Raw genomic sequence first — 144,179 nt, forward strand, 5'->3', positions numbered from 1 at the left:
AGCTAATTGAAAGCCACACGTTTATCAGCCCATATTGCCTTTAGACAATTCTTGTTTATGAGCTCTTCATAGAAAATTTGGGACTCTAAAGGTATATCAAATATTCAGAAAAATTCAAAAAAATAATCTTGTGTTTTTCCCTTAAAAACAGAAAACTGAATGTCTGTATAATATGCAGATCAGGGATGACAAGCTTCTGTGGAACAAATAGGTAAGGACCAAGTCCCACAGCAAGGATAATATTTTCTGTTTTATTTTTACAAAGTCTATATGCTAACAGTATATCGGTTATACCAACTCTCCCCTATAATCTCATAGTAAAGTGAAGTTTTTACTACAGCTCTTTTTCTAGACTATTTGCTATAGTCTAGAATTCTATAATTCTTCCTATAATTGCACCAATCAGGTGCTCAAGAAACAACAATGAATAGTTAAGGGTTGAAAATGTTATATAAAAACTTGAAATTTCTATGGCAGTGGGGAAATATATTTGATCACCATTTTAGACAGGATGTCTGTTGTCATACATTGGTAGCTGAAAGCTGGAATTTCTGATTTCAGTTTCTGCTCCTACTGAAGATGCTCTAAAGACCTATAGCCTTAACAAAAGGGTGAGGAGTAACGACTAGGAAGATTATACCTGCAATGTCATCTCCATTGGTTAATCCTGAGTCTATAGGTAATTTTCTCCAACTTTCAGTGCTCTGACATTTGAAACAGTCTCATCCAGCAGCTAAAGCAGTGAAACTGAATATTAATAGAAAACAAATAAAACACAAATGAAAACGAAGATAACGTGTTATTTTACAAAATCATGAGTTCACTTGCCACAGAAGAGACCCGTTGAACTATTCAAGGCTGTGTCAAATAATTATTCTCTCTGCAGACTAAAGCAAACTCATTATATATTTCCCTTTCAAAGCATAGCTTGCCCGTGTGTGTCCCTAAGTGCCACTTTTAGCATTAAATGAAAAGTTGAAATTTAGTTAACCAAACTAAACAATTTTATTAACAAAACCAAAGCAATTTTTGGCTTATTATATTGGCTAGACATATACTATTTCATTAGAAGTACTAGGAAGTGTTCCACAGCACTGGAATTCAATTATCTCTCCTTTTAATTGTTACAACAGCCTTATCTGGCATGGTTCTTGGCCTGGACTAAACAGTGCTCTCCAAACTATTTCTGGTCATGATTCAGGAACTGACAATATTCAGAAACTACTCTCAAAAGCCAATATAGAAACAGCAATTATAATTTTAAAGACTAAGAGTTTAATGTTCTGGCATTAAGGCTAGCTGACACAGTACAGCTGTATTCATGATGTACCCTTAGACTTATTTAATTTACCAATATAGGTATAAGCACAACATCCCAAGGCACAACCAAAACAATACCTCTCAAAGCACAAATACTACAAAACTCAGATGCCAGCAACAGTTTGGCATCACCCAGATGACTAAAAGAAATCCTTTATATAATCTAGAATATATATAATTTATATGATGCTGGAAATGCAAACCTGTTCTACTGTGTGAAGAGAATCTCAATTTTAGATTTCTCATTTTTCACCTGCAGCACAGGAAAAAAAAAAAGAAAAGCTCTAAGTGCTTGGAAAAGTCTTATTTCATTCCAGTGAAATTTCACCTAGCAAAAAGGTGGCCCTTTACAACTGTATAAGATACATATTGATTATTCTTAAAGAATGACAGCACAGTCATTTTAAGATAGATGATAGAAATAGACTGAATAAGAGAAACCCATTTTACTGAAGAATAAATTTTAAAGGGCACTAACTGCTTAAGGATACCCTTGGACAAAGACTTTTTTAAAGAAGTTGAGAAATCTACCTAAACATAGACCTTAAAGCATAATGCTGAGAATTCCAGAAGAACAGAATGTTTAAGTGACATATGCTAACCAACCTATATATTAATGTCTTCCCTTTTTAGAGTAATTTGGAGCTGTATTACTCCCCTTATGGGAGCCTCCTGAAAGTGGAAATAAGAAACAGCTCCTTTTTGGTTTCAGTGATTTATCAATGCTCCATTTTAAAAATAATTATGCCTTTATCTAACATCTGCCAATTGAAGCAGTGCAGTGTATTAACTGAGGTGTTAAAAACAGTCTTTTAAATTAGCATGCTTCTCTCCCACTGACTAAGAGGTTGTTGTAGTTTGACTCCCCAAAAATCCAATTTCCAAACTCCCCACAATTTGCCTTAGCATGAGAGAAGTTTTCAGGCATACACAACTACCAATAGGGGGAAATTATATCAAAATTTATTACGAACACAATAAATACCATAATACATATATATACAACAATCTTAACTGTCTCTGCTATGGTAAAGCAATATATTTACATAGACCAAATCCCTCCTTTCCCCCATAAATGTCCAGAAGGAAAGAAGAAGAAGTCTTTTCTGCTTTTAGGGCAGCACAATCTCTCCTTTATCTTCAAGGCAGCAGTTTCAATTTGTTGTAGCTGGAAGATCTCTTTCTCTTCATTAGAATGCAGGGGTTTCTATTTCACCTCTTCTTGGCCCCTTGGCTCCAACTGAAGGTCTCTCTCCTGTGGACTGCAAAAGCAGGGACAAAGCTCACTTCACAGTCCCTTCCTTTGGGGGTCAAGTTCCCCCGAGTCAGAACACTTTAGGGACTCTCAGTTCAGTTCTTGCCCCAAGCGTTCTAACAGAGCTCCTTTGCTCCATCTCAGCTGCAAACGTGGTAGGGGGAGTCCACTTCCCCTGCATTCCTTGGTCTGACTGTCCTGGTCCAGCTCACGGGACGTCTCCGAGCCCTCAGCTCCTCTTTCTCTCTCTAGCTGCTGCTGCATTTCGGAACTCCCTTCAAATGGAAGCCCACCCCTCCCTTCCAAGGAGGTCCAAGGTTCTGGGGATATAATTCAGTCTTTCCCCAAAACAGTCTCTGCTGAGCTTTCTCTGCTCTGTTGCCGGCTCTCCTTTTCTACAGGACATCTCTGCATCTCTCAGCCTGGCTCTATGCCATCTTGCTGTTTACCAGCTATCTTCTTGGCTCTCAGCCACAGCTCTCTATTCAGTGCTGCCTATGCTGCCGTTTCAGCGTATTCTGCTGCCCACTCACAGTAGAGAAACTTTACCCATCCTTTGGCCACAGCACCCGGTCCAGTTTTAATATTACACTAGATCTCCCGTGGTCCCGACCAGGGAGCTGGGGGCCTTGGCCCCCAGTGGGGCTCACTGGCCCCTCAACTGTAACACGTGGTGCCTCAAGCCATGGCTGCCTCTCCTTCCAGCTACGTATCAGTCTCCTTTTCCAGTCTGTGTAATACGTTATTTTCACAGGGGCAGCCTGATTGGCTCAACACCAAGAACACTACCTCTGGGGTTAACCACCTTCCAACTCCAGGGGGAAAACCTTTTTCAAACTACCACAGAGGTAAAACCAATAAAAATTTCTTGATTTCAAAACAGTCATAAGAATTAATGTTATGTTATGCCTTTCTTCGGCCTCTAACTCTGACTAACAATGATAGCTTAATGTGTGATGTCTCCCTTCAGCAATCATGTTTTGCTCCACAGTTTCAGGTGAATATTTAGCAAGAAGTGTTTTGAGTAAAAAGCACTGTAAGAGGAGGGAAACTATCTAGTAGAATGAGATGTATAGGAAAACATTGTACATTTAATGTATTTCAATAGCATCCAGTTACAGGCATATGTTTTATTATTTGCATGTGAATTGTGAAAAGAAAAAAAATAATTCTTAGTCTCTTTATATGAAAATAAGTGCTAATGAAGATATCAATAGTCTATCAATCAAATGAGACTATTGACCAATACCGTCAGGTTGTTTCCAGAGGTTTATTGCAAGATGCCTCATATAAGCTTCTACATATCGGCCATACTTTCAAGTAATTCTAAAAGGTTAATGAAGAGATTTTTTTCTGGAAAGGCTTTGTATTTTAGAAAACAATCTCCTATGCTTTACGTACTAAGTGTTTAGACATGCAACATATTACAGACCATGGAGGCTGTCTTTCTGATATCCCTTCTAAACTTCCCATATTTCTTCTAAAGCTTATCCTTGAAGTCACAATTCTATCTAATTAATAGATCTACCAGCTGTTGTTTCAGTTGAAGATCATAACCTATAGTTCAATTTTCTGTGCTTCATTTTCCTGTTAATATTTTCTTCTGATACTCTCACAACAAACCATTATTTCCCTGAAGACACACATGGCAATAAACTTGGGTAACCCCTAAATACTTTTAATGGCTTTGTTTTTGTTTGCCAAACTAATTAGCATTTTTGATCATTAAGGTTCTTTTTTCATATTGTAATAACTATTATAACTATCTTTTTGCCTTACAAAGTGTTATAAACTAGCAAAAATAAGAATTGTTAAAGGAACAGCCATTCAACTAAAAGAAAACTACACATTTAAAACAAATCTGAAAAAAGTTGCATAAATGCAAGGTTAAAAAGCCCACAAAACAAATTCAGTGTGTTTTACAGAAAACACCTTCAAAGAAAGTCAAGAGCAGCTGTGCACTTGGTAAAGATTTGACTACTCTTCCTAGTCATTACTTTCTTTGAGGTTCCATTACTATTGTGTTACTACCTCCTCTTTGCTTCTAGAAGACTACATACTGCACTAAGGAATCAATTTAGAGAAAGATTCTGTTGTCTAAAGCAGATAAAAGTCGATGCATTCTGCAAGTGTTACCAGATTACATAGTTGCCAAAAAGAGTGCCAAAATTTGAAAATAACAAAAGTTTGCCAAAAAAAACCCCAAACAAACAAAAATCAAACACCTAACTTCACACCAACTCTACAACTGCAGAACTTCAAAAGAATATTTTGAACCAAGTTCCAGGTTTTAGCCTTTCAGAATTCACATTTTTAAGCTTCCTTCCAGGCAGAGATACAATTTCTCCTGTTCCCCTATATCACTTACAGGGCAAGGAACATGTATACAATAACCATTCAGATGCTGATGTTAGGGGTGGCCAAATCTGCCAGTGCAATAGAAACAAGGCTGCTGCAGCAGCTCCCCGAGCCCAACCCAACCCATTGCAAGGGCACACGTGCTCAAATATGTGTACACAATACATACACGTGGCTGGCCACTCAGGTAAACACTCAACTCTCATGCAACAGTGATTTCATCTGTTCCCTTCCCTGATTAGGAATAAAAGTCCATTAGTGGATACATACACACACACACACACACACACACAGTGTGCATCCCTCCAGAGCTGGGCTTAGACAACAAGTCTATCCAATAGCTGCCCTGTCTGCTGGCACCTGGACGTGTGAGCCCGAGGCCTCCAGCTGCTGATACAGAGCCTACCCCTTACACACACACCCCTCCACAGTGGATCCCTCTGATAACTAACTGACCTTGGTCCCTGCATACCCAGTAGCCAGATTGTGGAGCCTCTTGTCTCTGAATGTCTGATGCAGAGACATTCATGCACAGCAGTGTCAATCCCCAGGCCTTATGATCACTCCAGAAGCTGGCCTGGAACTGCTGGTCCCTCTGGTAGACAATTCCTACAGTTGTAGCACAGACACATGTGCAGTCGAGACTTGCAAATGCTTTGACACACAGCTCCCAAGACAACCAACCTACTCACTAGGAAGCAGTAAGATAAAAAGTAATGGGCAGAAACTGATGCACAGGAAGTTCACCTGAACATGAGGAGGAACTTTACTGTGTGGTTCACTGAGCAGTGGAACAGATTGCCCAGAGATGTGTGGGTTCTCCTGCACTGGAGATGAAATTCAAGAATCACACAGATGGAATTCTGAGCAATGTGCTCCAGGATGACCCTGCTCGAGCAGGGAGGTTGTACCAGATGACCCACTGTGGTCCCTTCCAGTCTTACATACCCTGTGATTCAGTGATCAAACCCTGACATGCACATCCTCACTCTAATTGCTGACACCTCAGGCACATGAGCCCCTATGACCCGTGGCCCAACTCCAGCTCCTGGCACTCAGATTACAGACACAAACATACAGAGTGACAGCCTCAAGGAAATAACTGAAATTTAAAAATACAGGACACATTGTGCTAATCTGGTGTGTTGCATGGCCAGGAAAGCATAGTTTACAACTATACAATCAGTAGGCCTCTCTCTCCTTTATCCCTCTTCCCATACTTGCATCTCTCAAAGCAACCTTAAGCTCTCTCTTTCCCCCACCTTTTATCCTTCCCCTAAATATTTCATAGTAAGCCCTGTGCAATCCCAAAACACTGTATCCTGTCATGAGTCCCCTCTGCAGAGGAAGCCCTCAGCCTGAAAGCGAGAACCATTCCATTGACTCATCTTTATGTGTTTCACCCCACAGACCACATAGCCCTTCAGAGACAGTCCTTGGAGGAGCCAAGCACAGGCTCCTTTTCTGTGCTCCTTGGGCTGTGCTCTTCTGTCTGTAGAGACAAGCTTTTCACCCAATAACTTAATTTTTGTTAAGTCTACAAATATTTTCAAATCTAATTCAGTAATCACTGATTTTGACCAGCAGCCTGGCTTTAAAAAGTACTGAAACTCTACCAAAGAAAGATTACCTGGGTCATATAAGTAATCAGTCATTTGGCTATACATCTCATTATAGACTTCAGTGAGAAAAGCCTTTTTCTAAATAGGGACCTCTTCCTTTAATTTGTAACTTACTGTTAGAAGAACAGTGAAGCAAAAATATTTTGAAAGTCTCAATATTTATACTTTTTAAAGGAAGCGTAACAACATTTATAAACATTTCTTTGTTGTGAAGGATTCCAAGCTAAAAAAAAAAAAAAGAAAAGCTACATTTACATTGCACTCCAGCTATAGGTATGATTAGACTACAATGTATGCTTCATCCAATCAGCTGAAGAATGACTGTTCTATCCTTTGAGGTTGCTGAACTCCACAGACAGCTTGTAGGACGTTTATGAGAGATCCACAACCTGACCCTGATGCATCTGCTATGCAGGGGGAAACCATAACCAAGACAGCATTTCTTCCATGTTTGTGCAATAGCAAACTCCGCAGTCAGTGGAAACATAGTTTGTGGAATCTCATTGCAGTACATGGTAGCATAGCGATGCCAATTCAATGTAAGGTCACTTGAGAACTCAAAAGAATTCTAACCTAAAGACAGAATAGCCACGTAAGGTTTTCCTTCCTGAACCCTCCTCTCCTTTTAACCACCTCATCCCCATTCAAGCTGGGGGGGGGCAGTGGTGGACAGCAGCTTAGTGCTTGCCTGGCTTACTGAACCAGTAAAGAATCTAATTTGTGATTTCCTTCCAGTCTTTCCTGGAACAGAGCATTCTTATTGTCCATTATATATTTAGAACATTAAATACTTCTATGCAGAGACAGAAAAGGACGTTACATGTTGAAGCTCTGCATGTACTTTGACAGGATGCATTAAGCCTAGCACACTGAAATTCTCACTTTTTACATCAAATAAGAACGTGAAGTAGATTCTGTGACAAAGTCAGGAATCTCTGACTTAGACGTGTGTGGAAAATTGCAAGTTCAGCCAAATGTAGGTCTTCTCTCTCCCTCCTCTATCCCCTCCAAAGAATTATCTTTCCCTTATAAAGGGTCACTGCAGAGAATGCTTATAAATTTCACCATGCAGGTGTGATGAATGGAGGTTTATTTTACTAAGAATATAACTAATGAACAAAAATTTTAGGATTTCAGATCATTTGAAACTCTCCAGATACTGACAGCAAGTAGTGACTTTTTCTTTCAAATGTTCGTATAACTACTCAAGAAAGAATTTCAGTAGAGAAAACAAGGAAATTTAATACTTAGCTTATTCTGAGTGTACCTGCATTTGCATCCACTGCTTCAAATGAGAGTTAACTAAGCACTAGATTGTAATAATGAAAAAGGACTACTTTTCCCCATGCTCTTCCCCTGCGTTATTATATATTTTTCTTGCAAAACTCCCCACTGACTGCCTCTGACTAACGTTGCTATTAGGTTTGATCGGAGTATGGTCCCCAGGTACAAATGTTGTACATTCACCTATGCATACAGGGACTTAATATTACACAATTATAGGTTATTTAAAGGATTATCTAACTTTACTGTACACTAAATAGTACAAACTCAATGCTATGAAACAAGAACAAAAAACTAGAAAGGAGAAAGATGAATTTCATATCAGTAGCAGTCACTTGTCTTACGAACCTGCCACAACAATACTATCAGGGTTTGCAGGCGCAGAGCATAAGACCAACAGTCTGGCAATAACAACATGAGAGAAATGAATGGCAGATTCCGTAGAGGCCCTGGAAAACACTACCTCAAGAGCTTCAGTTCTGCCTTAGTAAAGACCCTCACCTAAGTGATAAACAGTGTGTTATCATAGTTAGCATTGTGTAAAAGTAGTCAGGCTTTTGCATTAAACGTAGCTGGAAAGCTTTGTCAGTATCGAGAAAGTTTGTGTTTCCACAGAATAGCACATATACTGCAAATGCTTCTTGATAGCATATGGGTTATATAGAGGAAAAATATCAGAGTGCTTCCCTTTGCTGCTGCTTTTATGTGTTGATATTATTGCCTTGAAAGTGATGCACTTCCCACACACACACACACACACACTTCAAAAACCACTTTAAACAAATAAAAAGAACTCTCAAGCAAAACCCTAATGCAATGCTTTTAAAGGAAGAAAAAATTAACCCAAAACAAATTAAACCAAATGAAGGTAGCCCAAGCTACAGATGAAATTGCTAAACCCACATTTTCTGAGAAGTTCAGTATTACTATCAGGGCATGTTCTCAGAGGGTTCAACACTAAGAAAAAAAATCTACAATCTGCAGTTTGTTAATTAGACTGCGAAGTAGCATAGCCTGTAGTATCACATGACTTTTCACAAATCAGTATTTACAGAAATAAGCAAATAGGAACTGAAGTCTTGAAGGAGCAACTCCATATGAAACTGACTTTTTTTTTTTAAAGGTGGATCAAATTTCTTTTGAAAAAAATACACCTTCTTTGCATTTCTAGCAGTTATACCAAAAAATAAAATGTTTCTTGGAGCTTTTGCAACACTTCCAGAGGGTATCCACAATACTGTATATAAATTTAAGTATTGAAGACTGCTCCAGAAACTCACATATTAAGACCCTTCAATTCCACCTTCATTGTATTATTTAGGCCCAAATCTAGAGTATCTCCAATTATCTTCAATAAGCAGTTATGACTAAAGTAAGAATTCAAGTTTAGTTATAGGATGCTAAGTCCTAATACTTTTGTCCAAATTTCAGTTGCTGAAAAGTGTCAAACTAACAAAAACATTTCAAGCCTTCCCTTTAGTTTTTAGGTCTCTACTGCATAAGCTAGAGTTGCTTGTACTCTGTATAGGTCTACCAGACTGGGGAAAAACCAAAACACAATAAAAGAACATAAAACCCACACTACCAAAAAATACATTATGTAGTCACAATAACACTTTTAGAAAAATATCCCATGTATTTACCTAGCAAGAGAGAATGGAATCCAGATAGTTCAGACTGTGTTCCAGATCGAACAGTAAAAATTTTGGGATTGCTAAAAATACCATAAAAGCTGTATTCCAAAAAATTCTCTTCTGAAAGCTGTTCAGTCTAGCTATGTTTAGGATGGAATATTCATGTTTGCTTTCAGCTGAATTTTCAGTCAAATATTTGTAAGTGTCTGGTTTCCATGCTTATTGTTTTTTCTATATATAAAGCAACAACATTGCTATTTAAACCAGCAAAATCCTCTCAGCTGAAGATATCATGAAGTATCTTCAATATTTCACAATAGTCAAGAGACATCATGACATTAAAGTGACTAATTGACTACCCCAGAAAAAAAGAGGCAACACAAGAATAGACTTGTTAAGCTCCTGTAAGTACTAAATAAATATGTAAAAACTGATTAATAACCACAAAAAAATTTTAGACATCTTATTCTAACAAGCACACCAAGCGGTTTGTTTAAAGAGCACACAAAACACTACATACAAAATGTTTTCCCTTATGACCCTGTAAAACAGTAAACCTTTTTTATTACTGGTTGTGTTTAAGACACAGACTGTGTTAGATAATAACTGTGTCCTGTCATTATATAGCAAAGTTTCTAGGTGAGGTTCTCTAGCAAAGGAGCACTCCTCCTTATGAAAGATCAGATAAGTGTAACAGTGCAAGAATTCTTCCTGCCTCAGCAGTTCTCTTATTTCCCACCTTACCCTCTAGACAAATACATGTTCATGCCTTCTCTGCTTCAAAGGAAAAAAATGCAAAGCATAAATATCTTGAGTGTAAGAAGAAAGCAAACAATACTATTTTTTTAATGTAATGGAAAATAACTACTATTACAGACAACACAAATCAAAGGTAGAAATAAGATATTTCAAAAAGGATATTTGAAGTGCATAGAAACTAAGTGTACAGTTTTCATTTATGCAGTGAGGAAACATGCACTCAAGGTACAGATATTACATACTTTAGGCACTAGCAGATTTCAGTTTTCATGTGTATGCACAGGGCAGATATGATTATACTAGTGTCAGACAGAATTTAGGTTTTCCACTATGATACCTGGGTATAATGGGGTTTCCAGGCAACAGCTGTATTATATTTAGGCTAGGCAGTACTCCACAGTTAAAGGGGTCCACACCAACACGGGAAGAGAACACATCTCATACATCTGCAGAAAAAGATTGAGGAAAAAAACCAAAGAGATACAGCTCTCATGTTACATTATGGAACTGAAACATAACTTCAAACACATTTACTAAAGAAAATGGCTGCAGCAATATATAAGCAATCTTCCAAGCTGTTTAGATCCCTACTTTGTCTTCTTTTACCAAAGAGGTTAATCTCCTCAGCACATAGAGAGGACTAAAACCAGATTTTGCTAGTTATGCATACAAGCAAGGCATAGGGAAATACTGAAAAGCATCTAAAAGCTTAACTCCATATAGATATCCAGATATATTTGAAAAAACAAACAAACAAAACAAAAAGCCTTAGATTTTAGATATCTAAATACTCTAACAAAAATGTCTGTAAATCAGTCAGTATGATCCACATATTGTAAACCTATCAACCTTTCCCTTCGAAACCCTAGCACATCTTTTGCAGAATTTAATGCAGAGAGTATCAGCTAACTAAAAACACTGCACAGAGAAGTAGTGAAACAAAATGTGTCTGGAAATTTTTCCTATCTGCCTTTGCTCTTTTTTTAAGTTTTCAGGAATCTGGTTGTATAGGTCAGAATTTTGTTGCACATTTAGTACTTCAGTCTCATTATCTGTAGTAATACAGTGTAGTGTTAGAAACAACATCAAACAAGTTTTCATAACTGTAACACAGATAACTTTCAGTCTAAAGGGCTACAACTCTTCAACGTGACAAGTGAACATATTAGAAAGGACCTTCTATTTTATACAACCATTTCTGGCAAAATTAGGTTTTGCAGCAAGTTGGTAGTTCTTAAAAGGAAATTCAGACATCCATTGTCTTGTCCTATGTCAGGTGCATCCAATATAGGATGCAAGCTGAACCTTGTGCAAAAGCCTAGTTTCATCCTCTACTTCTCTAGATTTTATAATTAAGATCTTTGATACTTTTGGTTATAAAATAACATTATTTTCTAGCAAAAACCTTATTTTACACAGCTCCCTAAAGCAAGTAATTTTCTTCTTACCAAGAATTAACCTTTTTCACCAGGAGAACTATTTGGGCCACATAACTGCACTCAGTTAATAACTTAGCAGACTACAAAAAGGTTTTAAGACCTTTATAGACAAATAATATTATAAGCTTACTGTACTGAACAATGAAAAACTACCAAACAACAAAACAAACAATCCAAACCAAACCACCACAAATATGCATTGTCCTTCATTCCTTTCTGCAATGGAACCAAATTTTAAACTGAAAACAGAAATACAGGTTGCCTTATTGAGACAATAAATATCATCAGACCAAAAACCCTCGAAATCAATACCACCAAGCAAACACTAAAAAAGAAAAAAAAAGTTAGCAGCTTACTAGAGGAAGAAGTCCACTCCACAAAATCCAATATTTTACTCTCCTATGCCTTCCCTGAGAGAACATTTTATGGAGTTGACTGATTTCCCTAAGCATGTCTGATGGGGCACAGCTGTGTGTCAGTACCTTGCCCTGTACAGCTGCATGAAATCTGAGACAGTAATTGGTGTCCTAACTGCTGATATTTGTCGATCTCTCCGTGCTGTTAACAGAAATGAGATTTCGGGGTGAGAGGAATAGTTTCATAACGAAATGCAGTTAATAGTCTGATGTTTAAAGTCTTACATTATTCTGGAAATAGCGACAGGCTATCTAATAAATGCAACAGAATGGAGTTGGCTTAGCTGTTTCTCTGCTATATATCTCTGGACTAGCTGAAAATCCTTGTTTGGCCTATTCTTTACCAAGTTTCCATCTCACTGCAAAGTTGAATGTATGTGATTTGCTGTGTTTTACAGAGGATGAAGCATCTGAAGCCTCAGTCTCTAACATAACTTTTATTTCCATTAAAATAAAATACGTACACCACTACAGCCAAAGCCATAGCACAAACTCCCACAGCCATCTAATGAGAAAGCACATCACTCTCTTCTCTGTGCATGTGTTGAAGGTTATCTTCAGTTGATTCACATCCAGCAGGGTATTTAATTATTAGACTGGAGTACCTAAGGCCAGTGGATATAAATCTGAGTATTCTATTTCCCACTTGTACTCACTACAAAACCAGGTGTTCCTTAAAAACTGTAGGCAATGAAAATCTAGACTTGGATATATCTGCAGCCTCAGTTTCTCACATTTGCAAACATTGATTCACTCCATAATCAAGATTTAGACTAAAAAGAAGTTAAGCTAATAGAAGATCAAAGTAATGCAGATGAAAAAGGTAGAGACAAATGGTAATGTATGAGAAACTCACAGAATGATATAGAGCAAAACACTTATTAGGCACTTACGAAGAAAAGACAGAAAAAAAAAGACAGAAAGCATTTAAACAACTAATACAGACACTGACTGGGAAAGAATGAGACTAGAGTTCCAGATTCAAACAAAAAATATAAAGAAAAAATGGGCATAAGCATTTTAATAATGCTTTGATGTTTTAATAATGGATACATGGTGAAAGTCAGGATTAATATTTTATTTTAAAAGCTAATGTTACAGCTCAGTCCTTTACAAAAATTTAGTCATGACGTCCATTAGTTTGTTATTTATTCGAGTGAACGTTAGTATTGCAAAAATTATTCAGGATAATTATAATAAGATTCATGACTATGCTGGGATCATTGCTTGCATCTTTGGAGACTATTGCTAACACTTTTATTAGGTCTCTAAGCATGTTCCACTTTTTCAGAGGCCATGGCATGTTTTCACCTATCCGTCTGTTCTTTTTTAATGATAATTTGTATATGTATTATTACTTTCATTTTGTGTTTCTTTGGCTCAGATCTTCTATTTTATAATCATAGTGAGTTTTAAGGAAGCTCATAGTTCTTTAAGCAGGAGTCCTCACTCAAATATTAGATGACTACATTTTATTTTCTTGAAATGAAAAAAAAAGCTGCATTTCACTCAAAATTAGCAAAACTTACTGGTTTCAGATTCATCCAGCTTCCAATATATGTCAGGCACATGGCTGTCTTTTGTCTCAAATGCTTTTCTTTGTAATTCACAAAAATCTTGTTTAACAATATCTTGTGTATGTGCTTTCCCTTTCTAAATACATCTCTGTTTCTTCTGGGAGGAGAGACTTAGTTTTTCCTTCCTTCTAATTCCAGCAGTCTTATCCTGACTTTAGGAAGAACAAGAGTGATGAAACTTTGGGTGACTAGAATGTTTGGGGTGTGGGTGCAGCAGAAAAAAAAAAGATGGATGCCTCCACAACATAGAGTGGCTGTGATATGCTATGATCTACCTTTCATTGATGCCAGCATTAGATGCTTTCTGGGATTTTGGGATCATTCAAGTCACAGACACCTGGACAAATATAATGTTATGTGTTTTTCTATTACCTTCTACCATTCCAATTTAGGATACACAGACCATTGCTTTGATGGTATACAGGTGGTTGTATGTTTAATATCAAGGTGACTAAATGGAATACCTTGATGACAGCTTTGATTTTCTTAATTGCTTCTCACAGCATCAGCCACCATTCATAATTATTTCAGCTTTTACTATTTCATACTCTGCTACAGTTGGCTAATGTCTTGGTTCATGTCTTGTATATCCAACAGCTTTCCCTGCATGATAAGTCCAATACCACCTCTTCCTTTCACTCCAGACTTAGCAGGAGGACACAAGGTTACATAAGCATTAGAGTCTTCCATGATGCTGAAGCTTGAGATGTGTAACAGAGGAGCCGTGCAGACACCTAATGCCTGAGGCTGTGTTGCACTTTTCTCTCAGCTTGAGTGGGTAGGCAGGTGAGTGTGAGATGACACAACATGAGCAAGTCAAGAAGAGTTCTTATTGAATCAGCACTCCTAAGTTTCCAACATCTGTCAGAACAACACAGGAATCCCATTTACCATATTAGAAATAGAATTTGTTCTCCAAAGAATATAATGATTTTCATGCTATATAGTTTTAAACAGTGTAACATTCATGGTAGTTTTCTTGGGTTTACTATTTGTATTCTGAAACTCTAATTGAGTAAAATTGAGTCAAAGGAGCCACAGCTCCTTTGACAAGATCCACATTTCCTACATGACATTTCAGTATTTTTCCTGAAACCAACATAACTATTTTTAGGTACGTTCTTTTTATTACTCATTACTGCCTGAGTGCCACAATAACTTGAAAAGTCACTAGCTTTTCTTGCTATATTGAAGTGTTACAGCTAGCTTTGACTCACTCATGTGAGTAAATTCAAAGTATGTGCAGTTTAACTAATACACAAATCTTCTCCTGAATGAAGTTAAATCACTGGTCAGACATAGGTTTCACTTTCAGGTAGGACAAGCTATGATCTACTTTGATACTAAATTTTATATAAATGAATTTATCCAAGTAATATCCAGTAAACTTATACAGAAACATGAATGATGCCTTCGACAGTGACAAACAGCCTTTCATCACATACTTAATTTTCAACTTCTGTCATAGAAACCACTGACAGTGTACTTATGCTTGTGCATTTCGTCTACCAGAGTAGAGATTTTTAGGCTATATTCTGTTAAATTTACTTTCATTACACTTACAGATTTGTGTAAGAGCTCCAGAATCAAACAGACACTCTTAACACAGCATCTCAGGAGAAGGCCCTTCAGATTTCAGGCAATTTCTTAAGATAAGACAGTAGACCACAAAATTATTCTTTGCCATTCCCTATTCATATAAAAACTGAGAAATTAATAAAAAATGTGTATTTAAAAAAAAAATAATTTCACGCAAAGTTATGAAGCTATACTTATCAACAATAAAAGAATAAATGATGATTAATAATGCATTAGCAATGTTAATTGTTACACTTTCTGTTCTTATTCTCCATTGTATCAAACATATTCTGTTACTTATCAGTAGGATACATTTTTTTTAGACATTAATATTTATGGATTTTTGTCATGTAGAAACACACAGAAACTAACAGCATAACTATCTCTGTTTCAACACGCTATTTATTTTTTTTCAAATACAATATTACAAAATACATTTTTTCAGTTAGAGCACTGTTTCCACAGCTTAAAATGTGTTTTAATGCCTAAGCATTTATCCTATATTTATATATTCATTGAGCATTTTTAAAACATCTCATTTATACATATAGTAAAACTGTTGCTCTTCTGCGTATGCATTTCTTCTCTTGGATTTTTCACATCCACAGATCATCTCATGTGGTTGTAGGCACCGAGCCTGTATGGATTGTCTGATATAAATTTCATGTCACTTGAGGAGAGAAGACAACAAGGTAAAAAGTTTGACCATGGTTAGAGCAGAGTTTTCAGTGACTGCTGTAGACAATATTTATGATAATGAATAATGATTTTTTATGTCCTGACACAGAATAAGATCACTGCTGTATCCAGAGAATTGCTCCTTATGGCATAGATTTTCTTCCACTTTTTGCTTGGCACAATGGTGTCTTGATTGCTGATTGATTATTTAAGTATTATGGTGATACAAAGGACAAGATGGTTTGGGAGACGGTGTCTTTCAGATAGACACACTGGTTTAGTTAGAGAAAAAAAAAAGCACAAAATTTCAAGCACAAAAGCCTTTCTACAGTTGTTGTTTATCTTCAGATAAACAACAAATAAGTAACGGTTAGAGTCTGGGGGTAGTAGAATTTTAGAGAACTTCATCCACCAAAGAAATTAACTGCACAGACACATTTCATTGCCTGTTATCACCCAACCTTTCATTCAGACTGGACAGCCTTAAATCTGTGTCATTTATTCTTTTAAAAGGATTGCAATTCCACACCATATTGCCACAAATCAAATGCATGTTGTTTTTTTATCATAAGCTCCCTCATCTTCAGATGACAGTTTGATGTAGCTTACGAGCTCACACACATCTATTTTGTATTTTTCCTGACATACAGTTGATTTTTGATGTTGTATATAGATTCAGCACTTGTCAGTTTAGAAGCCTAGCCTTATAAGGACCCTCAAGGGAAGCAAGATTTATGGGTGCAAATTGTATCAGAAATATTCCTTTATTGTTTAAAGAACTCCTTACACGTTATAACCTTTTTGCTGCTGACAAGATTTGGAAGAAGATAGTTTAGAGTAATGCTAAGGCACAGACTTTTTGCAGAATTGCTGGCTATACATCCTTAACTTGTGCTTAAAAGAAAGCACAGTTCTCTTTGAAGTTACTGGCTCACAAAGTTGTATCCCTGTTGGCATTCTTGTCAGTGGTCTCAGCAGACAGAAGCACCTTGTCTCTTGAATAGCTTTTGGTTAAAGCCCAACCGATAAATACAACTGCTCCCAGAGTTGAACTAATTCAGTGGACAGATAAAGGGATTTAATTCTCTAGCTTTCCCAAAGCTGCTCCTTTTGAAACAGTAAATTCAATGAACAGAAAACAAAACATTTAAGCCTTCCTAAGAAAACCCAGGCAATCACCAAATTAAATCTAAGTATTATGTAAATGCATTCTTGGTATTTGACTTGATGTATTTCACGATATTGCCCATAAGCTTTCTAGTTCTCTACATATTAGAGTCTTTTTCTCTCCAGTACAAAATACTTCAAATCTGTACTTTCTCCTGCATCTGCAAAGCTCGGGGAATCTGACTAGGTTAGGTAGGATAGGTTTTTAGCCCCAAATGTTTTTTGGCTGAAGGTTAATTACTGGGTTAATGCAGAGGACTGAAATTTGCTTACTTTGGCTAGCAGCCTTTACTGCAGTTTGTATATTCTTATGGGATTATGATAAACATATAACAAAGCACTCACATGGGGAGCTGTCTCTACTGAACTAAGCAGTGCCCCAGCTGGTGTTCAGCATTCCTGTGGTAGTAGATGGGCTCGTGGGATCAACTAACATTGAGTCCAGTTTGTGCTAACTATTCAGGACAAGGGAGTATGCCTACAACACTCTGTGAATGTGACAGTTTGGGGGGATTTGGGTATTAAAGTGTGTTTACAATTCTGTAGGTCATTTTCAAATACCTCATATCTACTGTGGAGGTCTATCTGTTGTATTGCTGACACTGGTCCTGAAGGTGTAGTTCTCTCATTATTGATTAATTGTTGCTCATAAATGCTTCAATCCTGATTTAACTCAAATCAAGTGAACAGAGAAGTTTTTTTCCTGTGAGAGTTATAATAGAATTTTATGCCATACATCATTCAACTCCTTGGAGATCAACAGAGGTCCTGTATCACCTTTATTTCTGGGGAGTGAAAAATACTCAGGACACCTTTGTAAGTAACTGCTGGAATAATTAAGCCAATTAGAATGGCAGGATACAGAGGAGTGACATGTAGGACACCTGGTAGTGCTGAAAAAAGAGCAAAGGACAGAAAACTCCCTAGAACACAGCAATAAATCTGGACCTCAGGGAAATGCTTATATCACTTGTCAATAGAGGAAGAGGCAAGGATAAACTTTGACCAGGAATGCAATCACCAAACTCTGTTTTACTGTGAGCAGTGCACAGAGGAATAATAAAACCCACAGACAAGAAAGCCATTATCATTCTGACAATGAGATCTCTCTTAAAAGTCCTAATTTTTTTCTCAATTTCGGATTATGAAAACAGACTCTAAGGAAGCTACAAAACACAGACATCGTGTTTTCTGAATAAAGTCTGAAACAATCTCCTTTGTGTTAGGTTAACCCTAATTTTTACAGGTGATATGTAATAAGAATAATAAAGTATAACTGTGCTTTTTTGCCAAATGAAATGGCATAGATGCATGATATGCTGATGCACACTGGTATTTTTAAGGTTTTCCTCCTCCTGCCAGAGAAGGATAAATGCATTTAGGTCAATCTGAGGAACTGATTTATATTGTCATAGGAACAATGTGTTTTACAGTGTTGTCTGACTTTGCCTATCTATTTATAATTCCTGGTCCAGCTCACTTCTAGACATGCACCCTGTCGTGTCTTTTCTCCTCTTAATGTGCTCAAAGTGATGACTTTGAGCTGTCCTTCCTCTTCCTTTCACTTCTGCCTGAGAGATTAGAATTACACTACTTTGTAAGTAAATATATATGAGTATTGAAAAACTAAGTCCCGTTCAAATTAATTTGCTTCACAGTTTGATCAGTGCCCTAGACGTAGGTTTCATAGCACTTTATGAGGTACATTTCATAGCATTGTATCATCACTGTATGTGGTATATTCCACACCTTTTTATCATGGTTTTTCTAAGATACACTTGATAGCATTTTATGTAGCCACTTTACCAGATAGCATGAAAAGCATCTTAGCAGTAAACTTTTAGGGCACTTTTCATGGCATACAGTTGCCTGCAAATATAAAAGCACAGAAACAGAGATAGATGTGAGGAACAATGTTAACTCCTATTATTCTGAAGAAAGTAATTGCAAAACTCAACTTACTGTACAGTATATCTTTTTGTACAAGGAAATGTGATATGGGATTTCATGCACATTTCTGTTTGGTTCATATGTGAGAGACCTGCCCTCTCACAGGTGTATTACCAGTCCAGTAGTACTTATAATATCTCTGTATATCCTTCTAATGTATTCTACCTCTTTTCCTGATATATTTTTTTCTGCTTCCTCTTCTCACAAGTCAGTTCCAAGTCTTCTTACATAAGACACTCCTGCAGAAGTGCAGTCCCTATCCTTATTCATCCAAGCTCCTTGCACATTCAGAGATGCTCTGCAGACAAGCTCTCCAGGCAAAGTCCTCAGAATTAACTCAGGCATTAGACAAACAGGCAGGGTACCAAAATGCAGAAGCAAAAGGAGTAACGTGCATTCAGATTTCCTAGTAGTGGAAGAAAGTCAGAAGGAAGTAAACCCAAAATTGATCATTTATTTTTTTTAATTGTTGTCATGGAAAATAAACAAAAACTGCCAATAACTTCAGGGTTTTTTTCCATACTTCTTACAGGCCCAGCATATTTGCCAGCATGACCGTGAAGAACAGAATCATTAGCAGTCTTTCAACATCTGCCAAATATGAAAAAGTAATAGGAAAGAAAAAGAGGTTATGTTTGAAGAATTTAAAGTGAGGCTAGGAAGGGTTGGAAGGGGTTTCTTTGGTCTGAAAAGGAGAAGAGCAGAGAAATTACATGATCTGAAGCTTATAACTGAACAAAATCTTGATATGACTTGGTAGGAAAAATTACTCAAAACCTCAACTCAGCCAAGCTTTTACAGCACACAAAAAAATATCCATTAAAAACAACTTGTGTAAATTACCATTGGATAAAGAACCATATTGAAAGTGGCATAACATGATAGTGCTAAATGAAAAATTTTATTATTCCCCATCCAATACAGTGACCTGTAAGAGTAAGTACTTCTAAAGTCCATCATGAAGCTCCCAGAACCTTTCTAAACTAGCATATTAATCTACTCATTAAAAGAGTAAACATGCAGAAAGCCACACATACATTTTTACATAATGAATCAATCTAAAAAAATAAATTAGAGGCAAGACAGAATTCAAAAATTGTTTAGTTTAGGTTTTAAACTTTTTTCAACAAGTTCTTTTTAAAAAATTCAATATTTTAAATCATTCACATCTTATTGTAAGATACACTTAATTTTTTTTTATTGAATTCATTAAAATTTAAAGGAACTGTGAAAAGTTTCTTAAAGTTGTACAAAGTCAAACCTCCTGCAGGCAAAATACCATACCTTGCAAGTTCATTAAGACATAAAATAAAAATATCAACAATACAGCCTGTCTTGAAGGGAGGATTACAAGCACCTGAGGAAGGTATCTTGAGATACCATCCAGCTGCCTATCCTGAAGTTCTACACAGAGAACTTCAGAGAGATTTCAGATTTCTCATGAAGTCTTTCATCTGGATGGTAGTGAGGAAAACCAATATTTAACAATAATTCAGGGTGCAGACTGCACAGAAAATTCTGGCTTGGTACATGATTTCTTCCAAAGATGTACATTCAACTTTTTCCAACCAATTAAATAATTGTTTGCAGCAATGCTTAATGCTCAAGGAAAGATTTCTTGAACCAAAGCTGCAGATCATCAATATCATTAATACTTACAGGACTAAACAAAGAATCAAATAAATGTAAAGATGTGAGTTCCACAATGTATCCATAATCAGAGAAAACACTGTTTATAAACAAGGCCAAAGCAAAGGGTGAAAAACAGGAAGCAGTTTCTCTCCTTTCTGTACAGCTGGGAAGCCTAAATGAGCAAAGTTTACAATTTGAGCATGGCAAACTGTGTAATCAGTCCCATAGCATTTTTAAAAAAGTAATGATTCTCTCATCATTTCAGGGCCATTAATCTGTATAGTAAAGTCAAATGATTTTTCTGCCTGCTAGTAAACGGGGAAATAGAAATTTTAGTAGTGGTTTGCTGTTAATGCATCTAAGTTCTCTGTCTGTCATCCTGACACTCCACAGCAATTACTGGATAACCAAATTCTGCAGCAGAATCTTCTCACATCAGTAACATTGAATCTAAAGAAATTTGACTCATGAAGAGCATATCCTTCACATCCTGTTACTAGTGATACCAGCAGGTCTGTTAATAGAACATCTACTGAAGTTGCTGTAAAAACTATTTAGTAGTACAATGATAATTTGCAATGTGAAGGCAACTGAAGATCTCATAATTAATATGTTTTCATGAACTGCTTCATTTTGTGACCATTACTTTTTCTTTAGGTTGGATAGTTAGAATTTGCAAGCAGCACCTTCTACCTGCTGAGGTGTTGATGAACTATGTGACTGAAAAGTCACATAACTGTCTGGCTCCCATTTTACTTCCCACAGTGCACCACAAGAAAGAAAATGACAAAATCTTAAATTTTGTCAGACTCCCAAAGTATCTCACATAATTCTGAAATTAAATCAGCTATGATGCTCCAGTATCTGTTGAAGGGAAAACACAGCAGGACACAAGTCATACATGAGATTCATGCATGCATGAATGGCGATATTCTGACATAAATGATTGAGAAGTTGATAAGCAAAGATGCTCTGCTGGACCTGGTACTTACAAACAAGAATGAACTGGCTGGGGACATGAAGGTCAGGTACAGTCTTGACAGCAGTGAGATGGAGGAGTTTGAAATCCCAAGAGAAAAGAAAATGACAAAAAACAGGATCGTGATCCTAGATTTCATGGGAGCAGACTTCGGCCTTTTCAGGGACCTACTTGGAGGAATTTCATGGCATATGGTTATGAGAGAGAAGAGGGGTCCAAGAGAGCTGACTGACTTTCAATTTAACATAAAAGCACATGTGAAAGTCCCATCGAGGGAGAAAATATTTTCATGTTCAATGGCTTTTCACTGATTTACTTGGGAGGACACATATTATTTTTAATTTAGTTTTCAATCCTATTCCAAAGAAAACTTTAAAATCATCAACTTTGTCAGTTGCCAAAAGGTTAATGTGTTCTCCTTCTCTCCCAAATTTCTCATTTAAAAATATCATATTTCAATGAAGGAAAAAGAGAAGGAACTTTCTATGAAACAGATGACAAATAACATGTACCATAAAAAATGGTAATCATAAAATATTTTTCTGGCACCGGAATTGAACTTTAATAATAAGTAAAGTAGTAAGAGCTGATTACATTCTCATCCATTTCTTATGACTATATGTTTAAATATTACATCATATTCTACTAGCGCCTTTTTTTTCCAAAAAAGCATCTTTTCTTTCTTTTTTATTCATGAACAGAAGAAAACATTAAATTCTACACTGAAGTAACATCTGGCTTTTTTTTATTATTTCCCTTTCTTTGTCTTGTAAAGTTGCTCACTTTAACTGAATTATCAACAAATACAGAGAACAAAGCAATTAAAACTCAGTGTGTGAGTCCATGTACACAGACAGAAGGCCTGATTCTGCAATTTCCCACTTACAAAACTAACATTTATCGTGTAGGAAAGGATCTATGGGCTCAGGGCTAAGAGAAGAAGGAAGAAAACAACATTGTAAAGTGTCTAAAGGAAAGATAAAAGCTCTAATTTTAGTTCTGTAGGGGGTCACTGAAAGGGTTACTATAGTGGTGTCTGTTTGCATGGAATCTTAGCTGAAATGACAAACCAACTACAGAAACGCAGTAAGACTCATATTTTAAAAGTTTCAAGATGAGGAAATAATGAGCAAGTAAATGAAAGTTGCTCAAACATGGGGGCAGAAAGACAGACACTTTCAGCCATGCTGGTTATAAGTTTTCTGTCATGACTTAAACATTTCAACAAATATATGGATAAAACAAAATTCTGGATGATGGACGCCTAAAAAATTCCTTGCTTGATATGGATAGCAGCAAACAGAAACAGAAGAATGACAACACTCTAAGACCTCCAGAAAGGTCAGACCTTGGAGGCTGTTATAACTCAAGAGCATGAGAAGAATAAATTGTGCAGCTTTCTGGTTTTACACTTTTTACACTTATATGTTACAGAAGATAGACTGTAGCATTGAAAACTTGTTTTAGCATGTAAGTATTTTCTTGATCTAGCCTAGAAGAGAAAAGAATAAGTTGACCAATGCTCCACGTTGTATATTTTTAATAGTGAAAGTTATTAACTACAAAGAACATCAAAACAAGCTGCTGATGAGCAGGCAGCATTTCACCGGAAGCAAAGGATAAAAATAAACTCTCTTTCTCATAGCAGTAGTGCGTGCACCCCAGCTGATATTTGGTCTTGCATAGAACAGTATTAATTAAAAACAGTTAAAGGGAATTAACAAAAATAATCTGTATTATGTATTTCTCTCAAGCCCAGAAGACATTAGAATAATTTAATATATAAACAACATATTGAGCTAGTAAGACACTCTGGAGGCAATGAAAGGTATGTACTAATTTTAATGCCAGTAAAAACATCAGCTTATATTTTGAACAGATACTGCCAAAGTCACGTTAACTGAACAAAATCTGAGCTAGAATAACATTCTCTTTGTTTCTGTGGTAGACTATCAGTGAACACACTTGTCAGGTTAGAATTCTTGGGGCCTAATAAACATAACTGAAGCCTAATAACTGTAATTGTATATGTTTAGACACAGGCCAGGAGGATACGCTTCTTGCTGTAGGACCCAAACTAGCCAGAAGTTTGAGTGCCTCCATCCAGACTTCTTAAAGAAGATCAAAAGGATTTCTAAATGCAAAAAGCTTGTTTTATTAAAATATAAACTCAAAATGATTAAAAATCACCAGGTAAGGCAGAATAGCCAAATACAGAGAATGAAAATGGAAAAAATAGACCTTACGAAAAAGTTTTGCTACCTTATATTTTTGCTTCCAGTGTTGGTTTATTCAAGATAATGGACTTCTGGTTTGTGATAAATCCTTCAGTTCTCATTGGGCCACAGTAACTTTCTCTTTCCATCACTATGAAGTTCTAAAAATGTGTCGGCTCGCTGCTACTCTCTGTAATTTCTTGATTTTCTGTTATTCTGAATGCTCTTTCCTTCTTTCGCAGAAAATTAACAACCTGACAGTTTTTTTTTTCTGAGCATGCTCAAATATATACAAAAAAAGATACAATCTCTCCTCTGTTTGTGGCATGGTCAGTTAGGGTTTCTCTAAAAACATATAACAAGTAAAATGAGACCAATCACAAAGCACATAACATCTACCACACCTCTCAAGCCAATTACATCTCTCCATTAGCAGCCCAGTGGTAAGCATCTCCAGCTTCTATAGAACTCCTAACTCCTTTTTTACTTTTGTCTTCACAGGTCATCATCAAGTGATATTACAGCTCCTCTTAGGCATTTCTTAATTTAAGTGGACAAATGATAGACCAGACATGAGGCTAAATCCATCCCTACTCACCATTTTTCTGCTTAGCTTCCATGAGGATGTTCAAAGTACACTTTGCTCTTAGCCTTTCAAGCAATAGAGTTACAAAAAAAGTCTTTATCTGATCCAGATTTCTGGGCGTAAAATCTAAGAATAGGTTAAGAACCTATTTTTGATATCATCTCTAGTATCTTATGAATTTCACTTAGGACCCAACTGTTGTATACAATTTCACTAGTATTTATAGTTGTGGCAACTATAAATGGACGCGCAGAATTTAAGTTGTGAATGAATCATGAACACGACAAACAAATTTGTTCTATGGTCTTAAGATGCATAGCAGGGTACCAGGGCTGTGTTACTGCATATGCCCAATGGCATTAAGTCGTTAAATTCCTGGGTCATGCTGCTAACATTCAGCGTAGAGGAAACAATGGAGTTCTTTGCAACAATGAAACGGACCTGAAAGTGGGTGATCAACTGAATTTCAAGCCAACTTCACAAAGCAGAAGTATTTGACTGACAGTTACAAAAGCACTTCATGACCGAATTTGGATAGTTCTGGAGATTTCTTCAGGAAACTCCTGCTGTGCCTAGTCCAACTTATGTACTTCAGTGTTAATTAACATCCTGTGCAGTGTGACCCAGAGATTCCCAGGTAGTTCCCGCTGGTGAAGTGATCAAATTTTACACAAATAAGACACTTGTAAGTAGTTTATGATAAATTCTGTATGTAGTTAAGATAATAAATAGCAATGGATTACGCATGTGCTAGAGCGTTCACATAGGACTGTGGATTAAAAGAACTAAGCAAAAGAGCAGTTTGGGGAAACTGTTGTGAATATTCTCAAGTAACTGAAGTAAATAGGTATTTCTATACAACGGTAATGAGGCTAATCTACATGCAAGTAGACTACCCTTGGGTACAGCTATAGTGTTTAAATGCTTCCAAAGCATCCTTTTTCTGTAGAGGAATGATAAGAAGAGGTTAAGTGACATACTGAAGTAGATACAGCTCTTCACCTTTGAAGGAATTAGGACTCTTAATTTTAGGTGCATTTTTGCCACAATTCCATCCTAAGCCAAATTTTGTCAGAGCATGTCTCTGAAAATGCTTGTAGGTTTTACAGATACAGAAGCAGCCCAACCTAACAGCTAATATCCTCTGAGAATGAAAGGATGAGTTCTAAAATAGCAACAGTAGTTCTAAAACTGAGTTTATTTTGCCACACAGAAGATATGCTGCAAAAGCTTTTTGGCTTTATAAGTGATTAGGCCATTTACGGCTACTAAAATGTCATGCTAACTTCAGAAAAAAGTATTACATGATCAGGAAAACATTCAATCAAGACAGTCCCCTGAAATAATAAACAAGGAAGAAACTGTCAGACTCATTAGAGAGACGGAGAAAAATTTGGTCAGTCCTTAATTCAGTCATAAAGTATTATGAAGCAAGGACACTGTCTGAATGAAATTTAGTATGGTGATACTACCAGTATTCTCTGTGCACTTCATGTTAGTATGAACCTCAGAATGTTTCCTGTTTTTATAGTACTCAAAATCATAATTCTTCTTGTCTAGTTTGGAGGAAAGAAGGTTGAGGGGCAGCCTCATTGCTCTCTCCAGCTTCCTGAAGAGGGGGAGAGGGAGATGCTGATCTCTTCTTCCTGGTATCCGGTGACAGGGTAAGTGGGAATGTTTCAAAGCTATGCCAGGAGAAGTTTAGACTGGACATTAGGAAGCATTTCTTTATTGAGAGAGTGGCCAAACACTGGAACAGGCTTCCTAAAGAGGTGGCCAATGTCCTAAGCCTGCTAGTGTTGAAGAGGCATTTGGACACTGCCCTTATAATATACTTTAAATTTTTGGTCAGCCCTGACATGGTCAGGCAGTTGGACTTGATGCCCTAAGGTCATCTGGGTTTTTTTTTGTTTTTTTCTAATTTTTATAGGCTTTATAAGTAGTTAAGTAGTAAAATTAGATTTTAGAAGCAGCAACCTTTATTCATCAGTAGTTTACACATTCCTCAACCCCTATTATCCCAATCCATGCTCCCCGTATCAATATCCCCTGAATTCCAGTAGAAAATGTTTAGTCTCTCTTTAAGAGTAGGCCCTTTTGTTTAGAGAACACTTGCATCTTGGCCTAAATTGTAAGAGTACAGTCAAGTACTGGGTGAACGTGTGCCCCCTGTATCCCGAAGAAGATGAAGATGATGAAGAAGGGGTCTCAAAAAGCCCCTAGCCCCAAATCCCGAGGGGCGTGATTGAGGGTGGTCCAGGGCAAAAGCCAGTGGGTGGACGAAACCTGGGATTGGGCAAGCAATATTATAAATCATAACATCTGTACGGAGGATGCAGGTGTGAGCGCGTCATGTAATCTCTATGCCTCAGAGGCACAAATTAAAACCCTTTCCTTATCTCACCTCTGAAACTAATTTGCCTCAGAGTTTTTTTCTCCCTGAATTTTCTTTAGGTAACAGACTAGATGATTGCTGTAGGTCTATATTGGGTCTGGTTGAGCTGGAATTCATTTCCCCAGAGTAGCCCTCAAAGTGCTGTGCCTTGCATTGGTAGCTAGAAGGGTGTTGATAACACACCAGTGTTTCGGCTACTTTTGAGCACAGTATCAGCACTGTAACATTCCTTCTCAATTGAGGGCAAGATCCTGGGAGGGGACCCAAGTAGGCCAGCTGACCCAAACTGACCAAAAGGATATTCCATACCATATAACGTCAGCTCAGATATAAAAGGTAAGGCAAGGAGCAGGAAGGCAGGTATTCATTGTCTCCAATGGCTGCCTGCTGAGGAACTGTCACGCGTGCTGAAGCCCTGCTTCTCAGGAGCGGCCAGACATCACTGCTGACAGGAAGTAGAGAATAAACTGTGTTGTTTTCCATCTTACTTTCTCTCCTGTCTGGCTGGGGAGTGACAGAACAGCTGGATGGGCACCTGGCATCCAGCCAAGATCAACTCATCACAAAGTCCCTTCCAACTGAAGTAATCTGTTCTACTCTAAGAAATGATATTGTCACTGTTTTGCATTGATTATATCTTGAGCTGAAGTAGCATAACTAGAAAAACAATTCTAAAAATAGAGGTTATATTTTTTCCTGTTTTCTTGATAAACTTTAGTTAGGTTTGGTTTTGATACATCCCTAAATTATTACACGGTTCTCAGAAATTTAAACCTAGAAGAAAATGAAGTAGCCTACAGGTCCCATCACACATCTATCCTAAGTTCTTTGCAGCAACAGCTTTTTATCTTTCTTTATAGCACAAGTCTTAAATCACTTGCAAATAAAGACTTTAGATAAAATAACATAAACTAAACTAAAATAATAAAATAAAATAAAAATAGCAAAATTTCCAGCTACTAAAAAAAAGCAAATGTCAAGCTTCTGAAGGAAGACAGTGACAGACACAGATTGAGGTAGCAGACGGATTAAAATACATTGTAAGATGGGGGATGGATCAACTGTACAAAAAGCAAAAAACAATGGAATTTTTGTACATTGTGGCAATTAATTCAAATCCAGCTTAGACTGGCATTTCTGGAAGCTGGAATCACATCTCTCTAAACTATGGTTACAAACAGTCATTGTATAAATTCAGTTCCTATATAAGCAAGACATTGTTCCAAGTTGTACCCATTTACATTTCATGATTAAAAAAAAAAATTTGGCTAGATACAGGGGACCAATAGAGAGAATGCAACAGGAAATTCTGAAGTACTTTGTCAAGTTGCAACAATCAGGAAAGAAATAAAGATCGGCTTTATTGTTTGTTCATCCAGGGTGAAATTATTTCAGCAAGTATATGTAACTGTGGATACACACACAAAATTAATTATGTTAGTATTTTTAAAAGTGAATACAGACTTCATTGCTCTTATAACTATTGCCTGTGTGCAGGCTTACTCTGGTCCTGGGCAAAAACACAGAAAAGCTGGTATAGGATACCATGGGGAGACAAAGCACAGACCAAGTGGCAGTGCTTTGGTCAGGGCTCTGATCTTTCATCGTGCTGGGCCCAAGCCTACCCAACAACAGGGAAATGACGCTGCTGTGAGGTGACCATAGAAACTTCTGAGGAAAGGTATGTAAACTGCTCCCTGAAAGCTCAGTTTGGGCACTCCTGAGGAACAATTGGCTGATGCCTCGGTGATCTCCCCTTCCTTGGGATGTAAGGCAAGTTTACTTTTGTGGAAACTGAGGAATACGTATTAGGTAGATCACAAGAAGTTTTGACCAGAAGAAGAATAGTCCCCACTCGCAGGGTGGTGCAATTGTTGTCCACTTAGTAAGTGCCTTATCCAAATAAACTTCACTTTGTGTCTCTGATGGGAAACTTCAAGCAGTAGATAGTGTAAAAGGTCTGACAGCACCTGTATTATCAGAAATGAATGAAAGAAATTTAGCAAAATTGATGGATTCATGAAAAATAACTTTTGATGCAAAATGGGTATTATATACTGTACTTAGAGGCTTAGTTTAAAAACACAGTTATGGATTTATGTTCTGAGAAACTTAGCTTTCCATTCAAGATCTCCTTTTTCCACACACATAGCCCACAATAGTATTCCCCTATCAGTGCAATATTGCCCCTATCGGTTTATGTATTCCCTTATCAGTGCCACTTCTTTGAAGCACTTCAGAAGATCCTGTGAATTTAAAGACTTAGAAAAAAAGTTGTAGCTCCATTTTAGCAGAGATGAAGATAAGCAGTGTTTCCAAAGTCCTGCATATAGGTACTGTGGTGTACCCTGAGGTGGGATTATGAATGCCATATAATCTGACATGAATGAGAAGGATCGGGAAGTTCACATGTCAGAATACCAAAATGTGGATAAAGAAAACTATGTTAAAATAACAACCTAGACCTTTAAAGTAAAGATAGCTGTGGTTTTATGTTCCTGACTCTTGAGGTTCATCCAGCTCATCCAGGACGAGCATCATCCTCTCTGGGCAACTTGCCCTACTCTGCTACTGAAAAGTAGTGTCCAATGAACCAGATTAGCTGCAATTGGAGATGTTTCCTCTTTGCTGTATTTTCTTTCAGTACCAAGAAGACTTTGGTTCTGTCTTTCAACATGGAAAACTGTCTCAATCTCTTCTTGACCCATGAAAATAGCATACATGGTCTATTTGCCACTTTTCTAGATATTTGTAACTTTTTCACTATAGGCATATTTCATACATATAAGCAGGATTTTATATTTTTAGATGGAGAGTAGTACACCAAAATTATTCTTTCCTGTTTATGAGCTTTACAATTTATATATACACATGCATGTATGAATGAGACAAGATGCTGCAATCCAAACCTAAAAAAATCCCAAACTCTATCCATATTTTTACAAATATTAAAATCCATAATTACATAAATGTTGTCGATGTTACATTTATCTACTAAGAATCAGCACATGAGACAGATAGTTGGATTTCACAAGAAATACATCAAAATGTTTTTCATACTAACCTAGTTTTAATCATTCTTATATTTTAAGCAAGAGACAGTACAAGAAATAATAAAGGAAATTGAGGGAAAGCTTGAAGGTAACTTAGAAACAAGCAAATGCTATTTTATTTCTTGCTTTTATGTAGTTATATCCCTTTAATTTTCTCCTTATTGCTTTTATGTGCAAGTTTTTTTTCTACGATTTCCTTTCTCCATTCCATGGTACGATGAAGCTACTGAATAATGATGGGGTTTTATACGCAGAAAAGGAATCATTGATTGAAAGAGAAATATCCTTCCTCATCTTGCACACAATTATATTAATATGGTAAAAAAGTGAAATGATCCTTCGATGTTCTAAAGAAACAATAACTCCGACAGTTAAAGACTATTAATGACATTTCACATGACATTTATAACGACATCTTGTGACACTGCCATAATTATTTTGGTCATCACCATATCCTATTAGTAACCAAACTTACTATCTTTTTACTTCTCATTTACTTCTCATATATATTTTCCTATATAGCAAGCGGAAAACATATATTGAGACATTAAATTTTGCAAAAAAGGTTTTATTATTCTTTAAAGCAATTAACTATACATACTTTATTAGATATTGCTATATGTCAGATTTCTTTCAATTTCAGACTAAACTTAAAATTTAAAATATAGATTTGAGTCTCCTCAAGTAGTAAATCATTGCACATTTGGCTGGGACATCAATGTGCTGCAACAGGAAATTTCTTACTAATCTAGTACTAGTTATTAGGTTGATATTCTACTGGAGAAAGAAATTGTATAGATAGTAAAAAAGTAGTATTAGAACCAGTAATTTAAACTTAATGAAGCAACATTAGCACTTTTATGTTGTACTCTCTAATTACGAAGTCTGTTAATGAAATTGGGGCATTTACTTAATTACTGTGAACAATTATTTTCAGATTAAGCCTAGCAATTAAATAGCATGATTAAACTCAAGGTACAGGCCTTTTAGTAGATATATGGTAAGTATCTTGCCTGTTGTATTATGCACAGTAGTCAAAACTGCAAAAATCTTCTGATTAGCCAACGTAAATTAAGTGCAATGCCATTTCACTGAGAACATGAATAAATATGCAAAAAGGAGAAAACCCCCCACTTCTGTTATGGAGATCAAATAACATCTAGAAAAACTGTTGTAAAACTATTTTTATTGATATTTTCTCCTGATTTCTTCTATACAAGGGAAGGTCAAGGAAATGAATGCAAATTCATTACATTAGCTTGCATTCCATGTATCAGGGATGATGAAGTAAAATACGTGTTCCCACTAAAGCCACAGTTGATGCTGAAACCTTGAAACAATTAGATGACACCTAACATCTCACATATGAATTTTACTTGCGAACATACTGAGATAATTGAGTAATCTGAACTAGTTTTATCAGTAGGAGTAAGACTGCAAAGCTGAGAGGTATGATTTCATGGGACATATATGTTTCTTTGAAACTATGAAACACTCGGGACAACATTCATTAATGCAGAAGCCTGGATGTAGAGTCATGTCTTACAGGAGATACAAATTCTGTTGGATGCTACCACTTGATTCTAACAGTAAAAATGCCTTGAAACTTGGAATTGAAAATTTTCAATGTTCAGCAAACTAGCTAAGGACCTGTTAAGAATATATGATGTTTGCAGTATTAGAATCACAGACAGAAAGAAATATTAATAGGAATAATAACTGAGATAGTGCTTCCTTTTTTCAAGTAATATTTAAGTGCAATTTTTTTCCTACTAATAACACATTAAATTTAAATAATATACAAAATTTAAATAATATACAAAATTTAAATAATAAATTTTCTATCCTTTTCATGAAAACTTTGGAAAGTGATTAAAAATAATTGACTTCATAGCTTTTGTTTTAAAATATAGATCTATCCTATCAGAATCCTAAATCTCACTTTATTTCAGTAGTTCAGCATATGTTATCTACTATTTTTAAGTACTTAAGAAAATATATAGAATTTAATGGGATCTAAACATCAAGCATATTCTGAAGTAGTTTAATGAAGGACTTACAAAGTGAAGACTGCAAGTTATCTAATGTGGTGGAAAGGATCTAAAATATTGCAAAAAATTTAACTGAAAATTTGAATAAATTTGGCCTATGACTTGAATTAACTTTTCCCAACTCAGAGTCTCTTTTAACATGCCATATTGTCTTGCATTCAGATGTCACCTAATATGAAATAAAATGTGAAAAGAAGAAAGTAAAAAATAGGATAAAGAGAGTAAGGAAGACTTAACACAAAATATCTTTCACATTAAAAAGAAAGCTAAATGGTGTTTATACTTTGCTTGCTGTTTGAAAATGTTCAGTTGAAGATATAACACATTAATCTTTTTTTACTCCTCTGCAATTTCAGCAATCACCTCAACCACCTATCAATCAAAAATTTCTGGTTAATAGCAAGAATTTCTTCTATTCTTCCTTTAGAAAAACTAAGACACACTGGGAGGTGGTTTTTTGTAAAAAAAAAAAAAGTAGAAACAGATACACTCACTATAATCCTGTATCACGCATATATTATAAGGACTCATGCAACTTACTCAGCAGAGTTGTTACAAAAATAAAGACATTTTTCAGGTTTGAAATGAACATGGAAAAGGAAGAACCTATGATTAAGTGTTATGACGAAACTGAAGAATTAATTATTTTTGGAAGATTAAAAGTTTACACAGCTTAATGTTCCAAATTGCCTCCCACCACGATAAACATCTTACATCAAAATCAGGATCTCTGCAAACACTTTTGTCATGTGAATTTATTTTATAAATTTCTCCCCTTCTGATTAATTATTGTTTTTCTTCTGTCAGCTAACTGCTGAGCCCTGAAGCTTAATGTGGGCTGGGGACTGTGCCCTGTGCTTCCCCAGCCCAGCAGGGTGCTGAAGTGGGACCCAGGCTGCGTGTGAGAGGGAGCCAGGAGAGGCCTTGATGAACGCTGCTTCAGAGCACAGGAAAGCGTGGTGGCTCTCAGGCGTGCATGTCACCCTGTAGGGATGCCTGCCAGGGCCTCAAGAGAGCATTCCAAAATCCATAAATGAGTTCTGTATCATCTTCCCCACCATTCATAATGGAGGTCCCACTTAGGTAGGGTCTGCTCTCCCTCCCCACATGGAGATCAAGAGTACAGGCAGAAGGATTGAGTGTGGTTTTATTCCAGTATAAATGGCCATCACACATCCACCTGCCCCAGCAAACCCTGATATGACCACTGGAAATGGGTGCAGCTGGAAATGTGGGCACTAAAACCCTGCTTCACAGCACAACTTTCCTTTATCATCCCACATAAGAACAGCATACAAACCACTGCTCCACTGGTTGTGAAAGTGTCTCATAGTTTAGTGACCTTTCAGTTTGCCCAGAGAGCCAGTACATAAACCCCTCTCATAGCCATTGCCATAGATGGTAGAATCACAGAGGGCCTATCCCCTGTGAGACTATCCCCCTTCACATAACTATGGCACCCAGACATCCCGAGATTATTAGCCCTTCCCCATCCTGCATGACCCACCTTTCAAGTCACTCTCACCCTGTCTTGGCTGTGGATGCACAACCCTATCACTGACTCCCTGCAGGAAGGGGATGCCCAGACCCTGAGGGCAAAGGCCAGTGTCTCTCAGAGCTGCTTTTCCCCACCACAGCACCCAGCATCAGCTGAGCAGTTTTTCAGTCACAAAACCACCACGGTTACTGCTCCTAGCCCTGTTATGTGTGACTGTGCTCCCTCAGCAAGGCAACTGCCCTCCCTACTCTATTGTCAGCCTCAACCCCTCGCTTGCCTCCTCTTGCAGACCAGAACCATCTTTCTCCTCTGAGACACTAGTACACTGGTATTTACCTACAGAAACAATGTTTTAGAATACTTGAAACAGCCTTTAGTGTCAAAAGACAGCCAGAGAAGAACAAATATCCCAAATGAGTGTTATTAGTATGGGGTAAAACATTAGATAAATGTAGCATAAATTTTGACGAACATGTTACTTTAATATATTTGCATAGAATATCATCATTATGGCCAGTCTTTGCAAAAGAAGATTTGGGAAAGGTCATTACCCTTCCAGCCTGCGCAGTGGATTTTTTAGGTGAGACACAGCGTGCGCTGAACTGAGCCCACCCTTTAACCCTAATGTTCATCTGCCGGGGCTGAGCGAGCTCGGACGGTGGCAGCGAGGTCCTCAGGACATAGGTTTGTTTAGAGTGACCTTCTCTTAGATGGATGGCCTTACAGGGCTGACGAGCTCCATCTGCCCAGAGGAGTTCCCTCACTGGGAATTGAACCCTGGGCCACATCCTAACCACTAGACCACCAGGGGGCCCCCTGCATAGAATATACCAGGATGGAAAACACACTGGAACAATTACTGATGTCACAAATAAAAAGAAAAAAACAAAACATATATTACTATATCTCCTTTTCAGTATGGAATTAATTAGACTATGGATTACTAATTCAAGATAAAGGCAAGTCATGAATACCTTCAAAGTAGGATAATATATATATGTGTGTGTGTATGTTTTGTTTTAAAGCCTAATTATATAGGTATTGCATCAATTAAAAAAAATGTCAATATACTTTATAGTATGCTCTACTAGATGACAACACAGTACACTAATTGCAACTGCATAACAAAACAGACTTTCTAAAGTATCTTCAACTTGAGTTTTGTTAACCTATAGTCCTGTAATATAGAGTATTGCCATTGGTAACAAGCTTTCTATTGATTTTGCAAGTCACTTGTCAGGTTTGCTCTGTTTGAAATTTTCATCTGCCTGCACCTTTGTTTTGCTTCATTTAGCTGTAACAGTATTGTTTCTAATTGACCAGGAGTTGCTATGGCTAACAACTTTTGTTGATATTTTCATGGTGTGATCATACTTTTATATAGATGACAGTAACAGCCAGTTGTTCTAGAATGTGGTATTTATTACTCAAATATAATATTGCAGTATAGAGAAATATAAACCTCGTATGAAAGCAGAGAGCTCATACCAGGAGGTGTCCTCATATCAGGAAATACAGGATGCAGCACATTGGAATACAGGCATAGGATGAGAAGAGATAGGACACAAGCTGGACATGAGACTTCTTGTATATAAGCAACTTTCCACGTGCTAATTAAAAAAATGCAGACTGGAGCTAGACAAAACTGGCTTGGTTTTAGGAGGAACAAAGAGAGCTTGGATACCTAACAGCATCTAATATCCACAAAAGCCAATATATATATTGAGATGTAATGTGGAGATGCGAACTAATGGAAAAAGCAAGATTTAAAAAGCATGTTAGAAAACATATAGGAATGGACCTAGATGAATCTAAGTCATGTAAGAAAGAAGAAGGAAGGAGCAAGGAAGAATTAGAAAAAGAGTATCAGCTTTAGCTACTTCCCCATAAAAACCCCAGATGCAGATTACTTGTAACAAACCACTAGCAGCACCAGAATTAAGTAATCAATTTTACAACCCAGAAGAGTCATGGAAAGGTGAACATAAAATCAGGAAAATGGGTAGAAACTGGGACTTATATATTTAAAAATTCTCACTGAACTATTATTATTATCAAATATTTTATTCTACATATAAATTTTTTGTCTTTCTAAAACAATTAAATGTGGACTAATAACAAGTCTTAGATTACAACGTTAAGATTTTTATTATACTACCAATAAATTATTGCATTTATAGAGTGTGTTTCCTCCTTTTCCACATGAAAAGATTTTGAGTATTAACAGTTTTCAATCAGAGTAAATTAGAAAGCTTTAACTTCTTGAGTTGGTTCAAGGTCCAAATTTCAAATCATAGCTTAACACCATGAGGTTAAACCCAACATATTATCAGTGTCAAACTGTTAATATTTTGTTGCAAAACTATCTGTATAATTCCTCTATTCCAATGGTCTGTTTTAAGGGGAAAAATAGAGAAGGACCAATACACAGCATGGGACCTTTTCTCCAGTATTATGACAGAATCATAAAATCATAGAAAGGCTTGGGTTGGAAGAGACCTTAAAGATCATCTAATTTCGACCCCTCTGCCATGGGCAGGGATGCCACCTACTAAATCAAGTTGCTCAGGGTCCCATCCAACCCAGAACACTTCCAGGGATGGGACACCCACAGCTTCTCTGGACAACCTATGCCAGTGCCTCACTAAAGAATTTATTCCCAACATCTAATCTAAATTTCTTCTATTTTGCTTTAAAACCCTTCCATTTGTCCTATTACTATCTGCCCATGTAAAAAGTCCCTCTCCCTCTTTTTTACAAGCCCACTTTAAGTACTGGAAGGCTTCTATAAGGTTTCTTCAGTCTTCTCTTTTTCTGCCTGCACAACCCGAACTCTCTCCTGTGGACTGGACTCACTGGCCCTCCTGGACTCTCTCCCGGACTCACTGGTCCTCCTGTGGACTCACTCCAACAGGTCCACGTCTTTCTTGTGCTGAGGACCCCAAAGCTGAATGCAGTACTCCAGGTGGGGTCTCACATGAGCCCAGTAGAGAGGGAGAATCAGTCACCTTCTTTGAACTCTTGACATGCAGACCTCCTGACATAAATTATATGATCTCAGACTTCTACTAGTTCAATCTTTCTGCATCTTCCAGGGACTGGTATCCTGTTCTTAAGAATATAAATGTCAGGTTTTGTTTTTGTTTATTTGTGGGTTGTGTTTCAGGGATTTTTTTGCTTGGATTTTTTTTTGTTTGGGTTTTTAATTAAATTACTTCATATTAGTTATGGTTCTGAAGGAAACTGGTGGAGGAATACCTCTGCAAATGGGTAGTTACATATGAATAAAGCTCATATACTCAGATGCTTCCTAAGAAATACAGAAATGTGTATTAACTATGGGTACAAAGAGAGGAAGTAGAATTTATTTGCATGAATGCTTTTCATATTGAAGTCATAAGAATGTAGCTTCCAGGAAGGGATTCCCAATGCAGATGGAACTTCATCTGAGGACCTACAAGCATCCTCAGACCTGCAAGCATCCTCAGTTGCTGCTGAAAGCAAATTATCTAAAGAAAATAAGCGTACTTCAGGGAATGTTTGTAATTATAGTATTTGTAACATATAAAGAACTTACCAAGGAGGACAACTTTTTGAGGTACTAATGCTGTAAGCTCGGTCTAAATCAATAACTTTGATTTTCTAATCTGAATTTTATATTTAGTGCATTCATGTTCTTTTCCTATTGCTTGAAATGAAGGACTAAGTTGAGGAGAAAAATATCATTGTTATTAATGAATCCTCCCTACACAAAGCCTAGGATTTTCTAGATTTGATGACTAGGTTTTTATCATGGAACTCCATCTACTATGAAGAAGTAAGTCCTTGTAAGCCATTTTTCATAGATGTCTTTACTTAATAAAACTTCCCCAGTATTTATGTATGTGAGGAAAAAAAAACAAGAGTTTGAAATTATTAAAGAATTCAAAGGTTTGTCATATATCAGACACATAGTGAGAAAAGGGGTTTGAGAATTAGGAAAAATCACACTAATTATAATCAGGGGCAAGAGACTGAAGGCATGATATCCAATGGAAATAGCAGAAACAAAAACTAAATTATGGTTCCCGAAAATCTTTTATGCATATGCCAACCAAGTAAGGTATTTTGACCTTAATATAGGAAAAATATTAAACTAATAAAAACTGTGCTGTCAAAAGAAGAGCAATTGTACTGACAAATGTTAAATCAACTGCCTTAGCTGACTCCTCACTCCTTCAAATTAGCACAGTCTTTTAGTCCTGGAATGACTTAATAATTCCAATTTAACAAAGAAATAAATCAATTTATCCGTGTCTGGTATTTCAGGTTTCCTTTTGTGCGGGTATGCATATATATACTTGCAAACAAATAGTTAGGTGTTTGCAATTCCTCATATAATGATTCTTATATTCTGGAATTTGAAAATATGGAAAAAATTGACTGAATTTCTACCTGAATATTTTTCTTCAATATATGCCATAGTAAATATTTTCGAAACTTGATATTGTGGGTTGTTTTTTTTTTTGGTTTTTTTTTAAATAGTAATGTTTGCTTTGGAGTTAAATTCAGCTCAGGTTGTTTTTTTTCTGTAATTATTTCAGTAAAAGAGAAAGAAGTACTTCCAAAAGAGAAAGTATGTTTGGCAACACAGTATATCCCTTATCAAAGTATTTGACCAGAGCAGCAAAGGTCAGCCTTCCTTTCCTTTAAATGATTAGAACTGTTAGCATTTTAAAAGTTACATATAGAAGCACTATATGTAAGCCAAGATCTTACATGGTTCAGAAGAATCCTTAAACTGAAGCTGTTACAATTAAGGCTTAAGACAAAAGATTACAGGGAGACACTATGAAATCAAAAGGTACAATGAAACACCCAACATTATAAATCATAAAAGATTAATTCTCATCCTTTTAAAAATATTAAGGCTGGACAGTGCATAATAGGAACATAATAGGTTTATTTCTGCTTGTTTAACAACTACATCACAAAAACTAGTAGGAATTTTAGTAACTGCTTTAAAAAGGAAAATTACTTTTCCTGGTGGAAAGTATTGGCAGCTAATTCCCTCTTTTCTTTTGTAGATAGGCTTACCAGCTAGTATAATTTACAGCAAATCCACAGACACTAGCTATCACCATCCATGTTGAGTATAATCTCTTAGAACAAACTGTAAGTAAAATTGGAGACTGTACAGTGATTCCATTAGTACTGATTCTAATAAAAAAATTCTATTTTGCTTTCCAAGTGCAGTGTTAACTGTGCATAGGCTTCATGCTGGTGCAGGGGAGCAAAGATAAGTCTAAGTAAAGTCTGAAACACAGGACAATTTGAGATTGGCTCACAGTGATGATGTGCAGTCACTACCGAGATCTCATGTGTTTTGTTGTTGTGGTTGTTGGGGGGGTTTTTTTGAGTAATTTCCAGCCATGACAACCTCTGGACAACCTCTACAAAAAAGGTAAAACTGTGCTCTCTTTTCTCATTGCCTTTGAAGAACAATGGAGACCAGCTTTGTCCTTTTCTCATGATTTCTTGTAAACTGACTTGCATAGAACACTAGAGAAGGAATACACTGACCTCAGTAATAACATGAAAAAGAAGTTGCTTTTTCTCTCACTGAGGTGAGAGAGCTCTGAAGTTTTCCTTCCTTTTAGATAAGAAGTTCCTTGTCTCTTAATTACTGGTCAATTAAATCTTTTAGAACGGTGGGATTGCTGGGTGTTTTTGTTTTCAAAATAATTTAAAAGATCATATCTTTGGAGAAAAAGATGACACTTGGAAGTGTTTTACTGGAAAACTTGGACATAATTAAGGGGCAGAGATAGAGGTAAGAGCCCTCTGCATTGGTCAGCAAAAGGCAGGAGAAAACTGCTAGAAACGCGGTGTGAATAACTGATAGCAAGTCAAGACAATGGTGGCTATACAAGTGTCCATGAGTGTGACTATCAGTCACTGTACATAACAAGATGGCTGTTACACTTTTTCAGGCAGTAAATTTCAACCTGCAATACTCTGTCATTTCCTCATCTGCATGTGCCCCTGTTTGCATGCTTATTCACAAGAAGGCTGTCAAAATCTCAGTTTAACAAAGAATATAGTGTAGCCATGAAGATAATGTTCAAAATGCTGAATTTCACAGAAAAGGAAGTATTTTCAAATGCTCTTCGCAGTTTATACATGTGTGAGATGCCTTGCATCTTAGAAATTTTCTGAATGCTGTGCTAAGCGAAAATAGTACAGCTTCCCTGTGACAAGGTTTGTACAATTCCCTCAGAATCACACTGGGGGAAAGCATTTGTTTAGTTCCACTGTAAAATCTCTGCAGTTCCTAGAATTCCTAATGGTGGCTGCTCCTTGGCTGCATCACAAAAATAGTACTAAACACAAAAAAAACATCCAAGTCATTTTGCTGAGATTATTAAAGGAAAAATTTACATTGTGTCATTATACTTCCTCACCTCATGCAGTCTCATGCTGATGGATGTAATTTAAAATGTAAGGAACTGGGGGGGTGGGAATGACGGTTAACCTTGAAATCATGCGTTTTGGAAATGCCTGTGAGCCTTGAAAAGAAAAACATTTCTTTTTTTTTTCTTTTTGTCTTATGAGAAACTCTGGTAGGATTTTAACTTCTTCATACTGTTTACTACACCCAAAATCATATGAAGAAAAAGTTCCTCTGACCAGCAGGTATTTGCATTGGCCATGATACATATTGTGCTGCACTAAGGCACAAAAGTAATGGACGATTATAATTTATGAGGTTTTCCAGCATTTAATGCTTGTGATCTTCAACATCAACTTAAATACAAATGTTTCATCATCTTTTTATAACACACAATTTTTGCTTAAAAGAGATCACAATATAATAACTATGATATATTTTATCAAGTCATTATCTATAAAATCTACAAGGTAAACTCCAGATCTGGAAGTAACTCTGGCAGAACCTTGCACTTGTAAGTGTCTTTGTAACATCAGTAGAACTCCCTGGGGGCCATTTCCATGGAGTGCATTGAAATATATCTCTATATTTTCTGTGTCTGAGAAAATATTTGGTAGACTGCCTATGCTGCAAAGAGTTGCAAAAAGCTTTTTGTCCTTTTCATTCACATGTTTATTAGTAGGAATTTAAGCATTTAGATATCACTTAGAGAATAATTAAATATTTCTCAAAAACTTTTCAGATTACTTTTGGGTTTGGCAGTTGCATATTCTTATAAAGATCTTTCTCTAGTTTTCCTATGTAAGCAGAGAGCAGCGTATCAAATGAAGTATGTTATTTTAAACTAATATTTTGGTCTTAAATTCTGGTCAGCTAAATCTGACTTACCACTATGGTTCCCTCTGTTCCCTATTTCTTCCGTAAATAGCACTATTGTAATATAGATGAAGAATGTTAATGAGATATTTTTGTAAAAGTATTTCTTTTATATACATGAAATGAAAATGTTGAAAAAAACCCCCACCCGAAACACAAATCAAACAAAGCAAAACAGACTGCATGGAGTAATTTTTAAAGGAATGCAATTCCTGGGTAGATACAGCCCAGGACAAGATCTGTCTTTGTTGCTGCAGTGACACACTGCTGACTCATGTTCAGCTTGTTGCCCACCAGGACCTCAAGGTCCCTTTCAGCAAGGCTACTTCACAGCCTCACACATCCTAGCCTGTAGTGGGCTTTTTGGTTATTCCATCTTGGATGCAGGAATCTGCACTTGTCTTTTATGAACTCCATACTGTTCTTGCTAGTTCACTCTTCTGGCCTGCCAGGTCTCCTCTCTGTGGGATGGCTTGTCCTTTTGGTATGTTCATCTCACCATCCAGTTCCATATCTTCAGCAAACTTGGTGAGGGTACTTTCAATCCCATCATCCATATAATTCGTGAATATTGGGCTTGATATCAATCCCTGGGCGACCCCACTTGTGACAGGTTGCCAACCTGAGTAAAAGCCATCGATTACCGCCTTCTGGGTGTGAACTGTTAGCCAATGTCCTCCATACCTCACATACTACCTGTCCAATTTGTGTCTTTCCAGTTTGTCAAGGGGAGGCTGTCAGAAACAGTGCTGAACACTTTGCTGAAGTCCAGGTAAAGAGATTAAATAAGAAGGTATTTTTATGTCTCTGCAGTATCAGTAAAGGTAATTTGGAGTATGATTTCATTACTTAGTTTCCCAATTGATATGTCAGAAATCTGAGAAGGTAACAGATAAAAGCTTAAAACACATATTGTGGTTGGTTGTATAGGAAAGTATTATGTAGGAAAACTCAGTACATGTGGCTTACTACAAAATAAAAATAAATAAAAATTGAGAAGTAATTAGGTTACAGTGTACAACTGCCTTCACAAAGATATGCTGGACACTGTAAGTCTCTGGAGTCTAATAGCCAAAGGCAAAAGAAAAAACAATCAAGAGAAATTAAAATCATAAGTAAGGATAAATATATATGTTCTAGATGTAGTTCAAGTTTGAAATTCAGTTAGTCAGAAATCTATATTCTTTTCCTACTGATTTCCCTTAAATGAACTAAATGGTTTTTTGGTAAATTCAGCCCTAGGTAAACTAAGGTCTGTTTTACATTTAACAAACACTTCTGTAATCTATCAGTAAAGAAAAACATTTTCTTAACTCAGAGGTATCACTCAAATTTAGCTTTAGAATTTAGAGGGAGCAGATCAGAGCTTCATTGAACTATTTTTTCTCTTTGGAGTTAGGATGTCATGGCAACCCTGTGTTTGAGTTAAAAGGAGCTGCACTGCCACAGGAGGTCCTATTCATACTGAGCCTCAAATAGACACTCAAACAATAATTATCTTATCCTAGAAAGGCATTTTTTAAGTATCCAGAGCACTGAGGTTGTCAAAACCTTGCAGATACTGTATTTGCAGAAGGGTTTTAGAATGTATGAGCAGTAAAAAGTGAGTGTCAGCTTTGAAACCTGTCATCCAACAACAAAACCTGTCTGTTCTTATATCCATGAATTGCATTCTGCTCAGTCATCACAAGCTCCTTTTTTTTCATTCCTTTTCTATGGTACCATCATGGCTTCTCCATCCTTTCTTATTCGCTCTCTTCTATTTTTAAAGTCTGAGCCTTTTTCCTATACTTAAAGTTTTCACATCCTCTTGATCCAGCACCCTATCTGCCCTGTGTTGCAGCAGATATTGAGCAGTCTTTGGAGTAAAAGTCTCTAAAAACCCAGGCATTTCATATTCTCAAATCCAGTTAGGCAAGAGAAACAAAAACCAATTCTTTGTCATTGTAGATGTCATGCTGCTTTGGTTTGCTAGTGTATTAATTTTGTTATTGGAAAGAGCAGAGGGAAGTGAAGAAGATCAGTATACTGAACATTGTTTCACAGCATGAACAGGTGTTAACAGGAGTTGGGGATATAAAAATGAGGAAACAGGAATATTACTTAGTCCAAGCTTGTTGCGTGTTTGTTCTTTTGCAAACACCCTTACCTGAAATATGTACAAACTAAACATTTTACAATAAAAACAATCAAACAAAGCAATGGGAAAAAAAAATAAACTCAAGAATAATATTTTTGCAAAAATAAAGGGGAATCATGAAAAATATACAGTGCTGCTGAGCCAATGTTTTTTTTCCATACTATGAGCTGCAATGGAAAAGCAAAACTAGCAACTCAGGAACCCAAGGGGAAGTAAGCCCTGTTGTGCAACATTTTTCAAAGTATGCTTGTAATGAATTGGTTACACTGGAACACTATCTGTTTTTAAAACACTGTTTCATAGAATCATAGAATCACTTATACTGGAAAAGACTTTTGAGATCATCAAATCCAACCATAAACCTAACACTGCCAAACCCACCACTAAACCATTGCCCTAAGCACCACATCTACGGGTCTTTCCCAGGGATGGTGACTCATTTGCCTGGGAAGCCTGTTGCAATATCTAATAACACTTTCCACGAAGAAATTTTTCGTAATATTCACTGTAATGCAATGCAAGATCCCAACTGAGACTTCCACAGTTAGACGTGACTGCTGGTAAATGACGGAAAGTGGCTCAGTGAGCATTTCTACCAGCTTCCTCAGCACTCTTCCATGAATCCTATCCATCCCATAGACTTGTGTAGCAGGTCAGTGACCGTTTCAGATTGTATTATGAGTATTAGGATTATTTTTCTTAGTAATTTTTCATGAATCTTTAGAAGAGATTCAGGTCAGTTTAAAAAAAAGAAACAAACACAACAAACCCCACACTGTTTCACTAGAATTTTCAATTTCGACAGTGTACAATTTAGTTGTCAATACTTACCTGGAAAGGCATCCACCATTTATGTGACCCCTATAGTAGTAAATTTTTCATTTTTCCCCATTTTTCATTTGGGAAAAATGAAAAAAAGTCCTTGAAGGAAAATGGTGGGCCACCAGAATATTTCATATTCTGGTGAAGAAGCATATATGCATACTTAGGTAGGAAATGAGTTGATGATTCTGTTAAAATTTCCTATAACACTTCCAAACAGAAGCATTAATAGAATATCTTCCAACCTCAAGGATATCAGGCAAAATTATTTTCAATCTCTTTTGTCTACTTCAATGAAAATTATAGCTGATGTAATTGTTATAAAAATTAAACTTGATTCAACATACATTTCAGATTGAACGACCTATGCTTTTCAATCATTAGACTGGTATAATGCTAGTACATAAACTAAGTTTAGGATGGTTTTCTATTCAGTCACTATTAGAGGAAGTTGTGTGTGCATGTGTGTGTTTATGGTTTTTAGTGAAACATATTCTATCAGAAAGTGTTGCTTCATAGAAATTGTGTGTTCCATGGAAATATTAATTCCAACAAAGTCTGAACAGATAATCTTCTAAAGAATTCAGAATAGGGAAAAATGTTTGGTTTTCTGTTTTATAATATGTTTCAAAATGTGAATGACAAATACATTGGCATTACATTTTTTAATCTACATTTAGCATTGTCAATTTTATTTCAATTAAAAATCTTGGTATTTCTGACATTCTTAACAGGATTCCACTATTGTAATATTTTGCAGTGTATATAATATATAAAATAGATTTCTGCAATCCCTTTCATGTACCAGTAAATAATGTACTGAGGAAACTTTCCTTTTAAGAGGTAATGACCAGAACATTCTATGTACAAACCCTTTTGTACACAGAACACATAGTAAAATGGTGTGGAAACAATCAATACTGGCATAACAGAGTGTAACAAAAGACAGATGTCAAACAATATGACAGTGCAGCATAATGGGAACAGGGAAAAGTGGAAAGCTAAAGCATGAAGTCTTCCCTTTCAGTACATAAAGAGAAGGGCAGTAATTTGGAAGAGTGAGAGGCAAGTCAAGAGTGCTCTAGGTCTGGATATGAATCTATCAAATTTGTCCAAGCATGTTTTATGGTATTTCAGCATTTCCAAATCAAGCTGTAAAGCAGGAAGGAAATAAACACTGTCAAAGCCTAAAAGGAGCATGAGAATGGATTCTAAACATGAGCACAACTTTAAAAGTCTATCCTTGCATTCTTTGTGAAATGATTCATCAAAAAAATCTTATGAAATGAAAGCAAAATAGGTCCTTATAAATATCGCTCAAAGACTCCACTTATAAGCACAAAAGAAAAGGCAATCAAAATGCACATCTTGTTTTGTTTTCTCTTTGTTGTCTTCTGTGCTAAATACTGCAGGTGACATCAGACAAACCTGGTAAAAAGAAACATGCACTGCAATACCTTGCACAACAGGGCCACTGCAGATGGAGATAACAATTTTCCCTCTAAGTTAATGCCATGCAGATACCTTTGAGCACAAAAAGAACCAGTTCTATATAAATTCAACTTGATGAGAATTCAATAAAAAAAAGACTCAATACGAATGTTAGATATATTGTATTGGGTTCCTGTTTCGAGACCAAAGAAAACCCCGTCTATTTATTTCTTTTAACACTGGCTAAAAACAAGTCTTTGGATGGATTTACAGAATCCAGATCTGCACTGATCTTGAAAGAATCAAAAGCAATTACCAGAAAATGATAAAATAAAAAGAATAAGAGATAGATACACATCGAACACTTTTTATTCAGGAAACAGCAGGAGCAGACATGCTGGCTGTGTTCCAGTTTCCGTATCTATTTTCATTCTAAATTATTTTGGTTCTCTCTCCCTGTAATTAAATATATTGTAAGTGGGGTGCTAGAGACACCTTATCTCTGCAATAAAGTAGAGTAATTCCCCCATTAATGGAAAGATAAGAGGGGAAAAATGTGGAATGAAACGGGTGTTTAGTCATGAATTAAGGCCTACACAAGTACAGGAGTGAGACATTAATTTAGTTTGTGTTTTTCTTTCTCTCCCCCCAAATTTTCCACTTAACGTTTCCGTTTCTGATTTTAGGAAAAACAGTATACCCAGTAGCTACTTCTATTAGCATTAAACAGAGATATTCTGAGCTAGAAAGTTATCAAGAAAATACTATGTTTCTGACCTTAGTTTTAATCTGTAAACTAAACATTCTAAAAAAATATATTGTTAGTGTTTCCCACATCTAGGGTGTTATATGAAGCTCTGTTTTATGTAACCAAGTACTTCAGTCACCTTCTTAATGTAAAAGGCTGATTCCTGTTTCCATCTTTTGAAACTTCAGTACCAGGAGTTCAAAGCAGTAAGGAAAAGTTCATACATACTCTGCAGAGTCATTTCCTCTCTTTCTTATTAGCGCTGGCTAATGAAACTTGCATGGAAGAGCGGAGGTTGCTAGAGAGTGACACTGAGTGTATATACTGTTCTGCTTCTAATAGTCCCATTTTGGTAAGAAAAGATCTAAAACTCAAATAAAATAAAACCTTTAGTGTGGTGCAGTTATTAATCAGCAGGCAATGCATGAAACATGATATTGAAAGCTATAAATAATGAGATCTACTAACGGAAAAAAACAATTAACTGTCAAACTACACTGCATTTAGACACTCACACTAGAGAACAGAAAAACTAAGCCTAGATGGCAAACCAGATTTCAAAATGAGGAGAAAAGAGAAAGGAAAACAAAATATGGTAAGCAATACCAAGAAATGAGTCTGCATGGAAAATAAAGATAAGTTGCTATTTCACTGAAGAAGCAGTGGCTAAGATTGATGCTAGAAATGAGCCCAAAAGCCATATTTAGGGCTGGTAAAGGTGTATAATGAGTGATGTAATTCTCAAGAGAATGATATCCAATTTTTCACTCAAAACAAAGAATCAAAAGGAAAACAGACTAATTAAAGCTGACCTTCAAATAAAAATTCTAGAATGGTACAGCTTCCTTAATTAAAGACAGACTCATCATCTAACAGGACCAATGGCTCTGAGAAAGAAATCAAAAAGAACAGTTAGATACAACAAAGAAACTTCTTCCAAAAAACAAGGGCAACTGAATCATCCAAAAATAAAAGAAAAAAAAAGAAGAAAAAAAAAAGAAAAAAAAGAAAAAAAAGGAAAAAAGTAGCATTAAAGATACTTTTAAGTGAGAGGCATATCAATAAAGACACTGCAACGTAAAGCTTAATGTATTCTTGGAAAAAGTTGTGAGAATCTGGGTAACTCAGTTACCAGTTGGGCAGTTCTGTATAACCTCTATTCTATGCAGCTTCGTTGGTCGTGTGTTGAATGACAAAATCTGCACTACACTACTGCCTAAGCATAAGATTTTGTAGCAACTGATGTAAAGTTAAGGTGAAACATAAATTGTGGTAGGCAGGATGGATAACTCATTCAGGAACATAGAAAGAAATATAAAATATAAAGGAAGAATGCCCAGCAACTGAGCAAGACAGGAAAAAAAAAAGGCAACATGTAGAGTAAATACACACATGCAACAGAGCATCTACAGTGGGACTCAGACACAGACATCTCCAATCTGCACACTGTGCAATACAGAAACTGCCAACCATCCAGCTCCCATATTTACAATCATGCTATTGGATCAATGACCCGTTTCAGCTGCATTGTAAAGCCAGCAGCAATGTAATCCCAACAGTACAAAGCTCTAACAGCCTGGAAGATTGTGACTAAAGGTTAGGGCACATACAATAAAACTGTTCTGTGGTGGGTGGATAAATTCAGGCTGTCAGTAAAAAACTCACAGAACAAGATATGCTTCTGCACTGAGTTTACAACAGCTGACACACTGAGTCGAAACTTGCACACACACCAAGGTGTTGGAAGAGGGAGGACATCACTGCAGTTTCTGTTCAGCTTTCTAACAGAATATGGACAGAATACATCCTCTCAGTAAATTCACATGGAGAGCAAGCTGCCTTGAGTACATCAACAAAAACGCAGAGACAAACCAGTAAAGAAAAGTTGGAAAGCCTGTGAAGAAGAAGCACATTTCATCCCTTGACACTAGCAAAACACTCACCAGCACACTTGTAATAGAGAGACAACTTTTAAATAAACAGAGAATCTACATTGAGACATACTTCCTAAATTAACCACGGCAACATCATTCACACTGCTTGTGACACTAAATGTGTTAAGGGATTTTACACATGATGTGTCAATTTTCCTCATGCCTTCTTAGTAGGTATCACAGGACAGGAATACACATGTAAAGTTTTTCTCAGAAAACAAAAGAATAGATTAGAGATGAAGATCTTATCTTGTAACAGAAAGAAAAATAAAAAAAAAGGTAACTCAGGATTATAGACAACCATAAGATACCCCACTTCAACCACTCTTTACTCTTAAATGGCTGCTGACATTTGAATAGCAACCCTAGAAGAAGACAGACTGAAATTTATTTAAGAACATAAAAGCAGGAATACAGAGTCAAAGCAGAGATATCTAGATTTTTTTAAATTGTTATTTTATATTTTTTTCCCTCCTCTTCTTTAGGTCTGTAAATATTAATTTTGGAAAAGCTGTGTGATGCTGAAGAAGGAAGTGACAATCCAGAGAAAGGAGAAGTTTCAATCAGTCCAGAACTTTCAGCACTTGCAGTTGGCTGACTAAAATAACGAGGATTTGGACATGCTCCTCACACATAGATAGGCTGGAGCTCTGCCTAACATTCAGGCTTGGTGTCTCAAAAAGCAACTAATGAAAGACTTATATGCTTAGTTATTGGTACATAAATGAATTACTACTGGGCTGCAACAATTTATAGGTGGGAGACATTCCTACAGAAGTAATAATGGCCAGTCTTCGCGAGCGAAGATTTGGGAAAGGTCATTAACCCTTCGAGCCTGCGCAGTGGATTTTTTAGGTGAGACACAGCGTGCGCTGAACTGAGCCCACCCTTTAATCCTGAGGTTCATCTGCCGGGGCCGAGCAAGCTTGGACAGTGGCAGTGAGGGTCTCAGGACGTAGGTTTGTTTAGAGTGACCTTCTCTTAGATGGATTGCCACACAGGGCTGATGAGCTCCATCTGCCCGGGGGGCTGGGAATCGAACCCGGGTCGCAGCGGTGAGAGTCCTGCACCCTAACCACTAGACCACCAGAGGCCCCTACAGAAGTGGTATCTCTGTATTTGATAGCCCTCAATTGATGCCAGTGGGTTTTTCAATCACCCTTTGGACTGAGGTGAATTTTTATGATTTTTTTCAGACTTAATATACATTATATGAAGAACCCAAAAGGGACACCTGCTGAATTCGGGGAGGTTACAGCCAGAGAAAATTGAGAACTGCTAAAGAAAGGCTGAAAACAAAAGGTTTGGAAAGTACATTCACTGAGGGGAAAAACAACTATTTTTCCAGATTGTCTGAGTATCTATGAGAATCATTTGAAGCCTTCAAATAGCTAACAACCAAAGTTATTGCAAGTGTAAGAATACTTACATACAGTAGAAAAAGAGGTTTAAAGAGGCACTTTTTCTGGTACTGGGTGCTAATAAAACAGTGAGAGTTAAATTGTGCTTTCTAAATTATCAAAATACGGTCAACTTTGCGTTTGTGAAACTTCCCCTGGTTGCCTTGAATACTTTCACAAGGTTGTTTTAAGTACTTGCTCAGTCATGCAGAAAATCTATGTACTAGTAGAGAACTAAATTAGGGTTTCTTAGAGGCTAGTTTGTTTTTTAACTACCAGTTCTTTTCTGAATGGGCACAATTATAATTGGGATAATGCCATTATCACAAAATTTTCAGAGAATCTAATATCCATAACACACATTTGCTCAATATTCTTGCCTTTTACTTCCTGTAGTGGAGATATTATGAAGACATTTCCATAGACTTTAAAGTATGATTTTCTAGGGAGGGGCTAAAGGGAATAGCAAGGCATTTATAATAGCATCTTTACCTTTGAACTGAACAGTAGCAAAACTTTTGCCATTCCCACAGTACTGTAACTGAGATAAAATATCTTAAGGGTTTACTGTGACAAAACATACATAATGACCGTCACTGTTTCAGGTAGTTTGATAATTCATGGTAAAGAGAAAAATTACAGAAATATTGGTTCTCTATTAACTATTAAGTACATGTCCAGAAACTTCATTGAACTCTAAAAATTATGAATATCCACAGTGTTCAACAAATAAGATATGTGACCTTTACTGAACAATGATCTGTATAGTAAAATAGTTGTTGAACTAGGTCATGGAATGAGGTTGTTTGTGGTAAAGATCATGGTATTGCAACGTCATGCTTTGGAGGCGGGAAGAGGGTAGGTCAAATCTGTTATTTAAATTACATTGTCTATTTAATCTACACATTCCTTAATAATCATAATGATTACACATACACTGGATTAATAGTGAATGCTTCTCTTTGTTTTAAGTAAACTGTTTTTATGAAGACCAAGCACTAGAACAGATGAATTTAACAATAACAGTATTCTGTACCATAGGGTACTTTTTACGCCACCGTTCTTTCACTTGATGTTTTGCAACTTGCCAGGCTTAGAATAAAAAGTAACTGGCCTGACTGGTTAAAGAGACAGCCTTCATCAACTGGTTTCATTCTGTCACATTTGTTACACTAAACAGCGAAGAGATGTTTTCATTCTGAGTGACAGAATCAAAAGAGTCATTGGAATATTATCTCCACTGTTTTTTGAACTACTGAGATTCAAAAAATCTGAGTGCTTGCTACTCATGAGCATGTTGACAGCAAAGCACTAGACAGCACATTTCAAAAAGCTCTTCTAACATGAATGAATACATAATATAAGCAAAAAAATCCCTCTAGACATCAACAACATAGCTGTGCCACCTTCTTTGCACTCATCCACTATTAGACTAGACTACGTATTTGAGGATGATTTGAACCCAAATTGCAGACTTTTATTGTTTTTCAAAGGAAGAAGTGGAGAGCACATTAAGGGCCTAATCCCATCCTCTCTCATATCTAAATAGATTGTATACTGCTGAATATGAAAAAGTGTTCAGAATTACTGTTCACAGATCAACCCAGATGAGTGGAGGCAGCTGGGATAAAAAACCTCTATACTTGTAAAAAGGATATTCAGGTCATTGTCATGTTCCCGGATTTTATGAAAATATAGAATATATCAACAGTCTAAGAGAAAATGAAAACCTGCACTGTTTGGGAAAGAGGTCTAGTAAAACAGTTCAGGAATCTGCAGTTGCTGCCTTCTTGACACAGTTAAACAAATAAGAAAAAATAATATAAGACTAATATTTTTATGTGCAATATCAAAACAATATAGGTTTGAATTTACTGACTTACTCAGAAGCTAATCTGCATATTAATGGATCATGTAGTTGTGGAAATAGATTGAAACTGTAATCCTTTACTGGTACTAGATAATACTAAAGAAGCTGTCTTAAATATAAGGGAATGAGTGACATAAGAACATAGTTTGCAACATCTAAAAAGGCATAACGATAATTTGCAACATCTTTCCTGTTATTTCAAATAAATTTTCTCATTAATGTAAAATTATTATATCTAGCATGTCTCCCTGTGTTTCAACTCCTTACTTCATAGGTCATTCTTCAAAGGAAAAATAAAAATTCTTATAGTAGACATAAATTTGTCCATCTATGGATTGAAAGAATTTTTAGGACTACTTTTGTTCATGTGATTTAACACTGTGTACTGGTTGATGGTTTAACTTTCATCATTTTTTTCCAGAGAGTGGCTTTGCTTGTTTTTTTCCAATGGGTATACTTTCTCCTTGTTGGGACTCTTACAATACTCTTCAGTTCTTCCAAGTCACTTTATCCTGTTTTCATGTATTTATGTTTAGTTCTTTGAAAATGTATTCATTTTAGTATACAAAGTCACATAACATGTGAACATATACTCAAGAAGTACAGTTATTATTTGAAAAGTTTCAAAATGCATATTTTTGCAGGTATAAAGCTAAAGCTATAAATAGATGGCTGCAGTTAATTTATAAAGTGAATGTTCATAAGAATAATTAATATTTACTATACTTACTATCATTCTCTTTATCCATAAAAATGACTGATCATATTTCTGGTTTTTATTAGGCAATTTTCCTGTACCTTAGACTTTTAACATCTCTGGAATCAGAGATGTTAGTGGCAGGTTTTAATGCTTGCTTCTTTTTCTTTTTCCCAGCAGTCAGTTTCTCTGTTAAAATTCAGTGGTTAGTAATTTTTTTCCTGCTTGAAAAACCTTTGCTGTAACACACTGCTGGTTATCCAACAGGCAGATCAAATGTGCTACCCACTGAATGAGTTGTTGGCTACGAAAAAACTCACAAGAAACAGGTCTGTTTTTAAATGGTAGTTCTGAAGAAAATACTTAGATGCCCTGAAATGTCACAGCATTCTGCTCTCAAAGATTACTGTTTAAGTCGTATTTTTCCTAATTAATAAATCTGTGGATACTACATTACCTTCAAAATAATTTTCAGTGTAAATCTTTGCAATTCTTTTTGAAGTTCACAACTGCCTAAAATTGAGTTTATTTGACATCTTACTTGGGGTTTGCAGTGGTAACTCAGAGCTGAAAAAAACCGGTACCCTACTGTCTCTAGTCATCCAACATCACTTGGAATTTTTGCCCTACCTGACAAACATAACCTAATCTAGTCTAACATGATGCTTTAACACATGCTATCAGAAAGCTTTGATTTGACTTGGACTTTTATAGCTGAAGGTTCAAATGGGACTTAATAGTTAATAACTGTATAAATAATCAAAGGAGAAAAATAAAAGTAAAAACCAAAAAGAAAATCTATAAAGAAAACACAAAATCCTGTCACTTCTAGTACCATTTTTCCCACTATAATTCTTTGTTCTTATCCAAAACTCTGAATATCAAAAATATGAATGAAGGTAAAAAAGTTCATTTCAAGGAGTACTAAACAGACTGTACTTTGCATCAGGATAGTCTCAGTAAACCTTCATGTAACCAGATAATGGACTGAACAGGTTAGTCTTGTAGATCACTTGTAGATTGCAATCTTGTAGATTGCTTCAAAATCAGTTTAAAATTTCCTATACCAAATCCATCATTACACCTCTTCTGCTCCCTCCTTTACACTAGTACAACTGTTATTGAGATCATAATATGGGAGAAAAAAAAAAAAAAGAACTTTTAGCAATTAATATAACCCACCGTTGGAGTCATATTAAAGATAAACCCTTTTGGTTATAGTTTGTAACACAGCAACACAGCCTACACACAGCAATGTTAACACAATTGTTGTGGCAGTGACAAATAGTCGGAGGAGGAGCAGGGTCTTCATAATCTGGCTTTGCCATCAAAGTCAAGAACTGGATAAATGCCAGCCTTCCTGGTTCAGCCTTGAAGGCTGACAGCAGAAGATACAAGTGTGGAGGGGAAGAGAGGCCCCAGTTTTACAGAAACTTCAATAACTGGGCAGGCAGGGAGATGCAAATATGGGAGTCATATATACCTCAAGGCTTCTGGTTATTCTTTTTACTATTGAGTGTATAGACTGTGTTTTGGCAGTGAATGTAAGCAGAAATGAAACCAAACTGATGGTTCCAAATCTGATTGCATTCAGACTATAAGAAATGTTTGAAAGGTAAATCTAAAATGCAATTTTTTTGTCTTAAATCGTTTCTATGTTCTGCAATAAGCAATGATGAAAACTGTCTCAAGCTGTATTTATTTAAAATGTATAAGATGTTAGTGTAAAACAAATCTCAAGCAGAGAGGGCATCGGCAAACAATAAGAGCAAAAATGCAATTAAGCTTAAATAGATGTTAGTTTTGTCTCTAATGATCCTTGTTATTTGTTGTATTTAATGGTACAACAGACAAATTTTTTTTTTAAGTTTTTTACGAGATACAGCGCATTTGATTTGTTTCTGTTTGAGTTTCATTACAGTAATTATTGTTGGAATCTGAAACAACAATGTAAGTCATCAGTTAAAGAAAAATGGGCTTGTATGTTTCACCCAAAAATTTCATTGGATTATCCTCATCTAAAAAAATTATGAACAATTTTGACATTAAAGAGAAAGTACATCTCATTAATAAACATGAGTATGTGTAAAATCAGAATAATTTATTCCTCCTATTACTTAAAGCCATAAGAGATGCAACGACTATGTAATAGGACCTCTACCAGCCAGCATTTAAAGAACAGTAAAGGTAGAGTGAAAAATCCAAAAATCTTCTATGTACTTTTTTGTGGTTTTAGCCATAGACATAGCACAAATAAACATTCAGCTGAAGAGAACAAATTTCTTTTTACTCAGAACAAAAGACCTGTGTTTTTCAGCACTCTGAAATACAGCATTGGTTTAGTTAGATTTTTTCATATTAAAATCTTTATAGAGTGATAAAAAGATAAGTAAATACATATAAACTAATTTTCAGGAAGTCCCCGGTAATTTCATTCAACACACTTTCCTAGGAAAGCTTATTCGATGAAACATGCATTTGTTATCCTATTGATGCTTGATTTTGCTTCTAGTTCACAAACACCCCATGCAAGTTTATCCAAGAGAGCTATGGGCATGGGGTCCATGCTTTAGGCATTTGTGGACTCTGTACACAGTTCAGTTTCCAAATTTTTGAAGCTCTTCATACTCTTTCCTTCTCTTCACAATGTCTTTTGGTCTATGGAGAGGAAAAACTATAGAAATTTAGATTACTGAATGATTTGGGTAAGAAGGGACTTCTAAAGATCATGTAGTCTACCCTCCTGCCAGGAATAGAGACATTTATCACTATCTATCAGGTTGCTCAAAGCCCTAACCAACCTGACCTTGAACACTTCCAATGATGGGGCATCCACAACTCTGGACAACCTGTTCCGGTCTCTCATCAGCACTGTCATAAAAAAATGTCTTCCTTGTGTCCAATCTAAATCTACACTCCTTCAGTTTAAGACTGTTGCCCTTTGGTTACAGGCCTTGAAAAATAAAATTATATCAGCGGGTTGTCTATTTTTAAGCCTCTAACTTGTTCAAGACTGGACTGGATGGGGCAATCTGGTCTAGTGGAAGGTGTTTTTGCCCACAGCAGGGTGGTTGGAACTAGATGATCTTTAGGGTGCCTTCCAACCCAAATCATTCTATGATTCTATGAAAAACAGTATTAAAACTATGCATCGGTACAGGAAAATATAATAGCCACAGGCTTTTAATACATTATATAGTATTAAAGATTTATACAGCAAATCTTATACTGGTAAATTTCAGCAGTGGCAGCACCTGCTTGGGCTCTGTTAGACTATGCATAAATAGAAAACTTATTCCTTCCCTCATTATCCAGTTCTCCACATTTGTGTACATGAATATGCTCAAAGAAGCAAGCACGCCTTAGTCAGAGCGCTCATTCCTCTTTCCCTTCTCCACCAGATACAACATCAGCTCCTACAATGACAGACTCATACAGGCAAGTATATCTCTTACCTCCCTTCTTTCTTGAATTCGAATTTTATGGCAGAAACAGCAGCTTTGGGCTCTCAGACAGGCATGCAAAGGCAGGTGCAGTTTCAACAGCCATTCCCTACTTCTTCTAGAAAAAGTATCTTCAGTTTATCAGGATGTTTTCTGTGGCTTTGATCATGCATAAACTAAGCTGACAGGATCCATAACAGCTCACAAAAGATACCAAAAATACAGATTTTTTTCTTTCCTTCAAAAGACAAAAAGCAAAATGAGCTCTGAATTCTGGCAGAATTCAAACCTGAAGAGGTTTTTCCTCGAGAGACGAAAGCTTTAGTGGTTGTAAGAAAGCACTCAGAAAATCCTACCCATAGGATCTCACAATCTGTTTTCTCATAAAGTAGACATATGGAAGACATAAACAAATTTTACCCCAACAGAACTTCTTGGTGACAAATGTAAAGTCATCCTATTAATTAGATAAATAGGATAGGTTTTTACATTCATTCTTTATATTACAGATATGTGTAATAAGAAAGACAGGAGCCTACATGAAGCGCACATACAAGCACACATTAACACTGCAAACATGTAATATCTGCCTTAAGCTACATAAATACTTGCATTTATAAAGCAAAACAAAACAAAACAAAACAAAACTAACAAACAAACAAAAACTATGAAATGAAAAAAATCCTGTTAAAAGATGCATTTTGAAAACACAAGACTATGCTTTTCAGTTTTTAAATTATCATGCACTAAAAATATTAGTGGTATATTGTCTATTCTTCTCCCCATTAGTGTATGAGAAAATGGAATATTTTGCTTGAGGGAAAAAGGAGGAGAACATGAAATAGCCTTTACCTATCTGCTTGTGTATTTGCCAGCACTTGCTTCTCTCCCCCATCATGCAGCCTTTTTAGGGGCTCTGGCAAGTTGTTTTGCTGTCTCTGAAAGAAACCCTCACTCTTTCTGCTCCATTAACATTGCAAGTGGAAATTGCATATACTCAAAGCATTTTTAAAGTCATAATCTGCCTCTTTCTGCCTCTCCTCGTTATACAGCTATGTAGGTGGCCTTTAGTCAGGCCTACTACTATCATTTCGAGGACAATGACATATTCAAGGAAGTACCTGAGTGCTTTTCTGGGATTTTAAATACATTAAATTAACTGGCTTTTCAGTTTCTGGAAAAGAGTTTTTGTGAACAACCTGAAACTTTCTATACTGGATGAGTCACCAGGTTTTGTTACCACAGAATGAAAAACATCTGACAAATGACAATCTGTTTAGAAATGAGGATACTACTAAAGTAAACATCCAGTCACCCCAGAAGAGCAGTATTTTCTTCTCTATATTCACAACTGAATAATGGAAAAGGCTAAGGAGACATTAATCTAGTCTATTTTATATAGAAAAAAAGTGATGTGGGAGTCTGAAGGTCTAATAGGAATTTTTGCACTTTATATTATTACTCTTTCAATGTAATAAAATAGTATGAGAAATTACTGCATTGTTATGATATAAAATGTATTTTCAGGTAATTATAACAAACAAGAAGCACAAAACACATTTATTACATTTCATTGCTGTGGTTTCTTTTATAGTTAAAAATAAAAATCATGAGAGATATTCAGAAAGATGACTTATGCAGGAGGCACTATGACTCATAGGTCTTACAAAACAGATGGGACTTTTTATTAGGGCTGGGCAAATCAAATAACAAGTATGCTGAACAGCATACATATCAGATATTTCAATGACAGGAAAAGGGCTTTATTCTCTCCATGTCTTTAGTAATTTCACAGGAGTGCAAATTCATTCACTTCAGTGGGACAACTCCACAGGTAGATGTAAAGAATGATTTATCTCATGGCTAGATGTAAAGGGCTATACATCAAAAAGGTCTCCTGATCCCATTATTTGCTACATTTTTCATAAATCTCTATAAGTAACTTAAAACATTTCAAAGGTTTTCTCCATCTTTTTATATGAGGTTGTCTGTTATTATAGAACAAAATCATACAAATACTTATATGCGTTTTATTCTAATAAGTAGTATAATTGAAATTAGCTGGGTTGTTCTCATGATCATGAGTATACTCCCAATCATATCCACAGTGAATCAGTTTCTAGTTTTTTATTTCTGTTATGTGATTCATCCTATGATAAACACAAAATTTTGTGAATATCCTACCATGTTAGTAGAACTCTGGATAGTAACCTTGCAAATTTGAATATCATTGCTTTTGTATAAATTTATTTCTACTAAAGGTATAACATTTTCAAAATACTTAACAAGTTTACATACTTATTCCGATTGTCGATGCTTAGGTTAAGTGCTTAAGCATTTTTATTCGCAACTACCAATTTTCAGTGAAACTTAATATGTGTCACATCAGATAAGAGAACTCAGGTACTTTAAAAGTGTGTCACAAATTCTCATTTGTGTAGCATTGAATTTATCAGTATGAAAGAGACATGAAAATCCATCCAATACTGACATTTTTTTGAAAAAACTAATGTTCCTATTCTTCCTTTCCTGCCCTATAACTATCTTCTCTACCTATTCTTCTCCCAGTTCAATTTTGGAAATCTTATATACCGGATTAGGCTGCTGTGCTCTGCCATTCTCTATAAAAATGTTGTTGAGAAAGTGAACAGAATAGAAATAGAATATAGAAGATGAAATTTCCAAATATAGGATGAACAGAAAAGAGATGCAATGGTTCAGTAGACACCAGAGTTCCCTGAGGAGAAGAAACACACACCTAAGCTTATTACATTTACGTACAAATGGATGTGGTCTACCTGGACTTCAGCAAAGCCTTTAACACCACCTCCCGCAGCATACTCCTGGAAAAGCTGGCAGCCCACAGCTTGGACAGGGGCACTCTGTGCTGGGTTAGGAACTGCCTGGAGGGCTGAGCCCAGAGAGTGGTGGTGAACGGTGCTGCATGCAGTTGGTGGCAGTCACTAGTGGTGTCCCCCAGGGATCAGTGTTGGGTCCAGTCCTGTTTCACATCCTTCTGATGATCTGAATGAGGGGATTGAGTGTGCCATCAGCAAATTTGCCAACAATACCAAGCTGGGCGGAGTGTTAATGTGCTGGAGGGCTGAAGGCCCTGCCGTGGGACCTGGACAGGCTGGATCAATGGTCCAAGGAAAACAGCATGAGGTTCAATGATACCAAGTGCTGGGTCCTACATTTTGGCTGCAATAACCCCATGTGGTGCTACAACCTGGGGGAAGAATGCCTAAGAAAGGGCCTGGGGTTTCTGATCAACAGCCGGCTTGAACACTGCTGAACCAGCAGTGTCCAAGAAGACCAATGGCGTCCTGCCCTGTATCAACAGTAATGTGTCCAGCAAGACTAGGGCAGTGATCATCCTCTTGTGCTCAGCACTGATGAGGCTGCACCTCGAGTACTGTGTCCAGTTCTGGGCCCTGCAATTTAGGAAGGGTGTTGAGGTGCTGGAGTGTGTCCAGAGAAGGTCGACAAAGCTGGTGAAGGGTCTGAAGTGGCAGAATTTAAACATCTAAAAGGACCTAAGTCATAAATCAGACATTTTCAGGAAGTCAATATCATCTGTTCCTCATTAATTTGCCTATCATAGAGAATACTATATACTTCATCACCTAAGCTGGTGAAGTCCTATGAAGAGCAGCTGAGGGAGCTGGGGTTGTTTAGAATCGACAAGAGGAGGCTCAGGGGAGACCTCATCACTCTCTACAACTACCTGAAATGAGGTTGTAGCCAGGTGGGAGTTGGCCTCTTCCCAGGCAACTAGCGATAGGACAAGAGCATAGTCTTAAGCTGTGCCAGGACAGGTTTAGGTTAGACATGAGGAAGAAATTTTTCACAGAAAGGGTGATCAGATATTGAAATGTGCTGCCGTCCCTGGAGGTGCTAAAGGAAAGACTGGATGTGGCACTTAGTGCCATGGCCTAGTTGACAAGATGGTGTTAGATCGTGGGTTGGACTGGATGATCTCAGAAGTCTTTTCCAACCCAATTGATTCTGTGAAATCTCTGGGGGAAAAAAGTCACTAGTTTCTTCTGATGTCAATGGGAATTTGATTATAAAACAATATGTAATATTTTTTTGTATTCTCACAAGTAGATTGGTAGATGGAAATAATAACGTCTAGGGCTGAGAAACAAGGAAACTTTCTGACATCATTCTCTTTACTGTATGTATTACACAAAAAAGTTTTACAGAGCTGTGCTAGGAAGATGGCAAATACCATATCTTCCTCTTTTAGCAAGTAATATAGATATGAAGAAATGCCCACTGACTTTGAGGCTTAATGCACCAAGTTATGTACTTGTTTGTGCCACTTAGAAACAACTGAGCAAAGCTGAATGTGTTAACAGAGGTTTCTGTATTGGGTATAAAAAGTTTCTCCTTCTCCAGCACAAGGAACAACAAAGTCAGGATCATGGTTCCTAGAGTCTTGCCTGTCTCATGACTCAGATTGTTTGCTCAGAGCTGTGTCACATCCTCTTCATGTGCTTTGCTTCACTAGTTTTGCTCAAGTTGGAGAATGATGCTCAAAGATTTTGAGCTCCAAATCTGCACATAGATTTGGAACATACGCATGTAGGTTTTCAGGTTTTGGGTGTGGATTTTTTGTAACTCTTTGAAAAAGAAAATTCTTATCAGTCAATATAAAGGCACTTGTATATTCATTTTCTACCACAGTTGCTGTGAATTCACTGGGGTAGTAATAGGGCTTGAGCCAATATCACAGAAGATTCCACATCTAATCCTGTCTCTCACCAAGAAGATGAAAGCCCTACACTTGTAGCAAATCTCCTAGGTTTCTCTTAAGAAAGACAGAAAAAATGAAAAAAATATTCTAATGTTTCTGTAGAATATTAAGAATTCATGCAATGGAAAGCATGATAGTGATAGTTGTGCTATATAGGTGGGCTTCTTGCATTTTGGAACTCAGTGGATCTGATTTCCTATTTCTGGCTTTATAACACATTTCTTCTAAAAACCTTAACCAGTCGCTTTATCTCTTCATGTCACAAATTCCAGTTTTTCCAAACCAGAACATTATTTTCATACCATTGACCCTTTTATCTCTTTCATCCTTCATCTCTCCAGAAAAATGACAGTGTAAGTGGACACTGAGCACAAAGAAAGGAGTATGGCATTCCTTAAAAACTGGGGCAGAAGAATCAATTTTAACTCATTCTCTGCAAAGAGCAGACAGTCAAAATTAGTTTTTATATATTAAGTCTTGTTCAGGTCCTCTCTTCAGAAATCTTAACCACTGCAGATCTCATGCTTTATGTTTCATTGTACTATGGTAGCCTAAATAGTAAGTCTTGGAATAAAATAGCATTAACACGTACGTTACATTGAAAGGTGACATTACAACAGCATAAGAGAATGAAGTAATGTTCAAAAATAAAGCAAATTTATCTCCATTACTTTGCGACTATATTATGTTGTCATATATTTACAGATGTCATTCTATTTTCCAGTAATATCTGCTGCTTTATTAAACTAGTTTCCATCAAAAATACCCCAAAAAAACCAAAACCCAAAAAACAAAACAACAACAAAACACAAAACCCAAACAAATAAACAAAAAAAACCCAACAAAACCCCCAAACAAACAACAACAAAAAAACTCAACCCTCCCAACCCCCCCCAAAAAAACCAAAACAATCCCCCTCCCAAAAAAACCACAAAAAACAAACAAACAAAAAAAAAACAACAAAAAACCAAACCAAACCAAACAAACAAACAAAAAAAACCCACAAAATACAAAAAAAAAAAACAAAAACAAAGAAAACCCAACCGAGTATGAAAAGTGGATGTTTATAGTTAGATCTGTACTTCACATGTTCTGGATATTGGAAAGTTTATAATGAATGAGGCAGAACATTTCAGGAAAAAAGTACATTAAGGAAGCTGAATATGATCCTGAATAAGCAGTTTTTCCTTCTTTCCCTATCACAAGGCCCAGAGTAATACAAGATCTATTATTTCTGCTAGATCCTCAAAAGTAAAAGTCTGAGTTCCAGTCTGATTCCCGTTCCTTTTTCATTGATGAGATTTAAACATCTAAATAGCTAAAAAGACCTAAGACATAAATCAGGACTAAGTCATAAATTTCAGGAAGTCAATATTATCTGCTCCTCATTAATTTGCTCATCATAGAGAATACTATATACTTCATCATCTAATTGTTTTACAAGCATGGAGAGAATTTTGAAAAACTAGATTCTGATGTATCAAATTTGTTATCTGAGTCTCACAAGTATTTCTGACTATTTTTTATCATAATATTTGTTTCTTGGTTCTCCAAGAATTATCTAGATTATTAAAAATAACAATAGATCTTTCAGGTATCCATGAAAATTCACAAATTATTAGTGCAAAGGAGAGAAAATCTCTGTTGATAGTCCATGTAGTATGTTCACTAAAATAATACATTTGCTATTGCTGTATATATGGATAAGATCAACCACTACATAAGGCCTGCATAAGGATAATAACATAATGTATAAAGAAAAGTTTAGGAGATAAAATTAATAAATTCTCCATGAGAATAAAATCAGTATGCATTCCTGTAATTAATGAATTTACATCAAGGTATTGTAGATTAAAAAAAAATGAAATGGTTTATAAGCATATAATTTCAAATATTAGTCTTTGCTTTCCAAAAAAAAAGGCAAAAGAAGGAATATATATGCCCATAGTTGACCAGGTTGAGGAATATTTCCTGTTTGAGTATTGCATCACTGTCATGGGCCAGCAATTTAATGCTCTACCCACTTAACCATCTGTTCTATCCTACATCTAAGGTTTTAGCTATTTAACTTCAGAAATGAAAATTCTAACCAGTAACATTTCTTCTTAATGCAAAATGTATAATTATTACTTCTGCATAAAAAGATAAACATCATCATCAATTTTAGGTACGTGAATTAGCTCTGATTCTATAAAAACTATAATTCTTATGATGAGGCAAAATAATTAGAGGAATTGATGACAAGAAAGAACAGTAACTACACCTTCTCCCCATTTACAGTCACACCTGCTTAGAGACTAAATTGTATTTTTATGCTACATTAAAACAGCATTTTCTACAGGAATGCATTATGTTTCTGAAAGGCAATTGAAAATACCTTTGTGAACTCAGCATTATTTTGTGTTCTGCAGCTTGTGTTAGTGTCAATTAACCTGTAATTCCACTTCTGAGAGAGAAAAAGAGAGAAGAAATGTCACTCAGAGCACCACGTGTATACTCCTATTCAACACTTTGTTGGGAGACTTTTGTCATCCTTTGCAAGCTCCTGAATCAGGCAGATAAAACTTTAATCTAATATTGATCTGAACACAACCTTCTAAACTTGTCACTCTCAACTGATTTTCGGTCCGGACATACATATTTTTATCTAGGCACTCCAATGTCCCAGCTACTATATCACCTATGCCAGTTTTGATCATCACATTTGATCACATAAATAATACAAATTATTTTATGTTAAAGATAATAATCTTTAATTAACATTAAATCTTTCAATAAATTAGAAATGTAGCTAGATATTACCAGGCTGGTCTTTCTTCTAGCATCTCAGTCAGGTGAAAAGAATTGCCATGAGCGTGTAGGTGCTAAATTTACTACGAGATCTCAAAGAGAAAACTAAATATGTTGTTTAACGCCTCCTAGAATCAAAAGAAACAGCAGGAGAATATCTTTTCTACAAGTCTACACCATTGGGAATGGGATTATAAGCTATTCAATCTGGCTGGAGTGGTTTCGATAATTATAAAAGAACATGGTTTACCTGGTTATATTTCATTTTGTCAGGTATGGTTTTGAACACTTTGGTCAAGAATAGTCAACATTTCAGTTTAAAAAAAAAAACAACCTGGCTGCTCTTAATAGCTGAGAGTGTATTAGATACATGACAATGCCAAGCACAAAATGACTGTTCTTGTCTATGGATGCCACCAGCCAGGTAATAATATGCATAGGTGGATAAACTTGACTGTTTAATAATTGGTTAAAAAAAAGTTGGTAGATCTGATGATCTAATATTTTGGAAGATCCCTATTGGCACCAGAGATGTTCTAAAAAAGATTTGACGGGCTCTGTCTCACATTCGCAACCATAACAACAGTCATCCAGTTCCAACTACCCTTCCACTAGACCAGGTTGCTCAGAGCTCCATCCAACCTGGCCTTGAACACTTCCAGTGGTGGAGTATCCACACCTTCTCTGGTTAACTTCTTCCAGTGTCTTACCACCCTCACAATAAAGAACTTCTTAATAGCTAATCTAAACCTACTCTTTTTCAGTTTAAAGCCTTTGTCTTATCACTACCTGCCACAGTAAAAAGTCCCTCTTCAGCTTTCTTGTAGGCCCCCATAAGGTATTGGAAGGCTGCTATAACGTCTCCATGGAGTCTTCTCCAGGTTGAACAACCTCAACCCTCCCAGTACTTTTTATAGGCTGTTTTGTTAAATATGGCAATGAATTAAAACTTCTGCATTTTTTTAAAGTATAACAATGTTTACTATGTTAACTATCAAAAAAAATAATTCTCAGTGAAACATCACTACTATAGGAAATGAGAAACAGAGCAACCAAATGGCTTGGAATAGTTCCTAAAAGCACTGAAAAAGTATCTCTTGGTTGAGTTGCTTATGAAAAACAAAGGCTAATGCTGTTAAATTGTTGAGGTCCACATCTTATTCTTATAGTAGCTTAGTACGACAGGATCTATAATGGAAAGTCAGATAGCAATACAAAGTTTCCACAAGACTTCCATGCAATACAGTGGCATGGGAAACAAACATTAAATAATAAAGACATTTAGTTACTCTTGGGGGGGAGTTTCTACATATTATACATATATATATATTATATTATAGCACAGATAGCAGCCTGGTTGATGTTTTACATATTTGATTTACAGTTTTATTGGAGCCAACTGAATGTTTAGAATACAAGAAACATGGTATTTCCTTCTGTATTTAAATGCTAAGGTAATTTAGGCCATAAGACCTATATTATCAACTATGAAGCATAAAAAAAGTACTGAAAGCCTAAAGCGGAAAGGTTTGATTTTATATAGGTTATTCCAACCAAGCTTTCCCCTTTATAGTTTCAGGAAAATAAAAAGTTCTAAACATAGAAAACTAAAAACCAAAACTATCTCTAGATATTTTCCCTTTATTTGCCTTCAAAATCAGTTAATGGTGCATGATGTGCAATCAATATTGAACAATGTCCCTGAGGACTGAGTACAAATTTCAAGTAGTGTGAATGGAAAGGAGTGTCTCTGAAACAGTTGTTTTAAAATGACTGTTGCTTTAAATAAAAATCTGAAAACCAGTCAAAAGCAGCATATCTAGTAAAAATATATATTAAAAAAATGGTGACATAGCGTTCCTTGTGTAGTATTCATCTTCTCTGGGAAAAAATATTTTTAATCTGATTTTCAAAGCACTTAAGCGATCCTCTCTTTACGTAAGTCGGGCTACAAAACATCCTACTTTTCCACAAACAACAATTCTCTTTCCTACAGTTCTATCCTGAAAGGGAAAAAAAAAAAAAGGATTTTAGATATTTTCCTGAAGTACAGGGATGACAGTTTGGCAGAAAACAGTTTCTGTGATTAGGCTGAAGGGCATATGGAACTCCCACACACATCCATTGCAAATGAAGTTCATCTATGAAGATTTCCAAAGTGTTCCAGATGCCTCAGACTGAATGCCCCAGTAGATCACAAGAAACTCCTGACAGAAATATTGAACACTATGTAAGCAGAATTTCATGCACATGAAATAATTTTAGGGTACTTTTTCATATACACTATACAAGGAGAGCTTATGTAGATAACAGACATGGAAAATATACTATCTCCAAATGCAGTTCATTAAAAAAGAAATACTTGTAAACGTAAACAAATACTTGTGACTGATAGCTCTGTGAAAGATCTTCAAGTTCAGAGGTTTACCTTGCTCAATACCTCAGTAAGAACACAGAACTGAAGGAAGCCACCCTCCACCAGATTCTTTGGTGCTGAATGACCTCTGAACAACTCAGGCAGACAGGGATAATAAAGATAACAGAAGCTCTTCTGAATCAAAGGATAAGGAACTAAAAACCTCATCGAACATAAAGGGAGTAAAGGAACTGGTAAGGATCTAACAGTGCTTCACTACATGCTTCATTAGTGTTTCAAACATTATGGATGGTTTTACATGCACAGATCATTATAATTTAAGTATTTCAGTTGTACCACCTAATAAAAAAGTGTGAGAGACTGAAAAGTTAAAAAGGTTAATGCCCTGTACACTCGGCGGCTTGCGAAAGCACGGTGGTGCTTTTTTATACCCCTGGCTGAGGGGAAGAGTCTTTGAGTGTGGTGGCAAGATCTCCAATTCTGCACACCAGCAGCTTGGGCGCTGAAGGGGGGGACGTGCACAGGTTCTGCACAGCAGCAGAGGCAGCCTACACATGGGGCCATGCCAGAGAGTGTATGGCTTCATGTTCTGATAGTACCAGATGGCTCAAGCGCAGAAAAGGTAGCACCACCACAGAATCTCTCAGAACCATCTTTAGAATATTCAAGCAAAGAGGAATGTCCACACCTGACCAAAACTGAGACCAGCTCATGAGAGCAGGGACCAAAGACTTTAAAAGACTCGCTCTCAGGAGAAGGAGTGCACACCCATCTCTGTATTATGACCGTGATAGACTGAACAGCATTGTTGGATCCAAGGGTGGTGACACCTTTCCTTTTCTCTCTCTCTATTGCTATCTTTCTTTCTTTATCTTTTCCCCTTCCCTACTATGAGAGTGAATGTATGTTTTTTTGATAGTGTTGATTGCAAGTTTCATTCAGTCTCTATTTCAAATCAGTTCAGTTGTTGCCAGTAAATATTGTTATATTTGAGAAGACCACTGGATGATCATTATTATTCCACCCATTACAGTGCAGAGAGAGTTAAAACCTACCTCTTTCCCACCCAGTGGGACAGGAAAAAAAATAAAGATTTTGTATTGTTGCCAATCCTTAGTGTATAGAAATTCTGAGTAAAACCTCCCAAGAGTCATAATAGTAACTTAAAAATAAATAATAAAAATTAAATAAGTTTCCAAAACCTATAAAAGAGGTCATATTTTGACTATAATTCAGGAGGTTTAATATGTTTTTAAAAGATACTAACAGCTAGACTGTACAACATAAAATTAAACATAACAAGACATGATAAAACTGAAAGATAAACCCTATTGTTCCAGAATAATAGGAGCAGAACAAGGGTCAGAGCAAGAAATCACAGAGAGCAGTGATGCTTGTGTGTGTGTGTGTGTGTGTGTGTGTGTGTGTGTGTGTGTAGGGCATCTATGGAACCTTATGAAGCAACATTATCTTTTATATTATATTTCTTTCTCTGTTGCCGAAAAATTGCTATCCTTTTCCTGGAAAAGAGGAAAGATTTTGTTTATTTGTATTCTACGTATTTTAAGAAAGTGGTATCAATGCATCTTTTAAGTGGAAAGCACCACATTAAGCATGAAAGCACCACATATTGTGGTACTTTACAAAAAGTGACTCCTACTGCTGTTTCATTTATGAATTACTCTAGATGAGGGGCCCCCTGGTGATGTAGTGGTTAGGATGCAGCACTCTCACCGCTGCGGCCTGGGGTTCAATTCCCAGTCAGGGGACTTCCCTGGGCAGATGGAGCTCGTCAGCCCTGTAAGGCCATCCATCTAAGAGAAGGTCACTCTAAGCAAACCTGCGTCCTGAGGACCTCACTGCCACCGTCCGAGCTCGCTCGGCCCCGGCAGATGAACCTCAGGATTAAAGGGTGGGCTCAGTTCAGCGCACNAGGATTAAAGGGTGGGCTCAGTTCAGCGCACGCTGTGTCTCACCTAAAAAATCCACTGCGCAGGCTCGAAGGGTTAATGACCTTTCCCAAATCTTCTTTCTCGAAGACTGGCCATGGTGATGACTCTAGATTAAAAAGAGGTGGTCTTGAGCTTTTACCACCTGGTCTTTTAACTTGACACCAGCTTGAATCATCTTCTATGAGTTGTCCACTGCAGCCTCTTCACTGCATACCTGGTTAAGGTCTCTCCCTAATCTTCTCTTTCTAGAGAATCTGAACCTGGATTATCTAACTTTCTGAATAAATAAAATCCTTAAGTCTCAATTCTAAATGCTCTTTCCTACCTTTTCCTTTGTTGTCTCGCTTCCTTAATACCTCTCTTATGATGTGCTGCTCAAAAGAACTCACTGTATTTCAAATATTGTCTCAATCGCTGCTCTCTTTTACAGTGCCAAAATCGTATCTTCTTTCACTTAGTTCACGGGTAACATTTCTATGCTATTTAGAATCAAAGACTTCAGCTCATCAATTTATTTTTTTTTCACTGAGGTCTAGATTCAGATGTTTTTAGTCATGCTGAATGTAAATTAATTCCTCAAATACTATCTTTCATTTGAAATGGGATGCTAACAGAGAAAGAATTTGTGGTAGAATATGCTTTTGAGAGTCAGAAGACATGTAGTCTAATTAGATGTCCTGGTTTTGCCTGGGATAGAATTAATTTTCTTAGTAGCTGGTATAGTGCTTTGGTTTGGATTCAGTATGTGAATAATGTTGATAACACACTGATGTTTTAGTTGTTGCTAAGTACTGTTTACTTTTCATCAAGGACTTTTCAGTGTCTCATACGTCGCCATTCAAGAGCTGCACAAGAAGCCAGGAGGGAGCATGGCCAGGACAAGTGACCTGAACTGGCCAAAGAGATATTCCATACTACAGAACATGTGTGGCATTTAGTTGCCAGTTGTGGTTAAACCACAGCATCATGATATAAAATTTCAAATTTACTAAATTTCTACCTCTTCATATTTCTGCCAGAATAGTAAGCAGTTTGTGCTAGCACAGATGTATTCACATGTAGGATTATTGTAATCTCTAAAGTTGATCCTCTTGATTTTAACTTCCACTTCCTATCTGGTCATACTGTATATTTGACTCTGAAGTGCAATATTGGAACAACAAGAGAAAAGCTGCTGAAGGGTTATCGTAAAGAACTGCAATATAAATGCTAAAATTGTTATGTATGGAGAATGAACAGGAATGTCTGCATATGGAAAAACTAGAAAGAACAAATTGAAGAGGAAAATCCATAAGAATGGCATGTATTGATGGCATCTAGATTAACACATGATCAAAGTCCCAGAATACCTTGGGACAACAAGGCTGGGAAATGTAAGACAAAATAAAACCAGGAAAAGGCAATACTCAGAATAAACAAAAGATTAAACTGACAAAATGAGGTTAAAGAACAGAATAGGGAACATAAGACACCCAAATAAGGACAAAAAGGGCAGTGAGTTCTGACGAATCAGACACACAAACAAAAGACCGCAGTCATTGTCAGCTTGTAGGTGCCACTAAAAGCAGACCAAAAACCAGCATATAGTGCCTTGTCCTACTAGCTTCCACTTCTACCTGTGCACATATCTTAGCTCTTCCCTTCTTCCCACAACTCTTTCCAGCTTCAGTTTCTCTTCTGTCTGAGCAATGGGAGCAGCTGCAGCAACAGCTAGATGGGTTTGGGCATGTTTTCCCCACCTTAGTACCCTTGCATTTTATACTTCAGTTGAGGACCCTGCATGCACAAAACCTTCAATCTAAATGTCTCAGATTGTTTCTAAAATATTTCTTTCCATCAAAACATGGCAAAGACATCTCCAAAATCAATATAACTGTCAGTTAAAAATGACAGTGGTTCATGATATTTATAATGAAGTGCTGCATGAAGTGACTAATAAAAATTATTTAAAAGACTCCTGTACTGGTTGTGAGGACCAGAGATGAATCAGCCAGATGTCTAGAACAAAACCCTTTCATTTTGGGGGTCTCCTTCGGGACTCATTGTGTGCTCATTGTTTCTCCCTGCTGAGACTTCTCCCTGTCCTCAAATGTACTACTAATTTTGTAATTCTTGTACATAAGAAATGCTCAACACATCCTGGAAACACTTCAAAGGGTTTTCTTCCCATGTTTTTCTGATTTGCTTATTGTCTGAGAAATGCAGCATATTGTGTGCTTTCTGCTTTGGTGATACTTTAAATCTTTCATTGAATATAGAATTTGCACATGTCTACCAGCTCCTTCACAGTCTGACAGTGTGCAAAAGATTTCTGAATAATTAGTTATGCAGGCTAGCAACCTTCACAAAATACAATAGCCTAAATAAGCAACATTTGAGTCAATGCACATCCAAAACTGATTATGGATTAGGGTGATTGGTAAGACAACATATCCATCAGATCAAGTATTGGACTGGTTAAATCAATGCCTGCTTTTGACTGTATTAAAATAGTTATTTTCACCCTGTGCATCTCTTCAAACAGCACTGTAAGACAAGGATATATAACTATGCCCTTTCTTAGTAATCTGATTGTTATGGTGTATCAAATCCCATTTTGAAAAATATCAAAACAACCATCTTCAATAGAACTAGACTGTTCCACACAGAGGGCATGTAAGGGACATGTTCCAAGAAGAAAGCAGGAGTGTAAAAGCAATATTCAAGAACTGGTTTGGATATATAAGTAGCTTTTTTCATCTCCTTTGTTTTGTTTTTTTTTTTTTTTACACAGAAACAAATATGAACCAAGAACAAACACAGAAAATACAGCATAAATATACAGACTTTTGTTTTTACTGAAGGGTATTTCCATATCTGCTCTTTACTGTCATCCTTCACAAGATTTCCCATCAGACTGATGAATTTTACATTAGCCCAGTACCTTCTAGGACCTCATTTTATCAGATCACAGACAAATCTGATCAGAAACTTGCATTCTTTACTAAGAATGGGCCCCAATCTTGTTCTATATTTTTTCGCCCTGGATTCACATACAGATTAGACAGTCCAAACTGAATGGATACATGAGGAAAGGTTCTAGGCATGTTACTGATGCTCCTGTTCACTATCACTAGAGATGAAAGCAGTACTTACTAGTTTCTATTCCCTCTTTATATAGGTTGAATACTGCCTGCTCAACAATGCATTTACACTATTGATAAAAAATATCAAGGGGAAATAATAAAAATCACATTTTTCATGGTCTTTTAATGCCTGTTGCATTTTCATGGTAATGTATCCCTACAGATATTTACAGATTAAATGGTCACAGACCAGAATGTGACTGATAGACAGTGCTTGGAACAATTACCTACATGGCACTGAGTAGTATAAACAAAATGATCCTACAATCTATGTTAGCAAGACACATTTCTAGTTGAAATGTTAAAAAGGGAAAATCCCACTCTACATTTCTTCTTGTGCTGGATTCACTTGTGCTTTTTCTTAGGCCTCGCAGGACTGCACCCTATGATTAATTGGACTGTAAAAAGCTGAGTTACAACTCAATTCCATTCTATTGGATTTTTGGAGGATCTGTTTGAAGAACTTTGCAGGGATAGACTAAAGGCCTGTCATTGGCATCACAGTGGTTTAAACTGCAATTTCCCTGCAAAGCATGGCGTTATCAGATAAGAGCAAAAGTTGAACTCGTACGTTTGTCCTTAATCCAAGATAGCCCATATGAAGGCAATAATAAATTTAGATGAGATTTTTCATAAGCGAATAGGACTCATTTAAAAGCTCAGTTAAACTTCGCAGTGAAGAAAGGTCTGGCAGCTGAAGGCATTTACGTGATTCAGGATAGAATATAAGAGCACAAAGTATCACATAAAATTATCAGCATAGATTTCAGGAGGAAACATACCTTAAGATGTGCTGTAACTTGAATATCTTACTGCCTACCTTTCACAATGCTTTTTAGATACGATAAGTAATTTATGGGAAAGAGTGCTCAATCCAACAGCCTTTTAAAATGAAAGGAATTTGCAATTGGTATCAATGAACTTGAATCAGACTTTTAAGAAAGAAAGAAAAAAAAAAGAAACACCACCACCACCAAACAAAAGCCCTAATTCAGAAGATTTAAAAGAAAATACATAATTGATACAAAATTCTTCTATACATGGAACAAATCTCTCTTGATTAGAATGCAAAGTACACAATGTGTCAATTATTGCTATTCTATTTAGGTTGTATTAATTTTCAACAATTTAATAATTTATATATGAAGTGGAGGTATGTTTGTTGGGGGTTTTAGCCTGTATGTAATTTTTTATTTAAATTTGCTTTCTTATAATTTTCATAGTCATTAGGATGAGTAGAAGTAGAAAAGCACAAGAATTATGATACTTATATCCCTTTGGAATGTGAAATTTTCATGGTTTTGTTTTCAGCTTCAATTGAAACAAAATGTCAAAATATTGAAAGTAGTGATTTAAAATAAATTAATTTTAAAAGATGGAAACATTTAAAATTCCGTATTATTTCATTCCTTCAGTAGAATTTTTTTTTCATTTTGAATTGCATTAACACTAAGTGTTAGTAGTGGTTTATAGGAGACTTAATTAATCCATTTTTGCATTCACAAGACAAAACAAAGAACATTATTTTATTGAATATATAAATTCTGTAATTTTAATGCACCCAAGAAGACTACCATGGCTATACAGCATCACTAATTTAGCAACCTATTTTTAATTTCTTTGCAATAGATTATGTGAGACTGAGAGCTCTTTGTGCTGACCAGAGAAGATAATAGAGTCCCATTGATAGCAATGGTCTTTGGATGACATTCTGTTGTTCTCACCAGTGACTTGGAGAGGAGAGGACATGAATTCTCAGATGTCTTTCTGAAATCTCTCCCGTATAGAAGAAACTGCTTGAGATCATCTCATGAATTATAGTGCTTCCAATAAGAAGTGCTGGCCCTGCTTCAAAAGACAAAATTTTGGAAAACAATCTGTCTCCTACAATGTGTTTAAACTCAGTTTTCAGTAGCTGGTGCCAACCAATCTATTTTGCATAAATTGAACTGAAGTTCTGCAAGGAGATTTTCTGTTCAGGTTCCCTAGTGATTTTGTAGTTGCCAGCACAGTCCATGTCAAATTTGCAGATAAGGGTACAACAGTTAAGTATGAATATAGCTGGTCTTAGAGACATATTAAGGGGAAAAAATAGGTTTTCATTGAAGTTTCTTGTGACAATCCACCCTCAGAATTAAGACAATTCAGCATGGGGATGTGAAAGACAGAAGAATAAAACAGTCGTAAATCCTTGCAAACTCTGTTTTACCATTGGAAATTCTCTGGTCTTCTTATCTCTCTGTAAAACAGTTTTATCTGTCCTCTCATTTCTCTGCACCTTTATTAGACAAAACATCTTTCCTCCACTGCACCCTGCTCAGCTTTATTCCCTTTCAGTCTTTCAGTCTATATTGCGTGGTTTCAAACAGAGGTAAAATTCTCATCTTTGAATGCATCCTTCAAATTCTTTGCTGACATGACAAATTTTTTAATTCTTATGATTAACTAGCTAATTCTTGAATTACACTTGAAGCATAGATAGCTTCAGGTGCCAAGTGTTTCCCTTCTGCAATTATTTATGTAGACTGACCCCAAATTTCTTCAGAAAAGTCACATGGTATTTCTTTGTACAGCCCATTTAGACAACATTATCAGATGTTCAAAGACATTTTTATGCTTTGTTCTTGTTGGAACCAGTCCACACATGAAGCACAGCAATATAAGAAGTTCAGAGGTAGCTTACACCCTCTCCCAGTCTATGTATCTATCTAAAAGCTTCAAAGAGTGCAAAGACTGATCTTTCTTAAATCCTCTGGAAAGCAGACTCTCCTAAAATAAAATATAAAGCACTAAACCTGCCCCTTACCTGCACTTTGCACTGGGCTTGTCAGCTGATCAGTCACAATCACTTTTTGTGTCAACTTCCCTATGTTTGATTTATATAATGTCTCCTGAAAAAAATCTGTAAATTGCTATTATAGCTCCCTGCCAGTGCAATAGAACTACTCGTGACTGGACAGGTGTTTTATGAAGCCACTGAAAACAATACTATTGTCAATTCTTGACAATGATAAAATATATTCTTTAAATTGATTTTTAAAGTGCTATCCGAATAAAAGCTCTAATGCAGCAAATGGTTCTGTGCAGAAAAATCCTAATTTCTGGGAAAAAAAAAAAGAAAAAAAAGTCAGAACTTTTAAGCTTAGGGAATTTGGCAAAATCAGAGCACTCTGCACATGTCTAATTACATTTTAGTATACCACCTTGTTACTTTTATGCACAGAGGGTAAATTATCATAAACTATTTCTTTCAATGATAAAAGTTTTGCTAACTCCAGCAAGAAAAGGCTGAGAGAACTGGGTTTGTTCAGCCTGGAAAAGAGAAGGCTTATGTGTGACCTAGTTGTGGCCTTTCAGTACCTGAAGCAAACCTGAAAGAAAAATGAAGAGAGACTTTTTAGAAGGGCATGTAATGACAGTACAAGAAGGAATGGCTTCAAAATGAAAGAGTGTAGGTCAAGATTAGATATATTAGGAAGAAATTATTTACTGTGAGGGTGGTAAGGCACTGGAACAGATTGACCAGGAAAGTTGTGGATACCCCATCCCTGGCAGGTTGGATGGAGCTCTGAGCAACCTAGCCTAGTGGAAGGTGTCTCTGTGCACCTCACAGTGGGGGTTGGAACTAGTTGCTCTTTAAGGTCCCCTCCAACCAAGACCATTCTATGATTCTACGACCTTTAACAATTATTAGTCAATGCTGCACTCAGGACAATGCATAGCAAAACAGACATATACATGACCAGGTTTTTATGCTATTAGTACCAGATGCTGACCAAATGTGAATGAACTTCATCGGAAAAGCCAGGTAGCTGCCGTTTGCTGGGGTGATCAGCTCAGACATACTGCCATAAGAAACCTGCAAACCAGTAAATACAACATGATAATTGTTAATAATAGGCCATGGGCTTTGTGCTAGGCTAACTCCTGCCTTTTGGCATTGAGCCCTGCATGGGCACAGTGGGCACTGTGCCTCCCCTTTCACCGTTAAATATCATTTAAATGTTGACAGCAGCAGTTCCTCTAAAGCACTGGCAAAGGACATATAAAATTATGCTGCAGGTGGGCTACCACGGGTTTGACAGTCTTGACTCATGCATCCATGTAGTGCAGTTAATGCTATGTATGCATCTCAGGTACGTGTGTCTCAGCTAAATTTAAACTGGGTAAGACACTATTGTCAATGTAGCTGCAGTGACAGAGGATTCAGCACAGCCTGCAACAATTCACTAGCAACGCCATCAGGAGCTTTGTGCTACCATGCCCAAGCTGTCAGCAGTTTGAGAGGGGTTCAAATACAGCTTCTTGTTAGCCTATACATTATCCCCTATAGCTGTAGTCACTGCAGAGACAAAAGGAAAGAGGTACTCAGAATCTATTTACAGTGTGTAAAGGTTTTGCCTAAGGATAGAGATCTCTCCAGTGAACCTGCAATAAAATACATATTGATTTAGCAATTTACTGCAGGTCAGTTGTAGGTCATTGGTGGGGTGGCGAGAAGTTCCTGACCTACTGATCTGACAACATTAAGGCCATCTGTAGCTGGAGAATTGAGGTTGCAATAGTTCAGCTATCTTATTTGCATATTTAGAGAAATAAAAGGTTAGTTATTAAAATGTTAAATATATTAAAATTTACTTTGCTACTACACATGTATAACTAAGAGCATTATTTTTTGATACATATAATGAGTTTAATTAGGGTAACCTAATCTAATTTTATCAAGACAATTTTAAAGGATCTGCTGAGACCACTGGAAAAAAAATTAAGTAGTTTCAGCTATTTAAACTGGTTTTACTTTTATCTTTGACAGAATTATTGTAGATATTGACTTTTTATGAAAAATATTATAGTCTACATCAGAATTTGCTTATCAAGTTAAGGAGGTTTCTTCTCCATAAACAGAAAATACAGTTATATTTCAGAGTTCAGATAGCCTTTCAAGAGAAGTGGTTTAAGTCTCACCCCATTTGAAACAGTTCTTCCGGAACTTGAAACCTAGGATACTGAGTCTCATCCTCTTGTCCTAGTACAGTACTTCAGAGGGGTTAAATCAAATTCACAGTATTTTAAATAACTTAAAAATGAGATCAAGATCAAATTATTAGATATAACAGACGTTTTTTCTTTCTTTTTAATTATTAACTTTGTTCTTATTGAATTAAGAAACATAATAATAATAGTTTTTCATAGCAATCACTCAGTATTATTCACTAATATTATTTTTAATACTGCAACTCAAATATAAATTGTTGTCACAGAGTATTCAGAACCAGAACCATAATGGTGAGCTCCAGAGTATATTATTTAGTTCTACAATTGGATGACTGCATGACAGTGTCTTGTGTGAGTTTTCTGACATGGAAGTAAAAAGCCAGACTTCTCTCAACTACCACAAATATGACTGTAAGGGTTATTTCCAATTAGATATCATGCAGGTAGACCTCATTACTGATGGAAAAAATTAGGGACAAAAAATAAAATAGGTGCTTCAATGAATTCAAGTATTTCTCATATACCTTCCACTTCTAATGCTTTAATAAAAACAAACAAACAAACACAAGAAAAAAATGAAAATTTAGAAGCATCTAAATTGAAAATCAATAGCTATCCACTGGGGAGACCAAAGGTTAATCTTTGAATCACAAAGGCAAGAACATCTCAGCCAATATCAGACATCTAGAATTAGACGTGTCCAACTCTCCTAGTCATCCTACACTCCTTTTGTAGTCAGCGGAAAGAAATAGGCTTGTGGATGTAATTTTCTTTTTTCCACTTGTTCTCTTAATCTCCTTCAATGAAATTTCTCTGAAGAGGTATTTTACATCTCTGTTAATTCCAGCATAGCAGACTCTAATTAAATTAGTAGCTCTTGGGCAACAAGGACTTAAAGTGTCAGTATTACATTTAAAACTGTCATGCATCCTGTATGAATTGTTGCACTTCTCACAGAGTTTCACATTAAGTAAAAAATATGAAGAGAGGGGAAGATATCTGGGTCCACAGAAGTAACAGAGCTGAGGTAAATAGATGTATGTCTTGTTCATTAGCTAACTGCAATTATTCTAAGACCTTTCCCACTCATTATGCAAACAGCATAGTGCTAAATTATGAACAACCCTTCCAAACAGCCTCCCCATCAAAAAAATGAGGAAGACATATATTCTGTCCTGCATTCTATTACAGTTGAACAAATATTTATATCCTGAAGGAAATTACTGCATTTCAGAATTTGTTGTTCTCTTATAAGGGTGAGAAGTCAAAGTAGCCTCCCAGGTCTATGGTTGTGTTTACATTCTGAACTGTGCTTTGAATTAATAGTTTCCTAGGAATATACCATGAATAGTGAAAATTGCTTTTGACCTTTTTACTTTAAAAAGTGTGACACATTTATAATGGATTTTTTTTCATATGCAAGACCTATTTTTATCAAACTTATGCAGAAATAAATTTGATAGAGTTCTGTGGGTTTTTTTGCTCAAAGCAACTTTTTGTTTTTAAATACAAATTTTGTATTAAAGGTAATTCAGTAAACTAATGTTAAAAGTGAAAAAGAAAAAGCAGACATTATTTTCTCCATACTTCTAATGATTTACTATCGCTTTTGAGCATTATTTCCGTTATCTCATGGGATCAGTACATCTAGTATTTCACTGCAATCAACTTTCATTCAAAAATGGTATTTTTGTGTCATTTGTACTTTTCCAATTTAACAATGCTCTGGATAAATGAATATTAGACCTTGATAGTATTCCTGAGAGCTAAAACAAGTAGAAGTCCTCCACTTTTGGAAATATTGACTTGTGGATGGCGGGTATGCCTCCAGATAACTGTTTGGCACATCCCTGTCCCAAGTGTTCAGCTAATTCTGTTGCATTGAAATAGTTGGCAACAAATTTATTTGGAACACTTCTCAAATTTTCTTGCTGTCTACTTAGCAGTCCTTTATATTTTGCACTGATTCAGTAGTCAGCATGTTTTACTGCCTCCTGCCACATCAGGTACGTAGACTGAAGTTGTTTTTTGATTTTTTCATTAGCTGCTAATAGATCTAAAAGCATTCCTCATTATTTTCTTTACCACCGAATTTAGACAGTCATTTAGCTTCACTGAATTTGCATGATGTTTAATGTCACTTTGGCAGAGCTTGTACTAAGCTTATCTGATCACAAAACTTCCTATGTTCATTGCCTCGGAACGTGTGTTCAAAAACCAAATTCCAGGAGTTAGTTAAAATTTTTGCTGTACTTTACAAGTTTATTAAGATAAAGCCAGTAATATTCTATACCATCATGTACTTTGAAAAAAAACCTAAACAGTACTTAGGTTGCACAGTTTTTTTCATTTTATAAGAGACTTGATATCACCCTTAAATTTGGGTTCGCTTACTAGATCAAGGCAGTTAAGGACAATGGCTATTTAGTGTGTGATTTAACCTGTGCATAACTTACTTATGTGTAATTACAAACTAAAATTATCCATTTACTTTCTCAGGCCCAGAAGGTCATTCAGCATTAAACAGATAGTGCTAGACTTCATGTAAATCTTTTGTAGCACTCATTCACTTGGTTTAGCAGACCCACTGTAGCAAGCCCAGTGCATTAACTCAGGGATAGAGAAAACAGCTTTATGGACTTGACCAGTACAGTTTATGTCAAGTACCAGAAGCAGGGGTAAGACTTTTGCAGTTAATACCATATTATCCTAGAAGATGCACTTTTAACCATTTCTGCATTTCCTGTTTTTCATTACATTATTTAAAAAAGCCACAAGACAGATCACCTTCATGTTAGAATTTAAATAATTAGATTCCACTTCTGAAAAGATAACCAAGTAACCCATTAAAGAACCATAAATCTCCTGATAACGAATCATATTTTTTCTTAATTCTCAGCTCTTTTTCTGAGCCAGTCAGACCGCAGACTATCATATTGACTTTTGTTTTGAGAGCTGAGAGTCTGTTTGTGGTCAAAACCGAGTTGGGGTTTTTATTAGGAAAAGCTTCACAAAGACAAGCTAAGCTACAGGTTGTGTGACCTGGGTATGCAATGTAAGGCATTCAGACCTCTAAGTGAGACCCTGCTCAGTTTATTGCTCTCTGTAGAGCCTAGTTATGTGAATTTAAAACTTTTCTTCATGAAGGATTCCTAGTCCAGTAAGGGTGAACTGATCACATTCCACCTATCTACATACATGTACCTGCACCAGAAGGAATATAATTTTTTACTCTCTGCACTAACCTCAGTAATATACTAATAAAACTTAATTTGAATGTTTTAAACCTGCATGTGTTCTCTTTATATACATATGAACCTAAATATAAAAGAATTGTTAGTACTTCAAAAATTCCAGTAAAATTTCGCAGCTCAACATCACAAAACTTTTAGGGCATCTGTTGGTAACTTTTCTTCAAAATCACTTTCAGATGTTTAGAAATGAAATACTAGTCAAATGTAAAATTACATGATAAAAATAATTTTCAGGATATAACATCATCAATTTTTTCCTTAATTTCATTTAATAATGAAACATTTTGCAGTCAATAGTATTATCTGAATATTGGAGAAAAGTTTATCCTTGAAGAGATAATTTATGGAATTACCAGAGTTAACCTTTCTTCAATAATAAAGACATACTTTAAAAACCAAACTGTTGTGCGTGTTGCTAAAAGCTTTGCACTCTATGGTTTTGTGACAAAGCTGAATCCTTGGAACAGCTTTGAAGTAGAAGTTTGGCAGTGCTTCAAAGCTGAGAGATGGCACAGCATAAAGGACTGTTCCCACTTTTTCCCACATTGAAAATAAAAAGACTAAGGCAGAAGGATGCGCTTAAATGGACAAAAGATTAAAACTGGTTTTGCCAATTGGGTAAAACATAAAAAGAAAAAAGGCCTGAGTTTTCTTGCTTTAAACACACACAGAAAAAGGTAGAACATCTCTGAAAGCCTTTGAAAGAAGAGTATAGTTGACTGAATTGTCCAAGTTTAAAGCTAAGAATTATAAAAATCATTTTGAAATAAAGGTAAATTGCTGGTCTTTGAAGAGAGATTTCCTCATATTTATATGCCATTTATTCTTTTTCAGGAAATTTCAAATATATGATTTTTCTCAGTGGATCTCTTCTAAAGAAATCAAACAATTAATGCTTCCTCCATTAGACTGTTCTTCATCAAGGGACATTCAAATTTGCCTTAATGATAGAAAAAGAAACAATTAAGTGAAAGAGGAAGAAAGCCTTTCCAGATGTGCTGATAGAGATAAAAAAAAAACTCGAAAGAGACCCACTCATAATGTAAAGTAATTAAATTTAAAAGAATTTTTTAAATAGGTTAAACAAGCACCTGCCGAATAGTTTATGTACAGCTGCTCAAATTTTTGGGCAGAGAAATGGACTAGATGACTTCTCTAAAGTTAAAATTTGGTTCTCTTGGGGTAATAACAAGCAGAAATGCAGATTTTACATGCATATTTAGGTTATATTTTTTTTGATATGCTAAAAGAGAAAGAATACAGAAATCTAATCTGTGTTTCAAATTTCTAAGGTATAGGATTTTTTTTCCACTGAAGGCTGAAAAAAAAGCTAACAGAAATATTAAAAATGATCTGTACACAGAGCAATCAGCCCAATTGTGTAGAAAGCAGGAGGGCTGTGATTTGCATAGCACAAAATCTAGGGAGGAATCCTTTTCATTCATCAAGGCAGGAGATAAGGATGCAATCACGGACTTCAAGGTAGGCAGTTGGAAGTATAATCCTGAACTTGTGGTCATTCAATGCCATATTTACAATTCCTGTGGAACAAAACAATATTCTGAAAAAATGGGAAATGATGGTTCAATAAAGGGTCAGTCTACCCAAAGCAGAGTGGGAACAGGACATTACAATTACAGGTTTCCTTTCCATGCCTTACTAGGTTTGCAGCTCTATTACAACTTGCCTAATAGTACTGCAATAAAACATCATTCACATTAACAGTGCAGAAGCCTGTGTCCTCAAAGCACTGTTCCTTAAGATTGGCTAGAGCTCGTAACAATTCAAAGCCCTCAGATCAAAGCGTCATCCAAATGTCTGTACCCAAAGTAAAACACATATCTTTGGTGATAATGTTTTTAAAAGCAGTCTATTCTTTAGAGTTTGTCTGCATCACAGAAAACCCAATGGTCTGCTGACATCTTTACACACCAAGTTCTTTGGTTTGATTTTGAATATCACAGACCCGAAACAAACAACCTGATGACAAGATTTTTCTAAGCAAATGTCACAAACAAACAAATAAATAACAGTCATGGCAACAACAAAGCAGGGAAAAAACCCACAATACTGTTAGGGAATATAAACTCATTTTTCTGCAATAGCTGAGAGAAGGGAACAAGCCCCAAACAATCAAAATCCCAAATTATGCTATTTTAACCAAATAATTTCTAAGAAAATGCAAAGCTAATAATAAAAATTCAATTCTCTTCTGTTATTACCTAATAAAATACACTCCGAGATATTTTTACTCCCTTCCTTCCAAAGCAATTTGCACTATTATAACCCCTTCCTAATTAGCCAGGACTTCCTACCCTGCTGATGTTTCTCCACAGCTTTGGCTTCAGGAGCCAGCATACTAACTACAGCCCACACAAAGACGACCCAGTAATCAATTTATATGCCACCTTTTCAACCCTCTTTGTTACAAGGAGTAGCTGCTTTTCCCCCTTCTTCTTTTCAGTAATCATAAAAGCCAGTAGGGTTCTGCCAATAGCATTTACAAAACCTATCAAAACTGTAAAGCTGAGCAGATGCAATATTTAAATTTTTTTACTTACTGAAAACCATAGAAATGCTAAGCAAATGTCTCACAAGCTCAGCTGCTTGTTGTGTCTGCTGATCGTCAGATTATCAGGTTTTGTAATTCACTAATTATTCACTAAATTAAATTTAGTAAAATAAATTTACTGTTTACTAAAGTCACTCATTATACCATGAATTTCATATTATTAAGGTAGTTAGATCAATGGCTCAATATACTAGATCAAGAAAGACATTAATCAGTAACTCTCTTGTTACAGAAAATTAGTATTCTAATACTGATTAAAGGGACTAGTTTTATTTAAAACCAACACACAGAACTCCGAAGACTAGATAACAGCAAAATATTTTCATGTCTTAAGTAAATAATGCAATCAATGAATAAATACTTGTCTGACACCAATGTGTTTCCTGAACGGGTCTGAGAGAGAATACAATTACATTTCTTTGCAAGTGGAAGATTATTGGAAACTTGAAAGGCAACTTGAAAATTCTTTTGTCAATTTTGAGAGACAAAGAAGAAAAGAAACAGGCCTTCAGTGCAACAGAAGCATTAATATCCTAAATTATTTATTCCCTGTGCAGGGATTTTTTACATGTTTTCCATACTTTCTCCTCACTCTTGCCCCATTAGCATGGCATCCTTAAAAAACAGACTTACCAAAAGGACTAAGTAGGCCTAGTAGACTAACTAAGCTAAAGTCTTAGTAGACTAACCTTTCTTCTTACAGGTTTGGAATGATCTCCTACTGTACTAATTAGGAAAATCCTTGGGTATTTCTCTTACAGCATGTACTAAAGCTTGGTCTCAGAATTCACACCCACTATTAGAAGTCTCACACTTACTTTTGTAACACTGTGATCTCTTCTGCACTCAGGGACTAACGCATTTAGCTTGTCAAAATGTCAGCAATTAACCATCATAAATCTAAGATGTTTTATAACTTGCAAAAAACATTTCTGGCAGTATGAAAACGTTGCCAAAAGAAAATAATACACGAGTCCATTGGTACTTGAAGGCTATTATCAGCTCCATCCTCAAATATTCTCCCTGAAAAAATGTATTTGTTTTTCTTTAGAATCGATAGCAGTTGTCCATAAGCAGATCCTACTTTATATACAGGTTTACATTCATGCAAGGTAGTTCAGCAATTCCTATACTGTCATCTTCTGTTTCTCTCCTACCAGCCCATGCAAACATAAAACTCACCGCTTCTTGGTGTGCTGCCATCCTCAGACATAGCAGGTGTCACTTCATTTCTTCTTCCCATGTAGATGTGATATTATCCAGCTTTAAATACGTGGTTGTTTGCAGACACAATAGGAAGCATTGTTTTGCTCCTTACGCTGGCAATTGGTCACAAGACATCACCTCTGTGGGCCAGATGCCACTGAAGGAATAACAGCTGGACTCTCCTGAAATATGGCTCATTTGCCTACAGAAAGATAAGTACAATATACTACTTTGAATTAACAATTTTATAGTTAAGAAATGCAGATATTTTTAGAAATTTTGACAATATCAAATAGTATCTTGCCATGATGAAACAATTGCATATTGGGCTATATCAGTACAAGTGTTGCCAGCACTTTCCCTCTGTTTGACGCCACATCTGGAGTACTGTGTCATTTTGGGCTCCAAGGTATTAAAAAAAAAAAATTGAAAAAATTGAGTGACTACAGCAGTGGGCTAGCAATGTGGTAAAAGGAAACTTGAGGACATGAGGTAACGCAGTGAGAGCCAGGTTTCTTCAGTAAAGAAAAGAAAACAAAGAGAGGGAACTTATCACTGTCTTCAGAATGGTTATTCAGTGAAGAGATGGTATCTCCGCACTTAAACACACTAAAATTTGATGGCAACACCCTAAGCTAGCAGATTTTACTTTTTAGTTAGTCTTTGAATAGAGGCTGATACAAGATGACTCAGAGATTAGATGATCATCTATAAACAATTCCGATAGGTATGGCAAGTAAGAGTGGCTCTGTACTTCTCTTGGTCCTCATACATACAGAGTGCATGTTCAAAGTAATATTTTCAGAACACAACTGGTATATCCCTTACAGCTACTTAAGAGATTCTGTTCCAAATTTCTGTATTCATTATAACTGTTATCCCTAAATGACATTTCTCAGTCAAATGTAAGGAATGTACTTCTCTGTTATGAGAGAAGAGATGATATTTTATTTGTCTAGAAAAAAATATAAATGGATTGCTATAGTGCTCAAAGAGATATTTGCTTCATTTCCAGCTAGTGAGAGAAAAATTTCAGAAAAAAACCTCATCATGTACTCTTTTCTTCCAATTAACTCATGTTTACACAATTCGAATATTCTACTTAAATTTACTTACCTCCTCATCTAAACTGTTCTTAGTTCCATTTCCTTGTATAGAGCTACCATAGTACTTTTTTGCTTCTTTTATTTCTTTGTTATGGCAGAATGAGATAAATAATCATCTACATCTCATTCACAGGGAACCTTATGACCAGCTCCTTGTCCCTCTTTGACAGATTCAAATGGATATGCCAATACCCAACAAAGATCAGGTTCACTTTCAAAGTGTCATAATCATTTTATCGCACTGCTAACATCATCTTCACACCTTTCCAGAGGCACATGCTGCCATCAATCTCTTCTTTTGTGAAGATAATTCTTTCTAATGATGTATTTGGAATGACAGTGACTGAGCCATTACTACTTATCCCATGAGTAGATAAAAAAGGATACTATAGGGGATGTATCTCCTTATATCATCCAAAGAAAGCCTTCAATACCACACTAATCTCATCTACAAAGAACCACTTTACTAGCAGGAGAAGAAAGGAGATGTCAATGTATTCCTTCACAAGCTATCATCTTTTTCTATTCTCCACTACAAATGATATTTCTATGCATGTCACTGGACATGAAAAATTATCATTTTATAGAGCTAAACAGAGGATTCATCTTTGAAATTGAAAAAACTACTTCTCTACTCCCCCTGCTCCCAAAAAACCATATGTTTTCATGCACACATGCATTATTTTCCCCCAAATTGTAAGTGTGAAGTGTCACTTAAATAAATGCTAAATCTGATTCCAAGCTCCCTGGCAGCAAAATAAGATTTCTTTAAGTTGTTATGGACACAGTATTAACAAAGTTTACTGCATACAAATAGCATTTGAATAGGTAAGGACTCAGACACTGATTTGTATTTTCCTGAACTCTTCATTATCTTTAGTTACTTTCAGAATGCAGTAGAATTATTCCCTTCCCATCTCTTACAGTGCTACTAACAAAACGAGTAAGAACACATAAAATATCATATTAATATCTTCATCTATTTGATTTAAAATATACCTACCAAATGAAATATAAAGTCAAGGTGATATTAAAAACTCAATAAAGCGACATCAATAAATATCCCTTCATCATTTGATACATTTCACTATCTGAACACATTTATTTTAAATTTTTAAAAATTAATGATATTCATCATTTTCCCAATCAATTTTAAAGGCATGTTAGAGCAAAACAGAAAAAAATAATTAGGGTTCAAATATTTCTGCATAAAAATCTAAATCCTGCAAATTTATGCTCCAAAATCCAAGTCAGAAAGACTACATGAGTTATAGAGTACAGATTTTCACATATTAGTCAGTGAATCAGATGCACTATTATTTTTAGATGAAACTGCATGAGTAAGATTCTTATAAACCTAGATACACAAAATTTGAATCAAAGTGCTAAAAGATCTTTTGTTTGTGATTGCATGGCTATGAAATGTACACATAATAGAAGTTGTCTTGGTTAAAGTAATTTTCCTTTTTTTTTCCACCATCAAAAGTCTGCTGCAATTGGTGAAACCTGGCCAACTCAATAGAAATAACAAGAAATTTTGTGTACCGCCTTAAATAATAGTAGTTTCAAAATTCTCTCTAGTACTGTTCTGTGTTCTCAGACATCACAAGTTCTTAGCAAAATCTATGCTTAAGGCTTAGCCTGTTTAACTTCTGCTCACAGGACATTGAAAGAAACTAAAAAGTCTAAGGATTGCTTTGTAGGACACAACCTTGTCTTTACTAAGAACAAATATCTATGCAGTCAATAAATAGCACTCACCAAGACTAAGCATCGGGTTGCATTTCAGGGTTCCATCCTGCTAGCAGAAACAAAAATTTATATGAGGACGCCTGGGACATGAGAAGAGAACAAAATTGCTCTGAGCCACTGTGCTCACTGATAAATGGCACACTAAGAAAAAGACATTACTTTCCTCCCTCACACTATTAGCACTAATGGAAATCTATAATAAGTTATTTTCAAGATCATGCTTCATATTATTTAAATTCTCCTCCAACATATAAACAAAAATGTACAAATCCTAATAAAAAGACAGAAATCCAAGCTGTATCTTGGGACACAGAAAGGCTTTCATTACCTACAATTGACCAGAGAGAATGAGGAGATTGAGAACAGTTACTACAGACTAAGATACAAGAGAATTAGGTTTAGTTTTCTGATCCTCCCCACACTAATACTCCCTTTAAAAGACAGGTAACTCACTTGATCTTTGGCTAAGCTAAACTAGGGGGACAACAGTGTAGCTGTTCTCTGTCTGAGTACAGAACTCAGACGGTTTCTACACTATATTTCAATTAAATCCATCTTTTCTCTCCCACACATTGATTTCAAAGTAGAAAATCCATGTGGGAGGTAGAAGCCAGCAGTCAGAGTTCACAAAGGGGCCAGGTCTGCAAATCATATGCAGCACACACCTCTATGAACATTCACTAGACTTTAAAAAGGGAATTTGATTGCAACAGCTAATCTCATGAATTATGAACGCTGCAGACTTTGAATCTCTACAAACAGAATTCCAAAAGATGGCTGGAGCCCACTCTCACCAAAGTTAACTGCACTTGGGATATTGATCCTAGGCATTACAAATTAAAAGGAACTACGTAAGCAACCAAAAAAACCCTCTGAAAGAGTTAGTTTGGACAACACCCTGTTCTATTTAGTTTATAGCTGGCCAGAAAGGACTATTTTGATACTGCTGTGAGTGAAAACTACCTACCATTTGTCCTAGTTAAATGGGAGACAAAGCTAATTCTTTAATATATACGTAGAGTAATTGAGATTAATGACCAAAACCGTAGGAACTTTGAAGTACTATGGAGTTTTTTCTAACCATTTTTGGGGATACAAGTTTAATGGCTGGAAAAATGATGAAAAATTCATTTTCATCTCTTTCATAAACACAAGAGCGTCTATCAATTGTTAGAACTTCATTTAATCCTGACTGAAGATAACAATGCAAGAGTTAAAATATATTCACAGAGTCAAATCTGAAGAAAAAAAAGTATTTGAGACACTGGAGCTGATCAGACAGTAAATTGGAGCTATTGGTTCTTAAAATATGACACTGAAACATTTATCACAAATTTCTAAAATAAAGTCAACTTTCACAGTACTATTTATTAAAAAAAAATCCAGCAATCAAACAGAAGAGGACTGCTGTGCATCCAGTCGGGGGATTATGACAGACTTCCTAAGAATGTTCTAAGAAAAAGCATAAAATGGAGGAATTATGAAAATAAATAAATTCCATACTTTAAGAAACACTAAAGAAAGTCCCTGAAAGGTCAATTTGAAAAAGACCTACCCTTTTCTGACAGAGACCACATCCACAAAATCACATCACTTAAAAATAAAAAAAATATAATTTGCCTAAGCATTTTTAAATCAGCTCCTGTTCAAATGTGTCCTTACCTGTTAAATGACTTTCAGTTGTAATTATTATGAGCTAAAACATTTGAAGTCAGTAATCCACACAGGCTTTTGGCTTTGAGCTTTCCTAGAAGCAATTCCTCACTGAAAAGAAAACAGGGGTGAAAAATGGAAGTATATTTTATTATTAGAAACAGTTGGTGTTTTAGACTAATTGGGATGTGAATAGGGTGTTAATAAACTTGTGGAGATTAATTTAGCAGGCAAAGCTAATTGGTCCTATTCCTTAAGAAGTGGATTATTGCATTTATTTTAAATCTACAAAAATACAGCTGAAGCAGTAGATGGCTAACTGCACCAGGAAGAAAAAACACAGAAAAGTAAAATAGTTTCAAAAAATATATGCAACAGATTTTAATAGAATAAAGAGTTACATGGCTCATTGCCAAGTATGGGAAACTCCAGTTTTCAGAATTAATGCATGTTAGAATTATGAGAGTATCTTTACAGACGGAAAAGCTGTTAATGTTCAACAAGCCAGGTCAGCCCATTATGTGTTTCTAGCACACTTACTGTAGGGAGAACAGGAGAGGAGTTTTTTTTTGACAGGTTGAACTCTATAAGAAGTAGAGTGTTTCAGGTTGCTGAGGAATCTGGATTGTGAAAATAAATCCCTGAGAGATGGATTATTGAGCAGGTAATGGCAAAAGGCATCCGATAAATTGCAGAGTTATATGGTAAACTTACTTATTATGTATCTTTGCAATTTGTCACAGGGCTGTCTCATTTATCACCTTCCCATGCGAGATGCATATATTAATATTGCACACTGCTATCACTGCCTGACAGTTTATGATCCAGCTTTTGAAATTCATACATCATTTTTCCCTGCTCTCTCCTATCACAAGATGTTCCATCCAGTTATATTTCCGTATAAATGCTAAGAAAGGATTCCTGATCCATCTGGTGTCATTCCTTATGCTCTCCCCAAATCAAAATAATAATACAGAAAATAAGTTATGTATTTTCGTATACATACTGTAGGGTCAGTCACTGCCATCTTGTTGCTCATGGATTTATTGTATCATGATAGGTCATTGATCAATCAGTAAAAGCAACCTGACATCTTCACTCAGCTGAAGTGGATCTTGTCAACACTATTCTGCTATAATGCGTTTTTAACAAAAAGGCTGATTCATAAAAACACTTCTTGCTGTTGCTGGTCCTTGTGGGACCATGTTAGCTCTCAGCAATAGTTTAATGTTACTTTTCACTGAAATATGCACATCAAAAGGCTGCATATGTTTTATGTTCTTAAACTTAATTTTGTCTACACTGAATCAAAATAGTTGTTTCCTTTGAGCCAGCTAAGGCTGTCATATAAATACTGTATGCTACAGGGTAAAATGCAAGCCACAGAAAACTTTCAGTATGGTAATTTGGGTTATTAAGTTGGTTATTGGTTATTTTGTTATTAAGCTATGAGAGACACATAGTTCTTGCTTTCTGTCTGTTTCTTCTGTTTCTTTAAAGCTGCCTCGTTTTGAAAGATAAGGGCTCATCGTAGTTATGAGCTCAAATTCCCTGTTAAAAACCATCTAAGAATGTACTTCTTGTACCCATGACATCAGAAGCTCATGTAGAAAAAGAACAGTGCTTTATGAAACAAAAGGTGAAAATTATATGTAGTAAAATCAAAGAGCAACATTCAGTTACAACTGGAGCTCTGAAGGAATAAAACAGACTGCTAAAAATGTTTTAAGCAAGCATAAATTTGTTCATGTAGATAGAGAACTGGAGCCACTAAAAAGTAAACTCAGCAAGAAACCACCATGAGGGAAAAAGTGCATGGCTGGTTTTCTGGCATAGATTCAACACCCCATAATTAAATATCTCGAGAAAAAAACTTATTTATCTTTTCGTATTTCAAATTTTGAATTTTTTCTTCTCCAGATTTCCTAAGAAAACTCTTTCAGCCTGCTTTGTTTGAAAACACAGTATCTTATTCTTTCCTCCTTCTTCCTGAATAAAGTAGCGAAAGACAAGTTAAAATTTTTGACACAATTTTCAGACTGTCCTGTGGAGATGTAAAGAAAAAAATAAACTTGATATATACTATCTTTTTGAAATGAATAAAAACTTCACAGCTATTTATATCAGCATTTAGATCAACTAATCACAGATGTATATAGATGCCTTCTGAAATCCCATTTATACTTAGGTCCTAACTGGGATCATCAGACTAAGAAGGCAACTGCCAGAAGATTTTAAATAAAGAAATTAAAATTTTAAAAGCTTCAGAGCAGTGCTGTGCCATATTATAAGTTTGGTAAGACGTCAAAAATGTCAGTTGGAATCAGATGGAAATAACAAAGATACATAAAAATAGAAGGGCAAAAGAATTTAATTAACATTTCCATAGAGTCTTCATAATACAGACAAACTATGTTTTCAGGAAAAAAATTACTCCTTATATAGAATTTAATGGATTTGAGCAGTTTTCTGCCATGGAAATAGGGCCATAGTTTGCAAAGGTTAAAACAATTTTGGAAAAGCACATGGAAAAGCATTGAAAGACTTGAAACGTCATGCAGACACCATACAGTGTACAATCAGAAAAACATTCATGAGAAATCTTCAAGAGACAGGTACATTCTTAATATATTCAGCAGAACTGAGCTCTGGGTAATTGTAAATCAGTCACTGTAAGTCAATATGATAGCTGAAGTTCTATTGCATTTTTTTTCTCCAAAATACACAGGAAAGCTTTAGTTTATCTGATGGGTGCACTGCAGAGTATGTGAGACATGAAAGGTGAAGCTAAAACCTAAACTGTTGGCTTGTGTGGCTTTTGCAGGAAATGGATTGTTTAAAGTGGGTCAAAAGCATGTCAAAAATTAAATATAATTCTGGGCTCATTCATATAGAAAGGTAGTGAAATGTTAAGTATTGATTCCAGGATATCCTTATTAGCACAAGAAACCTGACAACAGAATATAAAATTCAGTTGTACTGTCACAGAGGCATCACAAGAAAATGCTGGCAATAAAAATTTTAATGAAAAATTAGATTGATTAAACAGGATACAAAAAAAGAAAAAGGAAAGAAACTACAGGACTGAATAATATCCCTTTTAATGTCAAAATTGGAATTACTCATACAGCTTCAGATGCACTAAGAAATTATGAAAAGAAAACACTGTCACATACGCACCACTTCAGTCAAGGTGGATTCAAGGTAATCTCACTGGCCCTTTCTAAAACTTTAAAGAAAGGATTGTTGAAGCAGATGCATTAGAGTACTTATTATATCAATAACTACATTCTATTCACTGTAGCGGACAGTTTATAATAGAGAGATCAGGGAACATGAAATGAGAAAGTTCTGATATAAACAGACTGAATTGGTAGTCACAGTTTTAGATCCTTAAGTCAAATAGTTATCAGAAAATATTAATTCTTAATAATTACAGCTGCTATCCAGAAATAGCACTGCTGCAGCATAGGGGCTGCACTACTGAGAGACAGTGGTTTGTAATTAGATTGTCAGAAGTTCAAATGTTTTCCAAAATTTATGATTTTGAACACACAGAGTATTTAAAAAAGGGCTATTTTAGGTCCCTCCTATATATATAAAAAAGCAAACCCCAAACAAATAAAAACAAAACCCAAAAAAACCCTATGATCATTAAAAGATGAAAAACATTTATAGCCATTAGACAGTGTCCACAGATATAATCAGAAAATGGGCACCCGTGATAGATATTTCTTACAAGGTTCATTTTACAAATGATAATTAAGGAGAAAACCTTCAGCCTTCTACTTATTCTAGAGGAAAAGTGATACAGACTCAGACTTTAAGTTCCAGACACTGAAAAAGCTGAGCTGATAAGTGGAAAAGAACATGCAAAACAACACTAAACTTAATCCACGAACGGTTTTGGAGATATATGGAGTAAAGGAAGCCATTTCAGAGATTGCCTGAAGACAAAAGAACAAGACCAAGCATAGGGTCCTGACTGCCTGTTCCTTAATTAGCAGCTTACTCCCTAGCTCTGTTCTAAATCTCACAGATACTGTCTGGGCATGATTCAATAAGCAGAATGAATGAGACTACATAAGGTTTTACTCTTTTCAACATGTACAGTCCTCCAGCTCTGCTCAGTTTCTGCCTTCAAAACTTCTGGATGTTTTCATGCCACATCTTGGGTTTATAGCACACCTCCAATGTGTTTTGCAGAAAGGAGCCAGGCCTAAAAGAGTTAACTGAGATATCTTGGCCTGCTAGGAAACCCCAATACCTGTTTTGCTAGAAGAACATTTTAGGAGCACTGGTTAATATCATGTTCTGTTCTGCTCACTGGACCAAAGGCCTTATTATAGAAAGAATAGGAGTAGTACACACACAGTAATAAATTAGGTAAAATAGATGTTTGAATAAGATATAGAAGGTCCAGAACCAGAATCTTGCAAGCTTGCAGAATTCAGGTAACCTAATTGAAGAGGTCAAATTGAGGAAGACGTCCATGGTGACCACTAGAGGGATGAAGGCTTGAGGAGAAGACCCCTACAGTAGAAGGCTGTGCATGTCTGGAAAGACCCCGCCCAGAGACTAGCCTACTTATTAATATATACGTTAAATGATGTAACCATGTATCTAAAGTGTATAAAATAGCTTGCTTTCGCACTTTCAAGTCGAGCAAGTTTGTCCAGCTCGAGCTGGCTTGCTCCCAAATTTGAATAAACAAATACCTTGCCATTTAAAGATACAAAAGTCTCTGAGCAGTTCTTCGGACCGGATTTCTCAGATTCACACTGTGGTGGACAATAACAGAAGTCTCACATTCATTCGGACACAATTAACTGAAAAAAACATATCAAAATACCAGTTACACCTAGGGCTGCTTCCTGACACCCTTGTGTTGTGCAGTGTGGGCATGGCCAGTCTATTCTAGGGACAGCAAGCCCCAGGCAGCACGGACATGAGCCAGTCTGGGCTACTCAACTCTAGAATCAGGGAACACTTTTTACCCTTTCTGTTTATCAGACAAGTGCTGTAAACTGGTATATTGCAGTTAACTTCATATTTTTCCACCTGGAAGTGAAACATAAAATAATAACTCTTTTCAAGTCTTGAACTGAATGTTTTGGTTTACCAGAGAGTTGAGTAATGTCCGTGAGTCAGGAGTAAGTGATGTAAATTAAGGAAACAGTTATATTCAGAGAAACTACTGAAAAATATGCAACTTTTCCCTCTTTAATCCTCCATCCTTTTTAGCTAATGTTCTCTTAAGGATTCAGTCACAGAATTTGGCAAACATTTCTCACTACACATCACCTAAGAATGATACATGCATGACAATCAATATGCAATGTTACATGAATAATGGCAATAATATTATGGAAATCCTTTATGCTATATATATGAGCATTCTGTGAGATGCTCTTCCTAAGTTAACTAATAACAATGATAGACAATTTTGTCAAAAGTAGCATGGTTTTTCATATAGTCTAAGTTTTTTCTGAGAAGAATTCTTCTGCAGCAGGTTATAATATGGGTGAGATGGCACAATGTAAAATTCACCTATGAAATTTAAGTAAGCTTAAGTTAAATTTCATTCACATACTGCATATTTTCATCATATTGTGCTGCAACATGCAGCACATCTCTCCTTTGTAGAGAAAGACAATGGCTTCAAAGTTTTGACTCCATTTAAAAATCACCTAAACTCCAAAATAACAAGTATTACAAAAAGCAGCAAATGTACTTTTAAAAAATAAATGGAGACATTTCTAGGACAAGCCACAGACAGCTTAAGCCACAAACAACAGGCCACCTTAGGAGCTTTTTAGCAGGTATCATCAAATACTTGCAAAAGTATAGTGTATAGAAATAAGACTGTGAATCTAGTTAATTTGATCAATCTTAGTTGTGTCAAAAGTGTGTTCCAGGATGACTTCTTTTATTTAGGACAGCAGAATTATCTCACAGATATTTGCTCCTGTGACTCTGTTTGATACTTCTTATATAAGTGCTACATAGCCTATCCAAAAAACATTCAATTATATATCCTTAATGCTCATTCAAACTTTAGTCTTGTTATAAAAGCTTTCTCAAAGTATGTGCTTTTATCAGTGCAGAATATTTTCACAATTTACAAAGTTTTCTGTGGAGAAATAATTAGCCAAAGCAACCAAGCTTAATTTATCCTTGGACTTGTCAGCACTCACTCTCACTCCCAGATACCATGGCAGTAGGTAACTATCTGATTACACCTTCTAGAAACAATATCTCAGGTCTCCATGAAGCAAAGTCAAACTTGAAGCTTCCATGACTGTCTTTGCTTTTGGCCTCAAGTTCTTTTTTGTCTTTAGGCAATCTAAATATTTTATGAGTATCAATAACAACAACAATATCAAGCTGTATGATTCTATTTCTTCAGCTGTCAACTCCTTAACACACAGACCCAGGAGATTGAAAGTGTACGGTCAAGGTAAGATAGGGACACCTTGTTCTAAAACTATCAGTAGTCTATAAGCATTTCAACATTTCAGTTAACAATACAACTCACTCCATCTAAATCTTATTTTTATTCTACTTTGAATTAGACTCATCCAGAGCACTCTGTTAAATGTATCAACAAATCCTCTTTTATGAGAAGACAAATATTAAAATTCTCCAAAATACACCTCATTCTGCTTTCCAATCCATACCTGTGTGTGCCATTCAATGGAGAGGTGACACAGCACAGAGGTGAGGAAGAAAAGAACAGCAGGTGGGTTCTGTCATGATTTCGTGCCTCTCAACTGGCTTTTACCTTCCCAGGTGCTGGCACCACCAGCAGCAGCAGCACTGGGGGCTGTGCCGGGGTGCCCCTGTGTGCCGCGACCGGGGCTGCCCCGCCCGGACCCCACCGGTTCCAGCGGCTCCAGTGTCCCCAGCGCAGGGCACAGCTGAGCCCCTCAGCCACAGGCAAGCGGGAGAGAGCCCCGGGGAAAGCCTCGGCAAGGGAGGGCAAAACGCTGCCCGGCAGCCAGGGCTGAGGGAGGGGAACCGGGTGAGAAACACCCCTGCGAGCACCGAGGGCAGAGTGGGAGGTGGGCAGGAGGAGAGGAGAGACCCTGGCAGGGATGGCCCTGCGGCCCGGGAGAGACTCTGGTGGGGTGGCCGTTTACCTTTGGCCCCTGAGAATGTTCCAGACTAGAGCAGGGAAAAGTGTCAGGAGGAAGGAGTGGCAGAGAGGAGCTGTTATGGACTGACCACAGCCCCAAGTTCCTATCCCTGTGTGCTCCTCAGTGGAGGAGGAGATTGTTGGGAATGAAGAAGTGAAGATGGACCTGGAAATAAAGGGGAATGAAAGAGAAGATGGTTTAGTTTTATTCCTTTTTTCTCACCATCCAACTCTTTTTATTTGGCAATAAATTAAACCAATTGGGTCCACTTTGTCAGTGTTAATTACTGTCAGCTACCTCCCTGTCCTTAGCTCAACCCAGGAGCTCTTCCATCTTATTTCTCCTGATATGGTGGATTAGTGGGATGGGGGAGACGTCCAGGCCTTAGGCTGCTAGCCCCATTACCTGTGAGGTGAATGCCCTTCCCCCTGCCCCAGCACGTGGCCTGGCGACCCTGCAAGGAGCCCACACAGACCACCAGGGAGGGATGGACGAAAGAGGAAGTTTATTGTGGGGAAGGGGTTTATAAGGCTTTTAGGAGGGTCAAAGGGAAACCAATCACAAGTTCAGGGTCACACAGAAAAAAACATTCAGGTAAGGGGTCAGCAGCCAATAGGAAGGGGTTAACAAGGACCAATGAGAAACACCTCAGAACACCTTCCCAGGACACCTTCCCAGGACACCTTGTACGAGAGACAAGTCCGCCACAGGGGGTGTCGGGAAGAAGAAGGCAATGACCTTGCAGAAAATACAAAAAGCTATTTTGAAACATGTTTAAACCACATTAAAAACTTCTGTTTCTATAACATTTGAACTATTTTCTTCTTTTTCTTCGCTAGTCCATCTCTGACGACTTCTTCCATCCTGCATATGGCAAATCCATTGCCACATCCCGATGTCCTGTTGACAAGAGGAACTGAGAGAGCGGCTAGGTAGGGGTTTGGCAGACAATTGATGTTGACCCACCACATCCTCACAGTACTTTAGAAAAAACATTGCCTAATACTCTTAACAATGCAGTAACCTTAGAGGATGACCTGAAAAAAAGATTTGATCCTTTGTAAATCTGTGAAGTGGTGATAGGCGTCCATAAAGTGACATGAAGAGACATAACATGAGCACTGTGTACATGAGAGAATTAGGATGAAAAATTAAGAAAAAATTCAGGCTGTGGCTGAAGCTGTTCCACACACAGATCTCATGTTGATGCTAATCATTAAGCAGGTGCAAGCCACAGCCTTTGAAAATAAATGTCTCTAAAAAAAAAAAAAGGTTTGTCATTTTTATAGACTTGAAGAATAAACATAAAGAAATCCCTATGATAAGATGAATTTGCATATACTAAGTAAGAACTTTTAGCTATTTGTTTTGGTTTTTTACTGGACATGAGGACAAGTGGATGGAGACACAAAATAGAGACTAGAGTAGCTCAGTATCTTCTGTTTACTTGGACAACTACAAAAGTAGAGTAAATATCTTGCTAAAAAATTCAGATATGTTCAAATAGCTTAATTTCAAATCAACAGTCTGTCCACATGGTGTCTTGATTTTCACTAAGAGATGCAGAGGATCATAGAATGCTTTGGTTTGGAAGGAACTATAAAGATCATCTAGTTCCAATCCCCCTGCAAGGTGGACAGGGACACCTTCCACTAAACAAGGTTGCTCAGAGCTCCATCCAACCTGGTCTTGAATACTTCCAGGGATGGGACATCTACAACTTCTCTGGACAGCCTGTTCCAGTTTTTCACCATCCTCATGGTAGAGAATTTTTTTCTAATATCTAATATAAACCTGCTTTCAGCTTGAAGCCATTCCCCTTGTCCTGTCACTGCATGCTCTTGTAAATAGTTTCCCTCCATATTCCTTGTTGGCAACCTTCAGTTACTGGAAGTATGCAATTAGGTCACCCATAAGCCTTCTCTTTTTCAGTTTGAACAAAGCCAGTCCTCTTAGCCTTTCCTCATAGGAAAGGTGTTCCATCCCTCTGATCAACTTGGTGGCTCTCCTCTGACCTTGCTCCAACAGGTAAAATGAATTTTAGAGAGATCTTCTATCCATTTTAGCCAGAATATAATAGCAAAAGTGGATTAGAAACATATTTTTAGAAATGAGTTGACTGAAGAAAAAAATTGCAATGTAATATTAGGTCTTTGCCATCACTTTACATTTTAAGTTGAGACTAGATATGTTTATAAAGTTATATGAGCACAAACGGCTGTATATAATAAAAGAAGTTCCAAGTACATAATTTGGACTAGATTGGCATTTGTTCATTCTAGCCCTAGAGTTCACAGAATATTGCACTAAAGCTTGGTAAATTTGATAAAGTTGACTAAGATATTCTGTTGCATAGAAGTTGTCATTTAATTCACTGACATTTAAGTTATTTTCAAGTACTATATTTAATATTTTCTTAATTTTTTTGTCTATATATGGTAAGAAGTTAACAGGAAGTAGTTATATATCAAAGTACTTAGATATCTAAGTACAATATATCTAAGAGATATATTAGAATGAATTCTTGCTAAACAGTGAGCTATTTGCTGTTACCTAATTCACCTGAAATTTCACACTAGCAATTTTTTTTTTATAGTGTGTTTTGTATTGCAACTTTTTAATGATTACTTAATTCTCATATATTTATTTTTACAGTTTGGAGGTATTTCTATTGTCTTACTGGGTAAAATTTTCTGTTTAATAAATTTAGGTTTTTTAGATGTTTTGTCCCAGTTTAATGGGGAAATTTATAGACTTTGCTCTACATTTTACTTTCTGGGTACATCAGATTCTGTTTAGAGACTTAACCTTTGTTAGCACTATTAATGCCTGGACATCATAAAATGTCTCAAACTGCTCTTGATATATAGACAGACAGTCAATACAGCCTACACCTAGCATTTTTCAGCAAAGTGGTATTTTGTGTTATATGATATTTTGAAGCTGTGTCTTTTTAAGGAATCCCATCATATGCAGCAGTTTCATCTATGTAGTCACAATATAATTTTATACTTGGAAGGATCTGTGGTGCTTCTGTTTGCTGTCCGTGAAGAATTACTTTCAAACTGTTGTAAGGCTGGATCATTTTGTCTGTTTATTTGAGCCTGACATATATTGCTGAAGAGGTGGACAGTACCAGCATCATTTACTCTAGGTATTTCTTTATGCAAATCCCTTTCTAGTTTATATATTATTTTGAAAACATAAAATTAATTTAATAAAAATTGTTCAATTTAATCCTAATTGTTTGAAGCTGATATGATGTTTCAAAAATTGTTTCCTCAAGATGCGTCTGTTAGAATTTACCTCAAATGATGTCAAACCCAAATCACCGACAATTAGAACATATGCTCTTGCTTTTTTTTCCATATGAATATGTTGTGACTCAACTGGAAATTAATCACAATGTAACTATTCTAGCCTGATACAAACTAATTGGACAGAAGACATTTTTTCTTTGGTCTGTTTACCATAAATACTCGCATGTATCAAATCTTCACCAGCCGGTATCCAATGCGACAACAGTATGTCAAATATGATAAAATATATGCCTAAAAAGCAGTACTTTAGTACTTGCTACACAAGAAATTGCAGCACAAGGCAGAGAGCTTGACGCTCAGAGTTGAGAGCATTGTGAATTTAATGTTCACTGCAAATTTTGCTGCTCGGAGTCCTCGTTTCTCACGTGAGGATCTATATGCACCTTACTCTCAGCTTACCATGTTTTGGCAACAGCAATAATTCGTTTAGTTTGAGGTTTGGGAATGCCAATAGGACATGGAATGGGAAAATTTTTCATTGCATCTCTTGTGTTTGCTTCCCAAGCCGACAGCTTTTCACAGTATTTCTGCTAGTCAAGAAGCTCTACAATCCAAAATGTCACCCAGAACTGGTCTACCATTAGAACACAAAAGCATGGCTCACATAGATCAGTTCATCACCAGTTTAATCAGTTAAAAATGATATTGTATATTTTATGGTATTATATTACCATCTCAACAGTTCAGTAGCATACCATATAAGTATGTCAGCCCATATGTGTCTACAGTAAAAAAGCATGTTAAAAGGAAAAAAAAGTATTTTAGTGAAGCAGTCTCTCCCGCTGTGCTAAAAATTTTTCTAGCCAAATTCACCAAAGTGGAAAGAAAGGAAGAGGTGGAAGTTCTGTCTGTGAACTAGTGGTAACAGTTCACCAGCTGCCCAAATTATTCTTAAGTATTTCGACCCGTCTCTAGATAAAAATTAATAGAGTTCAGAGAATTTGATGTAGACAGGAACATTTGTCAAATGATAACCAAACTTTTTCAGTTTACGTTAGTGAAGTTATGAAGCTGAACTATGATAACCACTTCCACTAATCTATTAGTTAAAGAAAAAAGCCACAAAGTATGACATGCCTTCAAATCTGTCTATATCTGTAAGCATATGTGTATGTTCAGGAATGCATTTTAAGCATCATTAATACTGATACAGAAAGATACTGCAGTCATCTTTCATAACCATAGGTTTCACACATGCAGTCTGCCAGAACAACCTTCTCCAATTCAGAGTGTTCATCTGTCTTGTAGAAATGGTTCAGAATTTTCATTCATCATTTGAATGAGGTGAGGTAAAACTTCTACTTTTTTTTCTTTTCCTGGGCTTGAACTAGTGAATTTTCATGGACTGTGCTTTCTGAACCCATTAATAGTAATGATGTTATATGGTTCACTGTAGTCCTTTCCATGGGCTTCTGCTCATGTCAGAGCAAGTAATAAAAAAGCAAAGCCCTCCTGTAGGGTAATGCGTGGCTTCACTGAAGTGGGGTGAGTGGAGAGTAGTTAAAAGCATCTAGTAATAGAATATCCTATTTTTCCTCAAAAAAGAAACAAGTAAGCAAACACAATGAGAAAAAAGACCCTTCAGAAATAGAAATTAACCCTAGCATTTTCTTACCCATTTTTAACAGAATTTCATACTTAGACATATTCACAGGAGTAAACAATGAGGTTTACTGTATGGCTTGTACAGGGTACTATTGTGAACTGCTTGTTCGTTGCACTCGTCAAGATATGTGAATAAAAGTGAAAGCTTACAACACTTCCTATGCCTTAGGAAACTATTGGCTATGCCAAATTACAATCACATATTCTGAGCTATGCTGCTTCCTTTATCTCCTCAGTCTCAAATGACTTTATGGCTTCCAGAATCATGATAATCACTGTGCCTTGAAGTGGCCTTCAAATTTCGTATCTGTGTGAAGAAAGGGATTAATCAATTTATTGGGAATTTTCTCGGATTCCTTCCTCTACTCCAGGAGCTGGACTGCTGATGTCCATATGTAGTTTCTCCCTCACATCTTCTCTCTTCAAAGATCAATTGTCAAAATAAGCTGTACATTTTGGGATTGATAAATACCTATCTTTCAGAGGCCCTTAAGTATGCTTTATGACACTGTGTAGGAACAAGGACTCCAGCCCTGTGATGTGCCGTGAGATAGGTGGTGAAGGGATTTCTACTGGCACGATGGCATGTGAGAGGGTGACATTTTATCAGGGAGAGGCTGGATAACCCTTTTTGCTGCACACAGGTGGAAGAGGGAGTGATACTAAGGTGTCACAGTTCTGCTCCGCCCTTGCGCAAGACCCACAGTCCTTGTAATCTCTCTTCGGAAATCTTGATATCCCTCATTTACATATAAATTGGCCCCTCCCCCACTTATGATGGCAGTTATAGAATATCTGACTACAGCCTCACCTCCACTTATCCCAGGAGTATAAATTGGCATTTGAAATCCTCAGTGGTAGAGGATGAGATTATGGTGAATTTGCAGACAAGTCAATGGACTTGTTCCTCTCTCCTCCCCAAAACAGGGAAACCTTTGTGATAAGATTTGTACCTCCAACTGCTTTGGAGTATACCCAGGAATACTGTGTGTATAGTGCTATACACTTATATTTTGCATGTCTCGTGAATTTATCACCAGCAATTTAAAAGAACCTTTAATCTGTTGCTCCAATAAACCACACTATAAATGCGTCTGTGTTCATGAAAGTTTCTATTGAACTCAAACAGACTTTTAGTGTTCAATTGGTTAAACCTCACTATTTGTGGATCTGTCATCGCAAATGAGACCAGACTTATGGTGTAACTCACACTATTTGTGCATCTGAGATCTTATTGGACACAGCTGAACTTATTGTGCCGACTTGGTTCTAATCAGAAATTAAACCCAGTTGTGCCCAACCCCTCTGATCCATTAGGACCAGTTGGATGGCAGGGGGGTTTATTTTCTGCCAAATTCTATACTCTTAATGCAACACACTGAGTTGCTGAGACACTAAGCTGAGTCACAATACAGAAAACATAACTCAGGAGAGATAAAATTCACACAATCGAAGTGTGATACTCTCTATTCATGACTGCTATGACCTAGAATGAGTGAGGGCTCTTAAGATTGTAAACTACAGCAATACTCCACTGAATTATCTTCTTGAGTGCCTACACCAACTAAACATGGTACCACAATATCACAACAGATGAACTATCTTTTTCTACAGTGAACTTAACTATGAGAACAACACAATAACTGATAGCAAAAAAAATCCAACAAGCCAGGTAAAAGCAACCATTACACTTTGCCAATCCAAATAAAATGGGAAAGCAGTAAATTCAAACAACACTGTCAGGCAATCAAAGTGTGTTGAGAAACAAAACCAAATCCAACCAACCAAAACAAATAAAAGAAACCAAACACCGAACCCTCTAGGACATTCTCTACAGTGTTACACAAAACAATCATAGGAAAAAAAAAAACACAACATCAATTTGTCTGTGGCACACTAGGAAGGAAACAGTGGAAATATTCCGGGTATACACTGCAGATGTTGGCATCAACTCTCTTTCAGAAGAAGCTAAGCAAGGCAACAGAGGTTCTCTTAAAACCTAAAGGAAGAGTCAGAAAATCAAGCGTAATGGTAATTCAGCATACAGAAGATCAGTAACCAATAGGCAGGAGTGTGAAGGACCCATTTTTACTTTATCAGCATAAAAATGAAGAGGACCAAAAAAATCACAATCACTTTTTTTTTTTTAATGTTATAATTATTCTCCGTTTCATCTGTTCACTTACTTTCACACCATGGACATATCTTTCTTTTGTACATGGAGCACAGACATTTTTCAGATAAATCAGATACAAGACCACAGATCAGTAATGTTGTCTGCAGATTCCTAGATGCTAGGAATTACTTAGAAGCTTTGTTTGGCATAAGAAATCCACGGTGTTGTCTTGGACGCCAAATGAATTAATTCAGACTGGTTTTTTGAGAGAGATGGCATTATGAATAACCTTCACATACATGTCTTTTAAATGAAAATTGTCCTTTAGCTCAAATACAAAATTTCTCTGAAGCTGAAAGAAAAAGTGACACCACCTCTGTTTTAAGAATATAATCTTAATTTCATATCTACAGAATCATAAAAAACAAATTGTTCTATAATCACAAATCTTAATTGGTGAGGCTTTCAGAGCAGCCACCATAGATACCACGCAAATTGCAAATGTACAGTTTGTAAAAGAAGCTAAACAGCAGCTATGAAAGCGTATTTTTCTTAAAAAGTATGTTAATTTAGCAGATGGTTCAAAATACTGAAATGGTTGTGCCCAGAGGATGATGAAGAAAGCATCAGTGAAAACTTTAAGCAACAAGTAAAAATGTAATATTGCTTCATAGTAGGATATGTTTAGCTTCCTTTTACAAAGCTGAACAGACACTGAAAAGAATTTTATGGTGAAGAAATTGTAGAATGACTCCCGGGCTCTGATCCAATCATGGTGGAAAACTGCTCTGGCAGGTCTATTTACTCTGAATCCCAAACTCCAGTGTCTGACAGAGAAGCACTATCAGAGGGTTGATCAGCAAGATGCATAATGTAGAGAGGTCAGAATCAATAAGGATTTGCTTTTGACACTACAGTGCTGAACATCACACTTCATGCAGCAGTTCTTTTAACTAAAAATACCTTTCTGATTGCAGGCCACCTCTTATTTTACCACCAGTCACTGGGATTAAGAGAGCACTCACTGCCAAACATATTGCTTATTTATTAGGATTCCAAGTGGGGGACAGCAGTGAAGCAATTTCTTTCCTGTGGATTTCAGCAGAATGCAAACTATGTTATGACAAAAAACCTGTTTTGTTAGAATTAAGGTTGAGAAGTCCTTACTGTTTAAAAATTGGCTATTCTTAAAAATCCACATGCTTAGTAAGACTTGTACTAGATCAGAACAAAGGCCCATTTAGCCCAGTGTTTTATCTGTAAGAGTGAACAAAAGTCAACATCCAGGAAGAGGTATATACAAATAATAATCATATAACAATACCTTCCAATTATAGCCTCCACAGTTCCAAATATCTAATTCAGGAAATTCCTAAATCATACCCGAAACCATATACATAAGTTCTATATACATAGAATCATAGACTGGAACTCTATACACCTTCACAGATTATCCTATTAACTTCATCAGGATAAACAACTTCTAATGGAGCAAAACTAAAAGAAAAGTAGATGCCAAGTACTCATGAGCCAAACTTCTGATTATCTAGGTCTGACTGATAGTTTGAAATAATTTGAAATTGGCTGTGCGGGTTGGAGATCTAAACATGGATCTTTTGAACAAGGCCTTACCAGAGTATAACCTCTACTTAAATCACATTATAAAATCTAAATACATGTCCCTCATATGTAGATGTAACTGTGTGTCTCACTTTCCAGAATTGCTAGTTTTGGTAAACTATTCAGTGCTAAAACAGTTCATCAGTTCCAAAATTCATCAGTTTCCAAAACTTAAACACAAACTACTTAAAAATGTCCAATTCTCATATGATTTGACTTGTCTGTATGCATATGCCTTTGTTGTTTAACCTGCCCTCTCAGTAAAAATCTTTCCCAGTATTTTAAGAATGGACTACAGGCATTCTGCCTGGGGCCCCTGGTGGTCTAGTGGTTAGGGTGCAGGACTCTCACCGCTGCGACCCAGGTTCGATTCCCAGCCCCCCGGGCAGATGGAGCTCGTCAGCCCTGTGAGGCAATCCATCTAAGAGAAGGTCACTCTAAACAAACCTACGTCCTGAGACCCTCACTGCCACTGTCCAAGCTTGCTCGGCCCCGGCAGATGAACCTCAGGATTAAAGGGTGGGCTCAGTTCAGCGCACGCTGTGTCTCACCTAAAAAATCCACTGCGCAGGCTCGAAGGGTCAATGACCTTTCCCAAATCTTCACTCGCGAAGACTGGTCATTATTACAGGCATTCTACTAATACCACAGATGACTGAAGTGTTTGATTTTATTTTGTATTAGGATAACAGGAAAAAGGAGCATCATAACTTGACTCAGAAAACGTGAACTCTTTTTAAAAATAATGTTATGGTGAAGGCTAACTTTCATGAAGAGTGGGCAGATTATGCAAGAAAACTGGTGTGGATTGTAGTAGCAGGAAGAAGAATGTGTGTAAAACTATTGACGAAACTAATGGGTTCTGGAGGGACGCAAAACGTTAGCCATCTTGGAGGGGAAGTGAAAGAGAAGACTTGCTCTGCTTTTCCCCCACACCCAGTTGACTCTTCAGAGATATTAACTCCAATGTGAGTTGAAGAAGGCTTTAAAGAAAGGCCATTACAAAAACCTGAAAACTCAGGAAAACAAAGAATTAAGGTATATATCAGTCCACTCCATAGTGAGTTTGCTGAGATGAAAGCGCAAGCAAGAACATTGCTTGACCAGGCAGGCTGGAAGAGTCAGTGCATCTAGTTAAATACACAGTTTAGGTTACAGTGACAAGGAAGAGCACAAAACCAATCAAACAATGTATGTGCATGCGGCTCACTCCACCCCTTCTCTCCACCCCCCTCAAAAAACCAGATACCAACTTACAAAACAGACCACCCAATAAGCCTAGAAAGTAAACCTCAATGAAAACAAACTTACTGCAGGCCCCTAAGGCTCCAGAGAGATTATTCATGTGCTAGTGGCTTTTAAAGGATTAATGGCTAAATAAAATATGGTAGCAAGAGTTTGCCAGAGAGGCTAGAGAACCGCCAAAAGAAAGGCCAGACTAATTCCCTCCTATTTCCACAGCTATCCCACTTGACCCTCTCTGCAGTAAGAACTTCACCTTTCCCTTACACCAATATATATTTTTCTTCCCTTTTATCAAAAGAAAAATGGGGCTATTTTGATAATCCAAGAGGGGCAAAAGGGTGTTAGAATTTTTCCTGTTGTGGAAGATCAGCCAAACTGCCTGGATCACCTGTTTGCAGTCTCCTCTCTGCTAAATTCTTCGTGCAATAGATTCGTGCAAATTCTCCTGCAATAGATATGCCTAACATAATGAATGCTAGCAAACTGTATGCAAGTGATTCAAGAGACCAGTTTCTGCCTCTGGAAGGGACAGATTACAGGCTGTATCACCCTGTACCTTCATTCCACACTAGTTTTCAAGGCCCCATGTTTTCTTGAAGTTGATCACCTGGAAGGGCACAGGATATCTGGTGACATTAAATTCATAACATTCAAAGAGTAAAAAAAAAGCAGCATAAAACAGCCTCCTTAGAGGCTCAATAATAACTTTGCATGTCCTCAGTGATACAGATTTTTCAAATGACAGTTTTTAATTTTGAGGTCTCATCAGTCATGGAGCAGGAGGGGTTGGACTAGGCAATCTGCAGAGGTTCCAGCTGACTGGTGATAATTAGTGAAAACTGTGGTCATCATGCAGAAAAGATCACGGTGGCAATCCACCTCTTGTCCCATTCTTTATACATTTAACATCTTCCTCTTATGGCACTATTTTTTTTTCAATTTTATTTCCTATTTTGAGGTTTTGATAAAGCTTTGGATTTTTCTCCAAACTGAATGAAAGTGTGTTATAGAGCACCATTTGAAGAACTATATAATACAGCAAACTCTGTTATCCCTTTCAGCTCTGTTCTGTCATTAGAAAGAAAACCACATTCAAAATTACTCGTTATATTTTCCATTAAACCTTCCCTCTGTAAGGGAACATGAGGAAGTCAGCTTTACTTACAAACTAACTACACTTTTTAACTTCAAGGTGAAAAAAAAAATACTGAAGAACTGTAGCAGTATCATAAAATATTTCTCATTGGAGATTTTTTTGACAAAAGACAATAAATCATAAAAATTTAAATGATGCTTTTTCATACAGAAACTTCCTCCATGCAGAAGATTATTCTAAATTATCACAAAGACCTTCTCAGTCTTACAGGTCATGTTTCTTTCAAAAGCTTATAAAAGTGGGATCTGGAAAAAATAAAGGCTGAAAAGTTGTGTTTTCACAGACTGAATTAATGTACAATGAGAGGGAACTTGAATACATAAGATTCGCATATAGTGTAAAAATAAAAAATTTAAAAAAATATTTTACAATCTTCGAGAGTTTATTCAGATGCAATCCCTTCTTCTCCAATGCCGACCTGCTTTCTAAAAATCCGAGGATATTGCTTCTACAGAAACACAATTATGTAATATATAAGAATTAAGAATGCAAGGAATACTTGCAAAAAAAACCAAAAAAGGAATCAAATTAAAAGCTTTCATTACTGAGTGCTTCTTTACTTACTGTGTGCTTCATTACTGGTGTACAGAGCAGTTGAATCAGTTTGTGAGTTTAGAAACAGAACTGATTAAAAACAATGACTGCTAATTGATGAAGAACCTATAAGGGTTGATGCATTCAAGGCTGGTTAAGGAAAGCAGATTTCTTGCCTTTTTAGATAACTTTGAAAGTAGTAAGACCCTAAAAGGTCTGAAACTCTGCTACAGAATTAGGATATTATTTCCTCTGAATAATAGCATCTAAGGGAATGCACACAGGTTTGGAAAACACACAAGATCCCCTATGACTGAAGATCTCTAGACCACCGTATCTAGGACCTTGCTCACAGCCAGGAAATCATACAGGTCCATGAAGGGAGACCTTAATGAGTGAAGAACCTTAGTTCTTCTTCCAAACATCTGCCATAATTGCTCTTCACTTAACAATGAACTGATGAAATCAGGAAAGTAGCGTTAAAATATTTGAAAGTGAAAGGTGGTAAAACAGGTGTTCTAGTTGCTGCTAATTGGAGCCAAATTACTCCCTTGTAGTTTGACAAGATTTATATAAGAAAGCCCTGACTGGGTAAGACTAGAAGTAATAAAACTGATTAGCTGAGGGAGGGAAGAATAGCAAGGTAGAGCTGCTTAACTGGCTGAGGGAAGAAACAGGGAGGAATGACCTCTGTTTCCTAAGTTTAAAAATGTCTGTTCTTGTCTAAAATTAGTACTTGTGAACAAATTTCTTGGGGTTTATGCAATGGAAAAATGCAAGCGTTTCCACACAGAAAATCTAATTCCTTTATCAAGACAGTGATGAAGGACATAACATCAGCTTTTCAACATTGGAAATCACTGGAGAGTAATTTTTAAACAGGTGCATGATTTTAATACGAGTATCCATTTGAGTGACAGTGATTTATAATGACAGTTTGTGATTCCAAACTCAGACTTGGAAATTGAAGACTTGGAAAGACCAGGAAGGAGACGGTTTTAAATGTCTGAATAGCCAGCACTGGTAGAACAGAGAGGTAGGTATTTACTACACTTCTGGTTTCCACTATACAAAAGCAGACTACCATATTTGCTGATACGTAGCAAGAAAGTGAGTTTTCAAGGCCTCAACATAAACTTGTTTCCTTGTAAAAACCTTTTTAACTGAAAGATGAACATACTCAGAAATATAAATTACAGGAAAATTTCACTCCAACTATGACATGAGAAATAGAGATAGGTACTCTGTTACAAAAAAACTTTTAAACTTTTTGGACAAGTCAGGGCAGAATTTGGCCAGAACCAGATGCTTTTGACAAACTTTGTGTGATTCATTTTGCTTTTTCGTTTTTTAAAACAGGTCAAAAAGGGCAGAGGAAGCAGGAAGAGTTATTTTATTAATTCCTGGAAATCAGTGTTCACAATCAACTTTGACCACTCTTATTAACAGCTAAGAACTTATCATTAGCACCTAGTACCACTCAAGAAAACTGAAAGCATGGCTCCTGCCTCCACCTGCTCTTCCATAGTCTCTTTTGAGTCCTAAGTCTTGCTTGATCTGAGCAGAAATTCTAGGACATCCTATGCAGCAGCAGATGTAAATAGCACAGCATGGGAAAATGTCTGACCTGGAACAGAGTTTGAAAAAAATTATGCTATCTATAAGAAGAACAACCTTCTATCATTCTGGAAGCAATGTTAAGGTTTTTAATATAATTCTCCATGTCCTTCTTGTAAAGAGTTAGAATTGATGTTCTATTTGCTCACAAAAACACAACAGATAATCTGAAGTAAATCTATGAATGCTTTATATGTCTTACCAATGGAGTGTGCATATTGAACTGTGCCATTACAGATTTCCTTTTTTGGCTGTGTACCAAAATCAAATCTTTCCCAGAAATTGAAGGCCCTGGCCTCACTTTGAAGTACAGTCAGGTACCTGGCTTATCAATGTTGGGGTTATTTTTCTTTTTTACTGTGGGACAGCTATACAGAAGGCAGAACAAACCACAAAGCTGTGTAATGAAATCAAAGTATATTTTCCAGCGGTAAGTCAGAAAATAAACTTCTGGGAACAGATACTTTTCTGTATGTTACACTGAGTCACTAGTTATCTGACCTATTTCTTGTTCAAGGAGTTGACATGACAATAAATCATAAATTTGTCTTTTCATAAGGATTAAAATAACTTTGTGTACTAAGAAAAAAGAAGGTGAAGTAGAAACTATCCATTTGGAATGATGGAGAAAACACATTTTTTGAACTATTCATTAAACACCAAATAAAAATAGTATGTCCTCGAGAAAATCCTCAGATACTGCTAGAAGGTTTGGAAAATAAAATGTCAATTCACTGGAGAAGTTCTGATGGACTGATTTCCACATACATGATTTGAAACCAGTCAGATTTGTTGGTCTTTTTGTCTCTCATCACATTTATAAATATGCAATCCATCCTTTTCCACCAGCAAAAGTCCCATGACAAATGAAGGTGTTACTCTGTCCTAGGTTCTACAAGATTTTCTCCCCTTTCTCATAAGCCTTCATTAATTCTTTCCTTGACCTTTAGTTGGGGGTATTTGTGGTGGTTTTTTTCCCTCACTTTACAGTATGTGCTGGTTTCTGGCAAATAAACCACATTAAAAACAAAAGAAAAGCTGTAAAACAAAAAAGAGCAAAACACGTTGTGTTTAAGTGTAAGAACATGAGTATAAAACATAATTATGAAAAATATTTTTGAGAAAAACCTTTTTGTAAGCTGAAAATAAACTCGTATTTACCATGCACAGACGCTCAGTGATGATAAATATTTTAAATAATGTATTTTTAAAAAAGTTTGAGCTCACATTCAGTTTAATAAGAAAAAATAAGCAGATGGCAGCAGCGTATGTGCCTTTTGGATAATATGATAAGATCTCCATTGCTTGTGGCTACTTCATCAGTATAGTAAGCTATGCTGTTTGAAATGCAGAAACAAACATTTAGAATTATGAGTTCACTCGGCATGCAGGAGAGTTTTCAAAGCAAATTACAGTTCAGGTTCTGAACAGACTTTTTACTTGAACAATCTTTGTAATACCGCAGTTAAAAGATCCCCTTAAAGCAGCTATTAGTTAGGCTTCCTGCCTTCTTTCAGTATGGCAAAAATAAATTTTATAGCTACAATAAACTACACAATACCTACAATTGCTGTTATGAGACCTTCTGCAACTCAGAAGTTAATTAAGAAATGTTAAACCATTAAATGCAGTATGACATAGTATGTTCTACAGCACTTATATAGTTTAAAATATATCTCTGGAATGCGCAGAAGCTTAAATATAGTTTGGAGTTTGGTTGAATTTTAAAATTAATTTTTCAAGTTATATATAGCAAGGATACATTTTTTCACCTGAATCCAAATGACTAGAGAAAAACAGTTACAGCATCAAACCAGAAAGGCAATGACAGATAAGAGTTCTTGAAGAAACAGCTGAGGTTACTTATCAACATTGTATTTATCAAAGCATACTCCCAGCTTGGTTCCAGATACTTTAAGAGCCATTTCCTCAGACAGATAAGCCTGTAAGCACAAAGCTTCTACCACACATTTGCAGTCTAATTTTAAAGAGGGTATAGGAAAAGGAAGACCGACTGCTGTGAGAAGAAACATGGGTCGCAACTGTGTGGTATTTTACAGGCAGTTGTGACTGGATTTGTCTGGATTCCAGGCTAGCTGGATGTAAGCCAGCAGCAGACTAGAAGATGCTGAGGTGCAATTAACGTGGCACTGAGTTTGAGCTAATAAGCCTTACTGGGAGACAGGGCTTTCAGGCTTGTGCGGCACTCAGGCTCAGTGCCGTGCTAACACAGCTACACAGCTTCCAGTTTAGAGCTGGCTTGCATCCAGCTGGTTCAGAGTGCAAGCAAGGACAGCTGGTATTTGCTCTGAGCATGGACAAGATTTACTAGTGACTGCCACTGACTGCGGAAAATGCACATAGTAGAGCCTGTGCTGGGAGTAGGACCTTCTGTTCTGTTAGCTGGAAATCCAGGAGGGATGCTGAAGGTACTTGCAAGGCAAGTTGAAGGTATAAGCAAGGAGAGATTTTTATCCAAGACACAATTCTAAATGTATTTCTTCTGTCAGTTTTCAATGACTAAATCAATTATGCTGCCCATCTGTGACACTGCAAACGTAACTGCTCCACGGTCATCGAAGAAAATAGCACAAATTCAGACAACATTCAGACATAAACATAAAATCCCCGAATCTGCTGGCACCTTCATGTTCTGAGTTCACCAAACATTTGGATTATATCTCGAAGCCCGGTCTGTGTGCTACAAGAAGCCTGAAAAATCAAACAGTGAAGTGCATGAACCTAGGCTACCAACTTAAGAACTCCATTTGAGATAGAGAAATGAAAGAAAGTCTCACTTTATAACCCTAACAGTACACACATAAGGAGGTTAACTCAGAAACAGTATGTAGTTCCTCTTACTAGAGCAGGTTAGGAAGCAGTTAGAAAAAAGTTCCTCATTGAAAGGATGCTAAAACACTGGAAACAAGCTTCTCGGGGAAGCAGTCATGGCCACAGGCCTGTCATTGTCAAAGAAGCATTTGGGCAATGCTCTTAGATAAATGATTTAACTTTCAGGTTGTCCTGTGTGTAGTCAGGATTTAGACTTGATGATCTTCATAGGTCCCTTCCAACTTAGGGTAGTAAATTTAGTAGTCATTTAAATGCAAAATAAAGTTATTAAGAAGGGGGAGGTGAAAACAATTTTAAAAAGAAGCTTCTTTAGAAAATGGCATTACATATAAGGATGTAAAGTGTAAATACATAGAATATCAAAAGGAGACTACTCTGAGTGCAGCATGCTAAAGGCAAAGTGCATAAAAGTCCAGGATATTACCAAATGCAAACAGCTTGTAACCCTCAAAGGTGAATTGCTGCTGTTTAAGAACAGTTCTGACCAAAGGTGACAGCATGCAATAAAGAGGGAGAAAAGAGGGAAGGTGTAGAACAGATCTGCCTCAGAACTAGTTGCTGCTGGCATAAGGTAGAGAAAGGACTCCTTCCTGACAGGATGAAAAGAGATCAGGTGAGAAGCTGGTACTTCTCAGAACATGACTTCTGAAAGATAATTCTTCAGAATTCTTCTGCAGCCAAGGAAATGAAGGTTACAAATGTGAGATGAGAGAACCTAAGCCCAGTGAGTCCTTTATGGTAAAAATAGTAGCTATATCCAACTCTACCAAAGAACGACTTAGTAATTTAAGTTCACTATAGAGAAGGAGGGTAGTTTTCACAAGACAGAACTTCTACTGAATATCTGATGCCATACTAGTCATAGGAAATACTTTTTTTTTTTAATGCAAAACTTAGATTACTAAAACTAAGGATTATACAGAGGGTTTATTTGATACCACTCTCCCAAATGCACTTCATTCTGTGTATAAACCAGAAAGAGCTAATTGCAGCAGGAGGCATTTTCTTGCCAGTTGTCCATTAACAGTCCATCAAATTGCACCAGAAAATTATTGATCAAAGGTAGTTTATGACTGATGTACCTATTTCTATTCAATATATACCTTAAAACTGCCTTCGTACTGTCTTGAAATTTAAGACAAAGTTTACATCCTGAGAACTAGTTAGGAAGAACTTCTACGAGTTGAAAGCAAATATTTTTCCCCATAATCAGGAATGGGGATGGTAAAATCCACAGGTGAATACAAAGATACTTGAAGTTACGCATTCCCAGCCCTAAAAGCCATGCAGCAAGATCCTCATACTGGAGAACACACAAAATCTTCTGTTTGTACCACACAGCACTGAACACCAGGTACAGGTAGAACTCTGAAACTGAGGATTTTCTCCCTTTGAATAACAAGTCTCAGTTCTTCACTAGAGGTTGAGGCTGGTTGTGCATCTGGATCTCCAAGCAAAGTCAGCCTTGTACCAACTACTAATTACATCTTTTCCTCTTATAGTTATGCTTGAATCCCATGAAATGATGAGACCTTCCACCCCCAAGGAAAGTCAATGAAGAAAATAAGGGTCCTATACCACTCAGGTTTAAATACTAAACCCAGTACTTTTACTGCTTTACTTCTGAATAGCAATCATAAGAGAGAAAAAAAAAAGAAAGAAAGAAAGAAAGAAAAAAAAGAAAGAAAGAAACAAAGAAAAATAAAAACAGAATGGAGTTATATAGTAGCAGTGAAGCTGTAACTCTGAATGAAGCAATTTACTTGAAAAAAACAAGTGTCTTTTTAGTTTTTAAAATACATAATTGGATTCAAATCCAATTTCAAGTGCCTTTAAAGGTTGAGGCGCTTTTGAAAGCTGAGGGATCATGGTTTTGGGGACTAAGGTTTCAGAATTGCTTGTCAACCTGCCAGTGACCATGAAGCAAGGTGTGAAAGCTCAAGCTTGTACAAATCACAGAATCACAGAAAATGCCAAGTTGGAAGGGACAAGGGTCACTGAGTCCAACTTCTGGACCTGCACAGCACCATCCCCGAGAGTCACACCCATGTGCCTGAGAGTATCATCCAAACACTTCTTGAACTCTATCAGACTTGGTGTTGTGACCACATCCCTGAGGAGCCTGTTCCAGTACCCAACCACCTTCTGGGTGAAGAACTTAAATGTCAGAACATATAGAGTCCATGAGCCTCAACCACACCTTTTCAGCTCTCAGTAAGTTTCAAGGTGATTAAGAGAAGACTTATTTTTAACAAACCTGTATGAATTTTAAAACAAGTCAAACTAAAACAAAAGCCTCTAATGAAACTAAAATGAAAGCTAAAACTGAACCAAGTCAAATTGAAAGACATATTCTTAAAATTTGTAAGTGAAGTATATTAGATCATAATACTACAGTACTTTAATAGGGTAGACTGTGAGGCATTCCTTGGTTGGGTGTGCAGCTCGGGCTGTTAATGTGTTACTGTGTCATGAATAAATTGCCTCATAGATTTAGACATATGAGACTCTGCTATGGGAAACCTGGTGTCGAATTGGTAAGGAAAACCTGGTCTGACTGGGTGAGTAGGGTGTGTAGGGAGTCAGAGGGCCACCTGTTGGCTCACTGGGCTTCACTCCCAGCAGTCTCAGGCCTTGGGAGTGTGACTGACAGAGAGTCTCATGAATAATCAAACTGGGATGTTTTCTTAACAATGTCCTTAAAACTTAAGCCACATTTTCCTTCTCTCCAGCATGTGTCTTGCATACTATTTTCTACTGGCTCTAATTAGCAGATTTTTGGAAAACAACCCATTTTTTAATAATCATACAACCAAAAATTTATCGTTATATTAAATAGCTATATAAAATAAAAGCATCTTAGTATTACTTGAATTAAAGAAAAGATTCTATTGACCATTATTATTTCAGTAGGTGTATACAAAATTTAATGACCTTCATCCATCCTGTGAGCACTCTAGATCTGACAGCAAAGTCTTTGAAGCTGACATTCTCTTTGACATTACTCTGACTCGAGAGGAATAAAAATACTACTTAGCACTTACCTAGCACTTTTTATCTTCAAAGCTCTTTGCAAACATTATAATTAATGCTGACAACAACCTGGAGAGGCTTGTAAGAGTCATCCTCCCCAGGTGATAACATGGGAGAAACAGAGAGAAGTTTCTTATCTAAAAAGAGAGATGAAGAACAAAAGTTTGGAGTTCCCAATTCTTTTTTCTGTACTTTGATCACATCTCTGGACAGCATTTTGAACAATATTTATTGCTGTCATTGCCCCATTATAACATATTTTAGTCTTAAATCATGAAAGGTAAAAGAAACAAATGAAAACTCACATGCTGAATATGATATAGAAACTCCTATTATTACTGTGGATGTATTGTGAAATGAGATTTTATTACTTACAGTACATACACAGAAATACAAACAAGACCTAGAGACCTGAGATCATGGTGAACTAGTCAAATTCCTCTTTATCAAAAATTATTACAATTTCCATTTCTTTTATAGGCAAGATTTTCTACTCTTTGAAACACTGCTGTCATTGCTCTATTGTGTAAATCTACCATTTTGTTTCCTGACTACAATGATAAACTTTTCATAATCCAACAGCCCAAAAGGCACAGGGAGGGCAGCTGAAAATCCTTTTTGCATTGGAATGACATAGAGGTGGCATGCCTAGCTCAGTTGCTACTCTTGCAGGCAAACAGTTGGGAATCTTCTGGGGGAGGAATTCACTTTAAACATAAAACAGCTGCAACCTTCTTAATTACCCTCTCTGCATTTCAGGACCAAGGCCAGGGAAGGAACTGTGGTTTCCCTCTCCTTCAGTGGGGTGTTGCACACCCATATCTGCATAGGACAGAACAGGTTGCAGTATGAGAGCTGACAACTCAAATATCAAATTATCATAAAGATGGACCATAACGGGGAAAGGCTTAGACTAATATTGTGCCTGTTCTGTGGGAATAGAGATTTCTCACCATTATTTTCCTCCCTTTGATTCCCGCATAACACTATATGTATCAACAAAATTAGAGAAGACTACAGCAATGTAGTGGGAATGCATGAACAATAGTTGCTGCCAAGAATAAATTTGATGTAAATGAGAATACAGTCATTTTTCTGATGTTTGTAGGAATTATATTATTGTTGAATACTTCTGTTGATTGTAGTTTAGGATCCTACAATCAAAATCACAAACTCAAGGGATAGTTTAGGTTGGAAGGATCCTTTGAAGAACAGCTTCTCCAAATCCCCTGCCATAGACAGGGACATAATTCTCTAGATCAGGTTGCTCAAAGCCCTGTCCAACCTGGTTTTGAATGCTTCCAATGATGGGACATCCACAATTTCTTTGAACATCCTCTCTCAGTGTTTCACTACATTCACTGGAAAAAATGTCTTCCTTACTTGCAATGTAAATCTACACTTTTTCAGTTAAAAACTGTTGTCCCTTGTCCTGACACAGCAGGTATTGATAAATAGTGTCTGTCTGTCTTATACGACCCTGTACTGAAAGGTCTCCCTGGAGCCTTCTCTTCTCCAGGGTCTACAAGTCCAACTCTCCCAGACTCTCTTTAGAGGAGAGGCATTCCAGCCCTGTGATGACTTTTATGGACCTCCTCTGGAACCACTTTAACAGGTCCATGTCTTTCTTGGTCTGTGTATCTGTAAAAGCCTTATTATTCTTAGTATCCCTTGCCAAATTCAACTCCAACCGTGCCTTAGATTTCCTAATCCCATCCCCACACATCCACGCACTGGCTCAATATTCCTCACAGGATACATATCCTTGCTTCCACTTCCTGTGCAGAAAGAACAACCATAAAAGCCAAAGGAAAAAGTAAAATTTACTAAATTTCCATGGGTTTAATCCATGAAAGATTTCAGACCTTGAAGGGAAGGCAAGCTATGGCTTTTAATGTATTCTTGATAAAGGTATTGGTATTACCCCCATCTATAAATCACAAAATTTATATGAACAAGTTAATTTCAAAAGTAATCTCAGTTTATATACTCAAGTGATATGATTTCAGACACAATGTAAGTAACAGCTTCTTTCCTAGTTCCTTATATAAAATACAGAGAAGAAGGAATGCAATTTTCGAAAGCTGATGTGTAGAGAGAGAGCTACCCAAGGTAACACAAAGAATCCATGACAGGGCTTTTAAACCTTCTGCCTTTCAGGAACAATTAGATCCTTTACACTGGTTGCCCTTCACTTGTGAGTCACAGCTCTGAATAATCACCCAGAGTTCGGCACATTTTAAAAAACACTGAAGGATTAGTCTTTCCTATCAAAGGACAGCCAAAGGAGGAGGAGATACTGGCATAGTTTCATCTAACAGTACGTGTGTAGTCACCTTGAATGCAGTTAATTTCTCTCCTTCGCAAGAAAATATTTGAAACACTGTTTTACCTGCCCCACAGTAATGCCTTAGCCACCAACCTAACAGTTGCCATGGGAGATGGTGTATGATCTCATTGCTGCTGTTTTATTTTTTAAGATAATTAGGTATGGCTTGGGACAAAGAAAAGAATAGTGACAATGGCTTTGGATAGCTAGATGACTTGCCTGGCAGGAGGAGTCCTACATTTTAGACTATGATAAAACAAGTTCTTAATAAAAAAATGCAAAATATTTCTTATAAATAATACATCACTCTGTAACCCACATGTTTATTTTGCTAAGTGCTGCAACCAGATGCCTAGTGCAGAATGCCAAACAGCCCATCGACTCATGCACTGTAAACTTAACTTCAGTCTGAAGTTCAAACCTAAAAGAGGCAGTATCCCAAGGAGAAGACTCCAAGCTAACAATCTCCAATCAGCCACAGTGAGAGAGATTCCAGGCTAATCTTCAAACTAGGCTCGAAAATCATTCTATAAATTCTATAGATCCCTCTCCTGAAACAATTTGGCACCATATTAAAAACAGCATCCTGCAATCCTCTGAAGAATCCTTAGGGTTCTCCTTCAAGAAGAACAAGGACTGGTTTGATGAAAACAATCAAGAGATCCAGGAATTGTTGAGGAAGAAGAAAACCGCTCACCAAGCACACCTTGCACTGCCATCCTGTCATGTAAGAAAAGCTGTCTTTCATCTTGCATGCAGCAAGCTCCAACAGAAACTCCGTGACATCCAGAACAAGTGGTGGATCAATCTAGCTGAAAAAACTCAATTATGTGCAGATACAGGTGATCACAGAGGATTCTATGAGGCCCTGAAAACAGCATATGGGCCTACATACCAGGTACAAAGCCCTCTACTCAGCACTGATGGTCAAATGCTCCTGACAGATAAAACCTCCATTCTGAATCGATGGTCTGAACACTTTCAGACTCTTTCAGTACTAGCCGTGTAGTTCAAGACTCAGCAATTCAGTCCATCACACAATAACTGGTGAAGAATGAATTGGATACTGCCCCCACTTTGGGAGAAACCCTCAAGGCCATACAGCAGGTGAAAATCGGAAAGGCAGTTGGGGTTGGTGGAATTCCACCTGAAGTCTGGAAACATGGGGGCCAAGCACTCCATGCTAAATTTCATGAGTTTGTGGTGCGCTGTTGGGAACTAGTTGAACTACCATCAGACCTTCACGATGCAGTCATCACCACTTTGTATAAGAAGAAAGGAGTTAAATCAGACTGTTCAAATTACCGTGGTATTACTCTGCTCTCCATTGCCAGCAAAATCCTGGCAAGAATACTTTTGAACAGATTAATACCCGCTATAGCAGAAGGAATTCTACCTGAAAGCCAATGTGGTTTCAAAGCCAACAGGAGCAGCACTGACATGGTGTTTGTTCTCAAACAACTGCAAGAGAAGTGTAGGGAACAGAACAAAGGTCTCTATGTAACCTTTGTTGATCTCACCAAGGCTTTCTATACTGTGAGCAGAAAAGGCCTGTGGTAGATTTTGGAACATTTAGGATGTCCCCCCAAGTTCCTTAAAATGATCATCTCACTCCATGAGGATCAGCACAGCCAAGTCAGATATGGCGGCGCACTTTCTGAGCCCTTTCTAATAACTAATGGTGTGAAACAAGACTGCATTCTTGCACCAACCCTATTCAAAATCTTCTTCAGCATGATGCTGCAAAGGGCCACGGCAGACCTCGATGGTCAAGATGGAATCTACGTTCGTTATCGTACTGATGGAAGCCTATTCAATCTAAGGCGTCTGAAGGCCCACACTAAGACCATAAACCATCTTGTTCAGGACCTGCTTTATGCTGATGATGCCTCCCTTGTTGCCCACGCAGAAGCAGCTCTGTAGCGTTTAACATCCTGCTTTGCAGACGCTGCTGAGCTCTTTGGACTGGAAGTCAGATTAAAGAAGGCAGAAGTTCTCTATCAACCGGCACCTCAGGAAGTCTTCCATCATCCCCATATCACCATTGGCCAATCAGAGCTCAAATCAGTCCAGCAGTTTAATTACCTAGGTAGCCTCATCTCCTCGTATGGTAAGATTGACGGAGAGATAGACAACAGGTTAGTAAAAGCATATAGTGCTTTTGGAAAACTCCATAAAAGAGTTTGGCAAAATAAACACTTGAAGAAAGGTACCAAGATCAGTGTTTACAGAGTCATTGTGCTGTCTGCTCTCTTATACGGATCCGAATCATGGGTCATCTACTGCCACCACCTGCGACTCTTAGAATGCTTCCATCAATGCTGTCTCTGTACAATTCTAAACATCCACTAGTCAGATTATGTGACTAATACATCTGTTCTAGAACAGGCAGCAGTTACAAGTATTGAGGCCATGTTGCTGAGAACACAACTGCGCTGGGCAGGACATGTCTCAAGGATGAAGGACCACCGCCTTCCTAAGATCTTGCTTTATGGTGAACTTGCCACTGGCTGCTGCAAGAGATGAGCCCCGAAGAGAAGATTCAAGGACCCCCTGAAACAACATCTCAGCCTTGGCCATACTGATCATCATAACTGGTCTACTCTGGCCTCCAATCGGGAGGTCTAGAGACACACCATCTATAACGCTGCTGCTTCCTTTGAGAAAGCACACAGGATCACTCTCGAGGAGAAAAGGCAACGCAGAAAGAATCGTGTCTTGCAGAATATACCAGGTAAGGAGTCCTTCTGCTGTGCCTTTTGTGATCAGACTTGTCTATCTCGTATTGGCCTTTTTAGCCACCAACGTGTTTGTAACAAGTGTGGATAGTGTCCTTCCCAAATCTTCGTTTGCAAAGCCTAGCCATGATGCAATCAGACTGGATACAAGTGGGGTGGTGGAACACTAACAGCCTCTTCTCAAATTCGTTCGTTTAAATAAAGGTCTACTCCAATGTAGGTACATATTTGCATATGTTATTAGGTAACTGTTCGATTAATGAGAGAAAATAATGCAAAAGTGTATCAAAAAGATGATCAAGAAAAAATCCCCTCTAGTCCTGATTTTTTTGCCACTTATTGACACATTGTAGGTTCTTAGGTGTTCAATACTAGTATATGTGAAACTATTCAAGTTTTAGAGGTTGATATACCCTCCCCCTGCCCTTTTTCTTTTTTCCTGAATTCCTGGGCTTGCAAGCCCACTACCTGGAACTGAAAAAAAAACCAAAACAAAACATATAAAAAAATTAAGCCTTTGACAAGCCTAGATGATGATTCATTTCCTTTTCCTAAAGCACCCTGAACTAATGAAACTCAAAATACAATGTGTTTCCCTAAATTAGATTCCTTTGTACCCAGCCACAACCTGAAAAGCAATAAGAGTAGAACAATGTTAAAGTGGTTGTTTGGCTCCCACAGCTCAGGATTACCTTATGAAAAACCTAACTAAAGAGAGTGATACCAGATATTTGCCAGTTCTGTATTTTTTTTCTGTTTTATTTTTGTCTTCAAGTCTGTTGTTAACCTTGTCCAGTGTTGTAAATAAAACTGGAGTGCTTTTACTTCACCGAAAGTAATGAATTGAAAACAGTAGTGGTAAATGACTGAACTTCAAAGAAAAGACAGGGAATGTGGAAGTAGCTTTTATTATTGTAAGACCATAATTTTATAATAGAGCTGTTATATAATGCACAGTATCGTGATAAGGTAATAGTGTATTATATAATATTTTACAACAGAATATTTATATCAAGTCTTTTGCATATTAGTACTTAGTAGAGGCTAAGACTAATTCTTTCTGGAAGTTAGTTTCTTGGATTTTTTTTACTATACTCAAAATCTTTCATCAAGGTACTGCATATTTGGTTACTTTTGTGTATCAAGCATATATCTTATGATTCTCCTTGCTTTATAACTTCTACATAAATGATGTATTTTTCAGGTAGTGTGTGGAATTTGCACCAAAAAAAAGCAAAGCATCTACATTTATATCACATATTGCTTCTGCTTCTGTAAATCCTTACAATCTCATAAAAAAGTCTCCATGCTTAGATAAAAATGCACAAATGCAGACACTTTACGCACTCACACCATATTCACAAGCACACAGACAACTAAACAGAGGTAGGCAAATACAAGAGAAGCAGAATCATTTACATGAAAAGAGGAAGACCCCTTGTGTAGTGAAAAACTAGTTGTGGAGATCTAGTTTTAAGTAGCTGCATTTCAGTGCTCTCATTTCAACTATTTGCATGCAAAAGTAATACAGCATTAGCATAACTACTCTGCAATATGGCATAATTGCTGGAGCAATATAAAACTCATACATTCTGAAAACATTTGTGTACATAATTTCTGCAATAATGTCAAAGGAAAAAGAGAGTAAAACCAACAACAAAAGATTTAAAAGATTTTCTGAACAAGAAGGTTTAAAAATTTGAGTTTAGCAAAGTTTTGGTCTCTAGCTACCTCTCTTGTTTTCATCAATCTACTATATGTACAGAAGAAATTGTTAAAGAACTGAATGCTATAAGAAAAATTTCAAAGTAGGTGTATATATCATTATCTATTGTTATTTACATACTTCAGAAACTATTCTACTAAATGCAGAGGTTTTCCTGTGATTAAAAAAAAATAAAAGACAACAACTTCTTCAAAGTACCTAGCTATTTCTCCAACACTGGGGGATACTAGCACAGATAAAGCCCTTGGATCTCTATTGTATTCCATTTCGAATGGACAGCAGTGAGGATAAAAAGGAGCCACGCTGCCATAATTCTTTAAAAATCCCCAGCTCCAGGCCTTTAAGGGGAAGTCAGATGTAATTTAAAAGTCTTCAGGTTACTTTCGAGAATATTGAAGGCAAACTAGTTATTGACCTGTTTCAAGCAAAGTAAAAAATTCATTTTTTCTTTACTGGTTTTCTTCAGCATCAGAAAGCTGGAAAGATTCAGCCACATTTTTCTATAACTGATATTTGCAGAGCAAAATTGAAGTTTATTGTCTCTCTTTTTCTGTATTCAGGCATCTCTCATGTCTCGTTTTACTAAGCATTTCTACCAGTCTGCTTCTGGAAAGTTGTTTATTTCTGAAAACAAAATATCCGTAAAGACTTTAAAGAAATAAATGTGATGGAGCACTCAGTATATTAGTGCAGATGTAGGGTAAATGTTGCCAAGACCTCTCTTAGATTCTTATGGGTGAGTCTATATTTCTTATAAATCTGCCAGTCTCCCCAAACACCCTTCATCTTTCTGGGTAAAAATGCTATTTCATATTTGAAGATAACACCTTGTGAAATAGCATGATACTTGCAAGGATGAAGGAGCTATGCAGCATAGCTGGAATTCTTAATGCCCCTTTACACCAAGCCTGTATCATGCAGGCACAGATGTAAGTTGACTGCACAGTTGAAGCATCAAGATGAAGCAGCTCTAGTCTGGTCCATCACTTTCTCCAGCTGGATGCTATGTATGTTGAAGGAGAAGTCTGCCTTCCTGCACCAAAATAGGAGTCCTACCAAAAATAACCTCAAGGAAAAAAAGATCCTACAATAAAAAAAGCTATAAAAATAAACAACTTGTTCTGTTAAAAGCAGGGAATCTAAGCCTACTTCAAACTCACATAAGTCTGCAGTTACTAAAAGATGAACTTCAGAGAAAGAGCATGAATCAACAATGAATACAATGAATCAACAAGGTAGTGCTCATACAGCATAATCCAATCCAACACGAGTACACATAATCAGCAGTTCAGATGATACACACTTAAGGTGATGCAAATCACACTGGCATAAAAATTGAGACACTGGTATAGCACTTGTTTAAATGGTAAATTCCATACAGAAGTGAATGTGCTCTGCCCGTTCTTCATGCTGGCAGGCAGCAGGGAATCTATTCTAGCACAATGCTGTCATAGAACCAACCAGCTTAGCTGAAACACTCTGCAGCTACATTATGAGTTGTATTATAGCATATGGGAAGGACTATTGCCTCAAGGGGTCACACCCACACTGGCATGGTTTTACTACGGTGAATTGGTTTTATTTATATCACCGATTCCAGGGACAGTCGGCTCAGTATTAGACAAGAACTAGTGGCATCGTTTCACTGCACAGAAGCCCTTTCTGATTAAAAGGCACACAAGGCATGTTAGAAATGTGCCATGCTTCATTTCTCCAGCAGTACTGAAACTGCAGTGCTGCCTTCTGCAGGCACAGCCTTGTTACATGGCTCTCATTGCAGGAGAACAGCAATAAATCTACTTTAAAAAAAAAAAAAACAACAGAGAAAATGCAATCGGCTATGCCTTAAGAACACAGAAAGAGTCAGGGCCTTAAGTGTTTATCAGTTCTTCACCCATTTCTTATGTGGATATGTTGGGCTGTATTTTAGCTGATACAAACAAGCAGAACTCCTTGTAAGTGCAGGTCACATCCCACAGCAGTGGCTGTGTCCCAGTCACACACTTTGCTTCAGACACTGCAGGTTCACAGCCTGCAGCAGCAGCACCAGCTTGGGGATGTGCTCACAGCACCTGGGTGCTCCACTTGTCCCGACACAAAGTCTCCCCTAGTTCCTGTTCCCTCCTATGTCTCCTCGCCTAGTTATTTTTCCCCCCTTGGACACCCACAGTCCCCCTGCTCAGGGGCACGTGATGTTCTGTGTGGGCACATGCAAGGCAGGGCCACTGAGGCCCTGCAACCCTCAGGTTCCAGTCCTTTCCCTGTCTTCGTTCTCCCTGTGGCCCGGGAATAGCCTGGTTGTTCCTATTGTGCCTGGCTGGCCCTCATTCTGTGGGTATGCCAGGGTGCTCACAACACCCCAACACGGCAGTAGGGGCAGGGAAAGGCAGAGAAGGTCAGGGACTAAACCAAGTGTAGTCCTGCTAATGACAGCCTGCTCTGTGAAAACTGCAGCTCAGTCCTCAGTGTGGGTCAAAAACTTACTGCAAGGCCAGACATTACTGTGAATTATGCTACGGCAAATTATGCAGTATATATCTGTGGTTTGCCCACATCTCAAACTAAGTGAACTCTGGTACCCTCATTTAAGGAAAAAAAAAAGAAAAAACATAAATCAATCCCTTCCTTACCCCCCCAAACATGCTCCATCCCTCACAAACCCAAACAAAAACCGCTAAAACAAAACTCACGCTGAAACAGAAATGGAAAATGTTCAGAGAAACGCACTCAAAATAATTAAGTGAAAAGGCTCTGTAGAGAGACAGTATGGGATGGGTTAAGATTCAATGAATTGAGAAGAGACTAAGCTGCTAAGCTGGGAGGTCTAAAAACCCATAAATATATGCAGATGCACCTCAGTCATTCATCAGTTTTTCCAGCATGAGAATGATGTGCTAGTATATGCAGCCACTGTCAGAATCAGCCAGGGTTTTTCACCCTAATAATGGATCTGTGAACTCCTTAACAAATAATGTTAACAATACTGCAAGTTCATACAATTTCAAAGGGAAATCAGACAAGTATTTCAAAGAGAAGGCTTTTGAAAATTAAAGAAACCCATGGACTGCAGGACACACTCAGATCTGAAAAGAATTTGGAAATTGGGAGTGTATGCAGGGGAAATGTTGATGTGTTTTCCTTTTTATTTTCTATTTGGATCTGTTTGTGGCCACTGTTCTCAAGAAGATACGGGGCTGCAAAGACTGATCTGAGCAAGAACGTTTCCAGATATTCCTTCTAGCTGATTAGCACACATTAGCAGAGTTCAGAGTAGACTGGGTCATTCTGGGATGGAACAGGTGCTGTACAGGAGCAGAAGATACGACCTTGTCACTGGATATGCCATACAAAATTTACAACCCTTGTTACCTTCAAACATCTGCCTCTGAAAATATCTTTGTCTACTTCGCAGTACCATTGGAACTAAAATGCTTGGCTGAATCCCATTTAGCGATTTGGCAAACATTGCTTAAATCACTACATCCATTGCTTGCTTCTGCGAAGGACTCATTTAGCAGCCTTTGGTGTGAGGATAGTGAAATCCTGAAAGCAATTCTGCATATGTGTCCTTCGCAGAAATGAACTGGTCTATGTATGAGGGTGTTTGTCTCACAAATTTGCATTCCTGACATCTGCAAAGTATCAAAATTCTGTTGATGTTATGGATTTTACAATGCGAGGAAGTTAAAATACCTAAAAAATTAAGGTAGTAATGTCACTGGCTATGAACCACTATGTCAAACTCCTTAGCTCAGAACACTGTAGATTCGACATCACTGTGCTATTACACTGGTAAGACATACAGTCAGACACACTTCTGTCCATTCATCACTGACTTGTGTTCTTCCATGCACGACTAGAGGGAGCAGGAAATTTTTTGTTTCAAGAAATATCCTTAGCTCTAAAAAAAGCTAAGTATAACCTCCTTTCTTCCTTGACTCAAATGAATTCAGATAGCTTAGAGACGACTGATGGGGTGAAACTCATATATGTCTTACAGAGGAGAGCTGCCAAACCTGTTTTAGAATGGCTTCAAGTCCCTACAGGGGAAGGACTAGGAGTCCAAGCACTGGGCACATGTACTATCATCCAGAAGATAAAAACATCTTGTTTTCTTTCCCATCTTGATTGGAAGTTTCAATCTGTACTGAATGAGACATCAGTGATGAAACATTAGGCTCATCTTTTTTTCTTATTGTAGCTAATTTTTTTTCTAGCAATAAACTAAACTGTTTTCATCCAACAAAACCATATAGATTGTTGTGCATTATAGTAAAGTAAACTCACTGTAAAGTCTATCTGCTGACTGCCATAAATACTACAAAAAATTTTATACCCATACAAGGTACAACTTCAACAACACATAAAGACTTTTCTGAAAACTTACTTATAAACTACAAAACTACATTTCCTTTACATTAGCATGGGGATAAGCTATTTCACTCACCCTGTCTATAAGGAACTGCCCAGGTTGCCCTTTGGAGCCACCTTCAGGGCCAATTTAAATATGGCCTTCGTGCTTCAAGGTACTCCAGCCAAATATCCTTAACCACTGCTTTTAGATCTAGCAGTATCAAGTTTCAATGAATGACCCATCCATTTAATAGCACAGTGCTCTCATGAAAATCTTCTTAAGTTATTTGTATGTGGGGAGTGAACTCATGTATGAAGAACAGCAAATAGTCACAAGCAATATGCCTTTTAAAAATAGAAAATATAAATGTCATAAAACATTTGCTGTAGTATGATTTTAAACATCTTCATATATGTGCAAGTATAAGAGAGACATTGAAGACAGTAACAAATTCATCAATTTAATTATAGTAATAAAAATCCTACATAAAGACCTGAAAAAAACTGGTTTTTTGACACCTCAAGTCTTACCATCTCAAAAAGTAGAAAAGGAAGATATAACGATCCTAAAATAACATTTACCATATTTGAAACATCTGCTCCAGTCTGCACTTATAATTCTTCTGTGTTCTTATAGTTTCCTTCTCTCTTATCACATATTACTCAAAACAATATAAAAACAGAGGTTACCTAGGTTTTAAGGCAATGGGAAGGAGAAAAAGACATACACATATCTCCATGCTCATCCATAGAAATTAAAACATGCTACAAATAGCAGTGTTTACCACTTCAGAAGTTTCTTTATAGTTTCTCTGGCTTTAACTCAAAACCTTTTCAGTCCTTCCACTCCCTCTAAAGATATTTCTTAGGATCCTGCTGAGAACTCACATGAAAGTTAGACTTAAATAACAACAACGGGAACAAAAAATGAATCAAAAAATGCACCTGCAGATGTTGCCATTGTGTTTTGAAGTAGTTTTCTCTGACAAAAGGTATTAAATTACCATAATAACATATTAGACTGTGTCTATGATGAGAGGAGGGAAGATGATTGTTTTTTAAAGGTATTTGGAAGACATTTTCAGGCTCATTTTGGGATTATTTCTTTATAGGAAATTAATAGATGTCATGCACTAGTTTTGTCTGTAAGGTAAATGACTGGACTGCAACTGTGAAGTTACTGGGTCTTGCTTATATATGAACACTGTATAAGAAGAAGAAAATGAAAAAGAGTGCTATAAGCAAAATAGCTAACTCAGAAAATCCTTTGATTTCAACTAAACTATGTTGTTTTATACAACTGTTGTTAAAGCTGTGGATCTAATTATACCCTGATATACAGAGGTGGATCAGGAACTTAAGATAGCTACATTATTACAGGCATGGTAAGAAAGGTGCAGTAGTCATAGTGCTGCGTGCACTATAATATTCCTTCATATAACTGATTTGGTGATTTTTTTTTTAAGGCAACTCCCTCCAATATTGCTATACTTATTCTAATTTTCTAATATTGCTATACTTAATTTTCTAATTTATGAAGGTTGAGCATATAAATTTCTACTCCTGTCATTGTACCAGACACTTGCATTGCACATAGTAGTTGCATACTGATTTTATAATCTAAGAACTTGATTTCGAAGAAGGAAGCAGGGTCAAACCTGGCAGCACACCAAACTTTCCAGGTAACAAATAACTTAAACTGAATTTTCACCTAAAGCTTGACCAAAAATCTCCCAATTAATGTTACAATATTTTTATCCAGGTTTCTTCTTACATTAAGGATGAATTAAAAATTTTCATATATAGTTTTGTATGTGTGTGTTTGCATATGTGACACATTTTAAACAGCCTGGATAGCTGAGATCATAGTCTAGATACTGAGATCTGTATTCTGGTAAACCCAGCCATGACACCAGCTATATTTTGCATCTTTAGTGGCTTAGTCGTTTGGGTGTTTTTATGTAAAAAGATACCTCAGTCACTCACTTTATTAATTAATTACTTTATTCACAGATTGTGCAACAGCATTTTATGACATTTATCGCAAGTTTTTTTTAATTTATTCTAGAATAAAGGTAAACCCCAGTGGGACTTTTTTGGCCAATCAAGACTAAGCAACAGTCAAAACAGAACCAGATGAAAGGTAGCATTAACTATTAATCATGAAAGAGAAATGTTTCTTTGGACAATGAACCACTCAAAAAACAAACAGAAGTCAATTTACTTTGAGATATTCCTAAGAGACAAAATAGAGGAATTTGTGTAATAAATTATTCATCATACCTTATTCACACAATTTTAATTATGATATTCTTCCCACAACAGTCTAAACACAGAAAAGCTCAGGGGACTCGGGCTCAAGATTGTTGACTGTAGGATACAGAGTTTTCACCTTTACATTGACAGTATGTGTGGTGACTGGATTCAATGAGCAAAAGCTGATATCACCTGTAATCTTTACGGTTCATGGAAAAAGAGCAGGTAATGATGAAAAGGAATTAGCAAGCCAGGGATATCTCCCAAGAGCTGCTGAGTGAATTCAGAGACAATTAAAAATATTCAGCCCCTTACAAGGTATGGCCCCGAGAGCTGTAACAGAAGCAGTGACAAATGGATGCTTCAGACAGCAGGACTGAGGAGATGAGGAGATGCACAGGCTTCTGAACACTGTAGTGTTCCCTGCTGGCTAGAGAGTGAAACACAAAATGCAGTGACTTCTCTGCCACTGTCATGCTGTCCTGGTTGTGAGATGAAAAAGCTGAGTTTCCAAGAGCTGAAGGGGCTGTGCTCTTTATAGAGCACACATAGGATCTTTATCTTCTCCTTAAGAGCAGAAAAACCTCAGCACCAGTCTCACATCAGTCGCAACACATCTTGCAAATTCTGGCACAATGCACTAGCCTTTACTGAGTTAAAAATAATAATAAAAACATCGCAGTAAAAGTTAAAACTGTTGAAACCATCATATCCAGATCACTGTATCTCTTTTATATTTTCTGTAATGAGATTTTCTCCCTTGTTTCAAGGAGTGATCCAAAACTTGTGCATCAGAACAACTGACAGGAAGTGAGAGAAGAAAGGAGTCAAGTCCCAAAAAACCAGTCAAAACCCTTTCTCTTCTTTTAGGCATCATGATGCAGATTAAAAAAATGAAGGTGTGAGAGCATATTCTGAGAACGACAACAAAAAAAACCCCCACCAACCTGGCCTATTTTCAAATGTTTGCTTTTCTTGTAGAATTTTTTTTTTTTCAGTTTTAGTTAGGAGCGAGACTACAGGACCAAAACAAAAAACTTCCCCTTCCCTCTCAAAAAGAACCCCAAAAAACAAACAAACAAACAAAAACCAAAAAAACCCACCACCTCACAAAAGCCCCAAAGAAAACCAACCAAAATTACAAAAGCAGCAGTACTTTATGTGTGATTTTTGTGTGTGAGCATAATTTGTTTCATTATATCTCATAAGAGTGTAAGGGAGTCAAAAATGTATTTTTAAACATGGAAAAAACTCAGGGCTGGTTATTCCAACTGTCTCAGATAAAAGTTTGTTGTCCACTTTATATTACCCTGACCCTCCCTGCACCATACAATGAAAAAGTTCAGTGAAAGGTTCACTTTTCTGTCTTCCAGCAGAGATTGAGGTAATAACATAACCTCATCCCTGAAATTTTCAGACAAGTTTCTTTTTCATGTTCTGTACTTCAAAGGAGCCCCTCTTTCCCAGAGCACTGTCATAAAGTACTTATGTGGAACTCAGATTAGACAGATTCAAATGCAGTGCAAATGGGAATAGAATAAACAAGAAACTATTGCAGAGGCATCTGAGTCTTGTAAGTTTTCGAAGATATAGGGTACAAGCCAAATTCAAACAGGGAGGGAGACTGATTTATCCAATCAATTATCATTTTCTTCTTAAAGAGAGTTCTCACAAATACTAGTTTTCCATTTTAACGAAGTGTTGGCAAGACAAAAATGCTAACTCAGAATCAGATAGGACATAATCCTTAGAAAATACTGAAGGAAACAGATTGAAGTCTCCTCTATCTTAAAGCTCTTCTAATGAATTCTTTACACATATATTCAGTTTGCTTAAGACCACTGGCACTAAGCAGCAGGAGAGGTCAGACTGCCATGGCCACATCCTGTCCTGCCCCAAATGTTCTATTACCCAGTAATGCCTCTGTGCCAGAAAATACTTTAGATGGCTGTGGTGGATACCTTGGTACCTCAGGCTTAGCATTGCTAGGGGCCTATTAGGGGCCCACTTTTCCACCCAAGTTGTCCTGGCAGTGCCTCCTAGTGTCCCCACAGCATTATTTTCCCTTCCTGCAGCTGCTGTGGTCCAGCAGGTCTCATGCTTTGTACAATCAAGGCAGGTGTTTTGGGCAATTCCTTCCATTCCCCTACACACCTTAGAGTAACTGTCTCCTGCTGTGTAAAATTCTGCCCTAGTGCTGATAAGCAGGCCAGTGTATGTAGGAGCTGAAGACCAATAAGGCTGTCAGAAGATAGATGGGGAAAATATCACAATCTGTCCTTCATAGCACTGGAAGATGGCATGAAGATGAATATTCCAATACAAGTTTACAAAGAGCTCTCTAATATCCTGATTTACTACATTACTTTAATACTTTCTTCTTGGGAAGGACTTGTAGTACAAAAGAAGACGAATATGTGGCCCATTAAAACCTTAAAATCACTGCAACACTAGGTTGTTCTTATTTATTTTATTTCTCTTCTCTCTTTTTCCAAACCACTGATTTGGCAGCATTTAAAACTACTTTTGGTATAAATACAAAACTAATCAAAAGACACTTGTTCTAAGTTTTAATTAGTCTCTGATCTTGGCTGATTAAAAGTAATTGAATGAGAACCAATACCATGAATTGCCAAGGGTGTTTACTAACGTGTGGAAGAGAGAAAGTGTATAATTAATTTTAAAAACATAAGTTATATCTTAAACTTCCTATAATTGTATTGTCATCAAGATAATACAATTTGTGTTTCAAATGCTGAGTCAAATGTTGAGGTCTTCCATGGGGAATTACTACATGACTGCATGGCAACACACAAACAAATAATCTGTTTTCAGCCTTCCCGAGGAGAAACAAGTACTTCTGCAGAGTGAATTATATGAATGAAGTGATTACACAGACATTTGCTAAACTTGTTTACAAGAACTCCAGTCCTAAGTGACAAGTCAGGCTTGAGACCAAACCCATCACTGCTTTTGAAAGCTGCTATTAAAGTCTGTGCAGTTCAGTGCAGTCACTTTGAAGCCTTTTAAAGTATTACTAAAGTCATTGAACTGACAGTAGACTAAGTCAAACTCATCTGCTCTCAGGTTTACCAATGAGATGTGAGTAATTCCTGAAATAAAACCACCAGGAAAATAAACCCAACCATTTCTTTAAGTTTCTAGAGGTTTCACATTCATTGTATGGTTCATATAAATGTACATTTTCTTCTTCCATTTCCTCTCACTTTCTCCACACGGAGAAGGCTAAAAAACCTAACATATTAGATTTGGTTTTTTAAACAGGGATTGGTGGACATCCTTTTTAATTTTCCTCTTTAGTAATATTTACAAGGCAATAACAGACTGTGGATTTTCTATGTATGTGCGTATAGACAGACATTTCAACACTGCACTGGCAGTTATTTCACGGTGCAAGGCAAGGAGATGTATGTTTTACAGATATTGGGAAAGTTGGGCTAAGGAGAAGGAATGAAATAGCATCCCATGTTGACATTATTAAGCCGCAAAGTTTTTCTGTCATGGGTGTTTATGGATCTGTGGATGTGAAAATGAAAAAAAACTGTTTTCAGGCTTGGATTTTTTTTTCCAGAAGCAACCTTTTCTTACAGAAAGAAAACATTTTTGTGAAAAAATAATCTTTGGGAAACATTTTTGTGAAAAAATAATCTTTGGGAGAAACTGTTTTTCTGTCAAAACTAGTTCTTTTTAAATTGTGACAAGGCATCACACACAAAAAGGCCTGTAATTTAAAAATCTCATAATATAATAGAAAATAGCTTTCTACATATAGTAGCCCTAAATAAGCCAGATGCATAATCATTTTAGACAGCAGAAATTTCTTAGCAGCAAAGACCATTGTTATACAGTAGTGACAATCCTGACTGCTTGACCAGTCCTTTAAAGGTAAGGCTGACAGAACTTGACCTTGAGGTCACAATTAAATCATAGTTTTTACATGGGATTAGACAGACCTTTACATCATAATGAGAAAAAAATGCTGCTCCTAGTGTATTTTTTTTATTCAGCTTCTAACTCTATGTGACTTTAGTCTGATCGTCTCTTTATTTTCTTCATTCAAAAACCACAATATTGCAGAAGTATTATTGGTTTAGTGCACCTTATTTACAGTAAGAATTGTCTTTAAGAAAAAAAAAAGGAATTTCTTTAAGTTTAACCCAGCAATCATACATTTCCCTCCCAGCTTTCTGACAATGCTTGGTCCACTGAGTTCTTATTTAACCTTTAATTCTCAGTGTCAGAAGTCACTTCATGACTATGTAATCAGCCTTTCAGAGTAGCAGTAAATCCTATGTTCTCTAAGTACTCCTGTATTAAAAAAAAAAAAATAATTAAAAAGATGAAAAAGTGTAGGGTATGCAAAGCAGTTAGAAAGTAAATTTGCCTTTTATCGTAGACAAACGTCAAAGAAAGCATGGCCAGAGATATAACTTACTTGTCTCAGTATACTGATTTCCCTCACCTTAATTTTTTGTAATGTTAACATACTGGCCCAACTTTTCACTCAGTCTGATGACAGTGGAGTTTCAGATATAAAATTTGTTTCTGACTTCAGACATGAATTTCAGTAACACTGAAAATACCACCTTATTATAAAGGCATCTTCAGGGATGATGTTCAGCATAGGCAAGAAAAAGGTAAGGAAGAGAGATGTTCACTGGATTTCCCCCTCCTGCAGGCCATCAAAGATTAGTCAAAGAATAGTTTGGGTTAAAAGGGACCTCTAAAGGTCATTTAGTCCAATCCCTCTGCAATGAGCAGGGACATCTTCAACTAGATCAGGTTGCTCAAAACCCCATTCAACCTGACCTTGAATATTTCTTGGGGCATCCACCACCTCTCTGAGCAGCGTTTCACCACCCTCATTGTAAAAAATTTCTTAATTCTATGCAGTCTGAATCTACTCTCTTTTAATTTAAAACCATGACCCCTTGCCCTATCAGAACAGGCCCCGCTAAAAAGTCTTTGCCCTTCTTTCTTATAAGTCCCCTTTAAGTACTAGCATACTGCTATAAGTATCCCTGGAGCCTTCTCCAGGCTCAGCAACCCAATTCTCTCAACCTGTCTTCATAGGAGAAGTGTTCCATCCCTCTGATCATCTTCAGGGTTCTCCTCTGGACTCAATCCAACAGGTCCTTCCTGTTCTGGGGAACCCAGAACTGGATGCAACACTGCAGGTGGGGTCTCACCACGGGCAGAATCACCTCTCTTTACCTGCTGGCCACACTACTTTTGATGCAGCCCAGGTTAGGTTCGGCTTTCTGGGCTGCAAGTTCACATTGCCAGGTCACGTCCAACCTGTCATCCACCAGCACCCCAAAGTTCTTCTTGACAGAGCTGCTCTCAATCTCTTCATCCCTCAGCCTTTGTTGGTATCTGGAGTTGCCCCAACCCAGGTGCAGCACCTTGTACATGGCCTTGTTGAACCTCATGAGGTTCATGTGTGCCAATTCTAGAGCTTGTCTGGGTCCCTCTGAAGGGTGTCCCATCCTTCAGGTGTGTCTGCCACACCACTCATCTTCACAACATCTGCAAATTTGCTGAAGGTGTGTTCAATCCAACTCTCTATTCCACTGATGAATATATTAATCAGTAGTGATCCCAACATGGACCCCTGCGGAGTACTACTTGTCACTGATCATCTGATCATTAAGCCATTGTCTACTGTCCTCTGGTTGTACCACTCAGCCAATTCTCGTTATGTCATGTCTCATCTTCTCCTCTTTTCCTTCCTTAACCCAAAATTCTCCTCATCCTCCCTTTCCAGCTCATTATTATGGTGTGGTTCATCAGTGTGTGCAACCACAATCCTAATTTCTGCACCCTAATACTGTTTTGTACTGTTTTTTAGATCCTACAAAAAACCAGGGAATTCTCACACCTGCCTATGCTGAACCTCTAAGTAAACATGTTGCAGAGCCCATCAAGTTTAATTTCCTTGGAGTCTGTGAGGAACTGGAGAGAGAAAGTCCTTTAAACATCCCCCAAGAGCCACCCCAAATATCACTGATCTTTGCAAACTGATTGCCACTGAGATCTCCCAACTTATTGCACTGGAAAGCTACTAAGCAGCTGTCAAAACCTGCATTTTGCAGGAATGGGTTACGTTACCTTTCAAAATTCAGATCAGTCAACAGTTGTTGACATCTACGTTTTAAGCCATTTCTGTGGCTTAGGAAATTTATTTACTTTGATTTTTTAGAGGGTTTAGAGAAACATTATATTAATGATTTAAAGTCTTAACTTTCTCAAGTTTTGAGATTACATTTAATTCTATATTGAAGTCACTGAAAACATGAATTATGTAACTATGATGTCAAATCACAGTTTAGGTTAAGTTCCTGTGGAATTCGGTGAGTGCAATGTCTCACTCAGGAGGACCTTTGCGCTTTTCAAGACTGGGGAGCAGTTTTTGAAAGGTATGAATACAAGTCAGATGTGGATCTTTTGTTGATTTACAAAGTGATTTTAATACTTAATTTTCATTTCCTTTTCTCTGGATAGAGACTGAACAAAACCATTAAACTTCATTACTCATTTCATATACAAAGAAAAAAGCCGCTTATGCATATTCCTGACACGAGTACATTTTGTTGCTATACAAAAAGCAGCAATACAAATTCTACAGTAATGCTTTTGTCATGGGAAAAGCAATTTGGAAAAAACCAGGAACCTATCATTACCCTAAGCAGTAGAGTTTTCTTAATAGCAGTCATACTCTTAGAAATACAAATATTGATGTTTAAAATGAGAGAAATATTAAGAGGAAATTTACAAATAACCATTTAGACACAGGGATTTTGCAATATGCTCAAGTTCAAAACATAAACATAGAAAAGAAATGTTAAAAACAATTTAACAAGATGCTTTAACATAATGTATCAGAAACAAGAAACATGATTTTAGTTAGATTCTTAAGCTTAAATACATCTAAAATTGGGTTTGGTGGGGGTTTTTTGTTTGTTTTGGTTTTGTTTGTTAGATTTTTCTTTTGAGCTGTACCTACCTGCATTATCTGAGATCACATATGCAAGTATAGTCCCTTGAAAGCACGTATGGTCCCTTGAAACTTCTTGAGGCCCTTTAACGTGATAGGTTCGCAAGCATATGTGATTCCTTTGTGAAAAAAATTGTGTGAATATGCACTGTTTAGCTGAGTGCTGCAATGCTACAGATCAATTCAGACTTTTACTAGTCCCTATAGGATCCATCCAAACTCCAGATCTATAATCAGTATTTCTAATCCAGCATTAAGTAATAGATCTTTAATAATTCCAAGTGCTAAGGGTGTCAGCTTCACTTGAAAGCAACACTGTCTTTTATATGAGATCATTCTGTTCTTCCTGTGATAGTCACAGAATGCTTTGAAAACTGTTGACTTGATAATGACTGGGACTGCGTGGGCAGCGTGACAGACAGCTGTTATGAACTCAGCAATAGCTCACAGGCAGCGCTGGATATTAGAAATGGATTTTCTCACGTCACAGTCTTGCTTCCATTGATCAGATACCTAGAAATAAAAAATGAACTGAAGGAAGCTTGAATACTTTTCTTAGCTCAGTAATGGGGACTGGCCACACACTTTGTCTTCTCAGATACCAGACAATTTACTGAATCCAGAGAGGAACTACAGAGCTTTTGCTTTGTAATCAGTGCTGCAGGGTGGATTTTCTCTGGCTTTTTCCCCAGAGGTTGGATGAGGTCTGTGTGGTTTTGCCACTACCAAATCTCCTCTTGAAAGATGTGGAGTTCCCCAGCTCTGTCTCAGATACCTCTGAGACTGGATTATTTTTCATTTACTTGAAAAGAATAGAACATAGAAACCAATAGTACAAGTATTGCTTTGCTAGAAAGTATTAAAATCAGCTCCAATAGGAAAAAATAAATATCTTTCAAGTCCTGAAAATAAGGAGTTCATGAGATTCACAGAACTTTGGAAAGGCAGTTAATCATATCAAGGGAGACAGGAGGGCAGTGAAAGCATCAGGTTGCTTCTACAGCACCTTAAAAAACTTTGAAAGTCATGGGAGAGAGAACCAGCCACCTGCCTTTGTTCTGTTTCCCATAATGGAGAGAACACATCTACTCCCCACTATGCCATACCCCGAGTCGCCTGACCAGCTGAGGCCTGATATTGGGATGATACGGAGCTTATTCCTGGAACCTCCTTACCTCTAACCCCTGTTATCAATTTTTCACATGTGAAGGGAGATACTAACTGGTATAAGCTTTGCTGCCTGAGATTTCAAGGGAGTAAGAACTGCACTTTAGCAACGGTTTGCTCACTTTGAGCATGTCATGAGGCCAAGCGAACTGTAGATAACACAATGGAACAGTCACATCACAGCATGGACTTTTTAAAAATAGTTGCATGTCTTCAGGTCAAGTGTCATATTCTCACTTGTGCTTTCTTGTAGCTTCTGCAGTATTTTACACAGTTTATCTGATACAAAATGAGAGTTAAAAAAGAAAAAAAGAGCTGAGGGATGGCTAATGTTAAGATAAAAACTTTAAAATACCTAATATCAATTTAAAGCTGATATCTAGGGCCTGACAAAAATTAATAGTCAGTGGTATTTATTAGGAAACGCTAACTTCTTTGACCACTTATGACAGAAAATATCCTGAATTCGGTCTGTCATTTTCTGTGATGACTGAAAATATATAGAAAAAGGAATAATATATCAATGGAGAATTCTACAACCAAGTGTGTTATCTAGCAAGAATATAAGCTGAAAGGGTTTACATATCAGTTATCTGTTTTCTCCATTGTATCCCACCAGACAAGGAAGCACGGCCCAACGACTGCACCAGATTTCTCAGAATTTTCTACTGTTGCTCTATAAAACAGTTCCAGGACCTGCAATGATGCTCTGGCATCTTATCGCACATCTTTATCTGCTTTAACCTGAAAATTCTTAGCCAAAATTGCTGCTTATAAGAAAATTCAGTTATGGTCATTTTATTTTTTCATTAATTCTTATATTTGTGGGAGGTTTAATGTTCAGAATTCTGAATGCTACATTGTTCATTTGGGAAATACACCACAGTGCATTTAAGATCCTTGCATACTTACATTATCTTACCTTAGTACTTTCTAAGTGCTTAGTACTTTAATTTCTTTCAAAGTGCTAAAAATTCTGATTTAAGTCAAAAGAGCTCCTACTACTTTGTACGATATTTAGTCACTTAAAACTATTATAATGTGATTTCATTCTCTTTAGGAATATACTGTAATTTCACATTCTAAACGTATCAAGTTGTTTGAATGATTTATAATTCATAAGTTTTGTTGCTTGGCTTCAAATAGTTATGGTGATATATGCTACAGAATTTAATTTAATTGAACCCCCTATAATGCTCTAGGCAAATCTGTTAGAAAAAAAAGACTCTACTACGTGTAGTCTAAAGACTTTTGCCATGTTTTCCATTTTGCAGTAGCCTTTTATTCTAGAAATGTTGAAATGCTGTCATATATTTTTAATTAGAGTATTACAATAATCCTTACCCATGCTTTCATTATAATACATGTTGGTCACTGTAATTTCCTCTCAGTTGGTCTTCCAAATTCAGTGTGATAAAAATGACAACAATGAGTTCAGCTGCCAGAATTATTTTTTTTAACACAAGCTGCACAGTATTTATATGTGGTTACATTCATACATTTTTTTCATATAAGTTCAATGGCTACAAAACCTTATTAAACATTTAGGTAAATAGAAGATTATTTTTCTCTCCACTCATACTTGTTACAAGAAATCTATTTATTGAAAAAGTGGTAATTAGATCCCCTTGTTTGTGCACAGTCATAGTAGCCACAGTGATCAGATACGCAGAACCCTCATGTGAATTCTTCTGCAAGATGACAGTTTAACAGTGCAAAACCATTTAACAGTGAAACCACTTCTGACAGAAACATGTACTTTGTCACATAGTTTCTTGCCCTTCAATTATATCCATGTATCTGTATAGTGAGATGTCCTAGTTAGGACAGCTGAGGTCAGTTCATCATGGTATGGGTGTAACCCAAAACTGTGTATTCTACAGCCTTCCATGCCATTTCCCAGAAACTGTTGTCAATAGACTATTCCCACCCTCTGCCCATAGAGCCTGACTCCTCAGGCTATAAACTAGGTGTTAAGAGGCCTGTGAGATAGGAGGATGCTCTTGTCCTCACACCCTTTGTGGAACTCCCTGCCCTGAGGGAAGCACTGAGCATTCCTGCCTGAACTGGAGGATATATAATCTTGGAGTCTTGGAACATTTTTTAACCACTCCTGGGATCCAGAGGAAGACTGCATCTCATCGCTCTCAACCAGACTTAGACCACCACCCTCAACTGGACTGCAATCACCACTTTTGACCAGACTGCAACAGTTCTCCCACCAGCAGGTTTTTCCCCTCTCCCTTTACTTTGGACTCAAGCGGGGCCCAAGGAACACCACTTTGTTCATGCCCCCAAGGTACTGGGTTATACATTTGGGTTTTGTGGGTTAAGACCAATTGTTTGTTTGTATGATTGTACTTACTGTATTATTTTAATAAATTGTTATTCTGACTTATAATCTCTCCTTTGAGTTGAGTTCATTTCCCCTGCTGGTTAACTCTTAAACCAGCACATGAGAAAAGTCACCATTATGCAATATAGGAGCTAATCCGTATTTCAACTGTATTTTTTCTTTTTAACCTATACTTGTTCTCTCCTCCAGATCATAATACAACTCCACAAACAGCTCTCTCTGCCTTGGGAATGGAGGGCAGAGCATGAGGACAGGAATGATCACCTGGGAAGGAAGGTTAATTGAATAACCACAAACTCTGTATCATGGAGGAACTGGCTTGCTCATGTTCAGTTATAGATAAAAAAAAATGTTAAAATGCACAGCTAATTCCCCATCTTCCTTCCAAGAGGGAGATGAAAGAAAGGGAAAACAGACCTTCTGTTGAAAATGGCAACTATTTCACTTAGGATACTGTTTGAAAAGTTCAAACACCGTGACAACAGCAGTACAAAAACTGAAAGAAAATAACATTGCAAGCATTCAAGCCCTGTGCTGCTCATTAAGCAACCTGCTTCCCCATATACTCAGAACTTCAAACGTGTCTTTGTTCTTATCATTTACTTTCAAGATTTATAGGCATACTCACTGTGCCTGACATAAATGCTTTTGCACACATTATGCTTGCAAAACCTCATAATGGGCATGCAAATTGATATTTATTCACTCAAAGCCCAAACTACACATAAATACTGCCACTGCAGTTACGCTGGTGTACCCATTGAAATCTTTCAAACTCTTTTCCAACACTGTTCATCAGGGAATATGTATAAGGGCTTTTTTGTTGGTTTTTTGGGGGTGTTGTGGTTCTGTTTGTTTGTTTGTTTGTTTGTTTTGGGTTTTGTTTGGTTTTGTTTTCTTGGGTTTGGGGTTTTTTTAAGCATTGGTAGGTACAGCCACCAGAATGTAGAGACTGTTCAGCAATAATTGCAGCACACTGCTGGAGCAGGCTGACCTTTGTTGGGAGGTGCTGCATAATGTAGAGCATGGACAGCAGCAACCCTTCCTCCTGGTATTTTCAGGTGAACTGCTGGTTTGTATTGTCATTAAAATGCAATTATGCACAGTTTTACTTTCACAGACTCAGATTCTGGGGACACTGAGATTCTTACCCTGGCAACCACGGAAGCTGGATCAAGTGCTCTTCTTCATTCTCGATACACTCACAGAACTGCCACAGTAATTATCAGCAGGCTTATGGAGATTAATTTAAGATTGTGAAGCTCTGATAAAGAATTCTATAGCAAACAAACACAAAATGCTTTTAACCACGAGGCCTTTAGCCAAGAACAGTAACAAAAGTCATTATTTACTCCCACTACCTTAGAAGAAAAAAAAAATCATTTGTTATAACACTACCTTTCTTTCATAAGGATAGTAGATGCATTTTTGGTCTTTATAAACCAGAATAAACATACCAATTATCTGTACTGTTATTAACAGGATGAAGAAAACAATTGTGGAATTAATTATATTGCTCTTTAGGAGAAAAATCACAACTGGAGTTAATGTGCAGAGGTTTCCTCTGCGGAGAAGACACATTACCTTCTTGTGGAGCTTCACAACTTACATAAGGGTTAAATCACTGATATTATTTTTCTGCTCAAGAACTGTTAGAATAAAGTTTGTGATGCAGATTTTATTTCACATTAAAGTTTTTTAAGGTGCTGTTGAAGTGACCTGATGCTTTCACTGCCCTTCTGTCTCCCTTGATACGATTAACTGCCTTTCCAAAAACAAAATGGATTAAATATGTTGTTAACTCCCCAGGATGTATTAAGAAAGGACTACTCAGTGTGTCAGCTTTGCGAAATGAAACCTTTTCTGTATTCTTCTTTGAACTACTTCCATACTTCAGCAGATCAATCAGTTTAGATTGATCAAATATTTACTTTTAATCATCATGATTGATTAATTTATTTGATTTCAATATAGTGACTGTGCAGAGGAAAAATGAATCAAACTTTACAGTATTTCAATCTCTTATTTCACATGCTCTAATGACTAGTACTGCTATTTCAAGGAAAGAGCACTTCTTACTCCTGTATTCAGAGCAAAAATTTTGTTATTTTCCAAAGCACATATTAATTTGAAATTTACAGTATGTTATGGTGTAAAATTTGTATTTGTAGCAGGGAATGGGAGACATTCATTTTATAGAAAAGAGCTATCTGGCTTATATTTTGAAGAGATAAGTCATATTTGCTATTCTCTTGTTTAATTACGAAATAGCCAAAGTTAATTTATATTCAAGGTAAAAGATACTTTTATTAATTTGTGTTACAGTTTAGGAAAAGGACACCAAAAAAAAAGCTTCAAACAGTGGTGGAAAACTGAAACGAAGATGTTGATATAGTATGTTTTATACTGTGCAATTAGTTTGTATTAAGCTAAGCCTAAGCCATAGAGATCATCATTACTTCTGTGATCGTTAAAGTGAGGATGACATTCATGCAGTGTAAAATTACACCTTCATCCTTATTTCAAAATTATTTGGAGACATCTGTGTCCTAGTTGTTGTTTCAAAAATATCTTCTTTATTTCATTTAATTTTTTCTTTAGACTTAAGGAAAAAAGCACTTGAAACAGTGACGAGCAGTGACTGGTTTTCCTCAGTTTATATTCTGCTGATGTTCTGCTAGTGTTGTTATTCTGAACTTCCTTCTTTATATAAGTTTTCATTGCCACCTTAGGAAACCTCAAGATGCATGAAAATAGCTGCCATTCCCAGTTCTCTTTTGTTCAATAGAAGTTTGTTGGGAAAGAAGACACTGCTGCCATATTAGACTGCCACCACTTAAGAAAAGACCAAGGATTGAGGCTTCCAACTTCTGGATTTGCTTCATGTTATTCTGCACTATGCCCAGAGGGAGCTTTTAAGTTTCAGACTTTATGCCTGTTTTCAGAGTGAAAGTGCTATGGCCCTAAGACAATTTTATTAGCTTTCTTTCCTTCTTTTTCTTCTTCTTACATTTTTTATACATAGATCATAAACATGGATTTCATCTTGCTCTGTTTACATAGAACAGATTTAGTTCCCTTATAAATCTGCAAAATGGAAATAAATGCTTGTGAATGTTGTCATGTTTAAGCCATTAGTCACAAGCCTCAGAAGAAAAATTAAGCATAGTTTCAGGAACAGCAGAAGACTGTTCATTCTAACTCATCTTTATTATAAAAAAGAAAATAACAAAAGTGAACATTGCCAGTGATGCGCTATCTTTTTATCTGACCATTTCGGTAAGAATCCACAGGAAAGGCAAAACTAATGCTTGAATTAATGCTTTTATAGAAACAATATATTTTTTGTAACATGAGCAATCAGAAGTAAGGATTTCTGTCCTTAGTTGTCTTGCTCAATACTTCAACTTCCCTCTACACCTCATAACTGAAACAAGTCCACTCTTCAAGATAACTCAAGCAGGAAAAAAAAGATAAACATTATGAGTAGACCAAAGATATACGCACATGGGTAGACCAAAGACATACACACACTGCTTAGCCTCTCCGGGTATACTGGGACTAACTTCTGTCTCTTTTTCCTGTCAGTAGAGGTCACTGATTTGCATCTCTGCTGTACTCAGCTATCCTTCTCAGAAAATATGTAGGAATCTTTGAAAATAAAACTTTGAAAACTATACCCTTTTTAAACAACGTTCAAAATCAACTTCCAAAATTACTGCTGGGAAATATGATTGCAAAATGTAGTTAGTGAAATTGTATCAGTCTCATTCCATTCAAGTAGAAGAGGGTTGGAACTGAATGGCAGGCTTCAAAAAACATTTCTGGGAATAGAATTGGATTTAGAAGAAGGAATTTGAACTCTCTTGCTGTTCAAAACTAAGAAACTCTGAACAGTAGTAGAAAGATATAGATACAAAAATTAATAATTTAGAGAGGATTTAAACACAGAGCATGATTAATTTGCAGTGTCAAGGGATTAACCCAAAGACCTCTGGTGCCTTTCTTGTCATGCCTTGTAACATGAGTCCATTCAATATTCAATTTATTCTATAAATGTTTCAGTATTCTGATATCAGAGTAATATAAAAAAGTCAGATCTTTAAACTTAATTATCGTCAAATGCCAGAGTAAAATTTTAGTTCTAGCAGGGCTAGATGACTCCAAGCTATCTCCAGTCATCACAGTTTCTCAGGCTTTGTGACTGCATTACTACTATTGTCATATTTGCAAGCAAAAGCACTACAATATCTTAAGTTACTCTAACACATCCCCCATCACCTGACCAAGCTCACTGGAGACAACGGCTGCAGAGCTGCTCATCAAAATTTTTCATCAAGCATCATGTCTTTGAAATTACTCAATACTTTAAGTCTACCAGCAATTCCCCTATCACATGCATTTTATTTCTAATTTTAATTCAGAAATTAAGAAACATTTTTAACTACTTATGCAGTTTGGAGAGCACAGAAAAACTTAGTATATTATCTGATCAGTAAATTTCACAACAAAATTATCCTTCCTTTCTCCAAATAAGTATGAAGCAATATGTGGGTTTACTTCAAACATTTTGCAGTGCTGTCTTGCTAGCATGCAGAATACAGGAGCGGTGTCATGAACAGTTAGCATCAGTATGGTTATTCTGTCTTTGAATATGTTATAATGGCTCTCAAGTTTCATGTGTTTCCATATATCAACCATGTTTGCTGAGAGGTTATACTTCCTCTCAGGAAGTATAAGGTAAGAGAAATCTGGTAGAACAGGAATGGAAAAGCAGACCTGCTGTATTCTAGCAAAGCATAAGGCAAGTGGCCGCACCAAATCTACAGGAATGAATGCATTTATTGCAGACATATTTCATCTACTCTGATGACTATTCTCCAAAGAAGAGGGAAAACTTAAGAAAGTGGCCTTTTAGACCTTGCATAAGAAGCTATTGATTTCACTGGCTACAATCTATCTGATATCTCATTCTCAAAATTACTCAGTTGGGGCATATCATTGCTGCCAGAAGCATAAGACTTGTTACAGAGTAAGATCACACCTACATATAAATTGTTTGTTTGACAGCTCAGTGAGAAACAGGCAAGAGTCCTGCCTATTTGCCAGGAGATTCATGAGCAGTCTCACATTATGAAAATCCTGCAGATTTACACCACAAAGAATTTATCATCATAATCACTGAGCAAAGTATGTGCTATGTTTAAGAACAGGTTGCCAAAGCCTAATGGAAATTCAAACATATTGTGGCACTGAGAGACAAATTAAGATAAATTGTTTTGCCTGACTGTTAAGTCTGAATTGGAGAAAAGTATAGAAATACATTACAGAATCAGAGAATGAATCAGGTTGGAAGGGACCACAGTGGGCCATCTGGTCCAACCTCCCTGCTCAAGCAGGGTCATCCTAGAGCATATTGTACAGGATTGCATCCAAATGATTCTTGAATATCTCCATTGAGTGGGATTCCACAACCTCTCCAGGAAATCTGTTCCTGTATGTAGTCACCCACACAGTAAAGAAGTTCTTCCTCATATTCATATGGAACTTCCTGTGCAACAGTTTCTGCCCTTTGTTTCTTGTCCTATTGCTTGGCACCACCAATAAGAGCCTGGCTCTGTCCTTTTGACACCCTCCCTTCATATACTTACAGATGCTAATGAGGTCCCCTTTCAGTTGCCTCTTCTCAAGACTAAACAGGCCCAACTCTCTCAGCCTTTCCTCACAATACAAATGCTGCAGTACATTTAATCATCTTCATAGCCCTCTGCTGGACTTGCTCTGGGAGCTCCATGTCTCTCTTGTACTGAGGAGCCAAGAACTGGACACAGCATTCCAGATGTGACCTCACTAGGGCTAAGTAGAGGAGCAGCATCACCTCTCTCGACCTTCTGGCAATGCTTTTCCTAATATACCCCAGAATACCATTGGTCTCCTTGGGCCACCAGGGCATACTTCTGGCTCATGCACAGCTTGTTGTCCACCAGGATCCCCAGATTCTTCTCTGCAGAGCTGCTTTGCAGCAGGTCAGCTCCCAGCCTGTACTGATGCATGGGGTTATTATTCCCCAGGTGCAGGATCCTGCATTGCCCTTGTTGAATTTCAGACAGTTCTTCTCTGCCCATCTCTGCAGCCTGACCAGGTCCTTCTGAAGGGCAGCACAGAACCCTGGGGTATCAGCCACTCCTCCCAGCTTTGTGTCATCAGTGAACTTGCTGAGGAAGCACTCCATAAGTCATTGATGAATAAGCTAAACAATATTGGGCCCAGTATTGTATCTTTGGGAACACTACTAGTGACAGATTATGACCCTCTGGGATCTGCTGTTCAGCCAGTATTCAAAACATCTCCTGTCCACACATTCAGTCCACACTTCTTGAATTTGCTTATGAGGATGTTGTGAGAGACAGCATCAAAAGCCTTGCTGACATCAAAGACGTTGCTGACGTCAACGTCCACTGCTCTCCCCTCATCCATCCAGGTAGTTGTTTCATTGTAGAAGGCAATCAGGTTGGTCAAGCATAAATACACTTGGGTGGATCCATGTTGACTACTCCTGATCACCTCTTTGTCATCCCTATGGTTAGAGATGGCCTCCAGAATGAGGCACTCCATCACCATTCCAGGAACTGAGGTGAAGCTGACAGTACCATAGCTCCCTACATCCTTCTTCTTGCCCTTTTTGAAAAAACAAGGCGATGTTTGCTTTCTTCCTCTCCTTGGGCACAACTTTTCAAAGGTGATCATCACTGGCCTTGCTATAGTGTCAGTCAGCCCTCTCAGCTCTCACAGATGCATCCCATCAAGGCCCATGGATGTGTAGATGTCAAGGTTGCCCAAGTATTCTCTAATCCAGTCCTCATAGTCCCAGGGAAAGTCATCCTTCCAACATTCCTTGACCCTGGCCTCCTGGGTCAGAGATTCCTGAGGGTTAGTCTTGTCAGTGAAGACTGATGCAAAGAAGGTGTTCAGTAGCTTTACCTTCTCTGCATCCTCCATTACCAGCATCCACCCTCGATTTAGTAGTAGCCCATGTTATCTTTTGTTTTTCTTTTGTATTGATATGTTTGAAGAGGTCCTTCTTGTTGTCCTTGATATCCTTGGCCAGATTTAATTCCAGATGGGCCTTGGCCTTCCTTATCTCATTTCTGCTTACTCTGACCACCTCTATATATTCATTCCAAGTAGGCTTACCCTGCTTCCATCTCCTGTGTAT

Source organism: Lepidothrix coronata, unplaced genomic scaffold (genome assembly GCF_001604755.1).
Source record: "Lepidothrix coronata isolate B3197 unplaced genomic scaffold, Lepidothrix_coronata-1.0 Scaffold26, whole genome shotgun sequence".
NCBI lineage: Eukaryota > Metazoa > Chordata > Aves > Passeriformes > Pipridae > Lepidothrix > Lepidothrix coronata.